The following is a 111,078-nucleotide window of genomic DNA, read 5'->3' on the forward strand; positions in this document are numbered from 1 at the left end:
CTCAGCTCCTGGACCTCTCATAGATCAAATACCATCCCTGAACTGGAAGTATAGCCCAGTGACAAACACTCCCAAACACACACACACACACTAAGAAGGAAGGCCTGGAGATGTGACTCAGATGGTACTCAGCTAGTTTCATGAGACCCTGGGTGTGATCCCCAATACCACATAAAACTGTGATGATGGCACACATTTGTAACCCCAGTACTCACGAGATAGAGAAAGGGAGATGGAGAAATTCCACGTCACTTTTGGCTACATCCCAAGTTCAAGGCCAACCTGGGCTATATGAGACTCTGTCTTATAAACAAACAAACAAATAAATAAGGCCAGCTAATGTCTTTCTAACAGCAGAGGACATAGGTGGCAGGTGGCTTGTTTGGCTTCAGGCCATGAACACCAATATCCTACTGGCTCTAATCTTGGCCCTTTCTGGCAAGAAGATGGCCCCTTTAAACTGAAATCTCCTTACAGGTACCTTTGGAAGACACTAAAATCTAGGATTTTTTTTACAGATTTTTATCTATTTTTAAAAACTTTTTTATTGTATGTGTATAAGTGGTTTGCCTGCATGTATGTATGTGTGTGCATCATGTATATGGCTGGTGCTCACAGAGACCAGAAGAGAATATTGGATCCCTGGAACTGTAATTACAGACAGCTGGGAACTGAACTCAGGTCTCTGGAAGAGCAGCCATCTCTACAGCCCCATCTGTCTAGTTCCCCCCATCTCTTTTTTTTTCCCCTCTTCCTCTCCCTGAGCTTCTTGTTTGCATGGAGCTTTTCCATAGAGATCCATCTGCTGCTAATAACCCTGCCCCACCAGAAGAGAGCAGGGCACAAACACTGTCTACATCAGAAAGAGGAGGAAATGAAGGTAAGGAGGCCAGGACAAGGGCCTAGGACCTGGCTCCCACTCTAATGTGCCTTCCAGGTCACTTAAGTGCGACTGTAGTGAGATTTTATATGAACACAGATTCTCCATACCCTCTAAATGAGCACACTAACTGTCCAGTCTCTCTACCTCACACACCCTCAAGGCACTGATGACATTCCCATGGACAGAGGGGCTCATTTATTCCCAAGGATGTTTGAACCAGGGCTTTCATCTTGATTCCAAAGTGGGCATCTAAAGAGTTGCCAATGAACTGGGTGTGGTGGTACCTTTAATCCCAGCACTTGGGAGACAGAGGCTGATGAATCTCTTTGAGTTGAAAGACAGCCAGACCCTGTCTCAAAAAAATAAAAATAGAACAGAGTTGCCAAGGCTATATGAAGGCTACAGGGCTGAGGCCATAAGGAACTTGCAAAGGTGGGAAAGGGAGGGAGGAAGCGCCGGGAGCAATAATATGGTGTGTCCCTCCGCCTGGAACCTTCCTACCTCCTCACATTCCTTCATCCCCTGCCATTTACATCAATTCTGCCACATCCTCTTGGTATACTGCCCTGCTAAAATTTTCATGAACCTTGTCTGTGTTATCAAAGTAAGGTTAACTCCCCCAGGCAGACCCATGAGGCTCTTTGCCACCCTATCTCTGCCAGCCAGCCTTTAAAGTCTCTTTGCCCATGTCCCACAATATCCCCAACTTTCTAACTACACCAAACTGCCTGCACCTTACAATGGAGCAGTGTGGAGGCCTGCTCAGTGGCTGGTTGGAGGTTGCACTGGACACACACTCCTACACATGCACACTAGGTGTACACCCACCATTCACATGCATGGAGTTTCCTACCAAATCATCACACCGCCCTTCCGTCCACAAAGAGATCAACAAATCTGCTTTAGAGTTCCCTGAAGAAGCTAAGTATGATCATATGACAACCCTCAAACCCCTGAGGGGCAACAAGGAAAATAAAGGTACATCCTCTAACTCTGCCTGAACCTTAGGCTAGCCCCAGAGTGTCTGAGCCCCAAAGAGCAGCAGAGAATGACCAAAAGGGTCCAAACCAAGTTCTCATGCTGGGTCTATGACTAACTAATGCTAACCCCAAGATAGACAATCTTCTCTAATTCTCTAATATAGGACAAATGGGTTTAGATAAGCTGACCCCAGACCCACAGGCTCTCCAAACCCACAGCTCATGCCAAGTGCAGAGAACCAAGAGGCTTTAAGGTAAAGGAAGGCTGGGCACCCTCATGGAACAATGCTCTAGCCATGGAAAGTGTCAGCACATGAAAATGAAATGGGGATTTGGCAGCAGGAACCTGAGTCAGGAGAAATGGCAGCCAAAAGCCGAAGGAGGGAATTCCTTCAACAATCCATATTGATAAGACTCATGTATATTTAGCCATTCATTCATTTATTTTATTTTTCAGTGCTGGGAACTGAACCAGGGCTTCGCACATGCTAGAATAGTAAGTACCATTGACTATATTCCCAGCCTTCTTTTTAAAGATCTTTGAAATGGGATCTCACTTAGTTGCCTACGCTGACCTGGAATTCTCTCTGTAACTTAGGCTAGCCATGAACTCTCTGTCCTCTCGCTTCTCAAGTAGGAGACCTAGCCACCAGGCCCAGCTACATAACTGACATTGATGGAGTGAGGGGAAAGTTCTATTGAGCACTCACTGTGAGGAATTTGCATATTTTTATCATCTAGACTGACCAAATATACAGGTGAGCAAATACAGTGAGTTAAGCCCACCAACTGTTTGCCCTAAGGGGGTCCAATTCGGACTCTGGCCCCCAGACTGTGAAAACACAGGTACAGCAAGAGAGAGCAAGGCAGACAAGGGGAGCTCCAGCAAGACTCTGACCATATGTAAAGCCCTCAGCAGGCGATGGAGGCAGCCATACCCATAAGCAACCCTGCTCCGAAAGGCACTTGTGGGTACACTTCCAGAGGCATTCTGACACGTGTCCCATGCTCACATGCTCACCACACAAAGACACTGAGGATGTGGCTGGCAAGTCCTTGGTCCCCAGTCCTCTTCTCTCAAAGCTCTTGCCTGCAGCTTGGTGTCCAACAGGAATACATTCCCAGGTCAAGAACACAAAGGCAGAGCACCTCTGGGGGATGCCAGAACACCAGTGTGAAATGCCTGAGACTTTGACGCCAGGAAAGAAAATGGTACACACCACTCCGCTTCCCTAAGCCTCACTGGTCCTCAGAGCCAGCTTGCCTTGCCTCTCTCCCTTTCAGTCTCTGAAACATGCAGGATCTAGGTCTCAGGGTCACGGCCCAACTGCTAGCCAGACTGTGCAGAGCCCATGGAGAATGGCGGCTCTTCCCAGGACACATCAACGGTGACCTAGAGCCCTGCACACCCTCACAGCGGAAGAGGGGCCCATGGGAGCGGCCCCAGGCCTCACTGTTCTCTATGGCTTTTTATTCCTATGTGATTCTATTGCTCACTCATATAGGGATTGGAGCCGTGGCGCACGGTGAGGATAGCCAGCGGAGGGCTCAAGGGGAGTCAGGTCGTGACTGCAGGCCAACCTAAGGGACTCACCCCTGACAGCTGTAACAGGCAGGGTGAGGGACTGCTGAACTCCTTCACTGCTCTGACTACAGTTCCAATCCTGGAGACACACACTGAAATGCTGGCACCAGGACCCAACTGTGTACGCTGAGGAGCAGCTACTGAACATGGCATTAGCCCAGGGAAATGGAATTGACATGGGAGAACAACCTTAATGCCCCACAGCCTCAAGAAACCCCTGGGTAGAGAGAGAGTAGGATAAAGGGGGAAAGCTAAGAGTGGTCCAAATACTGAAGGAATTTCCACCCAGCCAGGCTCCAGCAGGAGTCAGGTTGCCACAGCGAGTCGTGGTTGAATAGGTGACAATCCTTACATCTGTCCTGCTCACCCACGTTGATGCTGCTAGGAGCCATATTCAGCCCTCACAGATTCCCATCAGCAGACCCTGAGTGTGCCCAGCAGAGAGGCGGGTGAGGAACAGTGAGATGCTGGCGCCATTGCTAGGACCACACCGTGCTCCCCTCCCCAGCAGCTACCTGAAGATGTGCACTAAAGAAAACAGCACTGAATGGAGGCGAGCTGAGACCCCACAACATGCTCCTTTTTATTTCCAGGCTCCTAATGTCACCCATGGAAGAAACATGCTGATGATCTGGGCAGATGGGTTCCTGGGGAAGAAATAAGGACTGGGAACTGGCAAGGAGCTTCTTCTGGGCCTCAGGGCTTCCTGCTGCCTTGACAGAAAGGAGAGGTGGAAAGGAGCCCTTGTCTTACAATCTAGTTGGGGCAGGGTGGAGAAGGCTAAAGAGATAGGGAGTCCTGACACACAATGAGGCCCTGGGAACCAGCCCTGGATCTTCCCAAGAGACCCTGCCCTTGCAAGTCTCTTATATACTCCCAAAATATGAGCTATGCCATCACTGAGGACGAAAAATCAGGAGGTGGACATCCATGACATTGGTCCCTGTCAACCCTGTATGCAGCAAGTGTGCTCCGCCCTGGAGGCGGCTAAAGAAGGTGTATGAGTCATTGTGGGACAGGAAGGTGGCTATGCTCAGGCCTTCAGCAGAAGCCTGGCTGACAAGATCAGACATGACCCAGGCGCCAGCCACCTTTGTAGGCCCATCCTGCCCATCAGTGCCTCCACTCAAAAATAGCACATCAATAGGCCCCAGTGGTTGTCTTCCCAGCTCTGTTCCCACATGCAGGGCCAGTTCTTGGTTCCGGCCACCCTTGCCAGATCCCTGCAGCTGCACCGTGGGCTCACCACCAGCCAGGAGGCAGACCGGGCCGCCATTAGCCTTTGCCACAGCTTCCAGAGCCTCCTCCAGCTGCAGGTCTGGGAGCTGGAGCTCAGCTGCCAGCTGATAGAGCTTTTCCTCCTCCTCCAAGGGCTGCCCGGCCATAGATGAAGTAAGGCTGGCTGCAGCCACCCGGGCTAGCAGCCCATAGAACTGGGCCACGCTTTTTACATCACCCTGCATGGCTGTGCTCAGCACCATGGCATGGTAGCCCAGTAGCTCAGCTTGCCTCTGAGCCTCAGCCAGTGCCAGAGAATTAGAGCCGATGATGACATTGAGGACGTGACCACAAGTATGTGGCCCACGGGGGTCAGAGTCCGCTCGAGAGAGCACGGTCTTCACAGAACGTGGCAGAGCAGCACGAAGACCATAGTGGTTAAGAATATGCAGGCAGTCTTGCACACTGTGGGCACTGGCCACAGTAGGGCCACTGGCGATCACCTCCAAAGGGTCCCCAATCACATCTGACAAGATGAGACTTACCACCTAGGCAAAGAGCACAGAAAAAGGCTCAGTCTTGACTCTGCATGTCCCAGGCCCTTAAGGACAAACGGCCCTGGGTGTACACCGCCTGGCATGCTTCCTTACCCACATCTGTCTACGTCTTGCCACTTTCAGTTGGGCGGGCAGAACCCCTACCAGAGAGCCCCCTCTCATCCTCTCCTCCGGGGACCGCTCCAATAAGACCTCTCCCTACCAACTCATACGTTAGCCAAAGCTTTCATCTCCCTGTCACATGTGGGGAGCCCAGGGCTGCTTGAAGAAGTGATGATGCACCTGAGCAGGATAGGCAGCCTGAGCCAGCCCTCCACCCTTCAGCTGGGACAGGGCCTTCCGGATGGTGTTCAGCTCCTGAATTGTGGCTCCACGGGCTGCCAGCAGCTTGGTGAGCGTCTGTTTCTCCTCCAGTGTGACAGGTGGGATGGGAGCAGGCAGCAGGGCTGAGCCCCCACCTGCAGAGTCAGTGAGGGTGTCAGGGAGACAGGAGGGGAACCAGGTAGACCACAAGGGAAGCAGACTAAGAAGGTGGAGTTACAGTGCCCCCCTGTGGACATGGAGTGAAGTTGTCCCCTAGCTAGGGTACTCCAGATCCCAGAAGATGCTGGGAGGGCTGAGGATGGAGCTCAGGGGTAGAGTGTTTGCCTAGCCTGTGTGAAGCCCTGAACTCGATCCCCAGCACCACAAAAGTTATAAACTTTTTAAAGCACGGACTAAGGAAAATCAAGAAGAAAACAACAGACAACCGAAGAGAGTTCTGTGGGGACTGGAAACTCAGCTTGTGGAGCCCAGGAGACACAGCTGCAGGCAGCAGCATTTTCCAAAGATTCTGACATGTGGGAGCCTATTAGTGTGCCCTCACCATCACAACTCAGGATAGATGGCTGTCCTGACAGCACCCACAGGGTTCCCTCTAGGCTCCTCACTGCCTCCCTTGTCCCAACTTCACCCTGCAAACATGGGAGCTCTGGTTTTGGGGGCACCCCACCTGAGATGAGCACAAGCAGCAGGTCATCGGCCGTGAGCCCCTCCGCCAGCTGCTGGATGGCCAGTGCAGCCCGCAGTGCATCGTGGTCTGGTAAGTTGTCCTCTGCACCCTCAAACACCTGGATGTGACTGTGTGGCTTCAGCAGCATCTCTCTGAGGAGGGAGCAAACAGGAAGGGGCTGGGGTGGCTCCTCTCCTCCCACCCGACTCCTCGGCTGTCCAGTGAGAGTGTCAAGAGAGACACAGACCCAGGCCATAGGAACGCCAAGGCTAAAGAGAAGTTTTCCTCCAAAGGGCAGCCCCCGCCCACAGATCCTTACTGCTTTCCAGCATGCTCCATAGCAGCCCGGATCCCCTTGGGAACGCTGATCACACCCTGCACAAGATGCTGGCCCAGTAGCTCCTCTGCTGCAGCTGCCATGCCCAGCACAGCCTTGCCGAAGCCCACTAGGTAGAGGTTTTCCCGTAGCTGGAAGCTCCGGTCCCGCACCTTCAGCTGTCTGCCACTAGGATCCAAAGACAGTGCCCTTTGCAGCATGGGGCCTGGCTGCACAGCATACACGGCACTCTCAAATAGCTGCCGCGCATGCTCTGCCAAGGCCATACCACTGGTCATCCGGGCCACTGGGGGTCCCCAGAGGAATGGACGTGATGGGGCTCGGAGGAGAGAGGGCAAGACCTGTAGGGCTGCAGCCATGCCCCACTTCTCTCAGAACAGTCTGGTATCCATAGCTGCCTAGAGAGGGAGGAGAATGAGTGAGGTCACAGACAGAACCCCACCATCACGGCCAGCCCTCTGAGAACTCGGGGCTGGCGGACTCCACAGCCATGACTGCAAGAATGAGCCACCTGAAATGAAGGCTGAGGAATTCCTGAAGCCTGCAGCGAGCCTGATCTTACTCCAGTTCTGCAAGCCCAGCCCTGACGCCCAGTCACGTCCTCTTCTTCTGTAGGCCACACACCAGTCTTCTAGACACTCTGCCCCAAGTCCAAAGTTCCTAGTAAGTGGACCCTCCTCCTGGGTCACCTCCTTTGACTGGAGTTAATCATTCACAAAGAAAGCTATTCCTTCCAGTGGTCTCCTGTACCCCTCTCCTTCCACACGCTCTGCTTCCAAGTCCTCACAACAAGGCGGTGCCCCTTCCTGGCATTTCTGCCCTACCTTCTTACCCCTTCTACTGCGGAGAGAAAGACAGAGGGAGGGAGGGAGGGAGGGAGGGAGGGAGGGAGGGAGGGAGGGAGGGAGGGAGGGAGGGAGGGAGGGAGGGAGGGAAAGGCTGTTGGTTGTCTCACCAACTGACCACAAGCCCACTGACCTCTAGCCTTCTCGTTTCATTAGCTCATAAGACTAGTCCGGGAAGGCTGGGTCTATGCAGAAAGGCTACAGGCTTATCAGTGCACACAACCTGAGGAATCTTGGCACTCAGACCAGTTCAATGAGAGGTCCAGGTACAAATCAGGAGTAGCTACAAAATCTGACTCAAGGTGAGACATTTGGCAAGAGCACATGTGCTATAAGACTCAATCTACGCCGGGCTGTGGTGGCACACGCCCTTAATCCCAGCACTCGGGAGGCAGAGGCAGGCGGATCTCTGTGAGTTCGAGGCCGGGCTGGACCGATAGCCTCCAAAACAATACAGAGAAACCCTGTCTTGTAAAAACAAAACAAACAAAAAAAAAAAGACTCAATTTACAGCACAAGAAAAGATGTTCTTGTACCCACACAGCTGGTCAGGGTCAGCCTTGCCAGGAACACCCCTTCCTGGCTGCATTATAGCAAAACAGGCCCTGAGTTACACCACTCAGAGCAGAAATAGCCCAGTGCTGGAGCAGGCAAAGGCCAGGCTCCGAACTATGCCCAAACAATCATTTTCCCCACTGGGCAGAGTAGAAAAAGAGAGGTCTTGGGATAAAGGCCAGGAAGCTATACAGGGTAAATATAGGAACAACGAAGCCAAAGGATTCATCTGTAAAAAGGCATCTAAATCTGGGGACGGGAGACTGAACCAGGGTTTTGTGTGTGACAAGTACACACTCTACCTTATCACTGATATACATTACGGCCCCTGAAAAAAGATACTATAATAAATGCCTACCATTGTGCTGAAAGACAACTGTATCAGAAGCGTGGATAGGAGAGAAAGTTATCTAGGCACTGGGATGTTGATTTTTCTTTAAAGTATGATGTGTCTTTTCTCATTTGCAAGATGAGAGGTGGGATGAAATTCTTTAAGGGAACTTGAAAAGTGTAGTTGTGTGGGAGAGACCATGCCTATCATGCATGAAGTAATGGACTCCTCCATAGGGGTGGAGCACTGATACTCTTGTTTGCCTGACACCTCAGCCTCTCTGATGCTCTGTCCAATGCAACAGAGAAAGCTGTAGGTAACAATTTATCCCACTCCTAAATATCGTGCAACTTCCAGACCTGTGCCATTTAGCCCTGTAGTTCACAGCTAGTTTTCAAAAAAAGAAAAAATACTAGCCGTGTTATGAAAAAGAATACACAGGGCACCGGCCACAGAATGCCTGTAAATATGCCCGGTATTCATGCAAGGGATCCATCCCCAAGGCTTGGAGCACCTTACTGTCTAAAACATACAATACTCAGCCCTAGGTGAACTTTGTCTGTCTCACAGAGCAGCAAAAGTCTGGAGGATCTCTATTAGAATCCAGGACAAAGGAAAGCTCAAGGCCAAAGCTGCCAGATAAAAGGCAGGGCATTTGGTGAAACTTGTATTTCCAATAAGTAATTTTTAGTATAAATATGAACAGTACATGTGGGGTTATTTGTAACTAAAAAGTACATTGTGGTGAGTTTAAATTTAATTGGACGACTTGCATTTTCAGTTGCCAAATCCCCAACTCTATTTAAGACACTACATCTTGGCAGCTTCGGTGCACTCCGGTACCTACAAGAGGAAATGTCAAGACCAGCCTTGCCTCCTCCCGGAACGAAGTGGAGCTGACATCACGTCCGGATCTGGCCAACCGCCAGGTGGCCGGAAGTGACGTTGCCCGCCGCCTGTACTCTTCGTAAGGAAAATAATTGGCGGGCAGTGCTAGGTGTCGCAAAAATTAAAGGGCTGCTTTCGCCTTGATTCGCCTCCGTCTGGGCCAGGAATGACTTCCAAGGTCCATGTATGTCCTTGAAACTCAAGCTTACCTTTCTGCCGCTTCCAGCGCTGAAGACCGGAAACACTCTAGGTGGGTGGGAATTAACCCGGAAATAGCTGGTCTGGGGACTCCCTGGGGACCAGGATCATGGATTAGAACTTTCTTCCCTCTGTGACCGCCAGAAAACCTGAGAAGAGATGTACGGTGCCCTCTGGTTTCTGTATTCCTGGAGTGGATTCTCAGTGATTTGTAATGATCCTTCCCTCTTCGTCCTGTTAGATAGAATCAGTCGGTAAATACATCCTAAATTCCTGTTAGACGCCAGACGCAGGACTGAACCATCAGAGAGCTACAACCCACCCCCTAGAGAGTTTAAGTCGTCCTTGCACCTCCGCATAGTTCAATGCCATGGCAATTCATTGATGCCCACCACACTTCTCCGTGAGTCACCATATACAGCTAATTCAGCAAAAGATCTCTGTGCCATGAGCTTTGAAAACAGCAAGTGCTAAATGTAAACAGAATGACCTGAGTCTTCTTCCTCCCTACCGTTCTCTTGTCTCCTGTATATGGTGGTTCATCCACAGAAGAGATGGTCCTGTGGTTAAGAGCCCTTGTTGCTCTCGTAAAGGTCTTGGGCCCAGTACCTAGCACCCAGTAGGGTTCTGTAGGGAAAAAAAAAGGGGGGGGGCCAGCCAAAGAAACACATCCTGGCCCTAAAACCAGAGCCAAAAGGTTAAAAAGAGCCAGCGAAAGAAACACACTTTGGCCCTGAATCCAGAGCCAAAGAAACACACTTTGCCTCTGACCAACTCAGCACAAAGAAAACAACCAGTCCCTGAACATGAAATCCAGCCAATGCCTGAGCTCTAAACTCAGGGATTGAAATCCAGCCAATTCCCACCCCGAAAATCTCCACCATGGAAAAACTGTCCCTAAAACCTACATAAGCCCTGCGCCTGTTTCATTCTCTGCTGCCCTGTTCCACCTTGGCAGAGGCAGCCACCCTCCTGGATTCCTCCCTTCCAATAAATGTCTTAAATGAGGTTTGGATAAGACCTGCTTTCGCAGACTTGGAACCGATCAGAGAAGTAACAACTTTTTGCAAGAGCAGATAAGAGCAGAACTGTAACCCTTTTGCTGGGGAAACCTTTCCCTGGAGCAGGGCTATAAGCTGCTATGCTTATGGTGACTTTGTGGTATTCTTTGGTTCCCTACTGTCAGGATCCCTTTCCATCCAAGCTGCAATGCTTACAGTTTACAACTATCCAGAACTCCAGTTCCAGGGAAGCTGATGCCATCTTCTGACCACAACAAACTCTTAGTCCCTCTAGAGCAAGCACTATGTTTTGCAGTGATGACTCATAAGAGAACCTTTGCAAGAGATCCATCTTAAAATTCACAATGAAAACACAGTCGACAGTGATAACACACTCCTTTAAAGCCAGCACTCAAGGGGATGGAAGTTCCAGGACAGTCAGAGTTACACAAAGGAACCCTGTCTCTCAAAAAAGAAAATAAATACAACTGATTTTTAAATTTTTATGATTTAAAATTAAGATTTAAAAATTTTGTGATGCATGTGTAGAGGACAACTTTACGGAGTCGCCTCTCTCCATCCACATTCACATGGGCTCCAGGAATCAACTCAGGTTACCAGAGCTGTGCAACAAGCATTTTTACCAGCTGAAACAACTCACCAACCCAAAACTGATTCAATTTGTGAAATTTGAGAGGACTCGACTGCCATCAGCTCCATATTGTGAGCAGCTGTCCGTCCTGAAGTTGCTCAGATGTGTTTTGTCCTTCTCCTGTCCTTGATATCCTGGACCCTGGGCCCCATAGTTCCTTGTCTGCTCAGCTCCTCTTTTCTTGCCAGCTAGCCCCTAATACCGCACAGGGTTTGTACCAGCTGGTCTGCTACCTGCCACAGAGCTTTGGGGTTAGAAGAGCTAATTTGGTGGGATTTCCAAGGTCAGGCCTGTGAGAGGTTCTGCTGTGCCCAAGAGAGCCAATAACTCTAGAAACAGTGATAGAACAAGGAAAGGATTTTGATGTTTTATGTTTTCTAAGGGGGGGGTGGGGGGTGTTCCACGTGTGTACAGGTGCCCGAGAAGGCCAGAAGAGGGCATCAGATTTCCTGCAGCTAGAGTTACAAGTGTTTGCTGTCCAATGTAGATGTTGGGAATTGAGTTCAGAGCACTGAGTTAATCACTGAGTCATCTCTCCAGCTCCATATTTTGTATTTTTATGTGGTGTTGGGTAGGGGGTGCAAACCCAGGGTTGCATGCATGCAACAGAGCTACATCCCCAGCAGCAATATTTTTCTTTTTCTTTCTTTTTTTTCACCACCACCATCCAACTACTATTTCTTTTCCTTTAGACAGGGTTTCACTTTATAGCCATGTCTGGTTGAGAACTGGCTGTGTGGACCAGGATGGTCTCGAACTCACAGAAATCTTCCTGTCTCTGCTTCCAGGATACTGGTATCAAAGGCATGAGACAATCATGTTTTCTTACATTCCCAGCTCCATCATGCTTACTGACCTCTGATTGGCATAAAATCCAACCTACAATCTATAATTTGGGATGTCTCAAGATTAATTAATTCTACCAGTGCACACCTACTTGATACTGACCTAGCATTCCCACAAAAGATCAAAAAGCTAAGCCTGGATGTACATATCTATAACCCTAGGAAACAGATGAAGGAGGATCTTACAGAGATTGAGGCTAGTTAGTTCTACATAGTAAGTTCCAGGCCAGTCAGAGCTAATACTTACTGAAATTTTATATCAAAACAAACAAAATAATATATTTTAATTTTAAAAAAGGAAAAAAAGGAAGACAGAAAAGATCTAAACCTCTTTCTTAGTCAAACCACAGCCCAGGTGTTAGACTCCTATTTTCCAGCGTATTAAGTTGTTCCAAATTAACCTTTTGTTGCTTGGAATAGTGCTTTGTAGTAGAACACTTTCTTAGCATATGTGATGCCCAGGGTTCATTCCCCAGCACTACATAAAACTGGGCATGGTGGTGCATGTCTATAGTCCTAGCACTCAGGAAGTAGAGGCAGGATTAGAAGCTCTCAGTCATCCTCACTATACAGCAAGTCACATGAAATGCTTTTCTAAAAAAAGAGAAAGATAACATAATTGCTCAGAAGCTTGTTTGAAGACCTGTGCAACTGATTTTAGTCACAACTAGTCTCTGCTTGGTATTTTTTGTTTTGTTTTGTCTTTCAAGACAGGGTTTCTCTGTGGCTTTGGAGGCTGCCCTGGAACTAGCTCTTATAGACCAGGCTGGCCTCGAACTCACAGAGATCTGCCTGCCTGTGCTTCCCAAGTGCTGGGATTAAAGGCATGTGCCACCATGGCCTGGCTGCTTGGTATTTTCTTGACAAGTACCTTTTAATTATAAACTTTCTTGTAACCTGTGAATGGAGCAGCTACAGGAAAAGGATGGACACATTTTAATGAACTGCAAAGTTCATTAAAACATGAAGCTGTGTACAAGAGAAAAGAAAGCTGCCCTGGTGAATTGAAGAAAGGACTACTCACAAAGAGCCCCTTTCTGCTTAGGGTGCTTGGGACCAGTCCTCCTCAGCCTCACCCTTGGCTCTGACAGGCTAGATCCTTGAGACCCTGACTAGTGGAAGGATGCAAGTGTGAAGTTGCTCCACAGAAGGAAGTGGGTTGGCAGTGCTGGAGGATAAGAAGGTGGAGTGGAAGGTGTAGACTGTAGACTGTGTAGCAGCTCAACTGTAGAACTCATAAGGAGGTAAGAATTATAGCACAGAACAACCAGGACTTCATAGTTCTCCCTCTCCCAGCCCCCTACCCCACCCCCTCTATCTATCTATCTATCTATATTTTTTTCAAAACAGGGTTTCTCTGTGTAGCCCTGGCTGTTCTGAAACGCTTTCTATAGACCAGGCTGGCCTTGAACTCAGAGATCCATCTACCTCTGTCTCCCAAGTGCTGGGATTGAAAGCATGTGCCACCATCACCCAGCTATAGTTGCCTCTTAATATCTAGCAATAATGTCCATCAATGAGCATGGTGGTGCATGCCTTTGATGTCAGCACTCCAGAGACAGAGGCAGGTGGATGGATCTCTGTGAATTTGAGCCTAGCCTCCTGGTGTCTACGTACTGAGTTCCAGGCTATCCAGGGATACACAGATAGACCTTGTCTCAAGAAACTGTAGAAAGGAAAAAAAAAGGCCAGGAGAAATGACTCAGTGATGGGGAAGTCCTGTGTATATGTTAATAAAGCACTGTTGGCCAATAGGGAAACAAGATAGGTGGGACTAAGAATCGAGGAGTATTCTGGGAAGGAGAAACACAGGGATTCATCATGTAGATCATGTAGCTGCCATAGGGGTAAGAAGTCCGGACCCTTTTCTCTGGTAAGAGAAATACTTAGATTAACAATTATGGGGTAAATACTTAAGTCAGAGCTAGCCAGTAAGAAACAAGCAAGGCTAACAGCTTCATAATTAATACAGCGTCTTGTGTGATATTTGGGGACTACAGCGTGGCAGAGCCCAGGCAACTGGTGGGGAAAAAGCAAAGCAGCTGGCAAGGAAAAGGCTTCACTCAACAACTTAGCAGTTAAGAACACTGGCTGCTCTTCCAAAGGACTCAGGTTCAATTCACAGTCCCAGAATGGTGTCTCACAACCATCTGTGACTCCAGTTACAGAAGATCCAACACTTGTTGTGGAACATTACTTTAACTAGGCAAATGTAACTAGGTGCTACACTTGTTATGTTTGATTATGTAAAGATGTGCTGCTGTTTCACCTTGTGTGCCTAAGGCACATGATTGGTCTAATAAAAAGCTGAACAGCCGATAGGAAAGCAATAGAGGGATAGGTCACGCTGGTGGATGGAGAGAGTGAGGCTCAGGGAAGAAGAAGAAAACTTGAGAGAAAGAGAGGGGTATGCCCAGGACCAGAAACCAGGCAGCCACCAGCCAGCCAGACACGAGAAGCAGGAAAATAGAGCATACAGAAAGAAAGGAAGGGAAGAAGGGTGGGAGGGACAGAGGGAAGGAGATAAAAAGCCCCAAGGCAAAACATAGAAACATTAAAATAAGAGCTAAGATAATGTCTTCCAATAATGGATTCCATAATTCCCATGGATACCAAAACCCATGGATGTTAAAATAATACTTTTGTTTGTTTGCTTTGTTTTTGAGACAAGGTCTAACTGTGTAGTCCTGGCTGTCCTAAAACTCAGAGATCCACCTGCCTGTGCCTCCCCAGTGCTAAAGGCATGGGGCACCACACCCAGTTGTAAAATAGTCTTTTTATATAAGTCACATGCATCCTTCTGTGTACTTGAAATTGCCTCCTTTGGAATTTTTTGTTGGGGGAAGCAGTTTCAAGACAGGGTTTCTCGCCGGGCGTTGGTGGCGCATGCCTTTAATCCTAGCACTCGGGAGGCAGAGACAGGCAGATCTCTGTGAGTTTGAGACCAGCCTGGGCTACCAAGCGAGTTCCAGGACAGCCTCCAAAGCCACAGAAAAACCCTGTCTCGAAAAACCAAAAAAAAAAAAAAAAAAAAAAAAAAAAAGACAGGGTTTCTCTGTGTAGCTTTGGAGCCTGGAACTCACTTTGTAGACCAGACTGGCCTCTGGGTTTGCACCACCACCTCATATACAGTATGTGTAATTCTTAATACAATATGCATTGTATTGTATTGTGTTAAGAATACATACAGATGCTGTGTAATTGCTACCCTGAACTGTTTAGGAGGCAACCACACAACAACAAAGTCTTCACATACTCAGTTCAGATCTACCTATCATAGGCTGAACTACTTTATTCATCTGCAAATTTGGAACCATGGGATATGATGTAAGTTAGATTATCAGAAAGTTTTTTAAGACTTTGGAGATAATTTTGTGGATTTTGTGATAGAGCTTCAGGGGCTAGGCAGTTCCTCCATATCTTTGTCCCAGAACAAGACAGCATTGTTTGCCGACAATAGACTTTGTTAAATATAAATGGTTATTTGCCCTTTGCCTTGGGAGCAAGGCCAAAGTTTGAGTTGCAGAGCAATGTGAATCCAGTCTTGGGTGTTTGCTGTCTTCATGACCTTGAGAAACCCAGAAACTCAGAAACCTAGTCTTCCTCTCTAAAATAAGCCTAAAAGAAACTAGGGAAGCTTGCTTAGCATTCCTCAGGCCCTGGGTTTAAACCACAGCAATAAATAAATAAACAATCAAACCAGGCAGTGGTGGTACAAACCTTTAATCCCAGCACAGGGACAAAGGTAGGCAGATTTATGAGTTTGAGGCCAGCCTGGGCTACACAGCAAATTACCAGGACAGCCAGAGCTACACGGAGAAACCCTGTCTTGAAACACCAAAAAAGAAAGAAGATTTTGTTTTATATTTACTTATTCACCTTGTCTGTGTATGTGCTGCAACTCAAGCATGGAAGGCAAAGGCCAGTTTGAGGATGTCTGTTCTCTCCTCCCAGCACATGGGCTCCTTGGGCTCCACGAGTGACCCTGTGTCATATCCATCTTGGTAGCAAGCATTTTCACCCCAAGTCATGTCACTGGTCTTACGTACATGGTTAAATAAATAAAACCATCAATGAGGTTGCCATAGAAGAGATTATAATTTTATAAATTTCAGATTGATATAAAAAGTTATCTCTATTCATGACTACCACAGAACATTTATTTCCTCAGTGGCTCCCCTTGAGGGAATGAAGCATTCACTTAGCAAATCAAGTAACTCACGAAGTACGCAGCAGTTATATGTGAACTATGCATGCTATCTGAAGTATACTATAGAAAATCACCAACATAATTACTGTACAAAACTCACTGTATTCAATTATGTTCCAACACCCTAGCTTTCTTCTAATTCTCTCCCCCACACCACACACACCCTCTTTAAATGGCCCAAAGAAGTCTCCTGACTATTTCAAGATTCAAAGAAGCCCTGCTGAGCACTTTAGCTCAGAAATGTGTCTCCATTAGAATTTGTAAGAAAAAACCTGGAGAGGAGCTGGGCGTTGGTGGCCCACGCCTTTAATCCCAGCACTTGGGAGGCAGAGGCAAGTGAATCTCTGTAAGTTTGAAATCAGCCTGGTCTACAAAAGCTAGTTCCAGGACAGCCTCCAAAGCCACAGAGAAACCCTGTCTCGAAAAACCAAAAACAAAACAAAACAAAAAACAAAAAAAAAACCTAAAGAGGTGACACATGCCTATAATCCCAGCACTCTGAAGGGTGAGACTGGACAACTGCTATATGCCTAGCCCTTTTTCTGTTTTGTTTTTTTTTTAAGTATTCTTACTGTGTCACATAGATTGTCCTTGACTCAAAATGATCCTCCTGTCTCAATTTCCTGAGTGCTGGGATTCATGTGTATATTACCACACCCATCTCTGATGTTGTTTGTTGCATCTTAAAAACAAAACAAAAAACCCTACCAGGTCTCTCACTATATAGCTTTGGCTGGCCTCAAGCCCGCTATGTAGACAGCACTGCTGTGAGCCACCGCAGCCAGCCTGGAGCTCTTTTCAGATTGATACAGCTCATTCCTAACTGCAGCTTTCCCTCATTGCTCACCAGGCACTGGGGGGTCACTTTCGAAGTCTGTCCTTTAAGGCAGTGGTGCTGCTGGAGTGAGAGCCAGGCCAGCCCACCATAGCAGAGCAGGGAGCCAAACTAGGAAGTGAAACGAGAAGGGTTTCACAACACCCTTAAAATATTAAAATAAAGTAAAATAAGAACAACTTTCTTGGATTTTAAAAATAGTGCAGGACACTAAGTCTTGGGAGGAAGCTTTGGTCTCAACAGTGAAATCTGGAAAAGGTACAGAATTACAATAAAGCTACTCTTCAAGGATTTCCTTTGGTTGAGAACATTCAGTAGATTATGACTTTCTGTGGTCATTTTTGTATGTTACTACAGACTCCTCTCACCAAAATGCCATCTTCTGGGTGTATTTGCTTCCCAAGTGCTGATATAAAAGAAGTTTCGCCCAGGAACAAGGACCAGTCAATTTACCCTTAATGATTGATTCTACCTGGAAGAGATTGCACAAAATTTTAGTCAAAGAACAGTACCCCTCCAAAAAATTGATATTTTGACCAATTATATTTGTGGGAATATCAAGTGGATGGGCCAGTCAGCAATGCTACAAAGTGGGCAAATTATAGATTTCAGATGTGGTATTACAGCTATTTTAGCTATAGGGTTGATGAAGCTAAACTGAATGGTGCCTCTCAGGAAGTTTATTAGTTAGGAGAATGTTAAAAGTAGGGCTGGAAGCCAGGCGTTGGTGGCGCACGCCTTTAATCCCAGCACTCGGGAGGCAGAGGCAGGCGGATCTCTGTGAGTTCGAGGCCAGCCTGGTCTACAGCGCGAGTTCCAGGACAGCCTCCAAAACAGTACAGAGAAACCCTGTCTCGAAAAACCAAAAAAAAAAAAAAAAAAAAAAAAAAAAAAGTAGGGCTGGAGAGATGGCTCAGCAGCTAAGAGTGCTGGCTGTTCTTTCTAGAGGTCCTGGGTTCAATTCCCAACAACCAAATGGTGGCTCTGATGTCCTCTTCTCACAAAAAGTTGTACTGGAAGATAGAGCACTCATATAATTAATACTTAAGCCAGGTGTTGGTGGTGCAGGCCTTTAATCCCAGCACTTACACACCTGCACACACACGTTTTTATTTATTTACTTTTTTTCCCTTCGAAACAGGGTTTCTCTGTATTGTCCTGGTATTCGCCCTGTAGACCAGATCCACCTGCCTCTGCCTCCCAGGTGCTGGGATTAAAGGAGTGCACCACCACCACCAGGCCACACACACATTTTTAAAGAGGCCTAAAATAGTTCATGATCATTTGGCTCTTGGCTACATTTGATCTCCCCACAATTACGACGTTCTAGTCAGTCAGTCTACAGGATCTTTACTATAGATGTGCTATAGATGTCAATTCACACAGCAGGTCCAAACAGGACACCAGATCTGTCCTGCTGGCCATCGAAAGCTTTCACGGCAGACTGCATAGTTTTTTTTACAATCAGAAACAATCACTGGGAATTGAGTGCAACAGTCTGTGGAACATTTTTCTTGAATCGATTTGCAATTTGGAAAGTTGCCATCCATTCAGGTTGCACTCAAACCGGTTTTTCCTCCTCCTCAAACCCCAGAACAAATTGTAGCCAGGAGCTCTGCTCTGTCAGGTGGCAACTGCCATCCAGACTTAGTCTTGCCTCCCCCGCCAACCCCCACCCCTTACCCAACAATTTCTCTATGTAAATACCCTTTTTTTTTTTTTTACAGAAGGATGTAGGATTCAACCCCTAGTTATTTCCAAGAAGACTCCAATTTTTCTAGTGTTTCCATTTCGTTTGTTTTGTTAACCATTGTCCAAGCTATATGGGACTCTGGTCCCATTAGCGGCCAGTGAGTGAAATGTCTCACAGTGCTCAAGGATTCCCCTCCTCACGCACTTCAAGTTAGCCATCATCTCCACGCGCTTTGACACTTTCAAAAAGTTTTTAAACAAAGCTCCGACATTCTGAGCAGTGATCTTAGTATATATCCAAATGTAAAAGGCACCCAGTTAAGATTTTATATGTTGTACTTTATTAAATTAAATGGAGGCCCACTGGGTCGCTGGTGCGGTGGTCAAGCCCCTCAGCCACGGGTTCGCCTGAGTCACACCCACGAACAGGCCAGGAGGGGTGGTCTCCGCCAGTACCTGCGGCCTCAGGGACACCTGAGTCTCCCTGGGGAGCACTCACAAAGGCACAAGTCCCGAGGCGACCTCAACTTTCCCGCCCTCAGGAAGGCTTCAGGCGCTCCACGCCCACAGCCCCCCCCCCCCCCCCACACACACCGGCGATCTGCGATCCCGGGCCACGGAAGTGTGAGCCCGCCCCGCTGACGTCATCCCCCCGCCCCCCTCGGCTCGCGCCTGTGTTCCCGCCCCGCCCTCTTTCCCGGCGTCCTCCGCGGCGGAGGCTCCTCGCCCTCTGCTTTTCCTTCTCCTTACAAAATGGCGGACACAATGAGCCGGCGCATCGCCTGTTGGCCCTGAAGTGGCTGAGGGAGAACGACCCGTGAGGTCCCATCGTCCCGACGGGAGAGCCTTGCCTGAAGAGGTCGGCGCGGCGACCCGACTGTCAGACGCCCTCCCGGTAGCCGCCAGCGCGGCGCCCGCACCGCTGGGGTCGGCCCTGAGCAGCCCGCCCGCCCGCTCGCCTCTCGGCCCCGCCCCGGCCCTGCGCCGCCGCGGCTGCCTTCAGCAGCAGCAGCCGCCGCCGCCATGAAGCTGACCGACAGCGTGCTGAGGAGCTTCCGCGTCGCCAAGGTGTTCCGCGAGAACTCGGACAAAATCAACTGCTTTGACTTCAGCCCCAACGGGGAGACGGTCATCTCCAGCAGCGACGATGACTCCATCGTGCTCTATGACTGCCAGGAGGGCAAGTGAGTGTGGCGGTGGCCGCGGGCCGGCTTCCAAGAGCCTCCCTCCCTCCTTCCTCCTGTCGCCGGCCCCCGGCTGAGGCCCCCCAGCCTGTGGTGCACTCCGCCTCCATCCTGCGGTGGTGCAGGTCTCTCCTTTCTCTCTAAGACCATGGTGGCCGTAGTAACGCTAGCGCTGTTATTTCTTGGGTCTCCGGTCTCCTCCGAGCGCGCTTCCCGGTCGCTTCCCAGACCCCACCTTGACCTTGACCTTTAAGCGCCGTGTCCCTGCTCCCAGCGGCAGGCGGACAGCCCTTTCCCCCTGGCTGTCGGGAGGTGCGGGGCGGCTCTGAGCTCGGCGCAGAGCCGCGGGAGCTGCTGTGCTCGTAGCGGCGTCCGCTCGCTGCCCTCACCGCGGTGACCTGGATTCAGCCCTGGCACCGCGCCCGTCCCCTGCCCCTCAGCTTCCCGCGCGGCCTTTCTGCCATCAAGCCCCGGGAGATGCAGGCTTTGGCTGACGGGATTTATCGATTGTGCCCGTGGGAGCCTGCTGCCCTTTCCCTGTTCCGATACCCACGCTTACGGTTAACTTGTTCAACAACCTTCCGGAAACTTTTCTTTGCCAGACTCGGGCGAACTTGGCCGCCCCATTCTGGTCAGAATGCGAGCTCCCTTTAAAACAAAGAAAGCATTCTGGAACAATTTAGTGTTTTCTTTTGCATTACAAAAAAAGTTTACCCGCGTGTGGCGGCCCAGCCGGCAATCTCGGCATTTGGGCGACAGAGGCAGGCAGATTCCGAGTCTGGACTAAATAGGCGAGACTCAAAACAGTCAAGAAACCCGCCAGTGCTTAGTTTGCATGGAGTTAACAAAATTCTGGATCTGGTTAGCAGTTGGAGAACTGCTACGGTTGTCTGTCTTTGCTGAGCAGAGCAAATGACCTTGCCTTTTTCATAGCCGGAGTGGGGGGAGACGTTGTCTGCTTGACCTCACCCCTGTAAACCCAACTCCTTTGTAGCAGAAACTAGTGTAGGCTAAATTTGAGTTACCTTGTCAACTTCAGCCGCCTCTCCTAAGCAGGAGATGTTTGTTTTAACCTCATAGCTACTGTTTTTGACATTTTGTTAAAGTTACCTATGGTTTTGAAGCTTAGCTTTTTCTCTACTTACTCCATCTGTTCCCTTTGTTTCGTTCTTCAAATAACAGTTCTCATTTGGAACTTCTCCCTCTACGCTTATCTAAAGTAAGTGTGGAGTGTTGTAGACTGAGCTACATATGTTTTTCTTGACTTTGCCTCACTGGGGCTATAGTAAAGTATTATGTAACTGTCTCTGGACCTGCCTCCTATGTGTTTAAGAGTTCCTACAGTGGTGATTCTGGGGAAGAGAGAATTAACAGATAGTTATTTAAATAGATGTTCGTTTTTAGTGTTTTTATCCTCTTATGACCATTTGAGTTTGTTTGGAAGAGCTGGTGGGATTTAAAGTTGGGAACTAGAAATAATTTGAAGTTGGTTTGCTTGAAATATTTAGTACAGTACATATATAAGAATCTACCCCCAAAAGCTGAAGTAAAAATACATATCCCTTATTCAAAGGAATAGAATGCTAAGACTGTAATTCATGCATAAAACCTCTTTACATGATTACAGACATAACAGAAAGTTACAGTGTTCCAAAGAACTTTCTTGAAGAAAGATAAACAGTGCATGTAATTCCCTGCACTCTGGGGTGGGAGACTGGAGGTGGAAATACTAGAATGCAGTTTGAGCTGCATAGTAAGACCCTGTCTCAACAAAGAAAATACAGGAGCTGGAGAGTTGGTTGAGAGTATACTTGCTGCTTTTACAGAGGATCTGGGGTCAGTTCCCAGCACCAGCACGGAGGTTCACAACCATCTGTAACTGTAGTTCAGGAGATCTGACCCCTAATTCTGACTTCCCTGATACCAGGAACATAAATGCTGCACAGACATACTTACAGGCAAACACCTATACACATAAAAATAAAGTGAGTAAATATTTTTTAAAAGTTTTAAGACGGGCATTGGTGGCATACGCCTTTAATCCCAGCACTCGGGAGGCAAAGGCAGGCTGATCTCTGTAAGTTCGAGACCAGCCTGGACTACCAAGCGAGTTCCAGGACAGCTTCCAAAGCCACAGAGAAACCCTGTCTCGAAAAACCAAAAAAAAAAAAAAAATTGTTTTAAAAGAACATGTTTGAAAAAAGGTTTCCAGGAACTGGAGAGATGGCCCAGGTTTAAGAAAGAAATATGCTAATATTGCTTATGGTTGGCAATACAAAAAACCCAAAAACATTCTAATCTTTAATTTTTTTTCTAGTTATGTGTGTGCGCATACATAAACATATATATACTTAGTTTTCTTCTTAAGACAATGGTTTCATGTAACCCGGACTACCCTCCAACTCTATGTATCCAAGGCTGGCCTTAAACTCCTGATCCTTCTCCCTCTACCTTCCAGGTGCTTGATTATAGATTTGTACCACCCATTCCCCCACACCAGTTGGCCTTACTGTTAATTTCTTTGTTCATACTTTACCTCCAGAATCATAGTTTTAAAGGAGCTTGCCAGAATAACAAAAAAAGTGTATGGAAAAACATTGGGCTCCATCTTTCAAAGTAAAAACAAAGAAATAGTGTTTTTTTACATTTAAGAGAACCAAGCTTTTGTATGCCACGTTTTTTTAATGTTTTCTTGTTTTTGTTTGTTTACTTATAGTGCTGAAGATAGAATCCAGGGCCCCATGCATGGTATCAAGCCCTCTGTGACAGCCATATCTCTAGTCTTGTTTTCTATATTAGATGAACTGAAATACTAGAGTTCACTTTTACCACTGATAGATGCAGAGTCATCAACCTTTAGTGTAGGCACATGCTCAGCCTCACTTAGTCATTAGTTACCAAACACTTAACTGCAGAGCAGATCTCCAGACAGTAGATTGAATCTGGTAGTGTTTTATTTCACAAAAGGCAGACATAGAGAAAGTATAATACAATTTCAAGAATTCTTGTTTGGAATAAGTTTCATGAAGCAGAATGCCTCCCCCTCACTGACTTTAACAATTGAGAATTCGTATGATTGACTTGTAGACGGCCTCGATCATTTGATTGCTTAACCCACTGGTTCCAAAATAATTTTACATGGAAAAGGTAGACGTTCTTTTGCATAAATTCAGACTCTGGGTGAACATTAATAAAGAAGTTTAATTTCTTTTTCCTTTTTTTTTTGATACAGATCTCATTTTATAGTTAACTGACCTTGAATTTGTAGTGGTCCTCCTGCTGCAGCCTTTTAAATTCTGGCTGGAATTACAAATGTGAACCACCATGTCTGGTTTAAAATTCTTCTAGACATAAATATAAAACATGCTAAAAGGTTTTCATACTTTCTGACGTGGTTCATGTGGAGAATTCTACCATTCAAGTTTTGTTTTCTAGAGGTATTTGGGTTTTTAAAATTGCCTAATTTAAGCAGCATGTGACAAATTTTGGTTATAGGTTTTCTGGGATTTTTTAAAAATTATTTTATGTATGAGTGCTCTAACTGCATTATGCATTTATGCCAGAAGAGAGCATCAGATCCCCCCCCCCCAGAGATTTGTGGAGCCACCATGTGGTTGCTGGGAATTGAACTCAGGACCTCTGGAAGAGCAACCAGTGTTCTTAACTACTAAGCCATCTCTCCAACTCCCTAACATCCCTTTTATTTGGTCATCAAGGTTTGCATTTGAGGGGCATTAACACATAGTTTGGAACTTTGGTGTTGGGGGACACATAGTTTTACATTAAAGTAAAAGAAAAAGGAACCATTAACTAATTTTGCTAGGGAGAGTGCCTATACTTTGTACCTCCAGATAGGAAAGTTATACATCTTCAAGAGAGAGTTATATTAGGAACATAGCAGTATTACATTCAGTTTCAATTTTGATAAATCATTACCTTTACGAAAGTGCTTTCTGCTGGGCAGTGATGGCCACACCTTTAGTCCCAGCACCTGGGAAGCAGAGGCAGGTGAGTTTAAGGCCAGCCGGGTCTACATTTGAAGCCAGGTGTGGCGGCCCACTCTTATAATTCTGACACTGGAGATGCCTAGGCAGAAGGATCATTAGTTCAAGGCCATCCTCAGCTACCTAGTGACTTGGAAGCCATGTGAGATCCTGCCTCAGCCCTCTTCTTTTGAATATTGTATAGTAAAAGATTTAATTAATACTCCACATTTACTTTTACTTTCTAACCTGGGCCTTGTGTTCACACGTGAAAGACTATTCCAGAGGAGCTGTTAAACTTGATTTTTATTTCCAAGGGGGCTGGAGAAGTGGCTCGGTAGTTAAGAGCTTGTACTACACTTGAAGACTCCAGTTGAGTCTATTAATAATTCTTGCCCTTGCCATTATCACTTAATGCTGCTACTTATGTGGAAAGCCCCAGTGTTTCTGGTGTCAGATTCTGATGGTTTTTTGTTTTCCCCTCTGTTTGCTCATCAGACCAAAGAGAACCCTGTACAGTAAGAAATATGGTGTGGACCTCATCAGATACACTCATGCAGCAAACACGGTCGTTTACAGCTCAAACAAAATAGACGGTAAGCAAGCCTTTTAAGGCAGTCATGGTCATGATTCCTTTGAAATATTTAACAGAATCTTTGTGAGGATTTGTGCTTTGGTTATAGTTGATTTAAATATTTTCCTATAATAGTAGCAGTGCATCATTAAAAGTGAAAGAATGCTGGAAGCAAGCCACTAGTACTTTGGAAGGACTTAGAACAGAATATGAGAAATGTCTACTTTACAATGGGGAGTAGGAAAAGGAAGTAACTACTTATGTTTACAATTTGCACTCTTTGAAACTTGAAAAAAAAATGAAAGGAAGAAATACGTGACACAGCAATTAGTAAACTATGGGGCCTTTCCATTCAGAATATGTGTGTGGATCAAACCAGGTGTGACGCTTACCTCTGTATCCCAGTATGTGGTGGCCTGGCTACATAGTGAAACCTTATCTTCAGCAGCTAAAAAGACAGGTGGTTGCTCTAAAGATTACCTTTACATTTTTGACTGAGGGAGAATAAAGCAGAATTTACAAGTACACTAAAGGCAGACTGGAAAGGAGACCAAGTACAGATTAAGAATAGTAGAAACAGCCGATCTGTGGTGGCACACACCTTTAATCCCAGCACTCAGGAGGCGGAGACAGGCGGATGTCTGAGTTTGAGGCCAGCCTGGTCTACTAATAGAATTCCAGGACATTGAGGACTGTTGTGCAGAGAAACCCTGGGAGGGGATGGGGGGGTTGGTTATAATAGAAGCATCCCAGCACTCAGGATAGTTTGAGTTCTATCTGAGCAGTTCAGCATTTGTCGATAGGCCCTGTCTTAAACACAACAAACAAAAATGCTTACAAATATCTCAACCGTGCTAGTTTAGGGGATACTAAAGAAGTTAGTTCCTCTGTCATGAAGAACTGCAGTGAAGTTTTGGGGTTTTGTTTAGGAATTGACCCTTTCTTTTGGGTAAATGGTCTGCTTTTGACTGATTTCCCCTGGAATAAGTTCCTAAATTGGCAAACTGTCTTAGTGATTGAACTGGCACACCCTTGTTATTTTTATCTTATTTTAGCCTTAGTGGTACTGGTTTACTAATTTGTATTTTGCAGTAAGATTTCTTAGTGCAGAGGTAGATCACTGTAATTCAGTTTGCCCCTGGTCACATGATATTCCTGCTTCATACTCCTGAGTACTGAGCTTATAGGTATGTGCCACCGTGTCAGGCACAGTTAAGATTTATTTATGTGTAGGTGTGTATCTCTGTGTGGGAATGTGCCGGTGCCCTTCAGCCAGAAGAGGGCATCAGGTCTCCTGGAGCCGGAGTTGCAGGCATTTGTGAGCCATGTGCTGTGAGTGCTAGGAATCACATTCAGGTCCTCTGAAAGAGCATCAAGCACCGTTTTTTTCTTAAGAATTATTTTTTGATCATGTGGATATGTGTGTGGAGGTGGTGTATGTATGTGTAAATGAAGGTGCCAGATCCTGGAGTTACAGGAATTATAGTTTATTAAAGCTGTCTGACATGGGTACTGGGGTACTGTGCTCAAGTCCTCTGTATGTACAGTATGTGCTGTTGATCACAGAATAATTTCTTTTGCCTCCATCCCTAGTTTGAGACAGGCTCTCACTATGTAGCCCTGGCTGGTCTGGTATTCTGTTTATAGACCAGGTTGCCCTTAAAGGAATCCTCCTCAGTGCTGGAACTTAAGGCAAGCACCACCATGCCCCACCATTCAACAAGAGTTATTTAAATTGCTATTTTAACAGTTTCAAAGTAAATGGGCAGAAGTCTTTCTTTAATGAGACTTCCACCTGAACTTGATTTTAGTACATATCTAATTTCTAATTTTTTGTGCCTGTTTCAGAAGTAGTTTTCTAAGTAGGCAATGCCGTGATGGTCTTGGATAAGAATAAATACTAGGATCCTGAGGATATATATATAAATGACTGGTGTGTTTCTTTTGTTGGGCTACTTTTCTGAGTGATTAAATGATTCTCCAAATACGGTACAAGATGAGGCAGATGTGTGGCACTTGGCAGCTTTGCTGCCAGGCCTCTACTGTGGGGATGTTGCCTTTCCTGCCTCGAGTGCGTCCTGCAGAGTTCCTCCAGTGCTCCATTGTCTTGCCTGATTCCAGGCTGAGGTAGTAGTTTGTACAGTTTGAGGGTCTATGATACCACCCGGTACAGGAGATAACTGTACAGGCCACTGCCTTGCCAGGAACAGTGCACCAGCTACCGAGTGGGGTGGAGAAGATGGCGAAGCCCTGCTCATCTCTGGGAGTTCAGGTAATGGGGAAGGATTTCTCTTTAGGGCAGGTGAGTAGTTCCTAACACTAGAATAACCAGAAATGCTTTGTGATTGTCATGTGAGCTGCTTGGGGTTGTTCAAATAAACCATGTAGGTAGAAAGGGTTCCTTTTTCTCCTAGGATAAATGCCCTTTCATTAGAAAGCATCCCTGCAAGCCAAGTGTGTTGCTCACACCAATAATCCCAGCATTTGGGGGCCTGAGACTGGAGGATTGTTGCTAGTTTTGATGCTAGCCTGGGCTATATAATGGTTTCCAAGCTAGCATTGACTATAGAGTGATAGCCTGATCCCTACCCCCCAAAATTAAGCCCTTTGATACTTTGTCACTCTTTACTCTTGTTAGTTTGTCTTTGTTTTGCAAGAGATGTCCTGGAATTCACTTTGTAGACCAGGCTGGCCTGGAACTCAGAATCGCCTGCTTGTGCCTCTGCCCCCTGACACTCCACCCCCATACCAAGTGCTGGAATTAAAGGTGTGTGCCACTATACCCAGCTTGAATGCCTTCATAATGTGTTGTTCCTCCTGTATTTTTGGTGCCATGGTTCCTGTTATCTTTTCTCAGCCACAATTGTTTCCTTTTTTGTTTGTTTTCATTGATGTTTCAGTTTGATTTTTGCTACAGTTTCACTAAATGTACCCCATGCTGTTCTCTAGTATGCTGAGATTACAGGTTGCCTTGTCCAGTTTTTCTTCATCTTTTTAGGAGCATAGTAATTTCCTTCTTTCTAGTTCTAGTAAGGACCTAGCCCATGCTAGGCAAGTACTGTGCACTGAGTGCATACTCAACCTCACTTCATTCTGCTGTCAACATAATCTTTTTTTATCTTTTCTTTCTTTTTAATGTGTTTGAGTGGTTTACTTGCATGTCTATCTATGTATAATGTATGTGTCTAACCTTCCCAGGGAGGTTAGAATAGGATGTCAGATCCTCTGAAATTGGAATTACAGACAGTTGGGATCCACTATGTGGTTTCTGGGAGTGGCAGCCAAGTGCTCAAAACCATTGAACATCTCTCTAGCCCCTGTTGGTTACTTTTCTAGATAGACTTCTTTCTTTGACCTTCCTCTCTTAATTTTTCTTTGATAGACCAGGCTGTGTAATAGCCCCGACTATTCTCAAACTCACTATATAGCTCTCTATTTTGTGGTCCTGATACCCAGTGTAAGATTTGTCACTTTGTAGACACTAAAATTTGTGTCTAGTTAGTAATTTTTTTTCCTTGCAAGGAAATACTTATATAGGACAAGGTGAATTTTAAATTATGAAGAATCCAAAGATTGGTAACAAAACAGTGGTTTTTTTTTATGTAGTTTTTACTCTGAGTCTCCCCACCACTACCCCAGTACTGCAGATTGAACCCTGAGATTCCATACACTAGGCAAGCACATCACCGTTGAATTGTACATCTGAGTCCCAAACAATAATGTTAAATGTTGGTATAAATGCTGTCAAGTGAAAACTTGGCTTTTGAGTTGTATGAATCTGTATGCAAGTTGTTAACCTTTTATGCTTGTAATTTGCTTGGGTGATAGTAAACAGTAGGTTCTTAGGCCTTGTCTTTTCAAAAATGAAACTCCAACATAAATTTCATTTGAATAGTAAAATGTCATCCCTTGTTTGTTTTCTTACAGATACTATCCGTTACTTGTCATTGCATGACAACAAATATATCAGATATTTTCCTGGACACAGCAAAAGGTAAGACTCAAGTATTACAGAGTTAAGCTTCCTTTATCCCTGAGGTATCTCAGAGAATGGAAGAGAGGGGAGAGGTTTGGCTAGTAAATCCAGCCTTCCTTACTGCTGTTCAGCATTCCTCTTCATCTTGTTAACTGATCTCTGTCAACTTTTGCTTTACGGAGGTTATGGAAGCAGAAGATAGGGTTTCAGATAACTACATAATCTGTTAAAATTTGTGGAGCCAGGCGATGGTGGTGCACACCTTTAATCCCAACACTCAGGAGACAGAGGCAGGGTGATCTCTGAGTTTGAGGACTGCCTGACCTACACAGAAAAACTCTAGATTCAATTCTTCATACCAAAAATAAATAAATATAATTAAGGGCAGTTAGATATGGCTGTGGGCAAGAACATACTTGCGAGAGGGGGGGTGAGACAGAGACAGACGTGGACTGAAGTTATTAGGTGATAACCTATGCTTTTGAATTAGCCTCTAAATGAAAAATGTTCCACATGATGTAGATGGAAATTGAACACAGGACCTCTGGAAAGTGCAGCCAGTGTTCTTAACCACGGAGCCATCTCTCCGTGGTGCCATTTGTGGATGGACTTTTATTTTTGTTCTGCCTGCCAGCTCCCAAATAACTACACAGAGACTTGCTTATTATAAAAGCTCAGCCAATAGCTTAGAGCTTAGACTTGTTACTAACTAACTCTTACAACTTAACCCATTTTTATCAATCTACTTTTTGTCTCATGGCTTTATTGCCTTTATCTATACTGCCCAAGCTGCTTTCTCTCTGACTGGGTGACTCTGCTCTTCTTCCCAGCATTCTCTCTGCCCCCGAAAGTCCTGCCTAGCTATTGGCCATTTAGCTTTTTATTAAACCAATCCAAGTGACACTTCACAGTGTACAAAAAGAGTATTCCACAACACTCCTACACTCTTTCTTTTTGGGAGGTGAGGTAACCTTGGTTGTTCTATAGCTCATTGTCTAGACTAGGTTGGCCTCAAACTCAAAGGGGTCTGCCTGTACCTCCCAACTGCTGGGACTACAGGCATTTATATTAATATAGAGTGGTAGTATAGTGCCCTGACTACTATTATGTCACTTTTGCTTAGAGGTGCAAAAAATACCAGAATAGAGTACCAACAGTAGGCGAAAGAAATGATTCCACCCAAGTCTTAACTTTACAAATCAGTAAGTTTAATTCTAGTTGCTGATAAGAGCATGGGCAACTTAAAATGGAAGCTATACCCATCTCCCTCCTCTCCCAAGTAATTGTTAACTCCTTATATGTCCATGGAAGGAATCAGGGTCTTTTGAGGGTTCCAAAATAGCAGTCACAGCTGCCCTGATTTCAGGAGGGCCATGTTATGCCTGAAGGATGACAGGAGAGATGGCGGGAGCTGCCTGTTAGAAGTGGTACTTCTTGCCAGATGTGGTTGTGCATGCCTTTAATCCCACCACTGAGGAGGCAGAGGCAGGTAGATCTCTGAGTTCCGGGCCAGCCTGGTGGTGTATATAGCAAGCTCTAAAACAACCAGGACTACATAGAGGAGAGACCCTATCTCAAAAAGAAAAAAGAAAAATCTAGCTGAACATAGTGATATGTACTTGTAATTCTAGTGCTGTGGAAGCTGAAGTAAGAGGATTGTTACAAATTGGAGGGCAGCTTTGGGTACATCCTGGGATACATATTAATACCCTGTCTCAAACTCCTTCCACCTCCCCACCCAAAAAAAAAAAATCAAAGAAGTTGCACTTTAAAACAGGCAGTGTATTTCTATGCTGCTGAAAACAGGAAGTGCTGGTTACTATGTAATGTTAAAGGATGGCATTCACTTTTACTGTAGTATCTTTGTACCCTGTGAACTGGCAGGTAAGTTTCCCTAGGGCCAGAATTTTGGTTCTTCTTATGTTGCCCATGCTTATCAGCAAGAGCCTTTTGTATCATCTTAGACCTTCTGTGAACTTTTGAGCTAGACAATATGACAAAACTGTATGTCCATATGCATTCTGCTCTTTTATTACTATGGCAACCTGGGCTACCTGAAACCCTGTCTCAAAATAAGAAACAATTTAGTTATTGTATGTATGTATGTATGTATGTATGTATGTATGTATGTATGATTGCTACTATAATTCCAGAATACTTTCATCTCCCTAACTCTGTACCCATTAGCAGCCATTCATCTAAGTGCTGTCTCTAGATTTACCTATAATGGACATTTGAATAAATGGTGTCTTCTTTCATGTAGCATGATATTTCCAAAGTCCATCCCTGTTGTCATAGAATTAGCACTTGGTTTCTTTTTATTCTCCAGTGATATTACCATATTATATGGCTAGTCCACATTTTGTTTGTTAATTATTGAGCATTTGGGTTATTCCCATTCACAAGGCTGCTACTGTAAAGACATGAACATTTTGGTGTAGACATTTTCCATTTGCTAAAGTATATATTCCTAAGAGTGTAATTTCTGAATCACCTATCGTCTTTCCAGAAAAAGTATGCTATGGTTGGTTTTTGGCTTTTTTTTTTTTTTTTTTTTTTTTTATGTGATCAGAGGGTCAGGCTTGGAACTCACTATATATACCAGTCTGGCATTGAACTCAGGTCTACCTGCCTCTCTACCTCCCAAGTGCCACCACACCTGGCTTTTGTAGAGCACCTATAGCACGTGCTTTATCAGTTGTGTGTGCAGGGGTTCTAATTCTCCACCATGCCCCTCTTCACCAGTTCTGAGCAGTCCTTTTATGACAGCCGTTAGTGGTGTGAACTAGAATCTCACTGGGCTTTTGATTTTTCAGTGGAATCACATATTGTTTCAACACTACCACTGAGCTGTATAGAGCTCCAACCTGAGTCCATGCATTTTTATATAAAGAGGCTTTTTTTTCATTATATTAACTGCTTTTGATTGCTTCAAATAAGTTTGTGTATGCTTCCTAAGATGGTAGTCTTGGGAAAACAGGTATTTGTAGGCAGGCAGAGTGGTTTAGGGTTCACATCCAATTTTTGCTCATATTTTGCTTCAACTCCTATTTATCTTGATACATTGCAGGGTGGTGGCCTTGTCCATGTCACCTGTGGATGACACTTTCATTTCTGGGTCTCTTGATAAGACCATTCGACTCTGGGATCTCCGGTCTCCTAACTGCCAGGTAATGGTACCTCACAGTTACATTTTTGAGCATTTTCTGTGGAAAGCATTATCAGCTCTCCTTCTCAGTTAAGGGAGACAACAGTGGTTCCATTTTGGGATCCCAGAGTCTTCTTATGTGGCAACAAAACTTTTACCAGTTGGCTACTGCTTGGTAAGCAGATTTCCTGCTCCAAAGCAGATTGCATTATAATGTGGCTTAGTGCTTGCAAAACTGCCTAGAACCTTGAGCCTCAAGGGGTTTGTTTCTCTTTGAACTGTATAATATGTACAGTTAAGGCTGATTGGAAATACATCATACAGTGACTTTTTACATTTTAGTCAGTTTTGTTAATGTTTTGTAGGTAGGTCGGATGCAGATCCTATTCCTTTCTTAGTTTTACTGGAAAAAGTCAACGATTGAGTGGTGGGCTTCTTCATTCATTAACTCCTTGTCCTCTTTTCTCTTAGGGCCTCATGCATCTACAGGGAAAACCAGTTTGTTCCTTTGATCCAGAAGGGTTAATTTTTGCTGCAGGTGTCAACTCAGAAATGGTCAAACTTTATGACCTTCGTTCTTTTGATAAGGTAAATCTTTGAATCCTTGAGCTATGTTAAGGTTGCAGAGATTTTAACAGCAAGTTGGACATTTGAGAACCCTTTCTAGGCCAGGCATGGTGGCACATATCTTTAATTCCAACACTATACTCCAAAGCGGATGCAGGTGGATCTCTATGAGGCTAACCTGGTCTACATCATGAGACTGTCTAAAAAGACATCCTTTCTGTGGTGAAGGAGGCAAGTAGTGGTTAATAGAATGAAAGAGCAGTGCTTCATCCTGTGCTTGCCACTTAGACTGAATGGATAAGAAAGAAGTTCTAATAGAGGAAGTATTGATGTGTATGGAGCCTGGGGACTGTTATTTTTGTGTTTTGCAGGGACCATTTGCAACCTTTAAGATGCAGTATGATCGGACTTGTGAGTGGACAGGACTTAAGTTCAGCAATGATGGCAAACTCATACTCATTTCTACCAATGGCAGCTTCATTCGTCTTATTGATGCATTCAAGGGTGTGGTGATGCACACATTTGGGGTGAGCTGACAGCTTTCAAGTATGGCTGTTTCCTTATACGTTCTGGGCTGGGAATGCTGTTTTTTGGAGATCAATGGTTATCCTTGACTCATCATGGGCTTATGTTTTCTTCCTGCACATGAACTAAACTCCTTTGTATTGGAGTCATTCATCTCTTAGCAAAGTGACCCAGGTTTGCTTTTCAAGTGTAATTATAACAATAAACAAGGTTTTTTGCGCTTCCCCACTAAATATGGAGTTAGGGTTGAGAGTGCTTTGTGCGAAGTAGCGGCTACATTTGGTCTTAGTGTCACTGCACATTCAAAGACCTTTGGTGGAAAGGGGCTTGTATGTTGATGTTTCTATGCAGTTGATTTTATTACTGGCCTTATAATGAGAACCATTCTGTTTTGTTTCAGGGTTATGCTAACAGCAAAGCTGTTACACTCGAGGCTTCATTTACTCCAGATTCACAGTTTATTATGATTGGTGAGCTGCTTTCATTTTCCTTGTTCTTTCTCTGGTACTGTGCATTTGTTTATATTATCAAGTAAAGTTACTAAAATGCTGTTCAGTAGATGTCTTCAAATTTTCATGTAGCATCTTCAGACTTTGGGATTTCCTTTACTGTGTATAAGTATACATGCAGTGCTGTGTGTGGAGGTTAGAGAACATCTTTGGGGAGTCAGTTTTCTAGTTCCACCATTTGAGTTCCATGGGTCAGATTCATGGCAGGCCACCTTTACCTTCTGGGCCATTTTTCTGTTTGTTCTTTTTTTTTTTTTTGCAGTGGTCTTGTTTATATACAACCCTTCTGACCTTGAATTTACTGTGTAGTCAGGGATTGCCTTGGGTTTCTGATTCTCCATCTCCCAAGTGCTGGGATTACAGGAGTGTGCCATCACACTGGCATGGGTTCTTTACTGGAACTGGCAATGTGTTGGTTTTCCCTTCAGGAGCTTTAGAATTGAGCTCTTAAAAAGACATTACTGTATTGTATTGATAACTTGCTGTAACTTACAATAGAATCAGTGGCCAGATGTTAGCAGGCTAATGTTATTTAGCCCCCTTTCTAGATGGGAAATGTGAAAGTTTGGGGGAAATGACTTAGGAATAGGGAGGCACTCCTGTGCATCCACTCTAATTGCCAGTGCTTGGGTGCTGTTACTGGAAGAGGCAGAAAGTTAGGAGTTGGAGCCTGGCTTGGGCTACATGAAGAATTCAAGACTAATCTGGACTTTGTAACAAAACTAAGTCCCTAAAGAAAAGGGAACAATTCCCTGTGTCATTCCTCCATTGTCCTCTCAGTTTCTGCTGAGGGATATGTCCTGAATCTTTTTCTAGATCTCAGTCCATCTTTTGCTTACCTGTATTTATTTACCTCAAGTGTTAATTGTCTCATTCATTCTGTTTAGGTTCAGAAGACGGCAAGATCCATGTCTGGAATGGAGAGAGTGGTATAAAAGTAGCTGTTTTGGATGGTAAACACACGGGTCCAATTACCTGTTTGCAGTTCAACCCCAAGTTCATGACCTTTGCCAGCGCCTGTTCCAACATGGTATGTGAACAGTGAGAGATTTTCCATTAGGATCCTCTTGGTTTGTGGTGGTGGGTGCCTCAAGACAGCAAGCTGTGTTCCATCCACATAGTACAAGTTCATGTTTCAGAAGAGGTGGCTTCCCTATAAACCCCCACATCATGAGACAGACACCTGAGTAGGCTGGTCTTTTCACTTTTATTCCTCTTCCAGTAAAACAGGATCATCTGTGCTCTCCAAAGAGATTTGCAGAGCAGTTTTTGCTCTGGCCATTGGGTTTTAAGACCAAGGTATTCAGGTTCTTTTGACATTAATTTTACTCCTTAAAATATTCTGACTGACCTTTTTATAGGTGTACTTTTTCGTGATTTTATTTTGTTTTGGCATTTGGAAATAAAGTCTGTCACTCTAGCCTGGGCTGACCATGTACTCAGATTAGTCTACCTGCCTTAGCCTCCTGAATGCTGAGATGAGAAGTGTGAGTCACCATACTTCCATTCTTTGCCATTGAATTCCCAAAAAATTATTCTAGGTTTTTTTTTTTTTTTTTTTTTTTTTTTTGGTTTTTCGAGAGAGGGTGTCTGTGTTTTGGAGGCTGTGCTGGAACTCGCTCTGTAGACCAGGATGGCTTTGAACTCACAGAGATCTGCCTGCCTTTGCCTCCCAAGTGCTGGGATTAAAGGCGTGTGCCACCAACGCCTGGCCCTATTCTAGTGGTTCTTAACTATCCATTTATGCACTTACTTTGTTTTTATTAATTCTTAATATATTTTATTTATCTGAGGTAGGGTCTCTGTAGACCTAACTGCCCTAGAACTCTTTGTAGACTGGGGTGGCCTTGAACTCAGAGATCCACCTGCCTCCCAAGATCTGGGATTAAAAGTATTCACCACCATGCCTAACCTCATTTTGTTTTTATTTTGTGTATTCTTGAACATGTGCCATGGCACGCCTGTAGAGGTCAAAGGATGACTTGTGAGAATTGATTCTCTTCTTATGCCATGTGGTTTCCAGGAATCAAACATCAGGCTTAGTGGCAGACATAGTAATCTTAGCTCTTGGGAGGTAGAGGCAAGAGAACCAGGAGTTCAGTCCAGCCTGGGCTATATGAGAGCCTATCTCAAACACAAACTAAAAATAAGAAAACAGCTCTGAGGGTATAGAGGTACTTACTATTAAACCTGACAAGCTGAGTTTGATCTCTGGAACTCAGAAGGAGAAAATCAACTCTCACAAGTGTTTTCTGGCCTTTACTCATACCATGATACACAAACAAATGTAATTTTCGTAAACAGAATTAACTGGAGATGGGAGATAGGTGATTCTTGGTCTACAGCTTCCTTTGCAATCTGTCCATCTCCAAGTGGGGTCTTGGATGAGGTATTTCACTGCTGCCTTTTTCCAGAGCATAGTGCCTCCCCTTCTTCTAATGTTGAGACTTGAGCCTGGGACCTCTACTATTGAGCTGCACCTCTAGCCCATTTCTTGTTTTTGGAAACCAAGAAGGTATCAGAAATGCAGCAATGACTGGAAATATACCTTAGTTAGAGCATGTGCCTCCCATTTATGAAGCGCTGGCTGGGTTTTCAGTCCTCCAGACTGGAAGGACGGAAGGAAAACTAATTTAAGCTGGATGTTTTGGTACACACTTGTAATTTAAGCATTTGGAAGGTTCACGTCCATCATCTTTGCTCATATATATAGTGAGTTTGAGATCATGAAAAACCAAAAAGCTACCCAGCCCTCAAAGGCAGCAAAACCACCTCATCCAAACCTCCTTTCTATTTTGGAAGGAAAGGCTATGACTGAGGCCACCTTGAGATTAGCTGTGCGGCCAGGTTACTCGTACAATAAAAACACAGGGCCACGGTGGTGCAAGGTAAGGAGTGAGTGTCTCTGGCTCCGTGGAGACAATAGTTTGATCACAAGTAAGGGCTACCAGACCATAATTCCTTCATCGGGGTTGGGCACCTTGATAACTGTGAGGTGAAGAACTACCTTCCATAGTGAGAAGCCTGACGTCTAAGAAACTGACTTGTGTTCTCCCTCCAGGCCTTCTGGCTGCCCACTATTGATGACTGACCCTGACCCTGACACTGCTCGGCTATTCGTACATTGAGGGACCACCAGGAAAAAGTCAGAGGTGACAGATGACAGTGGGACTGACTGGACTGGAGAACATCTTTCCACACGGCCTTCCCAGGGGTGTGCTGTCCATCTCTAAAGAATTACTCTGCTGAGCGCCTTCCAAAGGACTCTTGGTGCTGCACATTCAGTTGGCACTCAGCCTTTCCAGCTTTCACTGCACCAAGCTCTTCAGAGGGTGACTACTTAGGATTAGGTTACAGTGAGGCCCTTTAGCCCCTTCAATTTTGAATATATTTGCTGCTGAAGAGCCAGTGAAGTCACCAATTTCTGCACATCCTTCTCCCACCCAGAGATGCATGGGAAGCCACAGTTCTGGTTTTGAGATGCTAGGGCAGCTCAGCACCCCTTGCCCTCACCCTGCATGTCTTGTTACTGGGTCTCCTTGTTGTGTAATTGTGGCATTATTCCACAACCATCATGTTTCTTAGGTGCCAAACATTTACAAAAATAAGTCTTCATATACCATGGGGTCAAAGAACGGGACAAATACAGGACTTTGTCAGGAGGCTTTAAAGTATTCCTGGGTAGGTGGGTGGGGCAGATCTTGGGCTTGGATGTTGGCTAGCAAAAGGCCCAAGAGTCTGAAAGGGAGGGAAGGGAGTAGCAGGTAAATTCTGAGATCTGAAAGGCTTAGCAGCCTGGTGCAATTCCCCCATCAAGACAGTCCCACAGTCGTTTTGTGGGGGTCCTACCGAGCTTGGCTTGTACAAAAGCAAGGTAGCAGTTTATTTTTGTACCTGAGTCACATCACGTTTTCCTGTGGGCCAGTATTGTGGAATGAGTTTGAGTTGTTTACACTGATGCCTTCCTTCCCTGCCCACCACAAATTGTGTACATAGTCAGCAGATGACACCCCTCTTCCCCAGCTCTTATCCAAGAGCTGGCTCTAGGCCTGTGTTATATGTTATATTTAGCCTTTTTTATATATATGATCCTTGATCTGTTTGTATTTGAGCACAGTGTGCGTGTCCACTTAAATATGCACCTGAGTATATGTATATGCCTACTATCTCTCTCTCTAGTTTATCAAGAGTTCAGCAGGAGAGGGAACCCTGCAGCCGAGAAAGACTATCTGTGGGTAGTGTTTGCCACAAGTGTTAGTCTTCTCTCAACCTTAGGGAGACAACGTGAAGCAGAGCTTCTAGTGTTTGCCGTTTCATGGCAGCTATGTAAGAGCCTTGAGATGACTCCCTTGTGCTCTTCAATCAAGCCACACTTCGGGGCCCTCTCTACAGTATTAGAATCTTTTTTGCCTGATTATGCCCTGTCTGCATCTGTATATGTGTGACAGTCACTTTTTGCATGGCTTCTGTGCCTGGCTTGTGGCATTTGGGGACAGGGTGCTTAGAACCACGGTGTTTTTAGTTTGTCAGAGCTTCTCAGCTGTTTATGTCACCATTGTTGCCCTTTTTTCTTGCTTTCTCCCGAGAGAAGGCTAGGACCAGACTGAGAAGACCTGCAGCTGACCTTTACTTCCCAGTATGGCCACCGCAGAGTGGAACAGATGGTAGTCTACCATTTATTTATGCAAGCAATACCCCTGCAGATACAGAAATCAAGACCAAACAGGCTATGATTTGCCCATGGGTACCCAGCTGCTAGGGTGTCAGTCAGCCCATCACTGATTCTGTTTAGGAGCAGGCATAGGCTTCAAATCAACTATTTTTTAAGCAATGTTTGGCTTGTTATTCCAACTGTAAAAGTGGCCACCTTCACTTGAAGACGATTAAGTGTTGCTGAGCAGTCCTGCTTTCCCCGAGTGGACAGACTATAGAAACCAGGTGATTAGAGATATTACTGCCTACCTTCAGGATCTAAGAGTCCATGTTTGGAGGAACTGTTGAGAGCAAATGTCTGTTAACTATGGATTGGTAAGGCTGCATAACCTGAAAGTAGAGTGGCTTGCCTGGCCACAGGGAGATTGTCTGCATTCCTGAGTGTCCAAAGCTGAGGCACCATGTTCTTGGAAGACATACTGCCTCACAGTCTCTGCTGGGCCCCTGTGGCAGCAGAACTGAATTCTGAATTTGTAGGAAAAGATGCAGCTGAAACTTATGATACTATATGGCCACAGGCTAAGCGCGAGGCAGAAAGCAGAGTTGACAATTTAGAGATGTGTCCCTGGGTGGTATTCAGCATCCTCCAAAAATTCAGCCAGAGCCACTGCTCCATAAGTGACAGCTGACACTGCACTGTTCAACCACCAGCCACTGGGGTGTTTCTTAATAAATTATTCCCCGTTGTAACTGACAATTACTGCTTATGAAGGAAAATTTGGGGATTTCTAAGAACCAGTTTGCCACCCAAATGTACCACTGTTAATCTTGATGCTAAATGTTCCTCTAGATATCTCTGTGCATAGACTTTGGTGTGTTTACATAGTTGTTATCCTACTGTACATACAATTTTATGTCCCTTTTGTACTTAACATATAAACTTTTTTTGCCATGTTACCAGTCTTAAACAGGATTTTATGGCTTACAGTCTCTCCATTGGGTTTCTGTAACATTTGCGAGCTTCGCATCACAAGGGATACATTGTACCAATGTTCTAACTCAGGTGCCTGCAATGTTGTGTAAGCTGTTGGGCCTCCTTCAGGCCTATGGGCAACAGGAACCTCCTGGGCCCATCTCTTAATCCCAGACTCCAATTAAACTACCACAGGGCAAATAATGAGTGACTGGAGGTGAGCCTGACTCAACCCTGGTCTTCAGAGACCTTCTCACTGTCTGCCTTGCGCTGTTCACCTCAAACTTTAATCAGGTTGACATCCTAGGGCCATGCTTGATGGAAGATGAGCATTGCATCTGACAGATCAGCTGGCTGCCTAGTTGGCTAATGCATTGGGAATTGTTACAACTCCAGAAACCAGAATAAGTAAAAACCTTGGCCTGTCACTTGGGAAGAAAATGACTTTATTTGAACCAGCTTTCCTGCTTGGTCTACTCTTTTGTTTTTTTTCGAGACAGGGTTTCTCTGTATTGTTTTGGAGGCTGTCCTGGAATCGGCTCTGTAGACCAGGCTGGCCTCGAACTCACAGAGACCTGCCTGTCTCTGCCTCCCGAGTGCTGGGATTAAAGGCGTGCGCCACCAACACCCAGCTTGGTCTACTCTTAAGAGACCCCTCAAAGCCTGTGGATCAGCAGCTGAAAGTGCTTGCCACGTAAGCATGACAACCTGAGTTCAGTCCCTAGATTCCATGTCCTTAGATTTCCACATGTCATGTGCACACAAAAATCACAGCATAAGAAAAGCCTGCTGCAGCCACTACTCTAACATGCAATAGAGAGGCTTGGTGTGCCCACTCATAGTGTGTAAACAAGGGAAACAGGCAGTAGGGTATGAGGGCGAGCTGGCTCAGCAGTTGGTGTGGGCAAGAGGCAGGCACAGGGTGTTGCCTGCACTTTGCTGAGAGGCTGTGAAGGGATGTGCTGAAGAAGTAGCCAAATTCAACAGCCTTAAACAGTGACTCTAGCTAGCACCTGTCTGGAGCTTAGTGGGCCAGCTGGGGGTCTGTATGTTACACAGGCAGTAGAAAATAGTGTGTTCTGTCCTGTATTGTGGCCTCAACACACAGCTCTAGATTGCAGTTAGAAGGCTTGTGTAGTTACCTGTGATGCTCAGACCCCATTTCCTCATCTTAGATTTAAATTTCCTGCTGTGTGTTGCCTGAAGCCTCCTTGATTGTATTAGGAGTGAGTCAGGTAAAATTCATGTAATAAATACTGTATTTCAACAGATACTTCTGAACCTCGGTAAGTTCTAGATGGTGACAGGTTTTAGTTTGGTTTATCAAAACGAGGTTTCTCTGTATAGTCACCATGCTGGGCTGGCAAGTCTTAATTAAAGGGAAGATGAAGAAGTTTCATCAAGCAGCCTATGTGAAGCCCTTACTAACTCAAAATGTATAGCACTAGGTCACCCAGGAATAAGTGAGGAGTCTGGAAATGGTCCACACCTGTAACTCAGTATTTAGACTAAGGCCAACTTAGGCTCTGTAAGTTTCAAACCAGCCTACCCTACACAGTAAGAAACCTGTCACTCTAGTGGCAGAAGCCAAAGAATCACAAAATTGAGACCACAATACAGTTTCAGAACTGCCAAGGCTACACAAACTTGCAAAACAATTTTTAAAAACTGGAGTGATTCCTTTTGGTGCCTAAAATCCAGAGTTCACAGTTGTATTAAAGGCCTTTTCATTCCCTAGCAGCAACGAGGGAGCGGAGCATGGGAAACAGTCCTGATTACATGCACACTTGCATGGTGGGACTGAAAGGAATCCACTGAGAGGCCACAGAAGTGGCAAAATATGTTGACCAAAGCTGAGCGGTTCATGATTCACAAGGGCTCTTTTATATACAAACATTTAATGCCAGAGGCTGGCTGAGTTCCTCCAGGGAAAGCTGTATGTGGTCAGTGCTGGGGGAGAGGTGAGGGAATCCTTGGAGGCTGGGCAGGGTAGAGTGGGCAGGAGGACAGCAGAGGGGGTGGGAAGGATGCTAGGCCACTAAAAGTGGAGGGTTAGAAACAAGAACTGGCTAGCTAAGAAGTATATGTATTTGGCATAAGATCTGGAGAACAACACAGTTGGCATAGGTATAGGGCAAGCCTGGGAATGGGGAAAAGCAACCAGATTAGCATCCAGACTCCAGGCCTTGCCAACTCTGAAAGCCTCTTACCCTGTTTTGCTTTCCCAACTTTTATCTGGGACCTGTGCCCTCCACGGGCAGAGAGCAGGGCAAGATCTGAACTGGTCTCAGAAACTGTCTTCAAGATTGCTAGTCCAGCCAGTATGCAGGAGGCAGAGACAGGTGATCTCTGAGTTCAAGGCCGCCTGGTCTACATAGCAAGTTCCAGGACAGCCAAAACAACATAATAGAGACCCTATCATTTAAAAAAAAAAAAAAAGTTAAAAGAGAACTGATCCAGCAGATGTAAGATTAACCAGAGGTTTCCAGAAGGCACTTTGTGCGGATGGATGGTTGAATGGATGCCCTGACATTCATGGGTTGGAAGAAATGAGCTAGCTACCTACTCCCCAAAGCATCTTAGCACCCCTAAACCCTTTAGGCTGCTGAGGAGCCAGCAGATACCATATGTTGTAAAGTACCTCTGCCAGAGGGCTGTTACCATTGCAGAAGGTGGGACCTGGTAGGCTAGGCTTTCCACCCAATGTTCTCTTTGAAACAGATAAAGACAGAAAGCAAGAGCATGGGCTGTGGCTGGGGAAAGACCAGGCAGGGCCCACTCTTGGCCACAGTGGACATATGCCCAGACTGCACTGGTCCAGAAGAGGTTATAGAGTCCTCAGTGGCCACCACTCCCTTGGTCCTGGCTGTGCAATGGAATCACGAACACAGAGACATCATCGTAGGACACCTGCCCTTCTCCAGTGGCACCATCGTCCTTCCCCTGTGTGTTGTGTATCAGCATTTTGGCCAACTCTGAGAACCTGTAAAGATCATTCTGCAGATGTACTTTGGGGATAAGGCAGAAAGCCAGAGCCAGCCCTCCAGGACTCAGTGCTCATGACAGGACACCTGGGAGACCCCTTAACATGTAGGACAATCAACAAGCCTGGAAGGGCCATAAACTAGATTATAAGACTAGACAGGTTGTTTTTGCTCATCTCCCCTCTCCCTTGGGACACCTGAGCCCTGATCAGGCCACCTGCCCTAAGTTAGTACTGTCTTCCCAACTGTAGCTACTTGGATCAACCCACATCCAGTCAGGTCCCCCTCAGCTATAGTACCTGTGTGGGTCCTCTCGGTTCCCAGTGAGAAAGCTCCGCACAAGCCGGGCCACCTGCTCATTGGACAGGACATCCCAGAGCCCATCAGTTGCCATGACGACCACATCCTCCTCTTCCAGTGCCAGCTGGTCCACATCCAGCACAGTCACCTGCAAGTTAAGCCTGAGGATCTTCCAGTGTTCCCTTCCCAGCTCCTACCAGGTTCATTGTCTGCCCTTTCTGAGCAGTTGGCAGCTGGGGTGGGCTACACCGCTCTATCACCTGTGGGATGGACAGCAGGAAGGGCTTGAGCTGGATGTTGGTGTCCAGGACTCTGAGCTGGTGATCTCCCAGGCCTCGGGAGACAGCCAGTGTTCCTAGTAACCGAGCCTGGGGGAAAGGGAGGGATGCAGTGATAGTGAGGAGCTTAGCACATGCCTGGTGTCTGGCTCTGCTGAACACAAAGGGGGACATGAATGGTGGTTTCTAAGGGAGAAACATGAGGGAATAGACCCCAGGGTACCAGCCACAGCCACCAGTAAGGGACAAAAGAGCTCCCAGCTTCAGAAAGCAACTAAAGAGGGATTCTTGGCCAGTGGCCACTGACCTGCCTACCCTGTCCGTGAATCAGTGGGTACTTGAGATCAGACTTCTCCACCTGTTTGTAGCTCCTGCAGGAGCAGACCTAGAATTAGCCAAAGGCGCACACCCTACTGCACCTTCTCCCATCCCCAAACCCAGCTACCACACCTTCATAAGTCCACCTCGCCCAAGCAGGACTGCCTCAGGACATACAGGCGAGCCTGGACCTTATCCCACCCTGCCCCCCATCCCACCAGCTCACCAGCCATTCATGTGATGATCCCTGAACAAAACCTTCTGCCCTAAGTCATCCCCCTTCAGCCGCCGTGGAAACTCCAGTCGGGTGAACTCACCAGCCAGAAGCTCAGGGTAGATAAAGGCCTAGGGTGTGGAGGCCAATTTCAGATTAGGTTCCCTTCCCAGGTGGCCCTTGACCCAGGGAGTTGGGGGTCCCTTTGCCAAGACTGCCTACCAGCTGCTGGATCCGCTGCCGCTCTGTTTCTGGGGTGAACTCAGAACTCAGCACCCGTATCTCATCTCTCCGCACCAAGATGGCTCTAAGCAGATTGGAGGCAGGGAAGGTCTATGAAACGACTTCTGTACTCACCCATGGCCGCCCTCCTACCACCCCTCTCCAACCACCAGGGGCCACTCTGGCCATGCTGATCCCTTGTTCAAATTCTCCATGACTGCCTAAGACCCACAGAGTCAAGGTGCAGCCTCTGTCCATCTTTATACTTAATCTAGTTCAGCCGTCCCCCTCATTTCTAACCCTCCTTTCACTCTTTTTTTTTTAAAGATTATTTATTATGAATACAACAACATCTTGTCTGCACACCAGAAGATGGCAGCAGATGTCATTACACATGGTTGTAAGCCACCATGTGGTTGCTGGGAATTGAACTCAGGACCTCTGGAAGAGCAGTCAATGTTCTTAACCTCTGAGCCATCTCTCCAGCCCCCTCCTTGCACTGTCTTAACCCCCTCTGGTTATCCTCCTGCCACTACCCTGCCTACCTTCCAAGGGTCCACTCACCTGCTGTCCCCAGCATTGGCCACATACAACTTCCCCTGCAGGGACACAGCCACCAGGGCTGTACAGCCACCCACCTGGCCTGAGGCCTCCAGCTCTCTCCCAATCACGTCATCCTAGAGCAAACCATAGGCATCAAAGCTGCTGCCCAAACCGGCAACAATCTGCAGCCCCCACCCCACCCCCACCCCTTACAATCACATTCCCACAAGCAGGGCTACACATCCCAGCTCAAAAGCTTGGCCGTTATTAGCTCTGGAATTCCTGTGTACAGAGAATTTACACAAGGGAAGTGTAACTCAAAATAGGAAGAGAAACCAGTGCTTGCTCTGGGGGCCAACGGCAACCCAGGTGAGCACTTAGCACACAGTAGGAACTGGCTAAGCTGAAGACCACAGGCTATGACTAGGAACGGACAAATCAATACAACCATCTCTCCACAACCCAAGGAATAGGGTGGCTATGGTATGCAGTTATACCCAGTTGCTTATGTCCCTAGGTGAAAACTTCTCTTCTCCCCAAAGGCCCCACTCACACATTCCTGGAAGGCGCTCTCCAGGGCCCCAATCACCAAGTCTTCTGCTCGAATGCCCTTTTCCTCCACAAAGTGGGGGTCACTAGAGCAGACACAGCGACCACTGAGATGCATGGGGGGCTGAGTGCCCATCATGCCTTCTACCACAGCCTCCAGCTGCCGTCGCAGGCAGGAATGCAAGGTGTTGGCAGCCAAAATGGCTGCTGCAGGTCCACCATGTCCATCAAACAGTGCCCAGTAATGACCTGTCAGGAACTGCATAGGACGGACTGTCAGGCTCCACCAAGCACATCCTGGTCCTAGCCTGAGAGTGGGGTTCAGGCAGGGCTGTACTCACCGCCTCTGGGCACACCGTCAGCCACTCTTGATCTTCTGCAGTCCCAAACTCACATCGCCGGATGCACAGCTTCCCACAAGCAGCCTGATCCTCATTGAACTCAGATTTCTCTGCATTGATAATCCTGAGGCCATGAAATCACCAGTGATGTCTCATCTATGTCCTTGTGGGCACAGAGATGCCACCTGGGACAACTGCTTCTGAGTGCTATCTCTGACACACCTGGACAACTTTTTTTTTTTAAAGTTATTCTGTGTGAGTGTGCATGGGTGTCCACATGCCAGAGGTGGATGTCAGGTGTCTCCCTCTATTGCCCTCCACCGTAGTTTTATGAGGCGGTCAGTCTCTTACTAAACACGGGGCTCACTGATTCAACTAGACTAACAAGTCCTGCATCTTCCTGCCTCTGCCTCCCCAGTGCTGAGATTACAGGCCCCAACCGACACACCCAGCTATTTACAAGATTGCTGGAAATCGGATCTCGGATCCTCATGCTTGCTCTGCAAGCCAATTATTTTACACAGCCCAATGATGGAAGTTTTCAACTGTTCACTGGCTTTGTCACTAGGGTCAAAATCAGAACCCGGGCCTTTTAGAATCACTAGGCTGGCCCAGGGTTTGTGAGGTTTCATCTCTGTCCCAACCCTAACCCATAGAGCATAGGCCAAACCCAGAGTGTGATGCGAGGTAGGACACACATCTCCAAACACAATAAAGGAGGGTCCAGTCGGGTGATGGCCCTCCCGGGACCTCCAACCTTCTCCAAAAGAAAATGCGAGAGTGGGAAAATGAAGAATGTTGTCAAGAGTCCCGGGGTGACAACAAGAAGTGGGGTAGCGGGCGTGTCCACACTCGGCCAGTTTTCTAGGTCAGCACAAAACCCGGCGAGATCAAGAAGGGGGTAGGGAGAGGTCGCGGGGGCAGGGACACTCACTCGGCATAGCCTGCGTTCCAAGGCAGAGTGCGGCTCCGCGCCGGGCTGCGCACAGGTCGGGGGTCAGGGCGGCGCGAGGCGTCGGTGGCACTGGGGCTGGAGCCCGAGCCGCGCAGGAAGCGGGGCCGGTGGTAGGGCACCGGGCTGGAGCGCGGCCCCGCTGGCCGCGGCTCGGGAAGTGGACCCCCGGGTAGGAAGCGGCGCCGGAACCAGCCGGCGGACATTGCGTGGTAGCCGGGAGCTGCCCGCACAGAGCGGGCCGCCCGGGTCCCGCCCGCCCCAGAGAGGAAGCGGGACTGGGGGTGGAGCCTTGGGGCCACGCCTCCTCCTGGTCCTCCCGCCCCAGGCTGTGCGATCAGTGAGCAGAGCCATAGCCTGTAAGAAGGAACGCAGTCACCCACCCCACTTTACAGACAGGAAAACTGAGGCCTCTCTAGCGAGGTGAAGCCGCCTCCTGCGTCAGAGCAGCACTGAGCAGGCGCGAAGGCTCACCCACACCTGAGGGACTCGAACCTCTGAGGGGAGCCGTGGAGTTATCTACAGTGGGTGCTGGGCGAGTGCCACACAGAGCCTCAGACTGGCGCTGCTAGACAGCTTCTTGCTGCCAGCCACCTTCTAACGCAAGGGGAGGATGCGGACAGTATGTCCTTGGAGGTGTGAGACGACACATTGACTAAGAACGTGCAGAGTGCTCCAGAGTTCTGTTCACTCTGCTCTTCATCCTCAGCGGCCCGCTCCCAAATGGCTTGTCTGACAGCACAAGTTTCTCCGTGGAGTGTTAGTGACAAGAGGAACCTATGGGAATTTAAAGGGGAGCATTCAACCTTGAACTGAGGGAAGTGTATGCATTTCTCAGATATCTCTGTTGTTTTGAGGCAGGCACGTACCATGAAGCCCAGGCTAGCCTGGAACTCGTTGTGTAAACCAGGTTGGCCTCAAACTCTGCCTCGTGCCTCTGCCTTCCAAGTACTACAATTACAGGCAAGTGCCATCACCCTGGCTCAGAATGTCTTAACCTCTAAGCAGCGTTCCCCTTTATGTCTGCACATTAAAGACCACTTGTCACTTTCCGTCACCTAAGTCCTCGCGCCCCTCTGCAAGGCTGCAATTTCCATTTCATAAGGGAGGACTCAGGCCCACGGAGGGGAAGTTTAGATGCCCAGGGTTTGCAGTGTGACGATGCAGCTGAGTCAGACCACCCCTCAAGGGATTTCTCTTCCTCTTTTCTCCTCCAGGAAGCCAGTTCAAAATCTCTAAGGCCCAAGGATGGATGGATGAGGCTTTTCCTACATTTGCCTCTGCTCCAAACCCAGGCCAACGCTCAATAGGCTTCACTGCCCTCAGCTAACCAGCCCTGCTCTTCTGGCATTTCCGCCTACCCAAAGAGGATTCTTAGGAAACAGAGCTGCACCCCAGTCACTTGGGGAGCTAACCTACTGAGCCCACCTAGTGAGTCACACCCTGGGCATAGGAACACAGAGAATGTTGAGCTCTGAGGTGACAGGAAGGTTCTGCTAGGTGGTGTCTGGTCCAGGTATGAGAGGGGACAAAGTCTGAGAAAGTTACAGCCAGACATCCCACCACCTCACCCCACCCCCACCCCCCACCGCTTCCAACAAAAGAGAGGATTAATACAATGAGTTAGGTTGTAACAAAGTATCTACAAAAGGCAACTGTGGGAAGAGCGTATTTAGTCCGTTGGCAAGGTGTGGCCCGTGAGCCGGTAAGGCAGGGCAATGAGGAATGCAAGGTAACTGGGCACAGTGTGTCTGTGGCCAGAAAGAGGCCACTCTTGCCTAGTTATTCAGACCCCAGCCCACAGGATGCTGCCACATTGGAGCCTGTCTTCCCTCATCTTCTGGAAATACCCTCAGACAAGCTCAAAGGTTCTTAGGTGATTTCACACTCAAGATCTGCCATCGCCCTGTTTTACAAATGCTCCCATAGCCTATTTAGCCATCCCTGACCATCACAATTCTTACCAAAGTTTAAAAATATTTGTCTACAGGTAAATAAAATCCCAAATACAGTTCAGTTTTCATTTGACTTTTTTATGACCCCTTGCCTGTTTGTTGAAATGGTTCCATGTAGCCCAGGCTGGCCAGGAGTTCACTATGTAGCCCAGGATAATCTTAAACCTTTTACTTTTTCTTTGCATTTATTTATTTATGTATTTATTTATTTATTTTTGAGGCAGAATCTAACCATGTAGCCCTGGCTGGCCTGGAACACACTGTGTAGACCAGGATGGCCTTGAATTCACAGAGATCCGCCTGCTTTTACCTCCCTAGTGCTAGGATTAAGGTTGTTTGCCACCACACCTGGTTTACGCAGTGCTGGAGACTGAACCTAGGACTTCATGAATGTTAGAAAAGCGCTCTAGTCGTTGAGCCATATCCCAGATCTAGGATGTTGTTTTAACTAGTTATTGCATGTGTTTTCCCACAGACTTGTCATTTCTTTTTTATTTTGTTTGTGTGTGTGGCATATGCATACACTGTGTGCACGTGTCTATTTGGGTGCAATGTGAACACCAGTGATGGACATCAGCCATCTACCTCATTTATTTATTTATTTATTTTAGATTTCTCACTAAACTTGGAACTCTCCATTTAGCTGGGCTGGCTGGCAAATGAGTTCCACGTAGGTATTGGCCTGTCTCCTTGAACTCCCTCTCCTCATAGTCCCCATGGTCTCCCTGCCCAGCCCAGAGGGTAAAGCCAAGTTCCTTCAGTCTGGTGCTGGGCATCTGATCTTACATGCTTTCACGGCACTTTATTGACTGAGCCAGCTCTCCAGTTCCAAACCATTCACTTAACTAATTATGGTTTTTTAAAAAAGATTTATTTATTACATATACACCAGATTGAATTGTAGATGGTTGTGAGCCACCATGTGGTTGCTGGGAATTGAACTCAAGACCTCTGGAAGAGCAGTCAGTGCTCTTAACCTCTGAGCCATCTCTCCAGCCCCCCTAATTATGGTTTTTTAAAAGTTTCTATTTATTTCACTTTTAAACTTTTTTGTGTCTGAGTGTCTTGCCAGCGCGTATCTCTGTGCAGTACATCGGTTCCTCGTCCTAGAAGGCCAGAGGAGCTGGAGTTACAGACAGACAAGTGTGAGCTGTTACGTCCTGTAGGTGCTGGGTGCCAAACTTCGGTCCTATGCAAGAGCAGCAGTAAGTCCTCTTAACCGCTGAGACGTCTGTCCAGTTCCATTTATCTATGCTTAAACAACAAACTTCAGGACTGGAGAGATGGTTCGGTGATTAAGAGTACTGGCCACTGGGGGAGGAGAGACCACTCAGCGGTCCAGAGGTCCTAAGTTCAATTCTCAGCAATCACATGGTGGTTCCCAACCATCTCTAGTGGAATCTGACGCCCTCTTTTGACATAAAGTCGTACATGCAGATAGAGAACTCATTTAAGTAAGTATTTAAAAAATTAAGAGTACTAGCTGCTAAACGACTGTTTACTAATAGCAGAAAAGACCTCTGATAATCGAGACAAGTTCATTCGGAATTGGAAAGTTTCTCGGACTAAGTTCCGGTCCTTAGAACCACTGAGCCTCAGCATATGCACCCGCTTTTTGGAAAACTTTCCTCCACTCCACTAGGTCATCCCGGCCTCTCCTACCGTATTCCATCCAAAATTCACGTCCTCCTACGGCCCCTTTCTCAGCGTAAGGCTCCAGCCGCCACATACTCCGTACACCTGATGACCGGTAGGCTTCCACCTGTGAAGAAAGGTCTGCGGATCAAGACACACAGAAACACACACGCACGCACACACACTCACGACCACACACGCGCGCGTGGCCGCAAACGCTGAGATCCCCTCACGTGTTACAAACTGGGGTACGCTCGGATCGGCCCCCACTCTCAAACCTCCTCCTAAGCAAACACACAGCCGTCCCACGCCCAGGCGCGGATCCGCCCACAGGCCTCCTAGATTGCGGCCAACCGGTGCCCGCCCACACACCGGTGCCTCGGGCGCCCGCAGGCCCCCTCCGTGCCTTCTAGGTGGTAATTGCGTGGAATCGGCCATCCGGAACCCGGTGCCCGCTCTGCGCACGCGCGCCACTAGTGCCCGCCTCTGCCGGCCTCGCCCTCCGGGGGCGGAGCGTGCTGGGGGCGGGTCCGGGTCCTGCGGCACCGCCCGGGAAGCTGCGCGAAGCTCGGCGCTGCCGCCACATCCTCCAGAGCTCTGGGTCCAGGCGAGCCGATTCGAGCCGGGCCAGGACCAAGCGGAGCGCTCCGGCGGCACGAGCGAGCCGAACGCTGAGCCATGGCACACCAGACCGGCATCCATGGTGAGGACAGATGGAGGGCGGACAAGGGGCCCAAGGGCTGCGCGCTTGGTCCCTTCATCCTCCTCTTCCTCGCACCCTCCAGGGAAGCTTCCTGTTCTTCTTTGCAGCCGCGAGCCCCTGGCATGGACACATCTTGGGGGAGTACAGACTGGTGTGCATAGCCGGGAGTGGGTGCACATGGGCACACAGCAAGGGCGGAAGTATCTCGTGTACTCTTTTGGGGGCGGATGTGCCTGTGTGTACCCGTCGGGGTATTTTTGTTCTTTTCTGGAGGTGGGGTGTACCCGGATGTGCATACACATCTGGGAAAGTGTACACGCATGTCCTCTGTATACAGTCCTGTGTGTGCACATCTGCATGCGACTTGGTTATGCCTACCCAGGCTCCTCCGTGTGCATGCACTAGTGACTGGTTTTGGACACTGTAAGTGGCATGGACCATCTCAGACATCAGCGTTTCCTGGCAGCAAGCATACATCTATAGGTGTCTACATGTGTGCACAGTTCAGGCACATCTCAGTGTGTGTGTCACCATGGATGCTTGCACGGATGTCTTATGACTGACGTGGGCTTGCGAATATGTGTGGAGAAGGTATCCTGACCTTTACTCCTTCCAGGACCCCCATAGTCTTGCACTAGCCTGGACAAAAGCTGGCATAGAGCCCTCCTCCTTAAGTAGAATGGGGAGCGTTGCACATCTGACCTTGGCCTCTGACTTCCTCTGTTTTCCCCTGTGACCTCCTGCTCCAGCCAGGACTGCAAAAGTGCCCACTTCAAGCTGGAAGCAGGGAAGAGGTCAGGATTCAGGCTTTCTAGGAGAACTCCTGCCTCCACCCTCAGCTACAGGAAGCTTCTACAGCCCCACGTGTCACACCCACAGTTCCTCTCCAGGGTCCCAGTTTCCTCCTTAGGTAGACAGAGATAGAAGCAATAGCTGAAAGCCAGGTGTTTTGGCCCTACCTGGTCTCACTGTCCCCATCTCTCACTGACTCAGAAGGACTGCTTCCCTGGCCAGTAGGGAAGGCCAGGCTGCTTGCCTAGGCTACTTGCCTAGACAGCTTGTTGGTTTGGCCATCAGCCACTCCTGTCACCACACCATGATCTCCTGCCCGGGGCTACCACCATCGACCTGCCTGACCGCCTGAATCCCTGTTGCGGTTGTGGCTCACTGGTGAAAGGATAGCCCTCGGAGACTTCCTCCCTGACCCCACCCCTCCCCATCTTGCTTGTCCTGAGCATGCAGGGACCTGGATCATGCCTGGCTTCCCACAGGTGGGCCATCCTCTCCTGGAGATGGAGAGTCAGGTTTCCTGAGTCAGCCTCAAAGGAGGGAACTGGCAGGGGGAAATTGCTGCCTGGCCTGCCCCTTCCTTCCTCTTTGTCTGGCCTGAGCTGCCTCCAGCCTGGAGGAGGTGCTAGGAAGTTAGCACCCACACACACTGCTGGCAGACCCTGTGCTGACTCTGTCCTATCCCCCCATTCTCCGGGCCTGCCTGGGGGAGCTTCCCCCTGTCCTGTCTATGAGGGCCCTCTGGAGGTAGCAAGAAAGACCACCCTGGAGGATCAGGTGCCAGCCTTGGCCTGGCCACAGGAGCTGCTGACCTCAGAGTGGGGTCTGTAACCTGAGGCCTGCTGAAGTTGGAGGTGGGCAAGGTGGGGGCGGGGAAGCATGAATCTTTGATGACAGAAGCTCAGGTGTCCCAGGTCTGGTCTCTAGATTATTGATGGTGACTGGGGAGGTAGGGGTGGGGTAGGAAGGGATGTCACTTTCCCTGCTGGCTTTTTAGTTTGCTCTGGTAACAGTAGAAGGGGCTTGTCAGCCTCCCTCTGGGGAGCTTCTCGGCCTCTCTTTAAGGTCTAGGCGGGTAGGAGGAGCAATAAAACACAACCACCCTTAGATCAAAAATATAATCATTAGTGGAAGTTCCATTCCTTAGCACCTTCTCCCACAGACTCCTTACCACAAATCTTTGAGTCTGAGGAAATTATCTCTGTTTGTAGATGAGGTTGAGGTTGAGAGAGGTCAGAGGTCACACAGCTAAGAGGGAGCTGGGGCCCCAAAGATCTGGCCTAAAGCTTCAAGCATCTCCTGAAAGTTATCAGCTGAGCATGCCCAGTGGGGCTGTGTTCCCTTGTGTACAGTACCAAGCCATGCTTCTCTTTCCCCAAGGGTTGTTGGGCCCTGCCAGGCCCCTTGCCACACAGTGACCTGCATGGCTAGTATACAACCTGAGGTCAGGCATAAGGTCACTCTGCAGGGAATGGGGGAGCACCTGAGGACATGACTGAGAGTTTGTTTACCTAAAGCCCCTCCACCCCGCCCCTAAGTTGCCCATCAGCTGCCCAAGCCAAGGCCTATAATTACTCTGTGACCTCAGCTCTCCAGCTGTTTTCCTGCCGGGGTACTTCTGGCCCCTGGCAGCCTCAAGGTCACACTCACTCAGAGACCCACGCATGTCCCTTACACACTTGAACTGTGTTTCCTCTCTGCTACCGCTAGTAGAACTGAGATGACTCATGGTCCTGTCGCCCTGACCATGGCACTGTGCCCTTGGATATTAATGACATCCCAGCTAATGTCCAAGATGGAATCTCCTTTCTAGGTGCCACCCCTCCTCCAGGAAGCCTTCCTTACTGCCTAGGAGCTGGGGGCTTTATTGCCCCTTGATAGGGGTTGTGTTGGGGCTGTTAGGCCCTTCTGTTGGTACAGACTGGCTGGGGGCTTGAGTGACAAGTGCGTCCGTACCTCATGCACACCTGTGTCTACATATTTTGTCTATGTTTGTCTCTCTTGCCTGTACACCTGGTATAGACATACTGTTGCTGTGTCTGTTGCCTTGTGTGTTGGCAATCTGGGATTGTGTGTGTGTGTGTGTTTATCTCTAAATGAGTGTGTCCGCTTACATTGACCAGTGTTCATCCACCGATGGATTATCCTATCGTCAGGGGACAAGTGGGTACCCTTCATTCTGGCCAGCTTGACTTGGCTGAGACCCTGTTCCATCTTCAAGTGGACTGTCCCATTCCTGTTTGCCCTTCCTGTCATCCAGAGCTATCCCAGCCAGCGGGCCATCTGCCCGCCACTGCTAGCTAAATTTGGGTGCTTATGTTCAGTGGCCGTCTCAGGTTCCCAGTCACATGGGGGGACCATATTTAACCCACTTCCCAGCCCAGCCATCAGACCCCACGGGACACCAGCAGACCCAAACTCATCCCTATCCACTGTGCCTGCTCACCAACAACTATGTTTCTTGTGCTTGCAGCCACTGAAGAGCTAAAGGAATTCTTTGCCAAGGCTCGGGCTGGCTCCGTCCGACTCATCAAAGTCGTCATTGAGGACGGTGAGTGTCCCCACAAGCTGGCGTAGGGATGGAGGCTGAACCCAGTTGCTTCTTGGGATAGGAATGATGGGTGTTAGCTTCCTGCCCCCTCTAGACCTCAGTTTCTCCATCTGAGAATGGGATGAGGCCACTCACAGAGCAGCCTCATGGGAGTTCTACAGGTGGGGATAGTGGTCACTGTTGCGTAGAGCCTTGCCTTGTGGTCGCGTCAGGCCTCAGTGCCTAGAGGCTGTGTGGCTTTTGAGATGGGCCTTGTCAGGGTGCTGGGATAGGTAGGTGGCAGGGGCCCAGTGAGCCCTACTGTGTGTATGTATGTTGTGTGCACGAGTGTGTGTGTGTGTGTGTGTGTGTCTGCATGCCTGTGTATGTGGTCAGCAGGCTGGACCTGGCGTTGCTGCTGGCTGTAGGAAGACTAAGATGCCAAGGACCTTCCCCAAAATGGAAAGAAACAATTTCCTTAGGTCTTGCTCATTCTGAAAACAGGATAGAGTAACTCTGTACTTGACAGGGCCTTGAGCCGATTGTGACACCCAGGATTCTTACCAGGCAGTCAGGTATGAGGGGCTTGAGCCTAAGCCTGAAGTAGAAGTATTCAAAACGGTAGAGGATCTGTCTGAGGCTGAATTGGGGGAGGGGAAACAGGAGTCCCTCTCTGCCTCAGCAAGGAGGGGTATAGATTCTGGGTGTGGGTATGGGCCAGACCCTCCAAGGGCCCTTCTGGCCTTCTCTGTTGTCATGCTGTCGTGAGCCCTTTGGCACTGGGCATCCTGAATGAGCCTCGTGTTCTAATCACTTTAGCAGGGCCTACAAGACCAAGAATTCATTGCAAGCTGTAAGGCCACAGCTAGGCTGGGCTTTGTCCAGATGCCCTCAGAGACTGGGTAGGGGTCATTATGCCAGGTGATGAGTGGAGCCCTTCTGGGGCTTCCCACCCTTAAAGAGACAGTTGAGCTCATTGACCCCTACTTCAGTCCTGTCCCTTAACCTCCCAGGTAAGATGTCACTGTGGATGTTCCCCATAAACATAAGGAACCTCCAGGTAGAGTCTTATCCTAATTCTGTATTCCAAGTGTTGGGGTGCCTGGGAATGCCTGGGGAGGGGCTTACATTCCAGTTGAGTGAGGTTGGAGCACCTGACTTTTCTGCAGAAAATAAATTATAGTTCTTTTTTGGTTTGAGTCTGTTTGCTGTTTGTTTTTTGTTTTTGTTTTTCGAGACAGGGTTTCTCTGTGGCTTTGGAGCCTGTCCTGGAACTAGCTCTTGTAGACCAGGCTGGTCTTGAACTCACAGAGATACTCGTACCTCTGCCTCCCAACTTCTGCGATTAAAGGTGTGTGCCACCAACCCCTGGCTTTGTTGTTTGTTTTTTGTGTTGGTATTTTTTTTGGGGGGGGGAATCCAAAACAGGGTTTCTCTATGTTGCCTTGGCTGTCCTGGAAGTAGACCAGGCTAGCCTTGAACTCACAGAGATATGCCTGCCTCTGCCTTCTGGGTGCTGGGATTAAAAGTGGGTGCCACCACCCTAGTTCTTTTTTAAAACAAAACAACCAACAATCAAACAAAAACCTATCTATGTCTGTGTTTGTGCATGAGCATGCAGTGCTCACGGAGGCCAGAAGAGGGCATCAGATCTGCTGGTGCTAGAGTCACAGGCAGTTTGTGAGCTGCCATGTCCGTTCTGGGAATCAAAGCCAGGTCCTCAGGAAGAGCAGCCAGTGCTTTCATCTGAACCATCTCTTCAGTCCCAAATTACATGTCTTATGTAAAATTCCTGGTGTAACTTGGCATGATGGGGTATGCCTGTAAACCTCAGCACTTGAGAAGGCAGAGACCTGAGGAACTCAGCTTGAAGCCAGCCTAGACTACATGTATTGACTTATTTCCACATATAAAAATGAAGCCTTGGGAGGAAGAAAACCAGGAGTTCAGGGTCATTCTTGGCTATATAGTGAGTTGGAAGCCAGCCGGGCTACGTGTGCCCTGGTCTAAAGATACCACAAACAAATAAATAAAATAATTCTGGTTTATTTTTAAGTTTATATTTAATGTGTGTGTGTGTGTGTGTGTGTGTGTGTGTGTGTGTGTGTGTGTGTGTAGATCAGAGAACAACTTTGACCATGTGGATCACTCAGGTCATCAAGCTTGGTGGAAAGTACCTTTACCCTCTGAGTTATCTCACCTGTCCAAACACTCTGGCTTAAAAATGTAAATAAGTGTCTGGAGAAGTGGTTCAGCAGTTATGAGCACTCATCGCCCTTGCCAAGGACTGAGATTCAGTTCCTAGCATCAACATAGTGGTTCACAACCATCTGTAACTTCAGTTCCAGGGGATCAAACACTTCTTCTGACCTCGATGGGTACCAGGCACACACGTGATACACATACGTAAATCTAGGCAAAACACTCATAAAATAAGTAAATAAAAACTTTAAAAAAAAAAGAACAACAAAGTAAACAATATTGTGCTTGGTTCCCTTCCCCAACCTCACCAGCCTATAGCTGCTGATGTAACTTCCTTTCTTCCTTCCTCTCTTTTTTTTCTAAGACCAGGTTTCTCTGTGTTGCTCTGGCTGTCCTAGAACTCACTATGTAGTCCAGGCTGGCCTCTGCTTCCCAAGTGCTCGTATTAAAGGTGTGTGCCATCACTGCCCGGCTTTAGCTGCTTCCAACCCTGATTCCCGTCTGAGTCCCGGGTGGGCAGGCAAGGAGGCCAGGGCCTGTAGAGGTGGTTAGACTGGTGGCCTTGCATGTTGGATTCCTAGGCAGTTGGATTCTTGACCCTATCAAAAACACATGGTTGGATCTGGTGAAGAGCTGGCCTGGCCAGCTAGGATCACCCATGGCCCAGCTGCAGTCACCATGTTGCCCAGTACTTGCTCTGGGTTGGCCTGTGTGACCAAGTACATGGTGTCCAGGTGAGGTCTCAGCCTGAAACTGTGGTTGGGTGACCTGCTTGGCCAGAGAGGTGGTAGGTCCATCAGGTCCAGGCTGCTGAGCAAGAGGCTGAATAAAAGTATTTGTGGCACAAGTTCAACAACCTGAGTTCAGTCCCTGGGACTTACAGTGGGCTAAGTCCTGAAAGTTGTCTTCTGACTTCTGCATACCTAGGTAATATGCATGCACCCATAGACACACACACACACACACACACTAATAGTAATAATAAAAAAATAGTAAGTTGGTTGTTAGCTAAACTTGATGGCACACTCCTGTAATCCCAGCACTTGGAAAGCTGAGGCAGGAGGATTGGAAGTCTGAGGGTAGCCTGGGCTATATAGCAAGACTTTGTATCAAAAATAACCACAAACCGCCGGGCGTTGGTGGCGCACGCCTTTAATCCCAGCACTTGGGAGGCAGAGGCAGGCGGATCTCTGTGAGTTCGAGGCCAGCGTGGTCTACAAGAGCTAGTTCCAGGACAGCCTCCAAAGCCACAGAGAAACCCTGTCTCAAAAAACCAAAAAAAATAAATAAATAAATAAAATAACCACAAGCAGAAGCTGGCCTGACGATGCACACAAGGAATCCCAGGCCTTCGAGAGGCTGATGGCCGCGATTCAAGGTCACCTGGGGCTCTGTAGTGAAGCCCTGTCTTAAAGAATAGTTGGCTGCGATTGGTTTTTTACTTTGAGGTAGAGGGCTGAAGCTTGGGGTGGCAGCCTGTCACTGTCCTGTGTCATATCAGAGGGGGCATATCAGAGCCGAGGGCTGAGGGAGTTGAGAATGCACTGAGCGGCACCCGGTGGAGCAGTGCCTTGAGGGTGCATTGCTGCTGGCAGTGGCCACACAGCTGTGTTCTTTTGTGTGTTTGCGTGTGCACAAATGCATGAGTGTACTTAATACAAGTGTTTGCAGGGGGGGTGTGCAAAGGAAGCCACCTGCAGCTAACACGTGATCTCGTTCCTTCACTCATATTTATCACTCAGAATTCAACTTCATACTTGGGGATTTGAGGGCTCATGGGAAAGCAAGGTCTGCGATAGCTCAGAGAGCCGCATCCAGAGGACAGAGGTGCATAGGCAGAGGGGGAGGTGGGATGTGCCCCTTCGGCTCACCCGGCCTCTGCCCCCAGAGCAGCTCGTGCTGGGTGCCTCGCAGGAGCCAGTGGGACGCTGGGACCAAGACTACGACCGGGCTGTGCTGCCTCTGCTAGATGCCCAGGAACCCTGCTACCTCCTCTTCCGCCTTGACTCGCAGAATGCTCAGGGTTTCGAGTGGCTCTTCCTGGCCTGGTCACCTGATAATTCACCTGTGAGTCCTAGGCACCACTGCCCATCTCCCTGCTTGGGGCTAGTGGGAAGTGTGAGGTCCAAATGAGAGACTGGCCTACTGAGGCTAAGGGAAGGAATGTTAGGGTCTGCCCCAAACCCTGTCTGTTCCATCAACCTGACCTGGGCCTGTTTGGGCTGGGTGGAGGCTCCCCCTGCTGGCAAAAGCTGCCTAATACAGCTTCGCTGCGCCCCCTGCTGGGCATGTGGGACCAGTGTGATGACCTGATTCGGTACCCTGCCTCCCTCTTCTGGGGCTCCAGTTGACTCCTGGAGCAACAGCTTGGCCCATGGGGTCCTCACAGTTTGCCCCATCTCAGGTGCGGCTTAAGATGTTGTATGCAGCCACACGAGCCACAGTGAAGAAGGAATTTGGAGGCGGCCACATCAAGGATGAGCTCTTCGGGACAGTAAAGGTTAGTTGCCCAAGCCAGAATGCAGGATGGGGACCAGAGGGTGAGAGGTCTTGTTTGACAGTCACAGAACAACTCAGTGCCAGGCTCAGGGTGAAACAGGAGGACTGGAGACTGGGGCTCACGGTAATTGATACAGTGTTTGTCTAGGGGCTCACGTAATTGATACAGTGTTTGTCTAGCTTGCATGAAACCGTGGGTTTGATTCCCAGCTCTTAGGAAGTGGAGACAAGAGCATCAAGGTCATCGTTGGTTGTGTAGTGAATTTGAGGTTAGCTTGGATGCTACATATGACGCTGTCTCAAATAAACGAAATGGAAGGATGGGGAGTCCAGGAGCTGCAAGCCAAGATACACAGCGGCGGGTTCTGCCTGCCTGCCTGGAGTGCTCATTTATACCTCTGAGCCTGCCCCACAGGATGACCTCTCCCTGGCTGGGTACCAGAAACATCTGTCATCCTGTGCCGCACCTGCCCCACTGACTTCGGCTGAGAGAGAGCTCCAGCAGATCCGAATCAACGAGGTGGGTGTTTAGGAGGGTGTGTACTGGGAGCCACTAAACTTGGTAGGCTGCAACTTGGTGGGAATAGGTTTTGCCTCACGGCTGCCTCTCCCCCAGGTGAAGACTGAGATCAGCGTGGAAAGCAAGCACCAGACCCTGCAGGGCCTGGCCTTCCCTCTGCAGCCTGAGGCCCAGCGGGCCCTCCAGCAACTCAAGCAGAAGGCGGTCAACTATATCCAGCTGGTGGGTACACAGTAGTGTAGCATGCCTACCAAACACAAGCCAGGCACCACGGCTCTTCCTATTCCCGGTTATGTGTTAGCAAACGGGCACAGAGCCAGAGCCCCATCCCTGAGCTGTTCTGCTAATTCATGTTGTTCTTAGACTGGGGGATGCAGTGTAGTTGGTAGAACGCTTGCCTGGCATACACCAGGCACTTGATCCTCAACAGCAGCACATAGAACTGGCTGTGGTGGCGCACACCTGTAATCTCAGCCCTCAGGAGGCAGAGGCTGGAGCATTAGATAGAGCCCAAGGTCATCTTTGGCTACACAATGAGTTTGAGGTCAGCTTAATCTACATGAGACCCTGATTCAATTTTTTCTCTTTTTTAAAAAAGAACATGCTGGCAAGGCAGTGATGGCTCACGCCTTTAATCCCAGCACTCAGGAGGCAGAGACAGGTGGATCTCTGTGAGTTCGAGACCAGCCTGGTCTAAAAAGAGATAGTTCCAGGACAGCCTCCAAAGCCACAGAGAAACCCTGCCTCGAACCCCCCCCCAAAAAAAGAACATACTATTTTTCTCTCCTCCTCCTGCCCTGTAAGCACATGACCCCATACACCCTTCACAACACATAGACACCATAGGTTTACACTGGCCCTCAGGGCTGACACATAGACACCATAGGTTTACACTGGCCCTCAGGGCTGACCTTTGTCCTGTCCCAGAGTTCCTCTGTAACTCCCTTGACTACCTCTTTCCCAGGCAGAGTTCTTCTGCATCCTCTGCCCAATCAGAATGACTCTCTGTTACAAACACTTTCCTGGGGCTTTGCCCCTGAGGACAGAGCCATTGCAATCACTACAGAGATCAAGGTCCTCCACACCACCCCAGACAGGGATGTCGGCGGGAGCCGCTTAGCTAAACCTTCAAAGGGGCAGAGATGGGGCCAGGCTTGGAAGGTCTATTTAGAGTAGCCCCTGAAGCCTGTGGTCCAGCCTTGGGAAGGGAACTCCAGGGAGAAGGACCCCCAAACACTCCTGCCTGCCTACCGGTCCGGCTTCCCAGTGGGCACAGTGGTGCCCTCACACCTCCCCTTTCCTCCTCAGAAGCTGGACTTGGAACGGGAGACCATCGAGCTGGTGCACACAGAGCCCACAAGTGTGGCCCAGCTGCCCTCACGGGTTCCCCGAGATGCTGCCCGCTACCACTTCTTCCTGTATAAGCATACCCATGAGGGTGACTCCCTTGAGTCTGTGGGTGAGTAGCTATGGCAGGGACCTCAATTCTGCATTGGTCAGGAGCAGCAATGACAAGCCACTGCTTGGGTCTGCTAAGGGAGTAGAGGTATGTAGGTGCCCCAGCCACCCTGGGCTCACCTCCTCGTCCCCTACAGTGTTCATCTACTCCATGCCGGGGTACAAGTGCAGCATTAAGGAGCGCATGCTCTACTCCAGCTGCAAGAGCCGCCTCCTCGACTCCGTAGAGCAAGACTTCCAGCTGGAGATAGCCAAGAAGGTACAGGTTGTTCCCAGGGCCCATCACCCCACTCCCCATGTGGGACACCGGAGTCCTAATGGGTTTCATTGCTACAATATTGGAAGGGTGGGTCGCCTAAGATCCGGGGCAACCTAAGACACACACAAGCCCAAGCCTTGACCGCTTTGTCACCTCCTTTCCCTAGGTCTTGGGGGGCTGGGAAGCAGGTGGGTAACAGCCAGCAGGGTAAGAGCCCTACTTCATATATTCTGTGGTGAGCTAAGAGAAGATATATACGTGGTGACCCTAGTAGTAAGACTTACCAAGAGTGGCATATGTCGGGTCCTCAGCATAGCAGTGACTTCCGTCTTGGTCCATGCAGATCGAGATCGGTGACGGGGCAGAACTGACAGCCGAGTTCCTCTACGATGAGGTGCATCCCAAGCAGCATGCCTTCAAGCAGGCATTCGCCAAGCCCAAGGGCCCTGGGGGCAAGCGGGGCCATAAGCGCCTCATCCGGGGCCCCGGGGAGAATGGAGATGACAGCTAGGTGTCTGGACTGGGAACAGGGCCAGGCACAAGGACTGCAGGGTTGCCACCCGATCACTCCTGCACCTCCTTCCTCCCCAGCCTGGGCTCTAAGGAATTGCTTCCTGTGGGGCAGGAGGGCAGGTGGCTGAAGACGTTTGCCACTTTCGAGGGCTGCTGGGCCAGCACTTGGTGACCCTGCCCTGTGGCTGTCCCTTCCTCTCATCTGTGTGCACAGGGCAGCTGGGGACCCTCACCTGGCTCTTTCAAGGTGTCTGAGTGGGAGACCTGGCATGAACCTAGCCTCCAGATCTGATGCTATAGTCCCTGTTCAGTCCAGAAGCCTTTGGCCACAGAGGGTGGGGACAGTTGGCAGGGGCCAGGTGTCACAGGAAGGGATGGTTGAACGTTGTATTTTCTAAAGAATAAAATATTTTTAAATCAATACTGAGCCTGACCCTGAGAATTGGGTGCCTTTCCCTGTTCAGAAGGGGTTTGCCGGCCTGCCAGGGTGAAGCCCAAGCACTCCAGGCCTCAGGCTTTGCACCTACCCGGGAGGTTCCACGAAGTTGTGGTGATCTGGGTGTGTCTGTTTCCTGTGGGTGCTGTGACAAGTTACCACAAACTCAGTGGCTTTAAAAAAAGCAGTAGTTTGAGCTCAACATAGCAAAACCCTGTTAAAAAAGGAAGAAGAAGAAAAGAAAGAAAGCCTTGTCTGTTTGTTCGTACAGATCTGGAGCCAGACAAGGCTAAGACCATGCTGCAGACAGCTGGCTTTTGGCTGGGTTAGCCGTGTTCTCATCTCTGAACTTGAAGAACCTGATTCTGCTGCTCTGTGCTTCCATGGGCTCTGCCTCCATCTGGAGTTAGATCTTTCCATCTTTACCTTTCCTTCTTAATATTTTAGTGTTTTGTTTTGAGATAGGGTCTTGCTGTGTAACAAATGAGGCGGTCTTCCTGCCTCGGCCTCCCTAGCCCTGGCATTCCCCGTGTACATCAGCAGCCCTGGCTTTGTCTCTGTTTCACTCATTTGTTGGGTGGAGTTTTGAGACAAAACCTCATGTAGCCCAGGCTGGCCTCAAATTGGCTATGTAGCTGAGGATGACCTTGAACCTCAGTAGGCATGCACCAATGTGCCTGGTGAGTGGGGTGTCAGCGATCAAATCCAAGGCCTTGTGAATGCTACTAAGCAAGTGGTATACCAGCTGAGCTACAGTCCTTGGTTCTGCTTTGTAATGAACACTTACCCTCTTGGCTTCCTGTCCTCACTAACCCTGTCAATAATGTAGGATTAGAAGGTGCTGTTTGTTTTTTGAGACAGTCTTACCATGTAGCCCTGGCTAGCCTGGAGCTTTGCTATGTAAACCAGGCTGGCCTCAAAAACCAGAGATCCGACTGCCTTTTGCCTCCTGAGTGCTGGGATTAAAGGTATGTGCTACTGCGCCTGGCTCCTAAGAGGGCATTGTTGATCCTGCCACCCTGGATAAGGGCTCTGTCTGGGTTTTCATGGCACTGAGGCTGTAATGGGTATTCTAAAGACCTGTATCTTGGAGTCTCCAGTCCTATGTGTCCTTGGCCTGCTTTGCTATTCCCAAGGGTGGTGAGTGGAAGTGGACAATTGACTCTGGTCCACGAGGAGTCCCTTGGCCTAAGTCTGATGCTCAGCAGAAGCCAGGGGTCAGTCTAAGCCTCTAAAGAGTGGGTAGACACCTCCTGTCCCAGGAGAAGAGGGATGCTGAATGGACACTGTCTTTTCTCCTGGCTCAGGGCATTGTCCCATCTCGGGGGCCCTTTCCAACCTCTATTTAAGCCCCTAGGATTATGGACAGAAAAGTTGGGACCCTGGCAAAGATCATGGGAGACTCAGCCCAAATACTGGTTCTCAGGCAAGCAAGAAGAGAACTCAAGCTGCCAAGCCAGCTAGATCATTGGCATCTTGGGTCCTGCCTGCCTTGAGATCTACTCTGATGAGGGTCTGGGCGGAGCCAGGAGACTGATGTCGAACCCTGCCCCTTTCAGGAGAATGGCCATTCTTTCATTCTCTGACTGATTTATTCAAACTACTCAAAGGTACCCTGACTACCAAAGCTGAGTGCTGTGGGAAGGCCATAGCTTCAGCAGATATCGAACATTGCCACGGACACAGATGGAAGTTCTTGTCCTCCAGAAGTCAACATACCTGAGTTGGGGATTTAGCTCACTGGTAGAACACTTGCCTAGCAGGTGCTCAGCTAGCTTCGGTCCTCAGCTTGGGGGGGGGGAGTGAGTCAACATTCCAGCAGGAGTCAGTATCCAGCAAAGCCTGAAGAATGGGTAGCATGGTGTGGTATCAGTTGAAAATTTGAAAAATATGGACTAGAGAGATGGCTCAGCAGTAACAAGCACTGGCTACTCTTCCAGAGGACCGGGGTTCAATTCCCAGCACCCACATGGCAGCTCACAACTGTCTGTAACTTCAGTTCCAGGGGATCTGACACCATCTTCTGGCCTTAGGAGGTACTGTCTGCACTTGGCGCACAAACAGACAGTTATGCAGACAAAAAACACCCATACAATAAATTAAATACAACAAATCATAACAATGGCAAAAGTACAGCTATGAAGTAGCAATGAAATGGAAAAAAACTGAAAAACATTATGCAAAGAGAAAACGAACAGGCTACAGTGCTCAGGAGAGCCAGGCCTGGGCCACCAGGTTTACTTACTTTTGTCTGTATTTCTTTGGAGTCAGGGTCTCACTATGTAGGCCAGGCATTGAGCTCTAATTCTCCTGCATCAGCCTTGTGGTGGTGGAAGAACGGGTGTCTAGCTCAGCTGAGAGGTCCATGAGAAGGTCAGGGAAGGCCCGTGGAAAGAGGATGATATGAGAAGTGTGTGAAGGCAGGAGGAATATGAGAGAAAAGAGTGTCCAAGCCAGGTGGTCATGGCCCACACCTTTAATCCCAGCACTCGGAAGGCAGAGGCAGGCGGAACTCAGTGAGTACAAGGTCAGTCTAGTCTACAGAGCTAGTTCCAAGACAGCCAGGACTGTTACACAGAAAAAAAAAAAAACCCTGTCTCAAAAATAAAATAAAATTAAGTGTCCAGGCAGAGGGAAGAGTATGTTGAAAGGCCCTGAAGCTAGAAAGTGCACAGCTATGTCAGTGGCTGTCAGCAGGTCAGGGAGAAAATGGAAGGACATGGCATAAGACCTTGGCTGCTGTTTGGACAGTGACTAGGGCTCCAGACAGCTATGGAGGGATCTGGGCAGAGCAAGAACCCAGATGAAAGGTTTGAACAGAGGGACTGGAGAGATGGCTCAGCAGTTAAGAGCATTGGTTGCTTTTCCAGAGGTCCTGAGTTCAATTCCCAGTACACACAGCTGTGTGTGGTGCCAGTTGCAGAAGATCTGACATGCTCTTCTGACCTCCTCAGACACTAGGCATGCAAGTGGTGCACAGATATACATACAGGAAACACACACATGGATGCACACATATGTGTATGCATATATAAAGTATACACACACATATACACTATATGTGTATATGCATATACATATAAATAGAGAAGGAGGGAGGAGGCGGGTTTGAACAGGCCTTTCCAGGGGCTCAACATGAATAGCTAGCAGGGAAAGAGGGCAGGGCCAGGGTGATGTCAGAGATGATGTCAACTCAGGCATGCAGCTAAATATGCAGGTTGCAAGCAGTGGACATCTTTTAAAGGGACAGTATCAGGGATTAAGGTTTCTCCGGGGTTTCTAGGGCTTTGGGCTTGAATAATCTGAGTTCCAGTCACCTAGGCCAGAGGAGGGTGTGAAGAGTTGTGTCATCAGTGTTGTATGGCACTTCCCTCCAAGGGAGGTGGGCCATTCATTCCATCCTTCAGTGAAGCTCCTTAAAATTCAGGACACGAACAACTGAGAGCTCCAGAAAGTCCCTGATAGGTGCACTAGGCCTCCCTCCCCAAGCTTGTATGGACAGAGAAGACTTCTGGGAGGGACTCTGGGGGTTGGGGACTGCCTGAAAGAAGCAGAAGCCAGCCGAGTTGCCTAGACCATTCACTCTTCCACATTTTGATCTGGAAGTAAGTTGTACCATGAGCTCCAGGTTTCCAGCTTTTGTGGCCTCCATGGCCTATGCTTGGGTGAGCTATTGGTGGTGCAACTGTCTTTGAGTGATTTCTGCTCCTTTAAGTAACCCCTCACTTACTTCTGCCAGTCACTCCAGTAAAACTCATTGGTTAACCAACTTGGACTTCAGGGGTGTCCTCAGGTTTGGTCTGTTACTGGGTCCCTTTCTTGGGTGAGTACATATTTGCATGCATCTCCTCAGGAATAGTGTCACACAACAGCAAGACCAGTCAGTTCCAGTTTACCAGCTCCTGGAGTCTGGCGTCTGGAGTCTGATGGGGCCTTAGGGGAACCGGAAACACAGAGTGGGGGACACTGTTCTTGGAAGAGATGTCAAGACTGATGTGGTGGGGAAGGGCAGAGGCTCCACAGTATTCTGGGGATAGAGCAGGTGGGCGAGCCTGTCCTCCGAGGACCATGGGGCCAGCACTGAGGCTTGAGGGTGAGGTGACACCCTCCTCATGGGTTCAGCGCTGTGCCAAACTCGGGTGCTGCTTTAGATTCTGGTTTCTCACTGACCTTGGGCAGGACTCTGGGCTTTAGCTCCTTCCCACACCTCCCAGGGGACAGATGTGAGACCCTTATGACTGACTGTGGGGTGAGGAAGAGAATGGAAAGAGGAAGAGGTGAAGGGGACTGGCTGCCTGCCATCTGACTACGCAAATGCCCTGTGACTCACTGTGCCACCTGCCCTCCCCTGCTGGGGATAAAGCGTCTATTAAATTAGGCTGTAGTGAAAGTGTCACTTCCTCAATTCTGTGAGGCACCCTGGTGGAGCATCACTCTCTTCTTGCTGCCCAGCTGGTCAGACAGAGCCTCTGGAGGAGCCTCCATTCTGCAACATGGTAGGACCCCAGTTCTTCCCCCCTTGGGGGAGGGTGTCACAGAGAGGATGATGTTAGAAGGGGCAACAGTGGAAAGGACAGGCTGCTCTGTGCCCTTGGGATATTCATGGACCCCTGAGGAAATTGGAGCAAAAGCCATTCTCTGAGTAGAGAGGGCTGAACTTGCTAAGGGGATAGGGAAGCCGAAGTCCTGCATTTCAGTCAGGGGTGGCGCCGGGCCTGCACACCGCAGACCTGCTGCCCATCGCCCCCCTCGGCAGCAGGTTGAAAGTTCTCAATTCAGACTGGGGAAGCAGATGAAGGGTAAAAAGAGCTAGGAAGTAGCAGCGAGTAGCCAGCCTACACCTCAGGGGTTCAGTCCTCCCTGCACTTTGACCAAGGAGAGGGCAGGAGGCTACTGGAACAAGGCTGGGGGCTGGAGGAACAGAGTCCAGGCAGCCGCTCTCTTTAGCAGAAAAGAGCTGAAGCCCCAGGGCACAGGAAGAGAAAGTGCGAGGGGCCCAGCGGGCCTGTTGGAGTCTGTGCTGGCCCTGCTATGGGCTGTGTTCTGAGTGGAAGTTCCAAGTCTGGGGTCTGGATTCCAGACACAGTCTGGTTCTGTGTCCTCGCCCTGACTCAGTGGCTGAGCCTAAAACCAAGCAATGGTCCTGCATGTGCTGGAAGGAGACGGGAGGGTGGGGCATTTGGAGAGGGCTTGGAGGCCCTGAAGAGGCCCCAGTGAGGAAGGACAGGATAACACTAGACACTCATGCAGTCCCGGCTCTCCCAGGTTCTCTGTTGCAGGACTCTGCACCCCTTGTGTCTCCTAGTACAAGCCGCAGTTCTGGCTGGGGCTCTGGCCCTGGGCACCCGACCTGTCTTCCTGCCCTGTGACCTGAAGCCTCGTGGCCTGGTAGACTGCAACTGGCTGTTCCTGAAAACTGTGCCTCACTTCTCGGAGGCAGCACCCCGTTCCAACATCACCAGCCTCTCCTTGGTCTCCAACCGCATCCACCACTTGCATAACGCCGACTTTGCCTACTTTCCCAGCCTGAGGCGACTGAACCTCAAATGGAACTGCCCACCCACTGGCCTCAGCCCTCTGCATTTCCCTTGCCACATGACCATTGAGCACAACACCTTCCGGACTATGCGCGCCCTGGAAGAGCTGAACCTGAGTTACAATGGCATCACCACTGTACCCCCACTGCCCAGTTCCCTAATGAACCTGAGCCTGAGCCACACCAACATCCTGGTACTAGATTCTGACAGCTTCGCTGACCTGTACAACCTGCGCTTTTTCTTCATGGATGGGAATTGCTACTACAAGAATCCCTGCAGCGGGGCAGTGAATGTGACCCCAGGTGCACTCCTGGGCCTGAGCAACCTCACCCATTTGTCACTTAAGTATAACAACCTCATGAAGGTGCCCCGGCAGCTGCCCCCTAGCCTGGAGTACCTGCTGGTGTCCTACAACCACATTGTCAAGCTGGAACCTGAAGACCTAGCCAATCTGACTTCCCTTCGAGTGCTTGATGTGGGCGGGAACTGTCGCCGCTGTGACCATGCCTTCAACCCTTGTGTAGAGTGCAAACAAGAGTCCCTCCAGCTGCACCCTGAGACCTTTCATCACCTGAGGCACCTCGAAGGCCTGGTACTGAAGGACAATTCTCTCCACACGCTGAACTCCTCCTGGTTCCAAGGGCTAGTCAACCTTTCAGTGCTAGACCTAAGTGAGAACTTTCTCTATGACTGTATTACCAACACCCTGGCCTTTCAGAACCTGACAAAGCTGTGCAAGCTCGACCTGTCCTTCAATTACCGCAAGAAGGTATCATTTGCCAAGCTCCACCTGGCAAGGTCCTTTGGGAACCTGGTGTCACTGCAGGAGCTGAACCTGAATGGCATCTTCTTCCGCCTGCTCAACAAGAACACACTCAGGTGGCTGACCAATCTGCGCCACCTCCACACTCTGCATCTCCAAATGAACTTCATCAACCAGGCCCAGCTCAGCATCTTTGGTACCTTCCCAAGCCTTCGCTTTGTGGACCTGTCAGAAAACCGCATCAGCGGGTCTTTGAAAATGTCAGCAACCACCCTCAAAGAGGCAGATGATGGGGTGCAAGAGAATCTGTGGTCTGGGGTTCTCGCCCCAGCCCTACTGAGCACCCCTAAGAACTTCATGGTCAGGTGTAGGAGCCTCAATTTTACTTTGGATCTGTCTCGGAATAACCTGGTGGCAATTCAGCCAGAGATGTTTGCCAACCTCTCTCACCTCCAGTGCCTAAGCCTGAGTCACAACGGCATTGCACAGGCCGTCAATGGCTCTCAGTTCCTGCCGCTGACCAATCTAAAGGTGCTGGACCTATCCCATAACAAGCTGGACTTGTACCACGGGCGCTCGTTCACTGAGCTCCCACAATTGCAGGCTCTGGACCTGAGTTACAACAACCAGCCCTTCACCATGCGGGGTATTGGCCACAACTTTAGTTTTGTGACCCATCTGCCCATGCTGCAATACCTCAGCCTGGCACACAATGACATTCGCAGCCGTGTGTCCTCCCATCTTCACAGCACCTCGTTGAAGGTCCTGGACTTCAGTGGCAATGCTTTAGGCCTCATGTGGGGTGTGGGGGACATTTACCTTCAATTCTTCCAAGGTCTCAGACACCTGCAGCAGCTGGACCTGTCTCAGAATCGCCTGCATATCCTCCAGCCCCAGAACCTCGACAACCTTCCCAAGAGCCTGAGGTATCTGAGTCTCCGTGACAATTACCTGTCTTTCTTTAACTGGAGTAGTCTGGCCTTCCTGCCCAACCTGCAAGTCCTGGATCTGGCAGGAAACCAACTAAAGGCCCTGTCCAACGGCACCCTGCCTAACGGCACCCATCTTCGAAAGCTGGATGTCAGTAGCAATAATATTGTCTCTGTGGTTCCAGCCTTCTTTGCTCTGGCATTGGAGCTCAAAGAGGTCAACCTCAGCGACAACATCCTCAAGACAGTTGATCGCTCCTGGTTTGGACCCATAGTGGCAAACCTGACAATGCTGGATGTGAGAAGCAACCCCTTGCACTGTGCCTGTGGGGCAGCCTTCGTAGACCTCCTGCTGGAGGTGCAGACCAAGGTGCCTGGCCTGCCCAATCAGGTAAAGTGTGGCAGTCCCGGCCAGTTGCAGGGCCGCAGCATCTTCACTCAGGATCTGAGGCTGTGCCTGGATGAGGTCCTTTCCTGGGATTGTTTTGGTCTTTCACTGTTGACTGTGGCTGTGGGCATAGCAGTGCCTTTACTACACCATCTCTGTGGCTGGGACGTCTGGTACTGCTTCCACCTGTGCCTGGCGTGGCTACCTTTGCTGGCCTGGGGCCGGCGCGGTGCCCAAGCCCTTCCTTACGATGCCTTCGTAGTGTTCGATAAGGCTCAGAGCGCAGTTGCCGACTGGGTGTATAGCGAGCTGCGGGTGCGGCTGGAGGAGCGGCGCGGGCGCCGAGCACTGCGCTTGTGCCTGGAGGACCGGGATTGGCTGCCCGGCCAGACGCTCTTCGAGAATCTCTGGGCCTCCATCTATGGCAGCCGCAAGACGCTGTTTGTGCTGGCCCACACGGACCGGGTCAGCGGCCTCCTGCGCACCAGCTTCCTTCTGGCTCAACAGCGCCTGCTGGAGGACCGCAAGGACGTGGTGGTGTTGGTGATCCTGCGCCCAGATGCCCACCGCTCCCGCTACGTGCGCCTACGCCAGCGCCTCTGCCGACAGAGTGTGCTCTTCTGGCCCCAGCAGCCCAGCGGTCAAGGCAGCTTCTGGGCCCAGCTGAGCACAGCCCTGACTAGGGACAATCGCCACTTCTATAACCGGAACTTCTGCCGGGGACCCACAGCAGAATAGCCCAGAGAAGCAATTGGGAACAACTGCACCTTCCCCGCCTGGCCACCCGGGTTGCTCTGCCTGCCTTGCTCTGTTCTGCTTTACTCCACCGGTATCTAGCAGGTGCTCAATACATGCTCTCAAACCACCAGCCCTGGGCTCCTGGGCAGTGTGGGTGCGGGGAGAGATGGGAAAAAAATCTCCGTATCTCCAAAAAGTAAAGAGGGAGAAGATAGGTAAAAACGGGACCCACAGAGCAAAGGTTGGCTGTGAAGGGCAGTTTTAGGGCAGTTTTCTTACCAGGCATCTTTCAGGAGGGTCTGAAGATAGTCACCAGATGTGGACTTGATCCTTCCCAGAGAACACGGACAAGCCTGACTTTTTTTTTAAAGCTGTTCTCCGAATGCCCTGCACCTCACTGTCTGTATTGTTCTGGGCATCTGCCTCCCTCACCTACTGGCCTGTTTTGAGGGCAGAGAAGATGCAGGCCTAGTTTATCTCTGGCCCTCAAGTCCTGAGAACATTCCCAAGCGGGGCAGTGTTCACTATTCAGTGTGTAGGAAAAAAGGATGATTGCACACTCTAGTGGCTGTGCCTAGGCTGATCCAAGGTCAGTCTTGACTAAAGTCTTGCCAGTGACAGTAGCATCGAGGAGTTGAGAGCCACAGAAGATCAAACTGTGTGTGTGTGTGTGTGTGTGTGTGTGTGTGTGTGTGTGTGTGTGTGTGCAGTGTATGTATGTGTGAGGATACATGCATGTATGAGGGTCCAAGTACACATGTGCATGTGGAGGACCAGAAGTCAACCTCACATGTCATTCTTCTGGTGGTATACATTTTGATCTTCGAGACAGAGTCTCTCATTGACCCCAGAACTCACTAATCAGTCTATGTTGGCAGGGCAGAGAGCCCCAACCACTCACCTTTTTCAGCTTCCCAGCCCCGGGATTATAAAGCCATGCACCACCCCTAGCTTTTTCACATGGGTTTGGGGGTTCAAATTCAGGTCATCATGCTTGCATAGCAAGCACTTCCCAGCCCTTTTGACATCATGACAAACGCTGTCACCTACATAGTTCACATTTGAGATCTGTGTGATGAGTTCAAAAACAAAACAAATCATGCCAGAAATAAGAAAAGAAGTTCAGTGGATAGTTTTGTGTCCGACTACAATCACAGCTATCCTGGGATATATCAGTCCATGGGCCACAGATTGAACACACCCATTAAAATGAACTCATGGGGATGGAGAGATGGCTCAGGGGTTAAGAGCAATGGCTGCTCTTCCAGAGGATCTGGGTTCAGTTTCCAGCACCCACATGGCAGCTCACAACTTTTTGTAACTCCAGTTCCAGAGGATCTGAAATCTTCCCACAGACATCAATGCATATAAAAATAAATCTTTTTTAAAAGATGAACTCATAATCTATTCCTTCCCACTTCCACCTAGAGGGTCATGCTGGGTGACTGTTCAAATATTAAAAGCCACCTAAGATGAGCTGCTACCTGGGTACAAAGGGGAGGGGCCTCTTCCATGTGCTTGTCTCTCAGACCTGCTCAAACTTAGGCTGAGTCCTTGTCACATCTGATCAAGATGGAGTATATACATATCTTTTTTTTTTCTTCTTTCTTTTTTTTTTCTCTCACAAGACAGGGTTTCTCTGTCCAGCCCCGGCTGTCCTAGAACTCACTATATAGACCAGGCTGGCCTCCAACTCAGAAATCTGACTGCCTTTGCCTCATGAATGCTGAGATTAAAGGCATGCCCTACCACTGCCCAGATCTGTTTTTAAAGCCAGGCAGGGTCTCACTACATAACCCTGACTAATCTGGAACTCTATGTAGACCACTTGCTTCTGCCTCCCAAGCGTTGGGATTAAAGATGTGTACTACCATGCTCCCATTTTTATTTTTAATTTTAAAGTTGCATTTCTTTCATATGCGTGTGGGGCGTACAGGTGCCATGATTGGCTTGTGGAGGTCAGAGGGCAAAGGAGTCAGTTCCCTCCTTCCACCATGTGTGGTCCAGAGATGGAGCTCAGGCTGAAGATGTAAGTTACAGGAGAGAGCTGCCCTTTCCCCCAAGCCTTCTGCAAGTTAGTCATCGTGCAGAGGTTGAAATGTTGCAGGTCCAGAAATTCATTACAATTTATCTTGGGCTACAATTCTAATAAATTACAACTTATCTTAGCCTTCTGACTGGCCATTCCTTGCCTGAATTTCTATCTAACTGAACAGATAAATGTGTTCACCTACCAGAAACAGTTTGTTTTTTTCCACCAACCAAAGGCTAAGAATGCTATCAAATAGCAACTGAAGTCTACGGCTGAGGTAAACCTGCCTGCTTTGCTTGAACCTACCTTCTTAATGTTTCCATCAGTGTGTTTGAAAGGTACCTGGACTTGTAGGGTTTGTTTTATTGTTTCTTTCTTTTTTTCTTTCTTTTTCTTTTTCTTTCTTACTTTTTTATTGAGACAAGGTTTCTCTGTGTAGCTGGCTTCAAGAACTCACAGAGATCCAAATGCCTCTGCCTCCCAAGTGCTGGGATTAAAGGTGTACCTCATTATGACTGGCTTTACTTGTGGTTTTCTTTGTTCTGTTATTATAAAAACTTCATCAGACTGTTACCACATTGGAATATGGAATTTGAAGTAACCTAAATCTGTGTTCTCAGACCATGTTCATTTACATTTGGCTCTGGCATAAACTGTCTCTTATCCCCTTAAATTGAGAGTTGTGTTTTGTGTCAACAGAGACAAGGGCTTTAATCAGATGCGTCTTCTTTTTTTTTTTTAAAGATTTATTTATTATGTATGCAGTGTTCTGTCTGCATGTATCCCTGCAGGTCAGAAGCAGACACCAGATCTCATTACAGATGGTTGTGCGTCACCATGTGGTTGCTGGGAATTGAACTCAGGACCTCTGGGAGAGCAGTCAGTGCTCTTAACCTCTGAGCCATCTCTCCAGGCCCAGATGCGTCTTCTAACTGACCGGTAAACACTTTTACTATGTTAATGTGTTTATTTATTGTGGGGCCTTTACCCACTGAGTTGTCTCATTGCCTGTCTTCCTTCCTTCCTTCCTTCCTTCCTTCCTTCCTTCCTTCCTTCCTTCCTTCCTTCCTTCCTTCCTTCCTGTTTGCCTGTCTTCTTCAGACAGGATCTCACTACATAGCCCTTGCTGTCCTGGAACTTGCTACATAGACCATGCTAGCCTCTAACTCACAGAGATCACCTGCTTCTGCCTCCTGAATCCTGGGATTAAAGGTGTAGACCACCACTTCCAGGTCTGTGTTTCTAATTTTTTAGGAGCAGTGTAGACTTCAGAATGCAGCCTGTGGGTGGATCGGGTCTGTATTTGACAAGTCCATTGAACTTGTGGGCACTGCTGTACCTGGAGCCTTCAGGAACCTGATCCCGAGACCACTGTCTTCACCGCAAAGAAACCCAGCCTCTAAAATCAGAGAACACACAGCCTCACAGAGCTGGGGTTTGGAGGGGTGGAGGAGTATTGAACCAGTTTGGCAGGCTTAGGTCAGTGGCCACTCAGGGCCTCCTGTTTGGGGGTGGGGGAGAGCATTGGAGCTAGCCACAGACAAACTGCTGATTTTACAACCTGATTGCCAGATGCCCTGTTCCCCCTCCCCAGCATCTCCAGGGCATAGTCATGAAGGAAGTACAGGCCACCTTCCTCTTTTACTTGTGTGTGTGTGTGTGTGTGTGTGTGTGTGTGTGTGTGTGTGTGTGTGTGTGTGTGTGTTGCTGTTGTCTGAACCCAAGATCCTATATATGCTAGTACTTTGCCACTGGGCTAGAACTCAAGCACAGGGACTTCTTCCATGATGTCCCTTCTTATTTACTCAAATGAAAGACAGGACAGTCCCTGACCTATGAAGTCCCATGCAGGCTCTGACCTGGGTGACCTGGGGAAGAAACCAAACAAGCGCATGTCTCTGCAGCTTGAAAGCCTGGGGAAATCCCTGTTGAGTGGCTCTGAGATTGTTTCAACCACAGCCAGAAGCAGAAGTAGGAAGCAGGCTCCTGCCTCCAGCTGGTTTAGCTTGTTTATCTCTCAGGATAGCAAGGCTGCTCTCTGGCAGTTCCTGGTAGAACACGTGTCTACTCACTCGCCTGTTGGTCTCACAGGTAGCAGTCTAGGAGACTGGAAGGGGCAGAGCTATACCAAGTGTGGTTGGGCAGGAACCAACTCTGCAGCACTGTGGTTAAAAAGGGAGTTTCGGGGTGGTTTCCGGCCCTCTCTCTCCTCCACACTGACATTGGCGTAGTCACATCAAGAAAGAGATAGAACCCTGGTCAGGTTGCCAGGGGCTGCACCCCAGGTTTGCTGTGTGGGTTATCTTGGGCAGGTGACCCTCCTTTTGAAAGCTTTGGTTTGATCATCTCTGAGGAGATTGGCCAGAGCTATTCTGCTGACTGCTGCTGTGTGTATAATGGCAGCCTCAGCTGTTATTATTGGGTATGGGGACTGATGCTTGGAACCATCAACCGACAGGACTCCGGTGTTTCTCTTTCTACCCAGAGAATGACATTCTTTTTTTGTTTTTGTTTTTATTTATTTTTTTAAGATTTATTACATATACAGTGTTCTGCCTACATACCAGAAGAGGGCACCAGATTGAATTGTAGATGGTTGTGAGCCACCATGTGGTTGCTGGGAATTGAACTCAGGATCTCTGGAAGAGCAGTCAGTGCTCTTAACCTGAGCCACCTCTCCAGCCCGAGAATGACATTCTTAGCCAGGAGCCCCTACCCAGGTCACTGACAAAGTCTGAAGGTGTGCATTAGAGGTATGGAAGTTGTCTGTGAGAGAATCTGGGCCTTGGTGTTGCCCCCTCACGCTGGGGAGCAGTGAAGAGCCAACAAGCTGAATTACAGGCACAAGACAGGACAAACTGATGGAGGAAAATGTCAATTTGAGGAAAGTCTGTATAGCAGGATTTTTTAATGCATGCCTCTCTGTGTGTATGTGCGCATGTGTGGATACACATGTGGGTCCACAGGAGGCTAGAGGACAAGCCCAGGTGTTGTCTTCAGGAATGCTGTCTGCCTCCTTTGATCCAAAGTGTTTTCTTGGCTTGATGCTCACCAATTAGGCTGGACTGGCTGGCCGGTGAGCTCCATGGGTCCTCCTGTCTCTGTTTTTGCCGCACTGAGATTATGGGGATGCACCATCATGTGTGGCATTTTTCAGTGGGTCAGGGGTCAAATCAGGGCCTCATGCTTGCAAGACATGTATTTTACTGAGCTATGCCCCCTGCTGGCCTACTGAGATTTTAGCAAACAACTCACCTTGTGTCCTAAGCATCTAAACATGCTTGCAAACAACACTTCCATGGCATCACGTAGTTTCACATTGGATGGCTAAGAAAAGCTATCAGTTGTCGCTTTTAGACAGCCACACGTTCCATCTGCTACCTTCAGACCTTTCCATCCTATGTTCTCATAACCCCACGAATCAGGGAGGGAAAACAGACCCGCAGGCCTGCTGGCTTCATCTTATAAAGGAAGCATTCAAACATCCCCTGCTGAAGGCAAACAATCCCCCTTGAAGGAAAGTCGGTGGAGGGTGTGCTAGGCGCGGGAGTGTGAGGGACAATGTAGCTCTGGAAGCTGGTATGAGGCAGCGGAGCTGGGAAAGCCTACCAGGAAGGAAAGAGATTGTGTTTCTCTCATACCCAGTGGCCTGTCTAGGTATGATGCTTTATCTGATGGGACCACAATGCAGCTCCACACGATGCTGTCAAGCAAAGGGACATGATTTGTAGGTCTGGCCTTGCATAACCCTGCCCAGGGAGAACATGCAGTTGCCCCATCTACCGCTGTGAGACAGAAGGCACAGCTGGAATTCTCATTTCCAGCTACCCGGCTTTTCTTCCGTTCATTTGTTCTGCCTATGTGATTTGGGTGCCACTAGGGCTCCTTTCATTCAATCAAGTCACATTTTCTCAGCACCTACTGAATACTGGGCTCTGTGCTGGACTTGCAGGGGACAGAATGGAGAAGACAAGGCACCTATCCTCAAAGCAATATTACAGGCAGGCGGTGATGGTGAAGGGACCAGACCTTCACTCAGCCCCTTGGTTTTGGTAGTCATAACAGGCTGCAGAAAAGACCCAGTGAGATGTAGGCCCCGGTAACAGTGGAATGCAAAGCATAGCAACCGCCCTGGGAGGGCCTATAGGCCATAGCAACCTACCTGCTGCTGCAGCTGACCAATCAATTCGGGACAGGTCACCCAAGCCCGAAAGTGCACCAATCCTGGGACTGCTGCAGACCCCCAGACACTCCCCTTGCTCTACCCCAATATATTCCCTGCCCCACAGTCCCTCCAGGTCCTTCTTGCTCCACCCACTATGTCAGAAGGACACAGGACCCGAGTTAATACAGTTAACTTGTTAATTAATTAAAGACTCTTTGCTTTTGCATCGGATCAGGTCTCTTGGTGATTTGGGGGTTCAGAGTTTGGGCACAACAATGGCACACACCTTTAATCCCAGCACTCAGGAGACAGAGGCAGAGGCAGGAGGATCTCTGAGTTCTAGGTCAGCCTGATCCACAGAGTGAGTTCCAGGACAGCCAGGGCTACACAGAGAAACCCTGTCCCAGGGATGGGGAAAGGGTGGAGAAAGCAATATTACAACAGGGGTAGAGCAACCACAGGCGGAGACCAGGTATTGAAGGGCACCGAGGGCCAAGAAAAGTATGGAGATGTCAGAAGCTATTGTACTGCTGGACTATTCTCTGAGCCAAATGGCTGTCATCTGCTGGAATTCAGCAGAACCTGTTGGCCAGAGAGCAGCACACCTGGGCTTGTTGACTCTTTGAAAAGGGTGTGAGGAGTCTCATAGGACCCTTACCCAAGAACCCACCCACCCCTCCTGTGGTAGTTTGAATGTAATTGGCTCCCATAAGTGTGGGAACACCAGACCTTGAGCAGAGACCCACTTCCCCTTCTGCCTGGGAGTAGGCAGCTGTAAGACAATGTTTACTAAAAACATGTTTACTAAAAACAATACAATGCCCGGGGCAATAAGTTCCTGGAAAAGGCCTGCCCACAGAAACTGCCCTGACCTCGACATTGTCCAAAGACTAACTGCCTCTTCTGACACGCCCAGATCAGTTTCTGGGGTCAGAGAGAACCAGCCAGGGTAGAGGAGAGAGCAGAAACTTCTCTGGAGGGAGCCTTTCTTAGGAAGTTTTCTTGAGCCTTTTTGGCCGACACCCTCTGCACGTTCTCAGACACAGGCTGCGTGGCAGATGCGACACATAAGCTCATAGAGAGTGGCAATATTTGTAGGAGAAAGTGTGTCACTGTAGAGGCAGGCTTTGATGTCTTTTACATGCTCAAGCCACACCATGTCTCAGTTCACTTCCTGTTGCCTATGGCTCAAGATGTGGGATACTCAGGGGCTGGAAAGATGGCTCAGTGGGTAAGAGCACTGACTGCTCTTCCAGAGGACTTGGGTTAAATTCCTAGCACCCACGTGGCAGCTCACAACTGTCTGTAAGCCCAAGATCTGACACCCTCACACAGACATACATGCAGGTAAAATACTAATGCAAATGAAATAAGAGTAAATAAATAATTTTTTAAAGTTTGAAAAATGATGGAGGATCCTCAGATCCTTCTCCAGCACCATGTCTGCCTCAGGCTGAAAAACCTCGGCATCAAAGCGCCGGGCACTGAACCGAACCCTCTGCCCAAGAACCGGGGGCCAGACCACTGGCTGCAAATGCAAGAGGTGATTTATTGAGTACACAGGCGCCTGCGGATGCTACTGCAACTCGGGTGCAGAGCATACCGGGCTTTCAGGGAGTACAATATTTATAGAGTTTCAATGGTTACATAAGTAACGGGCATTTCATTGGCTCATCTTGGGGGCAGGGGTAGTTCCCACGGACTAAGTTTCCTGATATTACTTTATGAAAGACCCAGGCATACTTCAGCAATTATTATCCTGGTCCCATGACTACTATGGTGATCATAGACACAACTGGGGGCAAGGGTAGTTGCCAAGGTCTATGTGTCCTGGTATTGTCATATGTAAGTTCCCAGCATGCTTCAGTAATTATTATCTGGGTCCCATGATTGCTATAGTGATCAGACACAATTGGGGGCCAGGGTAGTTGCCAAGGACTAGGTTTTCTAGTATTGTCATATGAAAGTTCCCAGCACGCTTCAGCAATTATTATCCGGGTCCCATGACTGCTATAGTGATCACAGACATCCTGTTTTGAGGGTGAGACACCTGGTCTGGGTTTCTTTCATTAGGCAACGGCCTGGCCTTGCTTTTCTTTTCCTAGGGGGACCCTGCGTAGGGGTCTTTCAAGGCCACCCTGCTTCCCACCATGATGAGACTGGACTAAACCTCTGAGCTGTAAGCCAGCCCAATTAAATGTTTTCCTTTGTAAGAGTGGCCATGGTCATGGTGTCTCTTCACAGCAATAGAAACCTTAAGATACCTTCTAACTTGTTTGTTTTATGTAATTCTGCCCTAACTACACATGGCCTGGGGCGCTCTGGGAAAGGTTGAAGGATATGGGTGAGGAAGGATGAGGGGGAGGGAACTCCATCTTCACAGGCCTGGGGGAATAGTCATCCAAGCTGGGTGGAGACCTCCTAGTATGGCTGTGCTGTCACCCACACTCCTGGCCATCAACCCTCATCCATCACTGTGGTGGTATGAAAGAAAATGGCCCCCAAATGAGGTGGCACTATTAGGAAGTGTGGCCTTGTTGGAGGAAGTGTGTCACTGTTGGGGTGGGCTTTGAGGTCGCTTTCATTCAAACTTCCCTCAGTGTGACTGTCAGTCAACTTCTGCTGCCTTGTGGTCAAGATGTAGTACTCTCAGATCCAGCATCATGTCTGCCTGCATGCCTCCATGCTCCCAGTCATGATGATAATGGACTGAACCTCTGGAACTGTAAGCGAGCCACCCCAGTTAAATGTTTTCTTTATAATAGTTACTAGTCATGGTGTCTCTTCACGGCAATAGAAACCCTAAGAAACACAACTGCCCTGAAAGGAAGCCTGATAAACTCATTGTTTCCCCATAGTGGATTCTGGTCAACATACACCTTAGTTTGTCACTGTGACTATAGGAGGGGTTGGATGTTGTTTACATTTCTCCAAGGGAAGGAATTTTAGCAACAGAGGGGGTATCTGGGTTAGCATGCCTGGGGAGGCACCCTTAGGATTTTTTTTTTAATTTGAGACAGGGTTTCTTTGTGAGGCCCTGGCTGTCCTGGAACTCATTCTGTTGACTAGGCTGGCCTTGAACTCCTCACAGAGAGATCTGCCTGTGTCTGCCTCTGAATGCTGGGATCAAAGGCGTGCTCCACCACACCTGGCGTGAAAACCTTGTCTTGAATCAAGAGTGGCTATACTATGATCCTGAGCAGAAAAGTCCAAGCAGTGAAAGACTTAGAAGCAGAGAGGACTTGGGCACAGAAGTGAAGCCCAGATGCAAAGGATACAAGCAAGGGTGGAAGGATTGATGGGGTGAGTTTGCCAGGAACCCAGTCCATGCATTAGGAGTCCAGAACTCCCACTACAATTACAAGACTCAGGGTTTCTGCATGAGAGGAGCATGGTGCTTGCCTATTTTGAGACAGGCTGGGTTTGAACTTACTATGCAGCTGCCTATACCTCCTCAGTCAGGGGTTATAGGGATGTGGCACTGGTCACGCCTGGTGTAGATGTTGGTGATCAAATCCAGGGGCTTTGTGCATACTAGGAAAACACTCTGCCAACTCAGCTTCATCCGTAGTCTGCATCTGTGTCTGTGTAAGACCTCTCAGACTGTTGCTAGGTGGAGGCAAAGGCAGATGAGGGCAGCAGTGGCCTGGCCTAAGATGAGTTTGCTGCTATTATGTGAGAGAACAGAGCTGACTCCGGATGAGAGACTGGATCACCTGAGCCCATGAAGTGGGGACCAGGTGCAGAAGGGGTTGTGGGAGGTGGGGCAGGGTGCTTTCTACACCATGTGGACCTGGGAGACCTCAGGGGGACATAAGGTGGGACAATGAATGGAGCAGGACCATCGACAGTCACAGGAGCACCTATGCTCGAGGGAGCACCACTCAAGAGCAGTGAATGGCACGACTCAGTGTGGATGGGAAAGCTGTAAAAACCTGAAGCCAACCACTCAGACACCACTGAGGCGCAGCAGGGCCAGTGGCTGGGTTTGGAAAGGCAGGCAAAATGCGACTTCCACAGGGACAGGGGCTGTGCAAAGGCAGGAAAGACAGCTGCAGTTGTAAGGGGTCTAGCCTGGGTGACAGCTGGCTACAGGCGATGCCTGCTACAGGTCTGTGGGAGAAAAGGTCAGTAGAAGGGAAAACTCATGGCAAGAAGACAAGGGGGCTTCAGAATGTGCAGACAGCAGCAAGACCCAGATGCAGACACGGAGAGTGGAGGGTGCACAAAGTCCTGCACATTGCCTGCAGAGGACACGACCAGGGCTCCAGGAGCCGGCAGGCTGCAGGACGTGGTGAGCACAGATGGGCCTCCTTCAGGCTTGACTTTCAGTGGGAAGTGTGAGGCAGGGGCTGAGGGGAAGCAGGAAAGACAGAACCATGCCAGGGCTGTGGGCAAGCTGACTACCCCCTGTGGGTCTGAGGCAGGAAGTTTAAAGGGAAGCTCAGCAGGTGGCCTCACTGCTTGCAGTACTGGGGTGCCAGCTGGTCTGCTTACAGGCTTAGGGCCCTGCTGGTCAGATTTGTTTATACAGACACAACACAGGACAGATGACAGATATTTCTCCATTCAGTAGTTAATAGCAGAAACACCTAACACAAGACTCTGTTTTCAGGACTATGATTTTACTATAGATTAATATTTAATATATAATTTATTTCACATATAAAGACAATTCTGACTACTATTTGGATATGGTAATGGCCTGGGGTTAAGTGAATAACTGACGTCACAGTCAGGCCTGGGCAGACACCATCTTGCTCATGCCTGAGAAATAGGCTTTCTCTCTTTCACTCATCACTTCAAAATGCAAGGGCCTCCTGCAGAAGTTGCATTCCGCTGACGAATGTGGCTTCAGTTCCAGCCCTACTCGCTTCCACGTGACCAGCAGCTTCTCTGTGGGGAAAGACAGTGTTTGAGCACCACAGGGATCTCTGCCCCCAAGAATCAGAGCACAAATCCAGACAGACACCTGCACGGGTGTTCACAGCAACACCATCCCTGAGACTCAGCGTGAGCACACCAATGCTCATCCATTGATGCAGATATGACATGGGGCAAATGCACACATGTGACATTATACAGTGATGAAAAGAACAGGCCTAGCACTCACAAGGGTGAGGGAGGATATCTGTGAGCTCTGGGCCAGCCTAGGCTGCAGACACAACTAGACGTCTTAAAAATAAGTAAGTAAGTGGGGCGGTGGTGGCGCACGCCTTTAATCCCAGCACTCGGGAGGCAGAGGCAGGCGGATCTCTGTGAGTTCAAGACCAGCCTGGTCTACAAGAACACATTCCAGGACAGTCTCCAAAACCACAGAGAAACCCTGTCTCGAAAAACAAAAAAACAAAAAAACAAAAAAAAAAAAGAAAAAAGTAAATAAAATAAATAGTAGTGATTAATGCTACAATATGAACAAAACTTAAAAGCACTGGCTACTAGCTGTGGGCAGTCAGCCTATAGGACCATGTATCACTCACATGGTCCCACTTACACCTAATGTCCAGGGAGAAGGAGCAGCTGGGGGTGGGCGAGATTAGGTAGAATGTAAGCAAATGCTAATGAGTGTGTAGCTTCACCCCTGAGTGATGGAAACATTCTGGAAGCAGAGGTAAAGGCTTCTCAACACTGTGAGTGGATCTAAACACCTTTGACTTCTGTTATTTAGGAAGATAAAATTTATGGTATGTAAATTAGTCTCAATGAATAAGACCAGAAAAACACAACCCAGAGTTGGGTCTTACTGCACAAACAGCTTCAGTAAGCTGTTGCAGGGTCAGCACACCAGGATCTCGGGGTTTGGGGAAGTGGCGCACATGCTCAGCAGTCCAAGACCCTGAGTTCAATCCCAGCACCCAAACTAAACCAAAGGCCTCTGAGCATCTCTGTCCTTGGGAGTTACGCCAACCTGGGACGGCCCAAGAGGGCAAAGTTCCAGGGAGGGAGGTAATGACAACCTAGAGATGAAAGCCCCCAGTTCCCACCTTCAGAATGGACATGGCGGTAGGGGCAGTACAGAAGCACCACAATGAGTTAGTTCAAGGACCACATGTCAGGAAGGAAGGGGAGACGATGCAGAGAAATGTGAGCTGGATTCTGGAGGCCAGGACAAACTTGTGCCCTCAGAGACCTCTAGTGCCCTCAACAGCCACAACGGTGTATCCACATGACAGAAAGAGGGCATGGGGGTGGGGGTGTCAGGCTTCCTGAGAACTTCCAAACGGATCGTGCACTGTCAAGTGAGTCACTACTGTCTAATTTTAAAGTTTTGTCATGTGTCAGCTGAGACCATGCTTAGCTACTCAGGACAGAAAGAATCAATACCGTCTGAAGCATCAGGGCAAATACAGCTTCACAAGGGCTTCACAAGGCTCACTGGAGGTGCGGTTACGGTGAGGTAGAGGGTTTCCCAACTCACCGAGGAAGAAGTTCATCATCTGTGGCGTGTGGTGTGGGGTGGGGGCGATCCGCAGGAGCTCCTCCCCTCGTGGCACTGTTGGATAATTGATGGCTTGGACGTATATGTTATGCCTGGTCATCAGCTCGTCACAGATTTCTGTGTTTTTGGCAGCATCGGCAACCTAAGTTCCGTCACAGGAAGAACAGGGTCACAATAAGACATCCTAATTTGGCAGAGACGGTCAAGAACACAGTGTCCACACATGAGGCTCAGGCTCAAGGCCAGACTGCAGTTGAGTGTGCAACCCTAGGGGATGGGGGGCGGGGCAGGCATTCTGCCTGAACACCTGCAGTTTAAGGGAGCTGGCATTGCAGGGTGGACTAAACACTGGAATGAAATGTCACATGGCTGTCCTCTCAGGCCTTGCATGGTCAAGGAGGTGCTTTTTCTTTCACACAAGCAAATCTTTGTTCCCAGGAGGGACTGCCCTGCTCTGGTTATACTAGCTATTTTTTATAGTAACTGTAACATCATCAGGGATGTGATTTGCAGCGGGGAGTGTAAGATCTACTTTGAAATTTACTAATTGGAAAGTCACACTTCAAAGCTGCCCATGCTTAGGTTTCTAGAGCTTTCCAGACACATGTTCCGTGTTTACCCAGTTAAGGTCAGTGCTCTGGAGGAGGAAGCTGCTGGGTTCAAAGACTTCACTCTTTTTGTGAAGGCAGCTGAGGCAGCTGAAGACAGAGACATGGCAGAGGGCCACTGGCTGTGGTCCCAGCCCTAGCAATCACCCTGCCCAAGCCCAACTTCAGATTAGTGGAACCAGAACACTGGCGTATCACATGTGGAGTCCAGTCGCAGACAGGCCATTACCCGCACAGGGATGATATGACTGGGACAGTGGATGACCGGGAGACCAGCATCCATTAGCATCTGCCTCATAAGCTTGACATTGCGCTGGTGCTGGCGGCGAAGCGCACGCCCCTCAGCACTCTTCAGGATCCGCACAGACTCCAGGGCCCCAGCCAGCAGCATGGGAGGCAGGGAGGTAGTGAAAATAAATCCAGCAGCATAGGATCGTACGGTGTCGATCAGCAAACTCGTGCTGGCAATGTACCCTCCAACACAGCCAAACGCCTTACCTGGGGGGAGGAGGAAGAGTTAGGTTGGCAACAGCAGTACGGCCGGCGTTGGTGGTGCACGCCTTTAATCCCAGCACTCGGGAGGCAGAGGCAGGCGGATCTCTGTGAGTTCGAAACCAGCCTTGTCTACAAGAGCTAGTTCCAGGACAGCCTCCAAAGCCACAGAGAAACTGTCTCGAAAAAAAAAAAAGCAACAGCAGTACGTACGGGGGAAGGGGGTGGCGCCGTACACAGACTAGCTTGGCAGGAGGCACCTGGCTAAGGCATCTGCTGCAGTACTGAGACCTTACTTGCTACTCAAGCAAATGGGAGACTCCTGACAATTAGCATTTGCTGGGTAAACACAAACACTCAGACCTGTTAGGGCCAACTTAGGGCCAGGCTTGTTTTTCAGTTCTGGTCAAGGTCCTTACATAATCTGTATCTCAAGTTTCAGGATTAAGGACTCCAGAAGGGTTCTCAGAAGCCTTAACTCTAAGTTCTGAAGTGAACATTTTTCTTGAACCACAAGAGGATTAAGTGGGTTCAAATGCCTATGGTGGAAAAATTTTCCGCCTAGCATTTTTCCACTTCACTGAACCATACCTCCAAAAGCCTACACCACAAACTGGAATTTGGCACTTGAACAGGTGGCTTTCCTCTGGCATCTCTAAGTCTGGAGGAGGCTCTCACTTCCTTGACAGGGTTGGCGGATGCTGGGTTTTGCTTGCTGGTCTTTGCCTAAGTGTAAGCTTGAACTTGGCATTCACTGACTGATGCATGGGTTTCTCACTGCCCTTAACAAGTTCTCAATGTTTAAGGAAAAAGAAAAAAAGCCTTCAAATCTCTACAGCCTCTTAATGATTCTCACAGGCAAAGGCAGCATCTATACTGATGATCTATATACAACTCATTGATCTTCTCTACAAAAACCTTGATACAGATTTCATTGCTATTTCCATCATATTGATGGGGAAAACAAAACAAAACAGGCAGGGAAGGTCAGTTCCTTAGCCAAGGTCACACAACTAGGAAGCTACAGAGCCAGGACTGAGAGCCAGACTTCAGGGTGCCAGCATGAGGAGAGGAACACGCTGGGACAGCTGGAGCGCTTGCTGGGCACAGAGAGCACAGCATTTCCCAGCACCTGGTAGAAAAGCACTGGAGGGCTCTCAGCAGTACAGTGAAGACTTTTGTCACAGCATGTAGTAAGAGCCACAAGTATGGTTGGAATGAGCTCAGATGGCAAGAAATGTAATTTCTGTCATATTTAGCTATGGGATGCTTCAAAGCTGGGCTAGCATTCACTGGGATGAAAAAATTCACTGCAAGACGGTGTAACACACCTGCAAAGCCAGCACTGGAGCCTGAACCAGGAGGGCTACCATTAGGCCAGCCTGGGCTACAGACCAAGACCCTGTCTCATGAAAACAAAATTCACCCCAGAGAGAAACAGCCCAGGCTTTCCATGTTGTCACACGGCTTCCTATCCTGGTGCCAGTTAGACCAGCCAGTCACTGGTCTTGTTACATGTCCTAAGTTCAGTGTAAAAGACAACTTACAAAGCATACATACCAAGTGTCCCAGAAATGATGTCCATTTTTGGCATGACTCCATCGCGATCGCCAATCCCTCCACCTCGAGCCCCATACAGTCCCACCGCATGGACCTCATCCACAAATGTGATTGCTCCAAACTCATGGGCCACATCACACAGCTCTTCCAGTGGGCACACTGCTCCTAAGGAAAGCCAGGGAAATGTTAGTAATCATAGTTATAGCCAAAGCAAAATCTTTAAGTTCTTTTTTTTTCCCAGACAGGGCTTCTCTGTGTAGCCATGGCAACCCTGGAACTTGATCTGTAGACCAGGTTGGCTTTGAACCCAGATCCATTTGTCTTTGCCTCCTGAGTGCTGGGATTAAAGGTGTGCAGCACCACCGCCTGGCATATCTTACATTGTGTAGGGTCATTTTAAGTTCTGGAGAGAAAATGAACTTCCCCCAGTTCTTGCTTGCCTTGTCTGCTCCCATCCATATACTGTCTCTAAGTTATGGAATCCCAGCAGAGAAAAAAATGCAAAACCAAAAGGAAACATCATATTTTTGTTTGTTTCTGGAGTTGAGTGCAGGACCTTATACGCAGTTAAACAGAAGCCTGACAAGCAGCTATTCCCAGGGTTCACACACCATACTTTTTAAAGAGTTCAAGGCTAGTTCTGCACCTCAGGCTTCAGAGTGGACTCAGCGTAGACTTACCATCCATTGAATGAACAGTTTCAAATGCTACAATCTTGGGGACTGAGGGGTCAGATCTTTGCAGCAGTTCTCTGAGATGGTTGACATCATTGTGGCGGAAGATATATTTTGGCACTCCACTGTTGCGAATTCCTTGGATCATGGAGGCATGGTTCCCAGAGTCAGAGTAAATTTCGCAGCCTGACACAGGAAAAATGCTTAGTGGCAGATATATCAAAGACAATTTACATCCTGGACAGATACAAAAAACCTTTTCCTGCTGGTAGTGCCTTGAAAATGTTCTCTATGAAAAGCACCGTGAGCCAGTCTGTCCTGACATAACTAGCCGCTGCTTCTCTTGTGGGACAATGCAAAGGCAGAGGTAGCCCACCCCATGGCTGCCAGGATGGAGCTCAGCAGCACAGTATGTGATTAATACAAGCTGGCGCCCTGGGTTCTACCTTAGCATCATGAAACACAAAACACAAGAACCATCCTTAAACAATCTTTAAAGCTACAATGTCACATACTTAGAAGTCCAGCATTCTGAGGTAGGAGAACCAAGAGCTTGTGGCTAGCCTGGGTTACACAATGACCAAAAACAAAAACTGTCTCAAAAAAAAAAAATGGGTACCTCATTTTAAATTCAATGAAGATGTGACTACATGCAATGGAACATTTGCTAAAGGGACTTCCTAGAATATGAAGTATACTTCAGTCAGGAGCTTAAGGACAGGACCTCCCCTGTTTTAGTCATCACTGATCACATTCTGCTTGAACCCCCAGCATGCAGTCAACGCCTTGTGCTCCGATACAGGATTCCCAGTGTTCTTGCCATTATGCAGGACCCTCAAATGTTCTAGGGCACAGACAGTGGGCTTCCTTACCTGGCATCATCTTAGCCAGGGTGAAGAGGGTGGAGTCATTGGCTACAAAGCAGGAGGAGAACAAGAGTGCTGCATCCTTGCCATGGAGGTCAGCCAGCGCCTGCTCCAGTTCCACATGGAACTTGCTGGTTCCAGAAATATTCCTAGTTCCACCAGCTCCGGCACCATGCTGTTTCACAGTCTCCCTGTCAAAAATAAGTAACATACTAATACTCTAGAGTCCAGATCTGCACAACTCATTTATTTATTTATTAAAGATTTGTTTGTTTATGATTTATACAGTGTTCTGCCTGCAGGCCAGAAGAGGGCACCAGATGTCATTAAAGATGGTTGTGAGCCACCATGTGGTTGCTGGGGATTGAACTCATGACCTCTGGAAGAGCAGCCAGTGCTCTCAACCTCTGAGCCATCTCTCCAGTCCCAGAATTCATTTAAAATCCAGGGAGCTTGCATTCCTACAACCCTAGCACTGAAGCACAGGGGGCCTCAAAAAACAAAGATGAAAGGCTGCAGAGGAAAGACCCAATGCTGACCTCAGGCCTGCAAGCACACATCATCCCACCCCCCCCACACAAGTACATAACTCACATAAATATACAACATACACTCTGTCTCTTTGTCTCTGTCTGTCTGTCTGTCTGCTCTCTCTCTCTCTCAATCATACACAGACACACACACACACACACACACACACACACACACACACACGGGTTAGGGATGGAATTCAGCTGGTAGAGTGCTTGCTTAGTATATACAAAGCCACAAAGCCCTGGGTTCAATCCTTCTTACTATATAAACACATATGAAGTATGTGCCTGTAATTTCAGCACACACACACAAAACAAAAACAAAAAACAACAACAAAACCATAATCGTATCTCAAGCAAGCAAGAAAACTCATGGTTCTATTTTTATTTCATTTTAATTTTTTGTTGTTGTTTTTGTTTTTTGAAACAGGGTCTCACTATGTAGCACTAGCTGTCCTAGAACTCACTATGCAGACCAGGCTGGCCTTGAATTAATAGCGATCCATCTACCTCTGCCTCCTGAGTACTGTGATTAAAGACAGGCACAACTATGTCTGGATTATTTTTATTTTATTTGAAAAAAATTTTTTTAACTCATGGTTCTTAACATCATATATATTGTTCCTCTTTCCAGAACCCAGGAGAATGAAAATTATGTTCATCTCATGTAGCATCTCTCTCATTGTGAAACCTGGGGCCATAAATTTTAGAGGGACTGTTAAGATTAAGTTCCAAGTTCCAGAGGATCCAACACCCTCTTCTGACCTCCAAGGAAGGACACACACATGGCAGACATGCAGGCAAAATACTCATATACATAAAATAAATAAGTCTTTAAAAAAGAAGACTAAGTGTTCATTTAATAGTCATTAAGACGTATTAGCCAAGTAACTTAAACTAAGGCTTCTTTTTTCTGAGAATAATCATTGCCCAATAACATGTTAAGAGAAAGCATACTCTAGAAGGCTGCAAAGCCATTACACGTTAGGACACATAGACGCTGTATGGTATTGTTCAACCTCATGTGGGACTCTCTTTAGCAAGCCTCTTGGAGAATTTGACAAGCAACTCTCTCAAGTTATGGTGGTCCTCCTGAAGGACAAACATGGGACCTTCATCCTTTTAAAGACATCCTACTGAAATAGCCTTATCCACTATCATCACATTTTCTCTAAAACAGTCAACTGTAGAGATTTCCATAGGCAAAGTGAGATGGTATGACAGGTAAAGGGGTTGTGGTAAAGCCTAGAGACCTGAGCTCAATCCCAGAATGCCTGAAAAGATGGAAGGAAAGGGCTGGTTCTACAAAGAATAGTTTTGTATCACTGGGGCACACTTTCAGTGACTAAATATTCTCCCATAAAGGGTCCAGTGGCATAAGCCATATAGATCTTGCCAAATAAGGCTAGTGGTATCCAAAAACTGACAGCTACTTACATGACTGCCCCACACACGCGTGGGTGTCGACTCATGCCTAAGTAGTCATTACTGCACCAGACTGACACCTGCTTTTTGGTGATGTGGGAGTCCGTGTAGTCATCTGCCATGGGGAAGATTTGTGCTCTCCGGTTCACAGTTTTAAAAACTCGATAGGTATGGTCATTTTTTTTCTCATCAATTTTCTTCTCAAAGAAACGATCATACTGAAAAGTGGAAACAGCTAAAATGGAAACAAACAAAAGACAGTTCGGTCTTTTAAGAAGAATATCCACGTTTGGGGGAAGGACATACCTGAGTTCAAATCTCAGTATGGCCATTTCATGGCATTATATTCGGGACTAGAAAGATGCCCTAGTACCGTGAGCGGTAAACCAGACTGTATTGGTCAAGAGTCAGGTACACTGTCCAGTGCACAGGCGATGGGTAAAAGGAGAGAAGGCCAGTGATCAGCAGCATTCATCAGGCTCAACAGTACTCAACAGTACTCACGCAAGAGCCACGGGGCTTCGACTCTCACGTCACCATGCAGCTTCACACTATCTGACACCCATTTCACCTACAAACAAGAACACTCACATTTGGGCAAGTTATCCTGAAGAAGATGAGACACCCTTTCTGGCCTTTGCTTCCGCATGATATCCTGGAAGTTCTTCAGCAGCTGGCTCGGATCTCCTCCGTCAGTTTTCACATTGATCACACCAGGGGTCACTGAGCTTTGGGTAACCTCTATCACAAAGTAACAAGGTGCAGAAGAGATAGGCTTTTATTCTTAGTTCACAACACCTTCTAGGCACATGTCAAAAATAGCCTATGGGAGCAGGCGGAGATCGGTCATCAGCTAAGAGCACTGGCTGCTCTCTTGGAGGACCTGAGTTTGATCCCAGCAACCATACGGTGGCTCACAGCTGTCTGTAACTACAGTTCTGGGATCTGATGCCCTCTTCTGGCCTCCTTGGGCACCAGGCATATTTTGGTGCACAGATATACATGAAGGCAAAACATTAAAATAATTTTTTCACCGGGCGTTGGTGGCGCACGCCTTTAATCCCAGCACTCAGGAGGCAGAGGCAGGCGGATATCTGTGAGTTCGAGGCCAGGCTGGACCGACAGCCTCCAAAACAGAGAAACCCTGTCTCGTAAAACCAAAAAAAAAAAATAATAATAATAATAATAATTTTTCCCCCAAAATAGCTTATTGTTTGGGCATCTTGGTGTTGGCATCAGTTCCAGCCCTCGGGAGGCAGAGTCAGGCAGATCTCTATAAATGAGGCCAGATTGTGCTACATAGTGAGACCTTGTCTCAAAACAAAACATAAAACCAAAAGAATAGCCTACTGCCTACTTCATGAAAAAAGCCAATTATAACTAGTTAGTTGTAATAGAATGTATGGAATGTCTCTTCCTTCAGTGTGCTTATTATAATGGCGTTTGGTCCTGGGCTTCTTTTAGACTTTTTGAGATGAAGTCTTGTAGCCCAGGCTGGCCTTGAACTCAAGACCCTCCTGCTTCAGCATGTCTAGTGGTAGGATTATAGGTGGGCACTACCTGGCTTCAGTGCTATTTTGTTTTCCCAGCTACCAGCCAGTTTTAGTGGACAAGAATTAGAGGCCAAGGTTCCCCAGCTGACTGGCAAGCTTCCTGGACTCCATACAGCCTACCCCTGCCCATACCAGCCTTGCTCACATTGGCCCTCCTGCCTCTGCCTCCCAGGTACTGGAACTAAAGGTGTGTGCCACATCCTCAGCATGCTGAGGCTTTTAGGGGCTCCTGGGAACTCAGATGAGGTTAAGGTTGCCCTTCCATGACCATCAGTAAGACATACAGCCTGGGAGTCCCAGGTTAGCACTGACTGTAGTAATACCAGTGTTCTACCTTCTGTCTACCAAAAGTAGGAAGGGCCAAAGAGACAAATGAATGCTGGCGTCTGTTCAAAACTTCAGGTTATTTCCAGAAAATGAGCATGACTTGGGAAGCTGGTTACCTCCTACACCTTCACCAGAAAGCAAGTCCCACATTTTGCAATACAGTTGAGCTATCTAGCTTGAGGACCTTACTTCCTCTTTGCCACCAAAAGAGGAAGGTATTCCCATTATTACTATGCTGGCCTCGTAATAGCTCATGTATAAACTGGAGGTACCAGGCGTCCAGATGATAATCTCTTCCCACTGGCCAGAGGCGTTTCTGTTACCTTTCCTCACAGCATGCATTTCCTGCACATCCTCCTGAAGCTCCAGACTGGCCTTGCGGAAGACGCTGCTGCCTGTCTGGTTCAGCTGTGCAGCCAGGAAAGGGCACTTGCTCCCAGAGCCCTGGCTTGTAGTGGGTGACGGGTGTCCAGCCGGGAGCTGTGTGCCATCTGGAGTCTGCTGGGATTCGTCAGGAGCCTGCTGGACTGCAACTTTGGTAGCTTTTTCTTCTGAGGAAGGAAATGGAAAGAATGAGACATCAGACCTGCTTGCCGAGTGCACAAGCAAGTCACTGAGTCTCATTACCCTCAAACTTTAACTCGTTCTAGTCTATAACCTCCGTTAAACTCTGCTAATACCCGCTCTCACCTGCCTCAGAGTGGTTCTTTGAAGGGTTTGTTGACCCATCCCAGTCACGTCTCAAACTCACAGGTGTTCTCCTTAGAAATCTAAGATCACTATTTCATACTTTCAGACAACCCAACTTTTTTTTCCATTTGTTTAACACAGGGTTTTGCTATGCAGTCCATGATGCTTGACTTGGCAATCCTCCTGCCTCAGCCTCTAAGTGCTGGGATTTTGTGTGTGCTTAGTCCCCAAAGCTCTTGACTTGGATCACTGTTAGTGATTCCTACCCCATGCACACTCAGCTTATTATTTCAGGATGGAGATACTCTCTAAGGCAACTAGAAGCTGTCACACAGTTATTCTCCCTTCATTTTTCTAAGAGGATTCCTAATAAAGCTTAGCCAGTTTTAAAAATACTTCAGGGAGTTGGTGGCGCATGCCTTTAATCCCAGCACTCGGGAGGCAGAGGCAGGCGGATCTCTGTGAGTTCGAGGCCAGCCTGGTCTACAAGAGCTAGTTCCAGGACAGCCTCCAAAGCCACAGAGAAACCCTGTCTCGAAAAACCAAAAAAAAAAAAAAGACTTCAGGGACAATCTTCACGTTGTCCTCTCTGGGTTCAAACTACTAGTATGCCTGGAAAGACCCAGGTTAGTCACACAGCTCACCTACTTTCTCGTTTAAGTTCACCAAAGAGAGCTGTTGATGTAACTGGCTGGTTTTATGTTCTAAGTTACAGTCACTCCTCCATTCCTTGAGCAATATGCTCACCTTCCTTCTAGAAAAGTCTTCCTTCAGATTTTGGAATACTCCCATGAATCACTGGCTGCTGTTTCTACAACTTGGGTAAGGTGTCTCAACACAATTTCCATAATATTTTCTATAAAGGGAAGTCAAGAAATATTATTTTGAAATTAACTTTACAAGCAATGCAGTTCTGTTATGGAAAGTCTAGACAACAGAAGGGAAAATGAGCTTTCGAACTCAATACATGGCCACTATAGTCATTCTGAGAAAAGATAACTAACTCCGGACAGGAAGTCCCCTGAAGGACTAAGTCCTGCCCACTTACAGAACAAATGCTCCTTTCCTACCGGTCCATGCCCAGAAGAAGCTGGGAAGGTGAACTGTTCACTGCAAAGCCTCTCCCCAGAAGAACCTGACCAAGACCACTCAGGACTGTTGATTAAAACTTGTCTGTCTGTGTCTGATGCATGCACTGACAATCACTAACACACCTAGAGCAGTGAAGCTGGACAGACAGTCAGGAGAGTGATGGTTGCCAGGCAGTGGGGGGAGGCGTATGGCAGCTTTTACTTTGGGAAGATGAAGAAAGTTCTGGAATTGGACGGTGGTAGAACAACACGAATGCATGTAATACTACTGAATCACACACTTAAAGGATGAAAACAGACACTGTAGCAGTGCATGCGTATACTCCTATCATGTAACAGGCTGAGGCAGGAGGAGTGCCACAAGTTGGAGGGCAATTTGGGCTATTATGAGACTCTCATAGAGCTAAAATGGCAAATTTTTATGTTATTGCATTTTGCCATTTTTTTTCCTTAAAGGGGGAAAAAAACCAAAACAAAACAAAAAGATGGCTCAGTGGTTAAGAGCACTTATTGCCCTTCTGAGAACCCAAGTTCAATTTCCAGCACTGTGATAGTGGCTCACAGCTATCTGTAGCTCTCCAGGGGATCTGACCCCCTCTTCTGGCCTCCTTGGGCACCAGGCACACATTTGGCGCGGCCAAACACTCACACACATAAAATAAAATCAACGCATCTTTTAAAACTGGAGCGGCAGAGGCGGGGTCATGACTTTGTGGCCAATCCAGGCTACACAGTGAGTTCCAGGCTTGCAAATGATACGAAGTGAGACCGTGCCTCAAAATACTAAACATTTTCAAACCGCTACTCTGAGTCAAAGGCCAAATCTTTACTGAGGAAAAGGTTGCAAGTGGCTGCTCCTACCAGACGATGAGGAAACACCAGCAGACCTGACACGCAATCCAGAAGGCTGCATTGTTTCACTTTTAAGTCCAGGAGCATGAGACGCTCCTAATCCAGGAGTCAGAGGGACAGTTACACGAGAGATGACCCCCGCCCACACACGATGCTGATCCCTCCTCCAGAATGGCCCCTACCACCCAGGAGGTATTTCTCACTGCTAGCCCTACTTACTTTCATTGGCTGGAGGGGTTTCTTTGATCTGCTGGCAGTGTACTGCTGAAGTGGTCAGGGCTCGAGGGGCTGGCTTGGCCCCAACTTCCATCATTTTGGGGCAGTTCTGAGCATAGAACAAGAGAGATTTTCCTGCCTTCTGCAGAAAGGCCTGGGGGACTCGCGATAAGAATGGGCATCTTCGAACGACAGTCTCCATGTCTGCAAAGGTGCTGGTTCCTGTGGAAGAATCCATGGTGAATGATGTCAAGGGTACCCCAGATATATGTCTCACTCAGAACAAAAACAAACAAAACTAACGACAGCACTGACATAAGACTCAGTAAAAGCCGGGCGTTGGTGGCGCACACTTTTAATCCCAGCACTGGGGAGACTGAGGTAGGCGGATCTCTGTGAGTTCGAGGCCAGCCTGGTCTACAGAGCAAGTTCCAGGACAGCCTCCAAAGCTACAGAGAAACCCTGTCTCAAAAAAAAAAAAAAGACTCAGTAAAGGAGTCACCAACTTCATTCTCCACCTCTACATAAAAGCCCCCACCCCTACCCAGCAAAGCAACTTCACCAGAGTAAATAGGGACGATTAATAACCAAGGGGGTTATGAAGGACAAAGCAGAATAGGTGTGGGAGGCCAAAGGCTCCAGAAGGGTGCACAGTGTTGGTAATACACCTCAGCACACATCCAGAGGCAACAGTGAGGCTAAGGAAGATGTCACTGTCACCTATCTAGGTAGGGGATCCTAGCAACCCGGGGAAGGGGGAAGAGTCTAGACCAGCCCTGAGTTCCCGAGACAAGGTCATGCCCCTAGAGCTGGAACCGGGAAAGGAGGCAGAAAGAAGGGTAGGGTCGGGGCTGACTCGGACAGGAGCAAGGCTAGCCAGCCCAGAGAGTCGGGCTGGTGGAAGGGGGTCAGCGGTGAGTCAGAGGTTGCCTGGGGTCGCAAGCTAGAGAATGGCAAGGGTAGGAAAATTATGAAGCCGCCTGTCAAATGCCGAATGTCAGGAGGGCACGGAACGGGGCCTCTGAGGTAGCCTAAGAGGTAGAGACGGCGGTGGTGGACGCTGAGCCAAGGTGGGGACAGTAGGGGGATGGGGCGTGTGGCCGCGGTAGCGGGGCGCGCAGGCCTCCCGCGACCACCGAGCGTGGCCCTTACCTGCGCGGGCTCTCGACGGGACGGCAGTGAGCACTCGAACGGAGGGCGCTAAGCGGACCAAATGCCCTTGTCCACTATAGCAGCTTCGGGAATGCAACGAACTCCTGTGGCCCTAATATAGAGCCGAGTTGACCGCTGCGCATGCGCCGTGGGCGCGGCCTGACCGGCGCACGCGCGCCGGAGTCGGCCGGGAAGGGCGGCAAGTCTCTTCGTGTGGGCTCTGCTCCAGCTGGTGGACTGTGACTTAGGCCTAGGCTTCCAGGACCAGGAGGGCAAGGCAGTGGGCGGGCAAGTCCCTTTTTGGACCCCATCCTTCGGTCCTCTGTCACCTTCCACGAATAACCCTGTGCGTCAGATCCCTGCGCCCCCGTGTAGGGCGTAAGCCAACCACTCAGGAACCTACCTGCTAGTGAAAGGGTTTCTGGGACTTAGAGGAAAGGGTTACGAGTCTGAAAAATCTGATCAACTAGGGGCTTAGTTTTGTTTGTGACAATGACAGGACTTTCCTACTGGCCTGGAGTATATAGCTCGGAGGATTGAACCCAGAGCTTTGTGACAAAAACTCTGTTAATTGAGTTACATCCCAGGTCTTGTTTTTTTGTTTTGTTTTGCTTTCATGAGTCAGGGTCTTGCTTTGTGGACCAGGCTGGACTCAAACTTTCCCAGATTCTCCTGCTTCTGTCTCAAATTATGGGGTTACACAATGTGCCATAACGCTGAACTAGCCCTGTTTTTATTTTACACTGAGCACTGTCCAAAGTCCTTGCTGGGCGAGACACACACCAATTCAAAGGCTTAGTACTGCATCCTGTGTTAATCCCAAAGATGGGAGGAGTACACTAACCCAAATCAGCAAGGCCAAATAAGCTAAAGCAGCCAATTAATTAAAGCAAGCCCCCCCACCCCCACTCCCCACCCCCCACCCCCCCACCCCCGTGTACAGGTTTTGAGAGTTCAGCATTGGATGTGAGGAAGACAAGGTTTTTATAGCTCAGGGGTAGAGGGGGTTTCCAAATGGGGAATTTGGGAGGCAAAACACGAAGGGTTACAGGAGCAGAACATGAGTATAACAAATTAGTCATAAGGACCTCTTGAAACAAAGGCAGGATTGCAAGGTGGTCATAAGATGGTCATAACAACAGGTAGTCACAATAACAACCTTTTTTTCTTTTCTTTTTTTCTTTTTTTTTTTGGTTTTTTTTTTTTTTTTCGAGACAGGGTTTCTCTGTGGCTTTGGAGGCTGTCCTGGAACTCCCTTGGTAGTCCAGGCTGGTCTCGAATTTACAGAGATCTGCCTGCCTCTGCCTCCCGAGTGCTGGGATTAAAGGTGTGCGCCACCAACGCCCGGCTACAACAACCTTTTGAAACAAAGGGTTGCAAGATGGTTAAAACTTTTTGAAACAAAAATATGGTTGCCATTTCCTGGAACAGGCAGTACAGACCCATTTGTAGTTAAGGCTACAGGTAAGACGCAGCCCAATCCTTGAGAAACAGGTTTAACCGTAAGCAGGAATGAACTTAGTTTGTCCCTACTGTAAGATGGCTTTTAAACATAAGATGGAGCCTGGTTTGTCTTTATTGTAAGATGACTTTTAAGCATAAGATGGAGACAGGCCAGTTCTTCACCTGGGGTTCAGAGCCGAATCCTGCCTCCTTTGAGGCTCCTGAGACCTCACCTGAGGGGTAGGGCTTGGCAGTCTCTCAGGAACGCCAATCTGGCCTCCTTATTCCACACCCTTCTCATCTTGCCCCAGGCTGGGTTAGGCTGGACCTGTGCCAGGCCAGGAGCTGCCCTCCTGCAATTGGGGAAAGAATCATTCTAGGTGCTTCTTTCCCAGCTGGACATCAATAAACAGAACAAAGTTCAGAATGATAAAGATGGAGGTGTATCCAGGTACTTGCTGATTCCCTCTGAGTCCGCAGTTAGCCAAGACTGGCACGTCTCGCCTGTGACTGCGGAGGATGCATTTGAGTCCAGAGTGGCACTGGGAACACACCAGGATGAGGGCTCTGGTCTAGTTGTTCAAGTCCTGGCTACTTCTTGCTAAGGGGTAGCACCTATCAGTCAGAGAAGAGAGAGAGAAGATCAGCGATTGAGCTCAGAGCTAAGACCTGGTGCTGAGTGATTGCGTTTGCTCTGGGCCTCACTTTTTCTTATCCGGGCAATGGGATCATAATGCCTGGCTGTCTTGGGAGCTGTTTGGGTGATGAGTAGCAAAGCAGAGGTAGAGAGAGCAACAGTAGGGCAGTCATGAGTTCTAAATTCAGCGCTGAATCTCAGCTGGCTTTGGCCTTCACAGCTAAGGTTTGATCTCCTTGTTTGTGAAGCTTTTCCAGCTCCACACGGTGAAGTCATGACTGCAGAGGTTTATTGTTTAAACTCATGGTACCCAGCTCTCTGGGAATTTCCTGTTTAATGAAGGGGCGGGGTGTCAGGGGGCTAAGAGGCCCACCCACAAGGAAAGTGAAATAGGATGTTGTAAACAATCCCAGATAGAGGAACTATTACTTCAACAGGAAAGAGGGGGATTCCAGCCACCAGGAAGCTGTCCTGAAGAGAAGCAGGCACTGGCTGGAAGGGTGGGTCTATGTGGTGCTGGGAGAATGCTGGGTAAAAGCAGGAGCGGAGAGTCCCAGGCCCGTGGGAGGGGAGCGTGGTGTGTGAGTCAGCCTGAATAGCTTGGCCACTTGTATACAACAGCCAGGAACTGGAGCAGGAGGTAGACCAGAGAGTCTCAATGAGCCAGAGTCAGAACCCAAAGAATCACAACCAAGGTTCTGCCCAAAATGCAGGGCTCTGGGTTATACTCTTCGACTTTTTGAACCAGGAATCTATTTTGAACAAACACGTTCTTCTGTGGGTGGTGGGTCTCTTAGGATCACATGTTGAGACCACTCCAATGGTTTGTGTTTAAGACCTAATACTGCTACATTGCAGCTTGTGAGCAGATACTCCTGCCCTCAGCCTCCATCTTTGTGAAGTAGGAGTGACCACACCTGCCTTGGTTTGTGCCTAAGTGAGCCCTGTACTGGTCCAGCAGCCATTCTCTCCTGGATTGCTGCCTCCAGTCCTAGTTCTGCCTTCCCCAAGCATCCTTCCCTCCCCTCTCCCCACCCTCCTCCTTCCCCTCCTCCCACCACCCCTCCTGAGCTGCAGTATAAACTCCTCTTATCCATTGCTCTGACCCTGAGCAGGGGTGCCCAAACCACTGGAGTTCCAGCAAGGTCAGCCCTCATGCTAGGAATGACGTGGAGACCTTACTATTTCTCAGCCAGTCTGCGTCACTGTCGTGGTCAAGGACCGCTGCACATAGCACCAGCCAGTGGTCAAGGCCAAAGGAAAATGTCAACGCTTGCCCAGGAATCCCCCACCCCTTGCTCTGGGCCCCTGTCTTCAGCAGTGTCCCTCCATGACAAGCTTGCTAGCCAATCTTACTGATTGCCACTCTCTTGGCCTCAGTTTCCCCTCAACGAGACCCTGGTACAGGGGACACTGCTGCCTAGCATGCTCACTGTCCTGGATCCAATTCCCAGCAATGCAAACCTAAAGTGAAAAAGAAAGAAAGCAAAGTCTTCCCGTACAGGCTGCTGCTGCTTGCTTTGCTTTGGACCAGAGGGACATCTTGTACTGGTACCCACATGTGCAAGTAGGTGAGGACTGCCTGGCAGCCAGCTGTGCCCTGGAGGGCTGGGAACTTGAGCTCAGGGGTTACAGTGACAGGGCTTAGGAGCCACTGTGTGAGATGGGATGTAGGGGCTAAGGAGAAAGACTGAGGCACCTGCTTTGCTTTGTCCCTACCTTTGGAATGGCTTCAGGGGCTGGTTGACGGGCACAGGGGGAGCACTGTGGACCCTGACTTCTGTCCATGAAGCTGAGAGTAGGATTGGGGCCTCTGGCTGGAGGGGAGCTGTAACAGGGCCCCAGACCTCAGTAGGCCCCCAGACCTTAGCACAACTGACTCCATGATGGAAGTACCATTCAGGTTGTAAAATTCAGCACATAGACAGCACCACCTGCCAAAACTAAAAACAAAGATTTAATCTGGGGAAGTCTCTAAATGAACTAACCTTGCTATTTGGCTTCTGTAGTTCCTCTTCTGGCTAATTGTTCTTGTTAGCTGAAGTGTGTCAACCCAGAACATGGTTTTTGTGCTTTAAAGCTCCCCCTGAGGAAGGCTCAGTCCTACACTGGGATCCCAAACACCTAGTGTAGTTGTCATCCAGCTAACGAAGACTTTCTATTGGCTTAAGCCCATGTGTGAGCATGGTGGGTATCCCACAACACAACACAACCTGCTTCCAGAGGCAGGTCTTCATTTGGGGATTCTCCAAGGCAGTTCACCTCCAACCCTATTCTAGAGATCAGGAGATGTCCAGGAGGCTCTAGAGATCCCCAGGATCAAGGCCTCTGGCCACACACAAGAAATTATGGCCAAGATGTCTGCTTGGCTCAAGTTGTCTTTTGTTTTCTTTGTTTGTTTTTGTCTTTATGTTTTGTTTTTAGTTTATTTTTAGAGAACCTGCATAACATGTTGTTTGTTTGTTTTTGCTTAAAAAGCAATGCCAGGCTAACAAGATGGCTCAGTGGGTTAAGGTGCTTGCTGCTAAGCCTGACAACTTGAGTTCATTCCCTGGGATCCACACAGTAGAAGGAGAGAACCAATTTCTTCAAGTTGTCCTCGAAACTCCACACACATGCACTCAAACACATGGTAGATTAATGAAAATGTAATTTGCAGTTGGGCAGTGGTGGTGCATGCCTTTAATCCCAGCATTTGGGAGGCAGAGGCAGGTTGGAGCTCTGAGTTCCAGGTCAGTCTGGTCTACAGAGCGAGTTCCAGGACATTCAAGCTACACAGAGAGACCCTGTCTCAAAAAAGAAAAACCAAAAAAGAGGAAAAAAGAATCATTTACAAAACCTATGCCTCTACTGCAAACAAATCTGAGTCAAAAGAAATGACTTCAAGATGACATCAGTTCCACTTGTCAGGGTGTGGAGGTGCCAGTTAGCCAAAGAAATTGTTACTTCTTAACGTTTCCATTTCTAAGTCATCCTTGAAAAAAAAATATAGTGGGCCACACTGTCCTCGAGGTAATCCAGAAAGTGACACTTGCTGCTCTCTAGATTCATGTTTTCACCAGTTAAAGTTTTTTTGTTTTTGTTTTTGTTTGTTTGTTTGTTTGTTTGTCTTGAGACAAGGTTTTGCTATGTAGCCTTGGCTGACCTGGAACTTGCTCTGTAGACCAGGTTGACCCTGAACTCACAGAAATCTGCCTGCCTCTGCCCCTACTTCCCATGTGCAGGGATTAAAGATATGCACCACCATGACTCATTTTCTTTAGTCTTGCCATGGTGTGTGTGTGTGTGTGTGTGTGTGTGTGTGTGTGTCTGTGTGTCTGTGTGTCTGTGTGTGTCTGTGTGTGTCTGTGTGTGTGTCTGTGTGTGTGTCTGTGTCTGTGTCTGTAATTTGTCCTCTGGCAGTAAGTGCCTTTACCTGCTGAGCCATTTCTCCAGCCCCTTTGTAGGCTTCTTTTGTGAAGCTGTTTCCTGTTGTGATTCGTGATATCATCAACCAGGGATTTTTGATGGGCAGGTCCTCAGGCCGAGCCTCTGTCCTACTGGCCATCTTCCCCTCTGTGTCCAGGCACAAGCTGTCTTTGGTCTCTCTTCTCACCTTGGCTGATGGCCTCCTGAGCTGTTGGGGAGGCAGATGGCAGATTCCAGGAAAAGGCCTGTGTGGGCCAGGGTGCTGGGGGGAAAAGAGGTGACAAATGGGTTCTTGTCAGAGCTGAGACTCCATGTCAAGGAGAGGCAAGTTGAGACGGAGCAGTGGAGTCCACGATTTAGTGAAGGTTGGGAAGCCTCGTGAGGAAGAGGAACGTGAAGGACAGCAGACAAGCTGGAGCCAGTCAGGCAAAGGCGGAAGATAGATGTGTGGCACCGATGGGAAGGCGGCAGTCCCAACCAGCTGCAGCCGCATTTCCATGGTTAGTAAGCTCCATGCCATTGCCTGCAGCAGCCTGCGTTCTTTCGGAGAACTCTACTTCCTGGGAGAGAGATTCTCGGCTTTGCTGAAGAAAATAATTTTAATATGAGCCAGCTTTAAGTAGAGGGTTGGTAGAAAAAGAAGTGCTTGGGGAAAGACATGATATACCCAAGTACGGCTGTGAACCTCTCAGCAGTAATGTCTAATCCTCTTACTAGAAGCTACATACAGGACTTGGGAGCTCTTTTTTTTTTTTTTTTTTTTTTTTTTTTCAAGACAGGATTTCTCTGTGTAGTTTTGGAGGCTGTCCTGGCACTCGCTCTGTAGACCAGGCTGGCCTCAAACTCACAGAGATCCGCCTGCCTCTGCCTCCCGAGTGCTGGGATTAAAGGCACCAACGCCTGGCGACTTGGGAGCTCTTAAAGGCCCCTCCCAAATGGTTGCTAAGAAACTTCTGCTTTTGTTTCTTTGCCATCTTCTTACTGATTTTTGTTGTTTTGTTTTTTAAAACAGGGTTTTTCTGTGTAGCTTGGGAGCCTGTCCTGGCATTCACTTTGTAGACCAGGCTGGCCTCGAACTCACAGAGATCTGCCTCCCTCTGCCTCCCAAGTGCTGGGAGGCATGCACCACCACTACCCAGTTGTCATCTTATTGTTAATTTCTTCTTCTCCTCCTCTCCTTCTTCTACTTCATCTTCTCCTCCTCTTTCTCCTCCTCTTCTCCCTGCAACTGCCCCCCCCCATTTTTTAACCAAGCTCTATGTAGCTCTGTCTGTCCTAGAACTCTCCATGTAGACCAGGTCAGCTATCCACTGCCTCTGCCTCCCAAGTGCTAGGACTAAAGATGAGCACCACTACACAAGGCTTTCTTCTTTTTGGGGACAGGGGCTCACTGTGTAGCCCTGGCTGGCCTAGAACTCAGTACGTAGACTAGGCTGGTCTTGAACTCACCAAGATCCATCTGCCTTTGCCTCTGCTTAGTTCTGAGTTCAAAGGAGTATAGCACCACACCAGATGTTACCCTCTTCTTTGATAAATGAAGGTGTAGGGTGAGATTAGAGGTGTTTAGGACAGGACTGCAACCTAATAAGATAAAAGCAGTGAGTGACAAGGGTGTTAGGACCCATTTTTTACTATAGATGGAAATTTCTTGTGATGTTTCTAGAAAACAGCAGATTTACAGCTAGCAAAGAAGAAAGGACATATATACACCCCATCTAGACCTTAGCAGGATTCATTGTTACTCAGCATTCTTATTTAAAATACATTTGTATTAAAGGAATCTTGTCTCTGTGTGGACATCCTTCACAGCAAATGCTGCCAGTTGTACAGGAATTCTTAAGTGTTTTTTTTAGCATTTATTCATTTTAGAGGGAGGCATACACGTACCAGAGCACGCATGTGGCATACACATGCCACAGCACACATCTGGAGGCTGTGAGAGGATAACTTTCGGAAAGACGTTGGTTCTTGCCTTCCACCATGTGGACTCTGGAGACTGAACTCAGGTCATCAGGCTTGGTGGTGAGCACCCTTACCTGCTGAGCCATCTCATAGCCCTGAGCTAGAACTGAAAGGCTTTGATGAGACCCTGGGGCTAGCCCCTGTGTTCCCTTCCTGTATCCCCTTATTTTTCCCCTGTCTTTCTATCCTAAGCCATGTGATTATCACCCACAACAGGGGCCTTGGTCTGTGATTTCATAGGTATTTAAATACCTCCCCTGCATCCTTTCTGCCAAGAGAATGGGATCCTGGCACAAAAGGAAGACAGAATCCAAGAGAGTGAGCAAAGGCTGCACTGTGGTGGCAAATGTCTTGAATCCCAGCACTCAGGAGGCAGAGGTGGACAGTTCTCTGTGAGTTCATGCCAGTTAGGGCTATCTGAGACCCTGTCTCAAAGAGAGGGGGATGGCTAGGGAGGGAGAGATTAGGGACTCAGAGGGGAAGTAGATCTGTGTGTGTATGGTCAGGGAGGACAGTTGGGGGACAGTTGCTAAAAATTCAGTTAGCAAATAATGTTCAAGTGTTTGGCCAGACGCTGTGACTGTTGCCAACTTCAGGTTCCCCTAAAGTAACCGTACAGGAAGGTGCCACAATTAATCTCTATATGGGACAGAGCACAGGATAGGTAACTTGTATACAGCCAGCAAGAAGGAAGTATGGCTGACTGTTGGCCTCTGCCTTTAAGACCAGTTTTTCAAACCTAGGTAGAAACTTCAAGGAACCAGGCTGTGGTTGCAGTGAGGATCTTGGGTCTCAGTGGAGGGGTTTCTGTACTCTGGGTGGCTGGTCCAATTGGAGTTCAAGGACTACTCCATAGCCAGCCAGGATCTCAGGAGGCAGGACTCCTTCCAGACCCACACACTTGGGGACATCATCTGTGCTTGGTCAGTGGCTCTGAGCTTCTTCCCATTTCGGGAGTCCCTGGAAGGAGACAGGCTCTTCTGCCCCACACCACAGAATTTTCCTCTGATAATGGAAAGCTGGATCCTGCTCTTTCTGCCTCTGCCTAGGTCCAATAACATCTCCATCCCTTCTGCATGCTGACAATAGAAGGGTAACAGCCACTACCTGTCATGGACATGAGAAAGGCAGCCAGGTATGTGTGTGAGTGTGTGAGTGTGTGTGTGTGTGTGTGTGTGTGTGTGTTTTCAAGACAGAGCTTCTCCATGTAGCCCTGACTGTCCTAGAACTAGATCTGTAGACCAGGCTGTCCTCAAACTCACAGAGATTTGCCTGCCTCTTCCTCCCTAGTGCTGGGATTAAATGCGTGTGCCACCCCGGCCAACAAGTGTGGTTTAAGCCTGAGTCTTACAAGCACCCATCCAGTGTCCATATCCTATATTCCCTCCTCCAGCCTCAAGCAGTCAGCACAGGACCTGGGCTTCATTTTCCTCATATACAAAAAATGAGTGATACTTCTGTGATGGTCAAATGTTACGTGTCCACGGGGTCCACTGTTTAAACACTAGATGTTGCGGTGACTAACACCTAAATGAAGGCGATTATTCTGGATAAGGAGGGTGGGACTCCATCAGTCAGCTGAAGGCTTCCAGAACAAACATAGATTTCCTGGAGTAGGCCTTTGTCACAAGCAGGGAGGCAGAAGTCTGGCTAAAGTGTCAAACCCACCCACTCCTCTCCAGATTTCCTGCTTGTCAGTCTCGGGGCCATTTCTCCAGCTCCCTCCATCATATCAGCTCCGTTTCTCAGGAGAACACTGACTGGTTCTTTCTTTCTTTCTTTTTTTTTTTTTTTTTGGTTTTTTGTGACAGGGTTTCTTTGTGGCTTTGGAGGCTGTCCTGGAACTAGCTCTTGTAGACCAGGCTCGAACTCACAGAGATCGGCCTGCTTCTGCCTCCCCAGTGCTGGCATTAAAGGCGTGCGCCACCAACACCCAGCTGACTATTTCTTTCTTTATACAGACTGGGGTGAAAGTTCTGTGACAGGGACAATGCCTTTCTGGAGTCAACTGCACCTGGGAACAGCAAGCAGAAAGTGTCATTTGTTGGCTACAGGTCAGATAAGTGAGGCCTGAGAAAGTGACACTTCTAAATCCTCAGAGAGCTGGAGTCAGGCTTCTAACCCTACCTGCCTGTGCCTCAACCCACCTCCTCACAAGCTACCCAAGGGGCTCAGTATGGGCTCTCTCTTTCCAGGAGTTCCCTTTGGGTTTAATTAAAGCCCTCAGGCATTGGTAGGGGGGAGTAAAACCAGAAACCCTACTAGGACTCCTGGCACTGAATTAACAGATTCTTGTGCAAGAGCGGCTGGGGTTGTGGCATGCCAACACTTAATTGCTCCAGAACTGTCTTGTGGCTTTGAGCTAGTGAATGGGGTAAACAAAGCCTTGCCCACGTCCCTGCAACCCTAGGGAGCTAAGGTCTTTGAAACACAGGCCTGGGATCTGCCTTACAGCTACCTTTGGGACCCACGAAGGTGAGGGCAGTGGAGGGGCCAGAAGCCCTTGTCCTCTAAGCGCTCGGAGGTCCTGCAGTCCGGTGTTGCTGAGCGGCAGGGCGCAGGGCACTTCTTTACCGAGTTCCTCTAGCTTCAGTCCTTCCCCCAGCAACTCCTTTGTACCTCATCTGTGTTGTAGGTCTGAGCAGTTTCAGGTACTAAGGGATCATGGGGCTTGGGCGCACACACAGAGAACAGGTGGACACAAGTACTTCTGGACTAGTGTAGAGGGAGAGCATAGCAGTTCAGTGGGTAAAGGCACTTGCCATGAAAACTTACTGACCGGATCCTCAGAACCCAGGTCAAGGTGGAAGGAGAGAATCAGCGTGTGCCTGCACACCTATGTCATGCATTAATAGTCTTAAAAATCCTAAGAAATAGTGATTGGGACCCTATTAACATAGATTATCAAGACAAACCTATGACTGCTAATACTTGGATGCTGATTTTCTGTTTTTGAGACAGAGTTTCTAGTCAAGGCTGGCCTCCAGTTAGTTCCCTGAGTGGTTAAAGATGACCTTGAACTCTTGGTCTCCCTGCCTCTACCTAAATGCTGATCTATGCAGTGCCAGAGTTTGAACTCAAGGCCTATACATTAGGCTGCCCAGCAACTGAGCTACATCCCCAGAATGATGATAAATGCTTTATCTTTTAAGTTTATTTTATGTCTATATATGAATGCCTGCATGCATGTATACACACCTCCTGTATACATGGTGCCCTCGGAGGCTGGAAGAAGGTATCAGATGCTCTGGAACTGGAGTTAAAGGTGGTTGTAAGCCTCCATGTGGGTGCTGGGAACCAAACTTAGATCCTCTGTAAGAGCAGCCAGTGTTTGTAACCATTAAGCCACCTCACCAGCTCCCAGATGATAACTTCTCATTGTGAAGGCACCATTAGGTGGTTTGCAGTGATGATCTGTTTGAAAACAAATTGTCAAGAAAATAACTCCAACCTGCTAGGGACTGTGTTGTGGCCTCTCTGTTAGAGCTTGCTAGTGGAAACTGTCTCTACTGACCTGCTGGAAACCATAGGGAGGGCTCCCATCCTGGTCATTTCATTCTTGTGGGTTCACTTCAGAGCCATGGGAGGTGGGAGGCAAGGTGACAGCAGCCCCTGGGGGCGGGACAAGGGTGAGAAGGCCTGAGGTCACCTTGGGAGTTATAGGCTACTCAAAAAAGACAAGATGGAGCCGGGCATTGGTGACGCACGCCTTTAATGCCAGCACTCGGGAGGCAGAGGCAGGCGGATCTCTGTAAGTTCGAGACCAGCCTGGACTACCAAGCGAGTTCCAGGAAAGCCTCCAAAGCCACAGAGAAACCCTGTCTCGAAAAACAAAACAAAAACAACAACAACAACAAAAAAAAGACAAGATGGTGGTGGGGGGGGGAAGTGGGTCTGGTGGAATGGGCTGAGGTTCTTTCAGCTTCTAGCAAACCACAGGCGTAACTTCATCTCCAGCAAAAACAACTTGGTCCAGTCAAGAGAGGGTCATATTCTGCAGGTGAGAAGACAGCTCTGTAGCTGTGGGGTTCAACCTCAGGCAAAGCAGGCCTTTGGGGCTCAGGAGGGTATGTTAGACCTCAGGCAAAGCAGGCCTTGGGGCTCAGGAGGGTGAGTATGTTAGACCCAGCCTGGGGGACCTGCTGCAGGAGGGCACTGCCATGCATTTACTAACCTCCAGAACCCATCCGGCTTGACGCAGTGACTAGTTGTGACACCAGTTCTATGCTTCCCCCAGCCAACTGCCACAAGCCCACTGAGCCCCAGGTTCCTCCTTGCTTAACCTCCCACACAGAGTTCTGCAGAGCTGTGCTTTCATTACCCTGACCTGGGGGTTTGGAGGGCAACAAGCTGGAGCCCCCTACCTCAGGATACGCAATAAGTACTTGTTGAATGAGTAAATGGATGCATGAATGAATGCAGTACATAATGAATGAGGATTATATGTGGATTATGTGTGAATGAGTTTGGGGTGAGTCCCTAGACCCTAGAAAAAGGGTAGTCTGTTAGCTTTGGGGTGTATTGTGTCAGCTGAGGAGTCGATGTTGAAAGCTAGAAACTGATGGCTGGTCACAAGGGGCCTGAAGAGAGCCTGGGGACATTAAATGAGATCATCCGCAGGGCACCCAGGTGCTTGGGCACCCAGGTGCTCGGGCACCCAGTTGCTCGGGCACCCTTGAGAGCCTGCCCTGGTAGGCTCCCGCAAGTGACCAGGTCTGGATACCCTGCCACCATATACCACCCAGGCATAGACAGGGTCACACAAGCCCTCCAATGTGTCTGCAGCAGCAGCAGCAGCAGAAGCAGCAGCAGCAGCAGCAGCGGCAGCAGCACCTTTTGCTACACTGGCCCTGGGAAGGCCTGCTCTGCTTCTCAGCCTTTTTGGCAAACTGTGAACATGAAGTCAATGGAACCCTTGGAACTGACTTAGGCACAGGTTGTGAGATGGACCACAAGCACATGGAAAGTCTTGTTTTGTTTCTCAAGACAGGGCTTCTCTGTGTAGTCCTGGCTGTCTTGGCACTGACCCAGCACCAGGTGCAGTATGGGCACCAGAGGACACACACACAACTTTCTGAAGTGGCATTCTTTCCTTTGACTAGAAGGCTACGAGGTGTTCTGTGGTCAGATAAGTTGGTGTATTATATAATTCCCTTCATATTGGGTAACTATTTCAAAAACAGTTTTCCCACAGTCTGCCTGTGTCTTAGCAGGCAGAAAATTGCTGGCTGACTCTAAAGTGACCATTCAGATGTGAAAGATCTTATGGCCAATTTCCTTTTAGGATAACCTGCTGATTACATTCACAAGCACAACACTAGACAGCTCATGAATACATGCACAATCTCAGGCCACGAGTACTCAGAGACACAAACATCTATCACATATGGCCATATTCCAGAGCTCCTGGTTACAGAGACAACAAATACCAGCTGCCTTAGGCAGCCACAATGTTACTTTGTTACAAGTGACAATATAACCAATGTGAGCCCCAGGACTGATAGCCATAGTGTGCCATATTGGGGATGTCATCATACACATGGGGGCCAAGGCGAACAGGGCCACAGCCTTGCATTGCTTCTCCTCTACTGAGTTGTCCCCCACAAGGGCTGCTGGGATATGTGGTCACCTGCACTCCCAATGAATCCAGGGGAATCATGAGGCCTGTCTGTCTGTCATCCCCCTTACATCCTCAGTAGCCCCCTGCTCAGAGCTGTCCTAATGTCCCTCAACACTCCCAAAAAAGTACTAACTGACCAGAATATGGACTCTGGGATAGTGTGACCAAGCTGTGTGACCATAACAGCCCATTTCTTTCTTAGTCTCAGTTTCTCCACCTGCCAATGGGAACGTGAAGGGGGACAGTTCTAGTCTCTTCTAGCTCCTGTGATAGGGACACCTCCAATTCTTTGGTTCCTCTGGTATTCCCTAAGTCTCTAACTCATTGTCCAAAACCTGTTAATAAATATCCCTGAAAGGTATCCTTGGAAGCAAGGAGAATCCTGGGAGAGGCTCCTTGTGGCAGATCTGGTGTTCCATTGTCTATAGAGCTGCAAGAGGGACTCTCCAGCTTGCAAACAGAGGGCTTGCGGGATGACCTCCCGGTACCCATCTAAAGCCTCTGTAAATGTCATCTGAGTTCAGAGAATCGGTCTGTAGAAGCAAGAGGAAAAAAGCCCTCAAGAGAAGCTGCCTTATGACCTGGCAATGGACTCAGGCAGGGTAGGCACTCTGAGCACCCATAGGTGCCTTATGTTCTAGGAAAGCTAAGGTGGCTCTCCCTGGTGTCTTTCTTGCTCCTAAATCTCCCCCAAATGTTCAGCCTCCCCAGATAGTCCAGAGAATCGATGTATGAAGCTCTGTAGCTAAGTTCCTGGCTCCTGAGCCTGGGGAAAGGTCAACTGATATGTACCTAACCCAAGTCCTCTCAGGGTCACCATGAAACAACTCAAGTTTTTTGTGTTTTTTTTTTCAAAGAGTAACTGAGTGGCCACTCAGTGCCAGGTACACTATGGGAGCCAGAGAACACAAACACCATTCTGAACTGGTATCTTTCCCTGTGACTAAATGTTTACTGGGTGTTCTAGAGCATTCTGTGGTCAAGTGAGTTAGTGTGTTATATAATTCACAAGTTCTGAAGAAAGACGAGCTGGTTTCATTTCTGTGGCTTTTGGCAGGAGTTGTGAGCAAGCTGTGCGAAGGGATTGTGTAGGGATGTGGGCGGAGAAGACACTCAAGTGTGCCTTGTTTCCCACACAGCTGCACACAGGACTAAGAGCATCTAGCAAGGTCTAGTGGGGTCAAAGGTCTCCAGAAGTACTTGAGGGCTGGGGGCCTAGCTCAGTGGTAGAACACTTGTCCAATGCACTTGGCAACCTGGTCTCCAGCCCTCAACAAAACAAAACAAAACAAAACCCCTAGAAGCCCTGATGCATAGCGAGCCTCCCCCAGCACCCCACCCCCGGGGCTCATTTAGATACACATCTCTGTGTGGTCCCAGAGTTCCTTATTCAGAAGGTGCTTCTCTCCCTACCATTCCTGATATGCTAGAGACCAGTGACCACATCTCTGCAGGACCAAAGAGCCCTTTCAAAAACCCAAGCTACGCACAGTCCTGCCACAGCTTAGAGCAGACTAGTGACTCCTGCCTTCTGGAAGACACTTCCCTATAGGAATCTGCAAAGCCTAGCCACTTTATTGACAGCCCCTCATTTTTCTATCCCTTAAATTCAACCAAGAAATCCCTACCTGGGGCCCCTGCTACTGCCACCCTTTCTGTCTGTGATGTTCCTCCCCTCCAGCTTGGTGTGCCAACCTCATGCTTTCCTTCCCCCTCTTCCCCATCCTAGCCCCTGCCTTTCTGTGAAGCCCTTGCTGAGCACTAGAGTTTTTGCTGCCCCCTGGCCCTCCCCACCTTGTTCTCAACCTCCCTCTGTGTGCCAGAACTTTCTGATCTCTTTTAACCTCTGTCAACACCAGGCTAAGGCTTGTTGGTGGCTCCACCCCACAGTACACAGTCCGGGGTGGGGGTAGGGAGCTGCTATCAAAAGAGAGGATCCTGGAGCAGTCCAAAGAGCCCCCAGAGGCCTGGATGTCTTAGGCAGCCAGACTGGAGAAGATTGGACTATCCCACAGGAGAGAGCAGCAGGGGCTTTCCCAGTCCTTGACCGGTATGGAGTCCTAGGATAGTCTAGGGAGGGAGAACAAGCATCTAGACTTGGGCAGAGGGAGTGGCCCTGTGGGTCATGTCACCGGTTCCATGAGCTTTATCAGTGCTAACCTGTGTCCTAATTCCTGGAGCATGTCATGTTCCCGACAACGCACACAGGTCAACGCAGTACAGATGAACTCAGCTCACCGGATGATCTCAGCTCTCCACAGTGATCCCGATGAGCTCACCAGAGAGAGACAAGCCTGTCCATCTCAACCCACCTTCCTGGCCCAGGAAGGAAGGTTGAGGGAAAAGGGTTTAACTTGGGCCAGACTGAGTCCAGATGTCTGAGTTCCAAGGAGGGATGGGGAAGGGCAGACCCTTCTGACCAACTCCTTTCTGAGGTTACACACACACACACACACACACACACACACACACACACACACACACACACACACACCTCCTCCATCAAGCCAAAGCTGTGCATTTGGGTAGCCTTGGAAGTGCAAGGCTCTCTGTGCATCTGCACATGATGTCAGTGCTGGCCTTGCAGAATATAAGGAAACTTCTGAGGAGCAAAGATTTGACATTGATGGCCCTTTCACAGAGGAAGTTGATATTGTACCCTGCACCTGACTGCAAGTTCAGGTTACCCTAGTCACTTGAGTTAGACCTCTTGGGTGTAACACCATGGCTGGTGCTTTGCTTCTATATATATATATATATATATATATATATATATATATATATATATATATATCTACCCTGGCATGTGTGTGTTTGCCCACCTAATCTCTCTCAGCTTCCCCTGTCTGCTCTTGTTAAGACACCACCTGTTGACATGTTGACAGTAAGTATGTGCCAGGCACTATAGTAGCCTATGCCCCAGGGTTGGATTCCTCTAAAAGATACATCCAACTCCATCCCCTGCCATCAGTGAATCTGATCTTATTTTGAAATAGGGACTTTGCAAATATCAGACGAAATAAATTCATCCTAGAAGAGACTGGGCTTATAAGAGGGAAATCTGTACACTGAAGGTAAGACGGCTATGTGACAAAAGGAGGCAGAGGATAGAGAGACACTGCTCACAGAGACAATGTCTAGATGGAGGTGGGAAGTGTGCGCCTCCTTGGCTTGCCCAGCACACCCTACTGCCTATAAAGAGAAGGTCCGTGTCCCCTGCACAATATCCAAAGCCTCCCTGGTTACTGTCCAGCTCCTGGGGGCCACAAGGTTGAGAGAGAGGAGACCCGGGGTCTAGGCTTCGAGTCTTCTCCATAGGAGTCCCAACACCACCGCCTTGAACCCACTGCACTCTGACCCCGGTTTCCATCCTGGCCTGAGTACAGGAGCTGCTGCCACTGCCCAAAGCAGAGCCAGAACAATCTGGTCACATTCGTAGAAACTTGGCATGGTCCAGTAGACCCTGAGCCAGAGAGGGTGGGGAAGAAGAAAGGGCAAGGCCACAGCCTGCTTGATGTTGTACCAATCTTTCTACGAACTCGCAGAGGTTGGCACAAACAGGTTTCTGCTGTCCCTGTGCCTATTGGCATGAAAGGGCACCGGCACACTCGTTAACGTGGACATATGGTTTATATTGGCTCCATCTGGTCCCCTTTTTCCTGCCATTTTTGCTTAGACAAACCTCACTTCCAATTGCCGGGACTGGAGACCCTGTGCACGAGGCCTTTCTTTGTCCTAGGACCCCTGAGGCCCTGTGTAGGGCAGAAGGGAAATGCCAGGCCCAACTGTGCCTGTTGGGAATGGGTGAACAAGTGGGTTCCCTCACTCTTCAGGGACAGCCTTGGGCATTATTGTGTGACATACCCCAGGGGCTTTTCAGTGACAATGAGTGTTTGTGACTCAATAGTAACTTTCATAGTAACAAAACTATTACTGTCACTTTCCCTTCCCCGCCTCACTTTCCCACACTGTCCTGGTGCTTCCTACAGTCACTCTTCATATAAATGAAAAACCTTCTAATTCACTGGTTCTCAACTTCCCTAATGCTATACAGCTCCTCATGTTATGGTGACCCCCAACCAT

At 48.5% G+C, this 111,078-nt stretch overlaps 7 protein-coding genes and 2 long non-coding RNA genes across 21 annotated transcripts; 4 read left to right on the plus strand and 5 right to left on the minus strand.

The window, feature by feature from the left end:
- Positions 1-4,007: 4,007 nt before the first annotated feature.
- On the minus strand, positions 4,008-10,804 carry Glyctk (glycerate kinase). 6 transcript variants are annotated; one of them, XM_013117103.3, is made up of 6 exons: positions 9,880-10,804; positions 9,380-9,602; positions 6,534-6,949; positions 6,215-6,366; positions 5,506-5,681; positions 4,008-5,214 (listed from the first exon to the last, which is right to left on the minus strand). In XM_013117103.3, exons 3-6 carry the CDS (start codon positions 6,908-6,910, stop codon positions 4,345-4,347), a joined length of 1,575 nt encoding a protein of 524 aa, XP_012972557.1. In that variant the 5' UTR covers positions 6,911-6,949; positions 9,380-9,602; positions 9,880-10,804; the 3' UTR covers positions 4,008-4,344. The 6 variants fall into 6 exon arrangements, with proteins under 6 accessions (XP_012972557.1, XP_040595921.1, XP_040595924.1 ...); XM_040739987.1 differs by having other exon boundaries at positions 9,130-9,602; XM_040739990.1 differs by having other exon boundaries at positions 6,534-6,719; positions 9,880-10,794.
- LOC121137537 lies at positions 7,072-9,314 on the plus strand. Its single transcript, XR_005874814.1, has 3 exons — positions 7,072-7,214; positions 7,553-7,698; positions 9,064-9,314. It is a non-coding gene; the product is annotated as an uncharacterized LOC121137537 (long non-coding RNA).
- Positions 10,805-19,311: 8,507 nt separating the features above from the next.
- On the plus strand, positions 19,312-38,679 carry Wdr82 (WD repeat domain 82). Its single transcript, XM_005074848.4, has 9 exons — positions 19,312-19,787; positions 24,269-24,366; positions 28,272-28,338; positions 31,391-31,490; positions 31,940-32,056; positions 32,407-32,562; positions 32,961-33,030; positions 33,957-34,099; positions 36,131-38,679. Exons 1-9 carry the CDS (start codon positions 19,627-19,629, stop codon positions 36,158-36,160), a joined length of 942 nt encoding a protein of 313 aa, XP_005074905.1. The 5' UTR covers positions 19,312-19,626; the 3' UTR covers positions 36,161-38,679.
- A 445-nt stretch (positions 38,680-39,124) lies between these two features.
- On the minus strand, positions 39,125-45,602 carry Ppm1m (protein phosphatase, Mg2+/Mn2+ dependent 1M). 2 transcript variants are annotated; one of them, XM_005074849.4, is made up of 10 exons: positions 45,379-45,602; positions 44,445-44,568; positions 44,108-44,362; positions 43,576-43,688; positions 43,012-43,096; positions 42,802-42,920; positions 42,565-42,628; positions 42,240-42,347; positions 41,979-42,127; positions 39,125-41,678 (listed from the first exon to the last, which is right to left on the minus strand). In XM_005074849.4, the coding sequence occupies exons 1-10, from the start codon at positions 45,600-45,602 to the stop codon at positions 41,534-41,536; spliced, it is 1,386 nt and encodes a 461-aa protein (XP_005074906.1). In that variant the 3' UTR covers positions 39,125-41,533. The 2 variants fall into 2 exon arrangements, with proteins under 2 accessions (XP_005074906.1, XP_005074907.1); XM_005074850.4 differs by lacking the exon at positions 45,379-45,602 and adding an exon at positions 45,089-45,352.
- A 72-nt stretch (positions 45,603-45,674) lies between these two features.
- On the minus strand, positions 45,675-49,904 carry LOC121137486. 6 transcript variants are annotated; one of them, XM_040739747.1, is made up of 3 exons: positions 49,359-49,891; positions 49,014-49,113; positions 45,675-45,753 (listed from the first exon to the last, which is right to left on the minus strand). In XM_040739747.1, exons 1-3 carry the CDS (start codon positions 49,866-49,868, stop codon positions 45,734-45,736), a joined length of 630 nt encoding a protein of 209 aa, XP_040595681.1. In that variant the 5' UTR covers positions 49,869-49,891; the 3' UTR covers positions 45,675-45,733. The 6 variants fall into 6 exon arrangements, with proteins under 6 accessions (XP_040595681.1, XP_040595682.1, XP_040595683.1 ...); XM_040739748.1 differs by lacking the exon at positions 45,675-45,753 and adding an exon at positions 45,760-46,173 and having other exon boundaries at positions 49,359-49,885; XM_040739749.1 differs by lacking the exon at positions 45,675-45,753 and adding an exon at positions 48,360-48,540 and having other exon boundaries at positions 49,393-49,904.
- On the plus strand, positions 49,550-60,880 carry Twf2 (twinfilin actin binding protein 2). The gene is made up of 9 exons (XM_005074852.4): positions 49,550-49,689; positions 52,952-53,029; positions 57,099-57,277; positions 57,615-57,710; positions 58,125-58,229; positions 58,326-58,451; positions 59,538-59,688; positions 59,825-59,946; positions 60,290-60,880. Exons 1-9 carry the CDS (start codon positions 49,665-49,667, stop codon positions 60,455-60,457), a joined length of 1,050 nt encoding a protein of 349 aa, XP_005074909.1. The 5' UTR covers positions 49,550-49,664; the 3' UTR covers positions 60,458-60,880.
- A 4,312-nt stretch (positions 60,881-65,192) lies between these two features.
- Positions 65,193-71,955, plus strand: Tlr9 (toll like receptor 9). Its single transcript, XM_013116942.3, has 2 exons — positions 65,193-65,391; positions 66,161-71,955. Exons 1-2 carry the CDS (start codon positions 65,389-65,391, stop codon positions 69,248-69,250), a joined length of 3,093 nt encoding a protein of 1,030 aa, XP_012972396.2. The 5' UTR covers positions 65,193-65,388; the 3' UTR covers positions 69,251-71,955.
- An 8,096-nt stretch (positions 71,956-80,051) lies between these two features.
- Alas1 (5'-aminolevulinate synthase 1) lies at positions 80,052-94,079 on the minus strand. Its single transcript, XM_040739697.1, has 11 exons — positions 93,926-94,079; positions 92,777-92,995; positions 90,248-90,475; positions 88,636-88,785; positions 88,057-88,279; positions 86,093-86,277; positions 85,227-85,406; positions 84,547-84,711; positions 82,724-82,992; positions 81,866-82,028; positions 80,052-80,343 (listed from the first exon to the last, which is right to left on the minus strand). Exons 2-11 carry the CDS (start codon positions 92,973-92,975, stop codon positions 80,183-80,185), a joined length of 1,923 nt encoding a protein of 640 aa, XP_040595631.1. The 5' UTR covers positions 92,976-92,995; positions 93,926-94,079; the 3' UTR covers positions 80,052-80,182.
- Positions 94,080-99,426: 5,347 nt separating this feature from the next.
- On the minus strand, positions 99,427-110,782 carry LOC121137678. 2 transcript variants are annotated; one of them, XR_005874987.1, is made up of 5 exons: positions 110,678-110,782; positions 104,890-104,987; positions 104,574-104,789; positions 100,863-100,994; positions 99,427-99,675 (listed from the first exon to the last, which is right to left on the minus strand). It is a non-coding gene; the product is annotated as an uncharacterized LOC121137678 (long non-coding RNA). The 2 variants fall into 2 exon arrangements; XR_005874988.1 differs by having other exon boundaries at positions 99,427-99,997.
- Between the last annotated feature and the right edge of the window lie 296 nt (positions 110,783-111,078).

Source organism: Mesocricetus auratus, unplaced genomic scaffold (assembly GCF_017639785.1).
Source record: "Mesocricetus auratus isolate SY011 unplaced genomic scaffold, BCM_Maur_2.0 Super-Scaffold_100691, whole genome shotgun sequence".
Lineage (NCBI taxonomy): Eukaryota > Metazoa > Chordata > Mammalia > Rodentia > Cricetidae > Mesocricetus > Mesocricetus auratus.

What these genes read in the sequence shown, in the direction of transcription:
- Glyctk (XM_013117103.3), bottom strand. Translation starts at nt 6,910, where the DNA reads ATGGCTGCAGCCCTACAGGTCTTGCCCTCTCTCCTCCGAGCCCCATCA. An exon ending in ATGGAGCATGCTGGAAAGCA is followed by an intron (nt 6,367 to 6,533) that starts GTAAGGATCTGT and finishes CTCCCTCCTCAG; the next exon opens with AGAGATGCTGCTGAAGCCAC. An exon ending in GCTGCTTGTGCTCATCTCAG is followed by an intron (nt 5,682 to 6,214) that starts GTGGGGTGCCCC and finishes CTGACTCTGCAG; the next exon opens with GTGGGGGCTCAGCCCTGCTG.
- Wdr82 (XM_005074848.4), top strand. Translation starts at nt 19,627, where the DNA reads ATGAAGCTGACCGACAGCGTGCTGAGGAGCTTCCGCGTCGCCAAGGTG. An exon ending in TTTCCTGGACACAGCAAAAG is followed by an intron (nt 28,339 to 31,390) that starts GTAAGACTCAAG and finishes GATACATTGCAG; the next exon opens with GGTGGTGGCCTTGTCCATGT. An exon ending in TGGTGATGCACACATTTGGG is followed by an intron (nt 32,563 to 32,960) that starts GTGAGCTGACAG and finishes GTTTTGTTTCAG; the next exon opens with GGTTATGCTAACAGCAAAGC.
- Ppm1m (XM_005074849.4), bottom strand. Translation starts at nt 45,602, where the DNA reads ATGTCCGCCGGCTGGTTCCGGCGCCGCTTCCTACCCGGGGGTCCACTT. An exon ending in TGACGGTGTGCCCAGAGGCG is followed by an intron (nt 44,363 to 44,444) that starts GTGAGTACAGCC and finishes CGTCCTATGCAG; the next exon opens with TTCCTGACAGGTCATTACTG. An exon ending in TCCTGCTGTCCATCCCACAG is followed by an intron (nt 42,128 to 42,239) that starts GTGATAGAGCGG and finishes CTTAACTTGCAG; the next exon opens with GTGACTGTGCTGGATGTGGA.
- Twf2 (XM_005074852.4), top strand. Translation starts at nt 49,665, where the DNA reads ATGGCACACCAGACCGGCATCCATG. An exon ending in TGACTCCCTTGAGTCTGTGG is followed by an intron (nt 59,689 to 59,824) that starts GTGAGTAGCTAT and finishes CGTCCCCTACAG; the next exon opens with TGTTCATCTACTCCATGCCG. An exon ending in AGCTGGAGATAGCCAAGAAG is followed by an intron (nt 59,947 to 60,289) that starts GTACAGGTTGTT and finishes TGGTCCATGCAG; the next exon opens with ATCGAGATCGGTGACGGGGC.
- LOC121137486 (XM_040739745.1), bottom strand. Translation starts at nt 49,868, where the DNA reads ATGTGCACCCACTCCCGGCTATGCACACCAGTCTGTACTCCCCCAAGA. An exon ending in TGCGGGCGCCCGAGGCACCG is followed by an intron (nt 49,114 to 49,358) that starts GTGTGTGGGCGG and finishes CTTTCTTCACAG; the next exon opens with GTGGAAGCCTACCGGTCATC. An exon ending in TGAATTTTGGATGGAATACG is followed by an intron (nt 48,541 to 49,013) that starts GTAGGAGAGGCC and finishes GCTCTTGCATAG; the next exon opens with GACCGAAGTTTGGCACCCAG.
- Alas1 (XM_040739697.1), bottom strand. Translation starts at nt 92,975, where the DNA reads ATGGAGACTGTCGTTCGAAGATGCCCATTCTTATCGCGAGTCCCCCAG. An exon ending in CCTGGCTAAGATGATGCCAG is followed by an intron (nt 85,407 to 86,092) that starts GTAAGGAAGCCC and finishes TTCCTGTGTCAG; the next exon opens with GCTGCGAAATTTACTCTGAC. An exon ending in CATCATTTCTGGGACACTTG is followed by an intron (nt 82,993 to 84,546) that starts GTATGTATGCTT and finishes TCCTCCCCCCAG; the next exon opens with GTAAGGCGTTTGGCTGTGTT.